Source organism: Mustela erminea, chromosome 19, assembly GCF_009829155.1.
Source record: "Mustela erminea isolate mMusErm1 chromosome 19, mMusErm1.Pri, whole genome shotgun sequence".
In the NCBI taxonomy this organism is placed as follows: Eukaryota; Metazoa; Chordata; class Mammalia; order Carnivora; family Mustelidae; genus Mustela; species Mustela erminea.
Window position 1 is genome coordinate 12137327 of NC_045632.1, and position 130647 is coordinate 12267973.

Here is a 130647-nt window from a genome sequence, read left to right on the forward strand (position 1 = left end):
CCATGTCCCAGAAATTGCATGTCCAATCATATATCCAGAGTAAGCGCTGTTCACAGCAACAGTTTTACTAGCAAAAAAGAAAAAAGGAGACTGACACATCCCAAGTGATAAACTGTGATCTTAGATACTTAATCTCTCTCAGCCCGAGTTAACTACACTGACGATGGTAAAAATATTTCCATCGGGAATGAAGAAGATACTGTGTGAACACGGCTTTCATTTCTTCCTTGCACTCTATGTGCACAAGATCCACATGCAGGAAAACGGAGTGCGGTCGCTCTCATGAGTTTCTACCCTTGTCGCAGCTAAGAAAGACATTCACGCTGTTACCCATCACACTGATGTGTGCACGTGCACACGCACACACACACACACACGTAAAACAGAAATCTAACAAAGAACACTTACCTTTATGCTATGTGATTCCCTTTGATATTTCCTCTCATGTTCTGTGCCATGGGATTTTTTTTTTTAAGATTTTATTTTTTCAAAGTAATCTCTACACCCAGCACAAGGTGCGAGCTCACACACCCGAGACAAGGAGTCACACGCTCCACGGACCAACAGCTAGGTGTGCCATGCCGTGTGGTCTTTACTGCCAGTACTGACCTGATGCATTTCCTTTAGAAGCCTCAGTTTAAAATATCCTGTCATTCGGGTTAAGAGAAGGGCTTGGGGATCAGACAGAAACTGGTTCTAGCCCGGGCTTGGTCCCTGCCCTAGACCAAGGCTCTGACTCTGCCCCTCGTGTCTTCATCTGCAGTCGGGACCGTCTACACTGCCCTGGGCTCTGAATCTCAGGGAGTCTCCATGGACCAGCAGTGCCGAGCACCCCACGGGTGACCAGCAGGAGGGAGAACTTTTCTGCTCTTCTCTTTTTTTCGTTCCCAAATCAAGTGATTGTGTTTTCTTACCTCTCAGCTAGGATGACGCAGATCCTGCTTTTCTTTTCTAAAGGAGACTCTGGGGAGCAAAGATACTCAGCTTCTACCCCTGGACTTGAGTGAAGACACCAGTGACTTGAAGAGTTGGTCCGTCAATTCAAGGACATCAGAAAGGTTTGGGAGAAGCTGTCTCTGATCCTGAGCAATGGGTTCACCTGCCTCTCTCCATGTCAGCACCTGTGTATTCTCTGAGCGGCCAGAACTGTGTCCTTCCAGCCAGCTGCAAGCAGAAGGAACAGTTTAAATCCAACAGATGGACCTTAGGGGGCTGTCTTGATCTCTGTGGATTTAGAGAGAAGATGGAGGAGAAAACTTTTCATGAATTGTACTGGGGCTTGGGAGGGCGGCTCGCCACTGAGGTTGGCTCCAAGTCCGTTCTCACACAGATGGAGACCATAATAGATGCAAGGATTTGTGTAGGATGCTGGCACGGCAGTAAGGAATGAGACATAATTCCTGCTCTCAAGATGCTCCCAGGAGTCTGAGATAATGACCCCAAAACTGACAAGTACACATATCACAGCGAGAGATGAGCAAGCTGTGGGTGTTCAGAGTTGGGAACCTGGAGATTTGGGACCTCAGTGCAGGAGGGAGGTCTGAGCTCAGTCTCTCAGAAGTGTTACAAGATCACCTCTGCTTGAAACAGGACAAGAAACGGAGAGACAGAACATTCTTCCAGCTCACAGAGAAAGCCAAAATAGCCTTTCCCCACAACCTGCTGGATATCTTAGCTGCTGGAGTTAGCATTTACTCTTAGGCGTTCTATGCCTGAAGCACATCTTTTCCTCTCTAGGCTATGGACGCCCACTGAACAGGTCTCTCCATTCCTGGATTGCCCAATGCAAAACTGGAGGAAGAACTCTAAAATTCAATTTTACCCTTTTCTTTTCTCCTTTTGTGTGATCAGATGACATAGTCAGATTTAAAAGTAATGCGCCCATTGCTATAACGCAGCGTTCTTTCAGGAACCATAAAACCATTGGTCTATCATATGTTGCAGTCAACAAACACCACAAAATACTTCTGAGCTAATGTGTGACCACATTCTCTCCACTAGGTCCTCTGCTCCTCCCATCCTTTAAGGGAATGACGATTAAAATACTTTAACTACTTGTGCACGTACTTGCAGAGCTTTATCCTAGACACACAAGCACCACACGATGCATTTTACACGTCTATGCCCATGTTGGTCCTTCTGTCCAGACTCCTTTTCCTTCCCCTTCGAATAAAATCCAACTCCTCTCTCAAGCTCATGTTCACCTGCTTAGAGAAGCTCTCACCCACTTTTCCTGTTCCAGACACCAGGAATTAACCCTTTCCTCCCCCCTGAGGGAGAAGTGTGCTAAGGTAAACATGGCTTGATCCCCAGCAGGTATCCGGGAATTGGATGGAATGCCTGGGCTCCATCTCCAGTTGGGGAGATGTCCTGGAACTTGGAGCACGAGAATCTGAATCTGAATTCCAGATCTATCATCTAGAGGTTGTGTGACTCGGACCTCCTCGAGTCTCCGCGTCGCCATCTATGAGACAGGGAGGATGATGGTGCCCTGGAAGAGTTCCCGTGAAGATTAAGCTCGTCAGTGCCCATGGAGCACCTATGATGGTTCCTAGCATGTATTAGGAGCTCAGAAAAAAAAAGTGGTAGTTATTGATTGTTATTGATACCTGTCAGATGGAGATCACATGCCCTTCTCAGAGAGGATCTAAAGTTACATCAATACAGATGTATATAGATCTAGCCCAGTAATGGACACACAACAGTCAATTTATGTTAAGTCTTTCCCTTAAGTCTAGAACCTGCTTAGCCCCTGACACTAATATGCCTCTTATTGGCTTTATTATCAGTCCTTCCTTGCTTTTTCTTGCACCACTAAAATGTGATCCCATGCAGAGAAGAGACTCTTATTTCTGTATTCTTGGCAATGAGATGTTTGTTGACTTGGGGGTTGGAGGAGGCTAATATCTGGCCCCTGCCCTGATGAAGTTTTTCTTAAAGGCAATTGCTTTAACTTTGGAATACTTGACCATGGAACATTAGGGATGTGTGGTCAGAGGGAATGCTGGAGGGAAGAAGGAAAGTCTGGAACGGGGATGGCCCGTAATGGACCCTAATGTATTTTCTAATCCTGTATTAGGGGATATTTGTAGAGCTGTCCAGTTTCTGCTAGTGCAAACCTTGCTTCCATAGATATCCTGGCATGCTCATTCTGCCCCCCCCCACACACAAATAGATCTGTAACATGCAATTAGGAAGTCGGACTGCTGGTAAATGTACATTCAACATATTTATCCACGCTACACCAAAATTACTACATGAACATACTGCATGGATTTATACTCCCATCAAAGACATCTGACAATGCACGTTTTATACCCTTTTAATCACACTCATTCTCTTAAATGGTCTCCATTTTCCAGAACGTATGAGAAAGGACACTATTCTTTCTGTGCACATTTGTGTGGCTAGCAGTGATGGGGCAGAATCAGGAGCATGCCGCTAAACTACAACTCCCAGCGTCCCTCACACGTTGGTATGACCATGTGACTCATTCCTGGCCAATGACATGTGGGCAGCAGTGACACCTATAACTGCCAGACCTGGCCCTGTAAACCTCCGGCGATGCCTCCTTCTCATTGCCTCTCCCTCTCTCTTTCCCCGTCTGTCTACAGATCAGAGTTTCAGTGGGGAGCCCCAAGGCTCTGGAGGATAATGGCGGCTATAAGGACAGACCCTGGGTCCCTGGGCAGCTGCAGGAGGGAGGGCACCCCTAGGCAAGGTGCACGGAATCATGGCACAGGAGAGAAATAAACCAGGGTGCTGAGGTGCTCAGTGAGGTCTATCACAGCCACCGATTGTGTTGTGCTGCCCTTTGCCGTCCTCTTAGACTCACGTCTTGGCCTGACCCCTGCTCCAGGCTCTGATGAGCTTCACATAGGGTAAGTGGAGAGCACAGCACCTCCAGGCTATGCCCCGGTGTGTCCAACTGGACCAGAAGCAGGCCCACGGGAACTACTCAGCATTTGTGGGTCTGTGGCTCCCAGGGCTCAGTGTGTAAACTATACATGGTCCAAGAGGAGAGACGGAACAAGTGTAGAAATTGAAAAAAAGAAGGAAAGGCATTATTATTTGCAGGTAACTTGATTATTTTCACAGAAAATCTTTAGGAATCTACGAAGCACACATTAGAGCTAGTATCTGAGATTAGGAAGATTGTAGGATACAGGACAAGTGCACAGAAACCAGTTTTGTTTCTAATGGGAAAATAAAATTTACAGAACGATTAAGTATACAAAAGTATTGAAAACATTAAATACATGGAAATAAATTGACGGAAAGACACACATGACCTTCACTGTAAGAAATCTGAAGCATTGCTGACAGGACAGCTAAAGGTTCAAAGTGCTAATAATGGGAGCCACCTCAGAGTCCCCCACAGATGAATGAACACGGACATGTGTGGTGTTTACATGTACACACACACACGTGCATGCATACACACTGGAATGTTACAGAGACATTAAAAAAGATGAGATCATGTCAGTGTAGATGGGCCTGGAGTGGACTAGGCAAAGTGAAAGAAGTCAGACAGAGACAAATACCAAATGACTTCACTCTGTGTGGCATCTAAGAAATAAAAAAGCACGGATTGCGGGGAGCACTGGGGGTGGTGCATAAACAATGAATCTTAGAACACGGCATCAAAAACTAATGATGTATTGTATGGTGACTAACATAACACAATAAAATTTTTTAAAAATTTTAAGTGCTAAATAAATGGAAAAGTAGGCCATATTTATGATTTTAAAGACTCAGTGTTGTCAAAAATGTCAATTCTCCCCCAAAACGATGTTTAGATTCAATCCAATCATCATTATAATTGAAGGGGTATTTTTTAAATAAAAATGTATAGCTGAGTCTAAAATTTATATGGTAATATAAAGAACCTAGAAGTACCAAAACAATCTTGACAGAGATTGTTTTGTATCACAAGCAGGCAGAGAGGCAGGCAGAGAGAGAGAGGGAAGCAGGGTCCCTGCTGAGCAGAGAGCACAATGCAGGGCTCCATCCCAGGACCCGATATCATGACCCAAGCCAAAGGCAGAGGCTCAACCCACTGATAATAATAATAATAATTTATTTATATATTTATATTTATTTATATATGTGTTTATATATAAATATATGTTTACATATTTATTTATAAATAAATAAATAAAATCTTTTTTTTAAAAAAAGAAGGCACTATTAAGAATACAGGTAGGTCGGGCATCTGGGTGGCTCAGGTGGCTAAGCATCCAACTCTTGATTTCTGCTCAGGTCATGATCTCAGGGTGGTGACGTTGGGCTCCACATTCTGCACAGAGTCTGCATGAGATTCTCTCTCTCTTCCTCTGCCCCTCCCCTGCCCACGTGTGCATGCACTTCCTCATAAATAAATAATGAAATCTTTAAAAAGGGACTATAGATAAGTAATTGCTAGTAACAGAGAAATGGGGAAGAAATTGAGAAAAGGCCCTGTCTTAATTTTTTATTCTATATGCATATATCAGCATATCACCATGTCAAACATATATCTATTTCCTTTTATTTAATAGCCCCAGTGTTTATCTCCAAATGAATATATTTATTCCATCCATTGTGGATGGAAATTATGTTGTTTCTCCTTCTCTTTTCATTATAAAGCTGCTATAAATATCTCCGTATCTGTGACCTAGCTCTACTTGTGGGGACATATAGAAATATCCCTAAGCATTTCTCATTCTAGGAATGAAATGATGGGGTTAAATTTGCACTTCTTGGTTTACTAATAAGGTGGACCGTCTTGTTGTGTGAGTTTACCAGTCACTTGTCATTCATCTGTGATGACCCGCTTTCTCATAGACATTATTCACTTTTCCCGTGGGTAATTCAGACTTTGTTCTTCATTGACGTGAACTCCTTGTTTATTAGATGGGAAACATAGTCCTTCAGCTTTTCTTCCGCCTTCCAGTATTCTGTGTGGAATTTTGTGGCCATGGCCGATCTTCAGTCCGGAGATGAGAGGTTCCATGACCCGAGACCCGAATCAAGGTCAGTGGAGAGTTTTCCGAAGCGCCGCGTGTACCTCCCTGTTCCGCAGGCAGTAGATGACGGGGTTGCACATGGGTGTGAGCACCGTGTAGACGACGGACAGCACCTTGTTGAGGTCCATGGATTTGATGCGGCTGGGACGGCAGTAGATGAAGAGGGCTGCTGAGTAGAAGATGCCCACCACCACCAGGTGGGAGGCGCAGGTGGAAAAGGCCTTGCGCCGGGCGGCGGCTGACGGCATGCGGAGCACGGCCACCCCGATGGCGGAGTACGAGGCCAGTGCTACCAACAGTGTCCCACAGAAGATGACAATGGCAGAGATGAAGTCCACCAGCTCGGTCAGGGCCACATGAGTGCAAGACAGGTTGAGCAGAGGGGAGACGTCACAGAAGAAGTGGTTGAGGACGTTGGGACCGCAGTAGGACAGGCTAGCGATGCATGTCGTCTTGGCCACCGAGACCAGCAGCCCCCCAAGCCATGAGGACAGGGCCAAGCCCAGGCAGACCCGGGGCCTCATGAGCAGGGGGTAGTGGAGTGGGCGGCAGATGGCCACGTAGCGGTCATAGGCCATGGACGCCAGGAGGGTGCACTCCGTGCAGATGAGAACTATAAAGAAGAAGAGCTGGGTCATGCAGGCTGTGAAGGGCACATGGCAGGGACCGGTCCGCAGCCCCACGAGCAGGCTGGGCACGGTCACTGACACGTAGCACATCTCCAGGCAGCTGAGGTTGCCCAGGAAGAAGTACATGGGCTTGTGGAGCTCGCTGTGACTGCACACGAGGTAGATGATGAGTGTGTTCTCCAGGAGGGTCAGCACATAGAGGGTCAGGAAGACGGCAAACAGGACATCCCTTATGTCTGCCCTGGTGGACAATCCCAGCAAGACAAACTCCTGGACTCTGGTCATGTTGCCCACCTCCAGGGACCTCTCCATCTGAGGAGAGACAAAGCTTGTTGACATCCTGGTTTCTTCAGAGACACAGTAGTTAAGAAAAAATTAGGAAATTTTTTGGAGACCCATTTCCATTAGGAAATGGAGACCCTAGGACTGGGTTAGCCAGCTTCTGTTGGAAACTGACAAATGCTGAGTAGAATCTGTGGGCCAAACTCTGAGCATGAGATCACAGTCTTTACTCGGATTGGCCTTACTAAGTCTGTGTCCTTACACAATCAGACCTCCTGAAAATTGGGAGAGAATCATTGGCTTCTCATGAGCTTGTTTTAATAAATAAAGGAATGGATGGGAATTGGTATACCAAATAAGAAATTGGGATTGTTATTATTTCTGTTCCAAAAATGTGATTATTGTAGGTTATATTTTTCCTTTCTTTGTGTAATCTGTGTAGGACTTTGGAAGTAGTCTATAAATCTGGAGTAGAGCAAGATGGTCAGCACTTTTGTTTGAAAGTGGTCCTCTTCTCAATGCAAATTTATTTTCAAAATCATATTAGGCTGTAGGTCACCAATGATGATGTTCAAGAAGAGTGAGGAGGGAGGAATCCCCCAAAAAACTGACACTCCTTTCAGCAGAAGGCTGGAAATATCATTTATTGTATCAATGTGTGTGTTATCACAAATATACATGGGCATTATTCCCCCCCAAAATAATTATTTCCCCCCGATACATTTCAAGAAGCTGAGGTTGACTGAAAAAATTGTTATTGTGCCCTGGAACATATGATCTCATAATGGAAACTTCTATAACTCATTGAGGCCCTCATATGCATTAGTAACTTGCCATAAAACCCACTTATATTCATTGGTTTTATGCCACAACACAGATATGGAGCCCAAACAGATAAATTCACTTGCCCAAGACCATACAGCTAGGATGCAACAGCACAAAGAAAGACACACAGCTGAGCCAGACGTCTACGCTGTGCCAACTCCATTCCATTTCATCTTCATGATCAAGCCTGTAAAGTCTACACCTGGGACATGGGGAGTAAAGAGGTGACAACTGACCCAACTGGAGAATCCTTCTGACTCTAGGCTGTAATTCACAGAATTCATTCAATGGCACTCATTAAACTTCCCTTTCTATGCTAGGTGTTGGGAGTACATGGGTGAAGAAGACACATACAGTCCAAGTCTGTGGCCACTGATTTCCTAGGAGAAAGAGTCAATGAAACAAACAACCAATAAAAAAAAATCCATTCCTGATTAGAGGGGGCTGTGAGATTGGTATTCAAGGCTATACGAGCAAAAATAATTGAGGATGAACTTATGACAGAGGTCAGCATCTGCCAAGCTTTCATAAGAAAGATATCTCCTCTGCACATCAATGTTAGGGAAGAAAGATGTCCTGAGAGTCAACCTCTCAAGTTATGTTAGCAGGCACCTGGGAGAACTTCTTGCATGAAAGAATTTGTCACTCTAAGTTTTCTCCTAGCTGCAGAGAGCCAGAGTCTTCCGAGAGGCTTGATTTGTAGATCCTAAGGTTCTTTGCAAAGGCACAAGAAGCACAAGCTAATTCAATTCTCAGGACACCCAGGTGCTGTGTATGTTACTGTACCAACACAGACGGGGCAGCCGCGGTTCAGAGGTGTGGCCACCACCCACTTCACAGCTGTCAAGAGGAATTTGCACCCCCAGTGAGCACTTCCTGGACAGGAGTCCACTCACCTTCCATTTCCCATCCGCCTCAGTCCTTCCCCCCAACTGAGACTTCTCGCGCCTCACCTTTTCGGTTCTGGCTCTGATCCTCATTACCTTCTCATCTGTACCCCCTCGATACTCCTCCACCTGTCCTTTCCTGTGTTGCCTTCCCTAACCTAGGACTTCAGATGAACCAAGAGACCCCCGGATAATGTGTAGCAAGACCAATGAGAGCAGCCCTGAAGGCCACAGTAGCATCCCAAATCCCAAGATATTCAGACTATTCCATCCCCAAACTCATTGTCATCCACGAATTCTTCGCTAAGAGCTGGGCTAGGTTCAAGGGAGCTGTGGCGGTCTGGTCCCCAGGGCAGTTGGGGTCACAGAGCTTTATCTGCCATCTTGAGCACTCTACTTAACTTCAGTCATCTGTTATTCAAAAGGACAGATAACCATCTCTCCTCTGAACTGTACAGTGTCCCCACTCTCAGGAGAGGGCAACATAGTGTAGTGGTTAAATCCTGAGCTCAGATGTATACAGAAGTGGGTTTCGCTCCTGTTGTTCTAAATGAAACCTAGAATTTCTCTCATGAGAAGACAGACCCTTGGCTGGCGAAGTCTTTAGCAATCATTATTTATTAAGTAAGGGGCTCTGTGCAAAGAAATAGTGCGCCAAAAGTGATGGCCACATAAGCATGAACCAAACTGGTTTTAGCCTCAAAGTGTTTGAGAACGTTCAAGCAGTGGGACTCTGGGAAAGTCACTCAATCGATTTAATCCTGCCTATAAATTAACATACAATACGTGAATAAGTACCAAGGGAGGGTTAGATCATTAATATTTCCAAAGTATTCAGAGTAGGTACCTGGAATGCTTTGGATATTCTATAAAAGACCGTCTCTCTCTGTTGTTCCTTGTCCTCACCCCCCAAGACGAACATCTGGTCTCCTCGCGTGACGGTCGAAGGACAATAGCTTCAGATCTGTTCTGGCTGATGGTGCTCCTGGAAGAGGCTCAGATGCACTCAGCTCCTGACCAGAGGAGGATATACCGAAGAGTAGTTCAGTCCATGTTGGAAGAAGCTGTTCCTGGTTCTGAACGAGGCACCCACTTCTCCCACCCTTGTTTCTCTTCGTGGTTCTGGATGCTCGAAGTTGCCGAGTTGACTCTCCTCATGGTGAGAAGGAGGCAGGAAGGCTGGCTTAAATTGGAGCTCTGGACCTCAGAGACCTTCCCTGGTCTCTGCAGATTTGGAGAAGAGTTGGTGTGAAAAACACTTTTACTGATACTCTGTGGAGCCTTAAGGGGAGGAGGAGCCATCATGCAATGACTGACTTGCTCCCGAATGCCTGGTCTTGTGTTTGTGTCCTGGGGGATACAGAGGAGTGGTAAAATCGTTCTTGCCTTTGGTTGATAAGTTCGGTTACAGAAACACATGTTCATAACTTGTTCTGAGAAGAGCAAATGCATCTGAGGGCCACAGGAGAGGACTTGCCAGGACAGACTGGAGGCAAAGATGGCGCTGCGCATTGAAAGTGGTGGCAGGTGTGGGTATCGCACCTCCGTGTTCACATCAGTGCCATCCACAACAGACAAAAGATGGGAGTCACCCAAGTGTACGTGGATGGAGGCAATGACAAGCAAACTGTGGCATATACATAGAATGAAATTTAGCTCTCCATAACAAGGACGGAAATTCTGATGCATGCTACTACACAGAGAAACCTTGAAGACAGTATGCTAAGTGAAATAAACCAGTCACAAAAAGATGTTGTGTGGGGCGCCTGGGTGGCTCAGTGGGTTAAGCCTCTGCCTTCGGCTCAGGTCATGATCTCAGGGTCCTGGGATCGAGTCCCGCATCGGGCTCTCTGCTCAGCAGGGAGCCTGCTTCCTCCTCTCTCTCTCTCTGCCTGCCTCTCTGCCTACTTGTGATGTCTCTCTGTCAAATAAATAAATAAAATCTTTAAAAAAAACAAAACAAAACAAAACAAAACAAAAACAAAAAGATGTTGTGTGATGTCACTTATATGAGGTGCCTAGAGTAGTCAAATTCCTGGAAAAAGAGTGTAGAATGGTGGCTGGAGAAAGGGGAAATTAGTGTTTAATGGGTACCAAGTGCCCATTCTTCCAGACATAGCTTTCTGGAGATGGATGGCAGTGACAGTTACACAACATTGTGATTGTACTTACTACCAGAGAACTGTTCACCTAAAGATGGGTAACAAGGGCAAATTTGATATTACATATATTTTTCCACAACTGGAATCACTACAACCTTTATATCCAACCTTAAGACATTTATATGACTCTTTCCACACCTTTAACCTTGCTCACACAAACATCCAGAGGCCTAAAGTATATTGACTCCTGAGGAACCTTCCAAACTATTCTTTCTGATATGACATTACCTTTCCTCCCAGTGAAATCCAATTCAACCCTTTAAACTTCACAAGAAACTTCAGTCTCTGAAAAATATTTATGAACCGTCTTTTCTCTAGTCACACGGAATTAGTTTCCTTCTCTGATAAAACAGCATGGTGTGATGTGATTACTTCTGTGACCATGGCAGGTGATTGGTCAGTGTTGGTTAAACATTCACGCTCCAAATGAGCTTGTAGGAATATTCTTTTTTTGTTTTGTTTTGCTTTGTTTTTTTAATGAATTTATTTATTTATTTATTTTTCTTAATTTTTTATTTTTTATAAACATACATTTTTATCCCCAGGGGTACAGGTCTGTGAATCACCAGGTTTACACACTTCACAGCACTCACCAAAGCACATACCCTCCCCAATGTCCATAATCTCACCCCCTTCTCCCAAACCCCCTCCCCCCAACAACCCTCAGTTTGTTTTGTGAGATTAAGAGTCACTTATGGTTTGTCTCCCTCCTAATCCCATCTTATTTCATTTATTCTTCTCCTACCCACTTAAGCCCCCATGTTGCATCACCACTTCCTCATATCAGGGAGATCATATGATAGTTGTCTTTCTCCGCTTGACTTATTTCGCTAAGCATGATATGCTCTAGTTCCATCCATGTTGTCGCAAATGGCAAGATTTCATTTCTTTTGATGGCTGCATAGTATTCCATTGTGTATATATACCACATCTTCTTTATCCATTCATCTGTTGATGGACATCTAGGTTCTTTCCATAGTTTGGCTATTGTGGACATTGCTGCTATAAACATTCGGGTGCACGTGCCCCTTTGGATCACTATGTTTGTATCTTTAGGGTAAATGCCCAATAGTGCAATTGCTGGGTCATAGGGCAGTTCTATTTTCAACATTTTGAGGAACCTCCATGCTGTTTTCCAGAGTGGCTGCACCATCTTGCATTCCCACCAACAGTGTAGGAGGGTTCCCCTTTCTCCGCATCCTCGCCAGCATCTGTCATTTCCTGACTTGTTGATTTTAGCCATTCTGACTGGTGTGAGGTGATATCTCATTGTGGTTTTGATTTGTATTTCCCTGATGCCGAGTGATATGGAGCACTTTTTCATGTGTCTGTTGGCCATCTGGATGTCTTTTTTGCAGAAATGTCTGTTCATGTCCTCTGCCCATTTCTTGATTGGATTATTTGTTCTTTGGGTGTTGAGTTTGCTAAGTTCTTTATAGATTCTGGACACTAGTCCTTTATCTGATATGTCGTTTGCAAATATCTTCTCCCATTCTGTCAGTTGTCTTTTGATTTTGTTAACTGTTTCCTTTACTGTGCAAAAGCTTTTGATCTTGATGAAATCCCAATAGTTCATTTTTGCCCTTGCTTCCCTTGCCTTTGGCGTTGTTCCTAGGAAGATGTTGCTGCGGCTGAGGTCGAAGAGGTTGCTGCCTGCGTTCTCTTCAAGGATTTTGATGGATTCCTTTCGCACATTGAGGTCCTTCATCCATTTTGAGTCTATTTTTGTGTGTGGTGTAAGGAAATGGTCCAATTTCATTTTTATGCATGTGGCTGTCTAGTTTTCCCAGCACCATTTATTGAAGGGGCTGTCTTTTTTCCATTGGACATTCTTTCCTGCTTTGTCGAAGATTAGTTGACTGTAGAGTTGAGGGTCTTTTTCTGGGCTCTCTATTCTGTTCCATTGATCTATGTGTCTGTTTTTGTGCCAGTACCATGCTGTCTTGATGATGACAGCTTTGTAATGGAGCTTGAAGTCCGGAATTGTGATGCCACCAACGTTGGCTTTCTTTTTCAATATCCCTTTGGCTATTCGAGGTCTTTTCTGGTTCCAAATAAATTTTAGAATTATTTGTTCCATTTCTTTGAAAAAGATGGATGGTACTTTCATCCCTTCCTGATCAAAACTCTCCAAAGTGTAGGGATAGAGGGCACATACCTCAATATCATCAAAGCCATCTATGAAAAACCCACCGCAAATATCATTCTCAATGGAGAAAAACTGAAAGCTTTTCCGCTAAGGTCAGGAACACGGCAGGGATGTCCATTATCACCACTGCTATTCAACATAGTACTAGAGGTCCTAGCCTCAGCAATCAGACAACAAAAGGAAATTAAAGGCATCCAAATAGGCAAAGAAGAAGTCAAATTATCACTCTTCGCAGATGATATGATACTATATGTGGAAAACCCAAAAGACTCCACTCCAAAACTGCTAGAACTTATACAGGAATTCAGTAAAGTGTCAGGATATAAAATCAATGCACAGAAATCAGTTGCATTTCTCTACACCAACAGCAAGACAGAAGAAAGAGAAATTAAGGAGTCAATCCCATTTACAATTGCACCCAAAACCATAAGATACCTAGGAATAAACCTAACCACAGAGGCACAAAATCTATACTCAGAAAACTATAAAGTACTCATGAAAGAAATTGAGGAAGACACAAAGAAATGGAAAAATGTTCCATGCTCCTGGATTGGAAGAATAAATATTGTGAAAATGTCTATGCTACTTAAAGAATTAATTTATTTTTTAAATTTCTTTTCAGTGTTCCAGAATTCATTGTTTATGCACCACACCCAGTGCTCCATGCAATCCGTGCCCTCCTGAATACCCACCACCAGGCTCACCCAGCCTCCCACCTCTCTCCCCTCCCAAACCCTCAGTTTGTTTCTCAGAGTCCACTGTCTCTCATGGTTCATCTCCCCCTCCAATTTCCTCCAACTCTCTTCTCCTCTCCATCTCCCCATGTCCTCCATGTTATTAGGAATATTCTGCATGGTTGGAGCCTGACACATGACATTCAGCTCTTGACCCAAATCTCAACAGCTGCAGAACCTTCATGATTTACTCTGTCTCTGAACCTCCCTATAAAATAAGATAACCCTTCCTTCCTGCCAGGTTCATTGAAGGGATAAAAGTATTTAATGCATGTAAGTCTCTGAACTCAGTGCAAATTATATACTCCGCACCTAGATGCAATAATATTGCCACGAGGGCGCCTGGGTGGCTCAGTGGGTTAAGCCGCTGCCTTCGGCTCGGGTCATGATCTCGGGGTCCTGGGATCGAGTCCCGCGTCGGGCTCTCTGCCCAGCGGGGAGCCTGCTTCCTCCTCTCTCTCTCTCTCTGCCTGCCTCCCTGCCTGCTTGTGATCTCTCTCTGTCAAATAAATAAATAAAAAATCTTAAAAAAAATAATATTGCCACGAGACAGGTATGAAACCAAGACATCTTGGAAAATTATATTAGCAAGTATGTGTCCCATGTTCAGTGTGGTAACTGACACTTAGTAGATACTCAATACATACTAGCTCATCTTCATCCCAATGTTCAAAATAATGACCCAGTGTGCTACTACAACATCCCTCACACTGAATTGCAACTTTTTTAAAAAAAATTTTGTGTCCTCAACTACAAAGAGTTATTTAAGAAGAAGAAATTTGTCTTTTCTTTCTGTATCCACAGAGGCAAGCACAGGGTTTGACTCACAGTGCGTACTTCGGGGATGTTTGATGATGGCACATGGGTAGGATAAAACTAGAGGTCTGCTTCTCACTTCCTAGAAAGTTCTGGGTCTCGTAAAATATAGGCTTGACTTCAGAAGGCTTTCTCATGATACATTCAGGGACAGAGGAGACAGGAGGAAAGAGGAGGAATCTGGGAGAATGGTGGCCTGGAACTAAGTGTCCCAAGGTTTTGTTGGGTTCTTTGGTTGTTGGACAGTCTGAATTAGAGACTAGGACTTAAAAACCAGGGTTTACAAGGCCGTGAGGTTCTTAAATCCAGTACCCATTGGGTCATGTTTCCAAGAAGAGCCCAAAAAAATGGTGAAAAGGACAAAAAAACCAAAGGACATCTTCTTGAGAAGAGCATTGTAAAGTGACCTTGGCAACCACTGGGTCCAGGCCAAACACATAACTGCAGTGTCAGGCAGGGAAACTGGGGCTGAGATTGTATCATTTTAAGTCCTTTGGTTGCTAAAAAGAGAAGCTAACACTGGGTCACTTAAGTCAAGGAAGTGGCTGGAGAACGTGGGATTGCTGAAGGACCATATTTTGCCAGGATCACAGACCAGGACACTTTTGGCAAACTGGATAAGAAGTACCAGGCCAACCACAGAGAAGAGTCGGTTCCATATTCAGTCCTTGTTTCACTCAGCGATCCAATTCCAGGGAGAAAGTGTGGGAGTGACTTAGTTTGGGGACACCAAGTCAACACCCTATACGTGGTGAGGGCAGAGCGAAAGACTTCCATCAAACTGTCAAAGACAAAAGACTAGGGAATAGGGTGCATGTAGCTTCCCAAAGACAAGTCCACCTATGGTTATGGGAAGAAGGGTGAATAAGTGCACAACAGGAGAATCAACAGATGTCATGAGAGATGCCCTGTGGCTGACTAAAGTGGTGGCTTATCACATACCAGGAGGCCCAGTCTTTTACCTCCTCCCCTTCTCAGCTGTACTGGGCATGGGGTTGATGGCCCAGTGACCACTTCCATATTCTAAGTGATAGTAGAACTGAGGTTCTTGGTCATAACTGTCTACAGAGTTGGCTGAGTGGATTTCAGTGGTGAAGACCTCGGGGTTTCAAGGTAGGAAAGAGAGTTTGGTTAGACTGTAGACCACTTTCCTTTTAGTGTTTGCTTTGGGGTTGATGTGTGGCCTTCCTTATCCTCTCCCTTCTAGGAGGGATCTGCTAGGCTAGCATATCCACAGCTCTACATTGCAATTGTCCAGGGCACTTTTTCATGAATACATTATTTCTGGGATGTGATCTCAAAGTTTCTGATTTGGTAGATCAGGGTGGGGCTCACATGAGGTGTGACATCTCCATGTTTAACGACCACCCCAGGCATTTCTGAACCACATCTTAGGAAAATTCTGCACATTCCTGAAAATCACGAGGGCCCAGATAATGCTGTCATATTCACCACAGTGTCTTGAGAGCCTCAAGAGGTGCCTGACACATAGTTGGTGTTCGATACACACTTTGTTGTTCGACACCAGAGTAAGGAGAAAACACTAGGGAAAGGTGAAAACATTGGCAGAAGGGGTATGATAACAAAGAGCAGGAACTCATTCAGCCTTGTGCAGTAGTTGTGCATTTAGACCGGTTGTCTCATTGATCGCCACCATATCCTGGGTGGAGGAAGGGCAAGCGTTCTTCCTCAAACCCTTTCCCGTATAGACAGGGTGAGACTGAGCCTCAGAGAGACTTGTCCAACAACTCATATTGAAGGATTTTATTCCATACTTGAACTCCAAGTCCCCCAGTGCCAAATCCAGCCTCCTGGGAATACTATAGGATGTTTCCTCCTGAAGATAGAGCTTTGGGCTTCTAATCTATGTGGACAACTATGGGAATAATGAATGCGGATCATTAACTGAGCACCGACTGTGTTCCAAGCTCCATGCTAGGTGCTTCCACACATCCCCTTGTTGAATAGTAACAATCCAGTGTGGTAAGTATGGTTACTATTCCCACTTCACAGATGAGAAGACTGAGACTCAGAGAAGTCAAGTCCTAGTCTGTACAACCAAGAAAATAAAGAGTGACAGTTCACATCCAGATTTGTCTTCTAGGAAAACCAGATGCCTTCAAAAGTAGACCATAAATTAAAGGGAAGCAACCTCTTCTCTGATACACTTACCTATATTCAAAAAAATATTCTTACTGAGCTTTGGAGAAGAAATGATGTCACTCGCATACCAGGTTAATTATTAGAGAAGAGATGAGTAAATCACTGAGAGGGACAGAACACCAAACCAAATGACTTAAGTAAAAGACACATTTACTGGTTCATCTAAGAGGAATTTCTAAGGGCAGAACAGACTTCCGGCATGGCTGAACTCAACAAAATCATAAGAACTACATTCCCCCCCCCCCCATCTACCACTACTGGTTCTGATTTTCTTTGCAATAATGCCATTATCAAGCAGGAACACCCCTGTTAAAGACCAGATAGTTGATGGCATCTACAAGCTTACATTCTTAACAGCTATGAACAAGAGAAGTTTGAACAGAATTCTCAGTGTCTGGCTCTCTAAAGGAAGTTCTAAAGGCCCACTCCTCCCTTTGCCAATATTGTTTGTCGTATAACCTCACGGTTCCTCCCACAAAGAGACAGAGTGTACTTCCTTACCCCGTGACTATGGATATAGCCATGTGACTTGCATTGGCTAATGCCATCTTCTTAGGTGTGACATGGCTAAAGGTTTGAAAATCAGTTGAAAAACTGGGCCTTCTCATTCACTGACTGTAATGAGAAAAATCAGGCCAAAACTCTGGACCCAGCAGAAGGATGGAAACGTGTGGACCAGACTAACTAAACCAAGTGTATGACAGTCAACACACATTTGCATGAGCAAGCCTACCCAAGAGCAGAAGAACCACCCAGAAGACCTCAACCTAGATTAGCTAACCCTCAGTTGATTGAAGATTCACAGGACTAAATGATACGCTTTCACACTCTACATACTAGCATTCTTGGGGCACTTCCTACCTAATACTCTTTAGTTGACCCAAATTAGGCTCATTTGTCCACCACTACCAAATAATTGTAATCAGGGACTGAATTCTCTGTCATGAGCCTTTTCTAAGAACCAGCACCACCATGACTGCAAGAGGAAAAAGATACAGTTTCCCAAAAAAAGTCAGAGTAATATACCACATATTTGCATACAGATCCTTGTCAAACCTCCATCAACAATTCCTGAAGAGGTCATTCATGGGGTCCAGATTCCTGGCGACGGCAACACACGCGCCCCAGGGCGGCCTTCACCTCCTTGTTCCGCAGGCTGTAGATGAGGGGGTTGAGCATGGGGGTTACCAGGGTGTATGACAGGGACACAACCTGCTTGCTTTCGGGGGAGTAGCTGGCCTTGGGACGCAGGTGGATGACCCCTGTGGTGCCATAGAACAGAACCACCACGATTAGGTGGGAGGCGCACGTGGACAGGGCCTTGTGGCGCCCAGTGGCGGACGGCATGCGGAGCACGGTGGCCAGGATCTTGCCATAGGATGTGGCTATCAGACAGAAGGGAACCATGATGACCAGCACTGTGGCCACCAACACATTGGCCTCGAAGACGCTGGTGTCCCCACACACCAGGCTGAGCAGTGGGGCGATGTCACAGAAGAAGTGGCGGATGCCATGGGGCCCACAGAATGGGAAGCTGAACAGCCAGATGGTGAAGACCAGTGACACAGGGATTCCGGCCAGCCAGCACGTGGCAGCCAGCAGGCGGCAGAGCCGGGGGCTCACCAGGGCACCATAGCGCAGGGGCCTGCAGATGGCCACGTGGCGGTCCCAGGCCATGGCGGTCAGGAGGAAGCACTCGGACGTGACGCACGACAGCACCAGGAGCAGCTGCAGGGCGCAGCTCGTGGGGGACATGCCCTGCCCCGGCCGCAGCAGGGTCAGCAGCAGCCGGGGCACGATGTCCAGCGAGAAGCAGATCTCCAGCAGGGCCAAGTGGCGCAGGAAGAAGTACATGGGCGCGCGCAGGGCCGGGTCCAGGGCGCTCAGCAGCACGATGAGCGCATTGCCCAGCAGCGTGAGCAGGAACATGGCCAGGAAGAGCGCCGCGAGCAGCGGCCGCAGTGCGGGCACATGCGCGAAGCCCAGCAGGACCAGGTCATGGGCCGTGCAGCTCTGGTTGGCGCAGGGTGGGGCTTCGGGGTCGCCCGGGGGAGCCCCGGCGGTTGGCATGGACCTGGGTGGGCGCAGGAGCTCTGGGAGTGGAAGAGGTAAGGAGAGGCCATGAAGGGCAGAGCTGGGCCTATGCAGGCTCTGCCTCCCCAAAGTGCGCTGCACAGATCAGGGGAGGCATCTTATCCGAAGGCAAATCAGCACCGCCACACACAGGTCCTCCTTGAATGCCTTCCATGAGCCTGGCAGGAGATCCCAGGGCCTCAGGAGGCCCACGAGGCCCTGACTGGCCTGGCCCACCCACCTTCTGACCTCTTCTCCATGGAGCTGCATCCACAATGCCCAGTCCTGCCTCAGGGCCTTTGTACTTGCCATCCCCACCCTTTGAGATGCTGTTCCCTGGATGTCTGTATCACTGGTTTCCTTTTCCAAGGTCTGTGAGGACTGGTTCTTGGCTACCTCTCCATCCCCATCTTCTTCTGATCTTCTCGCTCTCTAAGTCCAGCTTTAAAGACCTCCCTCTCACCCCAGGGCCTTTGCACTTGTACAATTAGGGCCCCCAGCTGTGGGTACGGTTGGACCTTTCTCATCATGCAGGTCTCCACTCAGATTTCACCTTTCAAGATTCCCTACCTGAAGGGCCAGAAAGAATGTAACCAGCCACCCCCTCCACAATATTTAGTTTGGAATTAAATTGACTTTACTTTTTCTTCAATAATCTATTTCCTTCCATAGACTGTGAGCATCACACCTTTCCATTTAACACCCAGCTCAACTTATTCTCCATTATATGGTGCGATAACCTCTCTCTCACACAGGGTTTTTGTGAAGAACAAATGACATGGTACACAGATGCTCTGGGCACTGGGGCGGCCACATAGTGAGTCTGTGGGTGTCAGTGTTCATTACATGAAGCCAGATTAACCCACATCACGCAGCTGTTTTCATGCTCTTGTTACATACAACATGAAGCTTAAATATGTTGTCCCGGCATTCAAGCTCCCTTGAGGCACAGCTCCCACACTGATTCTTTATTTAGCCAGAGAGAAGAATTCCCCACACCGGCCACTGTAGTATGCACTGAGCTGGGATCTGGGGATGAACAGGAAAATCAGACCTGTTCCCTGACATCGTGCTTCCTTGGGGGAACAGAAGGATGCCTTCCTCAGAAGTGAGGATGTGGAGAAAGGGGAACCCCCTTACACCCTTAGTGGGAATGCAAGTTGGCACAGCCACTTTGGAAAACAGTGTGGAGATCCCTTAAGAAATTAAAAATAGAGCTTCCCTATGACCCTGCAATTGCACTACTGGGTATTTGCCCCAAAGATACAGATGCAGAGAAAAGAAGGGCCGTCTGTACCCCAGTGTTCATAGCAGCAATGGCTACAGGTGCCAAACTGTGGAAAGAACCAAGATGCCCTTCGATGGACAAATGGATAAGGAAGATGTGGTCCACATATACAATGGAATATCAATCAGCCACGAGGAAGGATGGACACCCACCATTGCATCGACATGGACGGGACTGGAGGGGATTATGCTGAGTGAAATAAGTCAGGCAGAGAAAGACAATGATCATCTGGTTTCACTTGTATGTGGAACATGAGGAACAGAGCAGAGGACTGCAGAGGAAGGGAGGGGAAACTGAATGGGAAGAAATCAGAGAGGGAGATAAGCCATGAGAGACTCTGGTGTCCAGGAAACAATGTGAGAGCTGCGGAGAGGGAGGTGAGTGGGGGAGGGGCAAGATGGGGGACTGAGGAGGGCACGTGTCGTGATGAGCACTGGGTGTGACATGCAGCAAATGAGCCGTTGACCACTACACCAAAAGCTAACAATGTACTATGTGTTGGCTAACTGAATTTAAATAAAAAAGGAGAAGAAGAAGGAGGCGAGGCTTCTCTGTAACGGCATCTCAACGCCGGGTGTCCCGCCTCGCTCCCATCAGATGCTCCCTCAACACGTACTGCACGAACCTCTGCCTTGCCCACGATTCTCTCCCAGCACCTAACACGAAGCCTGGCTTTACTGAGTGGCAAACATCTACCTCATACAGTTATGTTCCCCAGGGCCTACGCCAGGGTCTGGCACACACAGAAGTGGCTCAGACATACCTGCTGAGGGGCGCCTAGGGGGCTCAGTCGGTTTAACGTGTGCTTTCAGCTCAGGTCACGATCTCAGGGTCCTGGGATCGAGCCCCGCATCAGGCTCCTTGCTCAGCGGGGAACCTGCTTCCCCTCTGCCTACTGCTCCCCCTGCTTGTGCTCTCTCTCTCTCTGAAACATAAATAAGTAAGACTTTAAAAAACTTCTGTTGAATAGCTAAGGAGAGGATGTGTTCTCAGTTCTCACCATGTCCCTGCACTTAAGCACACTCTTCTGACCTCCCCGGGTGCTCACTCACGGCGCGCGCATCCAGCCTCACGCTGGCCGTCCCCACACGTGTCCCCGCAGCCCCAAATCGTGCCAAGCTCAGACCACATGGCATCTGACTGAAGGGTGCAGGGCTGGCTGGCAATAGGTGTTGAAGCTTGATGTGTGCCATCTCCTGGTCTCGCCATTCCAGCAAGACGACTCTCTCCCTCTGAGCCTCATTGTCTCAGCTGCAGGTGGATTTCCTATTCAGGAACCTGACTCAGAGCCGCAGGTGATGGGCATGAAACCCAGAGAACCGAAGGGCCCCGAAGTCAGTGAAACAACTCTCTTCCAGCCATCTGCACATGCAGACAACGCCCCCCACGGTGGCATCGCTCACCGGGGCCCCAACGTGCAAGCAGCCTGAGTGTCCACTGACCGACAAGTGGACCAAGAGAATGGGACACACATATATAAAATAACATCTATAAAATACATATTATATATAAAACAATATATACATATATGTAATGCGATATACCAAACACAAATATATTTATTCTCACAGAATATATGTATTCCACAGAATATATGTATTCCATATGCAATGCGAGATTATTCAGCCATAAAAAATCAAAGGAAAATCTGGCACTTGGGGCACCACAACAAATCTAGAGTGTGTTGTGCGTAAGTTAGAGGAATACAAATATTGCAGGACATCCCTTAGAGACAGAGTCTTTATTTTCTAAAAGTATTTATTTGACAAAGAGACACCACAAGCAGGGGGAGTGACAGAGGGAGAAGGAGACACAGGCTCCCTGCCGATCAGGGAGCCCGATGCAGGGCTTGATCTCAGGACCCCAGGATCATGCCCTGAGCCAGAGGCAGAGGCTTAATGGACTGAGCCCCCCAAGCGCCCCATATATGGAATCTTAAAAAAAGAAGTTGAATTCATCGAAACAGAGTGGGGTGGTGGGTGTCAGAGGCTGGGGGCATGCAGAAATGTGATGTTGAGGGCATGTGGGTGGCTCAGTCAGTTATGTGCCTGTTTGCAGCTCAGGTCATGTGCCAGGGGTCCTGGGACGGAGCCCTGTGATGGGCTCCCCTCTCAGCAGGGAGCCTGCATCTCCCTCTCCCTCTGCCCCTCCCCCGCTCATCTCGCTCTCTCTCTCAAATTAATTAGTTAATTAATTAAAAGGAATGAGATGTCGGCCAAGGGTACAAACTTCCTCTTAGATATGGATAACTTCTGAGGATCTAGCGTGGTGGCTATAAGTTAATAACACTATACAGTATTATTTGGAATTTGCTAAGAGAGTAAACCTTAAGTGTCCTTACAGTGTGTCCCCACAAGTGTAATTGAAGATGATGATGGACATGTTAACTTAATTGTGATAATCATTTCACAGTATGTACCTGTATCAAATTATCACCTTGTATACTTTCAAGATATACAATCTTATTTATCAATTATGTCTTAATAAAGCTGGAAAAAATCAATAAAACAAAACAGAAAAAAAGAAAAGAAAAGAAAACTAAGCCCAGAGAACGTAACTGTACTGCTCAAAGTCAACCAGCATCTTTACACCGAACAACTTCCCCAAAGTCCCACCACCATTAAGCCACAGACCAGATATTCCCCTTCAAGCTCTTCCATCTACCCGGTCCACATTCCACTCAGACGGGAGCATGAGAGCTCTGCGGGAGCCCCTAGTTGGGTTGTCATGGAGACCGCTGGGTTCGCTCTCATCTGAACCCCAGATGAGAGCTTCAGGGTGGGAATAAACATCTGGGCATCGTCAGGACAGAGAGAACGTCCCGTCATGGATCAAATGAGCTTACTGGGGGAGATGTTGAGTTAATTTCTCCGAATTTCCGTCTCTTCCTCTGTAGTAGGGGGAGGGCATGGGACTTGCTCCCCTTAGCTGGGCACTCACTTCAACTGTGTGAATTGCTGTTGTCCTATCTTCCTTGTTTCCCATATGGGGAAACTGAGGCCAGAGATGTTAAGAGAGCTTGCCCAGGTGAATGGAAAAGCATGGATCTGAGCCCAGTGTCTGGCTTTGGGATGAGCTCTATCTCATGCAACCTCTACACGCCGCAGACTACAGTTTATAAAGGAACACCTTAGTCTCCTCCCACATGCTTGTCCTGTTTACCGCAAGCCCACGCAGAGCACCCCTCCTCTTGCCTCCCTCAGTCCTGGAGGATGAAGGCAGCCATGGAGTACTCACACTTGCACTGAGAATGATGGCCTCTGCTCCCCTGGAACCACAAGATCATGAGCAGAGCTCGGACAGAGCAGGGTTCGAATCCAGACCCCACCTTCTTCTGACCACGTGAGCATGGGCAAGGAACTTTGCCTCTCTGAACGTCCCCTCCCTAGTAAAGAAACTGGGAGGAAAAAAAAAATTTTTTTTTAAAAGACCCATCTGCAGGGTCATGGGAATCCGATGAGGTTACACGTTAGAGACAACAACATCTGTAAAACCCAGCTTGAAAAAAAACACCGCCAAGTAGCAGCAGACAAGACACATGCAGATTGTAGCGAAATGAGAAGCTCGTTTCACTACAAAAATTGAATATTTTTCAAGGAACATGTGTTCATACACTATTACTATATCCCTCAGTTTTGCCTCCTATAAAGTGGGGATGATGGTGGTTTTTGCCCTAGATTAATCAGTATGGCAGCACCTGGCCTCCAGTAAGAGCCAGAGCAGCAGTGACTGTGTTACTGTTATGCAGAATCACCCCTGGTGCCCTCCAAGCTGCGTGGCCTTGGGCAGTTTTGGCCCTCACAGAGCCTCTGCTTCCACACAAGCAAACTGGGCTGAGAAGACCTGAGCCTCCACATTCGGAGGGCAAAGTTTCGTTTCTGTGGATACGCGGGCACTTGTCAGATGTGAGTCCTGACACTCCTCTGGACGCTGGGAAATCCAAGAGAGGCCTGGCATCCGGTCTCTGGCCTTTCATGCACAAACGTGTTGAGGGTGGGAACTCAGGAAGCATTTGACGGGTTGCGAACCACACTTCCTGCAGCATGGATAGGGTTCCTAGTTAAAGAATTTTTGGTTCCTTCAAGTGACCTCTCTCCCTTCCCTTCTGTGATTCTAGAGCCATGACTAACACAACAGTCCCACCAAGTACTCGTTGAGCCTTTGCTTACATCTCTCTTGTGACGGGGAACTTATCACCTCTCACAGCCCCTCCATCCCTTGACTTTGAGAATGATCCCAGCAGCATTCATATATATGGTTGGCCACAGTGTAAGCCGGAACAGATTCTTTGAAGGGCACAGTGACGATATCTGCCCATGTTTACACTCAGGAAATCTCCTGGCCCCACAGTTCTACTTTTAGGAATGTTTCCTACTGATAGATGTGCATATGCACACAAAGGTCTGTGTGTGAGGTTAGTTAGAGCTGAGCGCTATTTCAAAGAACTAAAGACTGAAAAGAACCTAATGTCCCTCGATGGGCCTGGGGTATGCACTATAATGTAGGCTCATAGTGCCCAACTCCACAGTCCTCCTGCATGAGCGGCGTTAGAGTGCAGAAGCAGGTGCACAACGCTGCAGTCTATGCTATCCTTTCTAAAACGGCAGGAGAAGTTATGCATACATATACACACATATGTACATATATATGCAACATATATTTCTGGAAAGACATGAAAGATTCTGCTAACAGGGGCCACCTCTAGGGAGTCTCTTTGGGAGTCAGAGACGCAAGAGATATTTGTCATCATACCTCCTTGGGACATTTTAAACTTCGTCTGTGGGTATGTATTTTGCTTAGAAAAATTTTACTTCTGCAAAAATTTTAGACATTGAAGAAGTAATGAAAGCCTTCATAAACAAACATACTTGCTATAAAAACATTTGATCCACTTATAGGAGGTATCCAGGGGAGTCGAATTCATGGAGGCCAAAAGTAGAATGGTGGGTGCCAGGGGCTGGGGAAAGGAAATATGGGGAGTTGCTTAAGGGGCACAGAATTTTAATTTACAAGATGAGAAAGTACTGGAAGTGGGTTGCACAACAATGTGAATATACTTAACTACAGAACTGTACACTTAAAATGGTAAAGATGGTAAATGTATCTTATGTGTATTTTACCACAATTTAATAAAATAAAAAATTTAAATAAATTTGAAATAACACAAGTATGTACAAAACAAACAGAGCATTCCCCAGAAACCAATGCCCATTTCGAAGTAATAATCAGGATTTATAGTCTGGCCTTGTAGTCTTCAGATTTTTATGTACATGAAATGTTTTATATGATTTCATTTAACACTTCAGAATCAGAAAAAAATTAAGGTTACAAAAATTGACCTGTAACTCCACAAAGATCATCCCCATGGATGTTCAATGCATTACATACATAGATACAGATTTCATTTTGAAAACGAAATTAATTTTCAATCACATTTTACATTTTAGCATGTCCATGGAGGATTTTTCCATATTAATAAAAATATTCATGATCATGATTTAAATTAGTCACAATATCTTGTCATATGATGTTGGCAAATAATATTTAAAGAAGTCTAACTTACATAAGCGACATGAGGAAGTTTTGTTTCCAGCCAAATTAAGTGAGTAGAAGTAGTTACCTCAAGGTTGCGGTAGGAACGAATGGAGCTCGTGCATCAAAATTCTTAACAAGGGCTACGAATTTAACCTTTTAATTAACCTGTTAATTTAACATGTGGAGAGCATTTTATGAGTGCTGTCTTACCATCATTGCTCTGTGATTAAGTTGTATTTGATTTTTTTAGAACTCTAGAGAATGCCACTATGGATATATTTTTGGGTAAGTGTGGAGATTGTTTTATCTTTTAAAATGAGTTATGGTAAAAAGGATTGAGAGAATGAGAATGGGTGGAAGGATGAAGGAGGGAACAGGACAGGAGGGGCAGAGGGAAGGAAGGGAAGGAGAGTGGAGGATGAGAGGAATTATTTTACAGTTATAGAATGTAAAGTTTTCTAGGAGATCAGCCAATGCCCATCATTTTTGGACAGAAAAGGTGAAGCTCAGAGAGGGCCAGTCTGCCTACATGACCCAGTGGTCCCTTTGCCACACCCCCATGCTCCTACTGTCATCCTGTTCTGTGGGGTTATCTTCAGATGATGGATGAAGCAGGAAACAGAAGCTCAAAGAACTTCACCAATTCAGAAAGCAAAGCGGGGGGTATCCATACCTCCTGCTCCCCCATCAGATCCTCAGAGAACCATCTTTTTCTCCCTGAATAACCAAATGATGCTCTACTTGCCAAGAAGACTCTTGGCAACCAGTGCATCAGAAACTCAGAAACTTGGTTGAAGGCAGGCTCAACGAGATATAAACTTCTGGCCAGGGACCTTGAGGCTGTCATTCTCCCTGAAGACCTCAGAATCAGGGCTCACTCACAAGCAGTGAGGACATGGCCCTTGCTTTCTATCCACCCCTTCTCTGACATAGCTGAAAAGCAATATACCTCTCCACTGTGCAAAAACCCAGTTCCATGGCAAGGGGGCTCGATGTTGCAAGGGTGTGAACAAATAGGTCTGCTTCTAGCTTCTATTCCTCTGGCAGGTGCACCAACTGACATAGTCCTGCTGGTGCATGAGCAGACAGACAGGTTAAAATGAAAGCCTGCCTTCCCTGATGCATCTTACACCTGTTATGATGTTTATGATCAAAAAGAAGGGAAAAAAGAAGAGATAACAAATGCTGGAGAAGATGTAGAGATGATGATGATGGAGATGATGATGGTGATGGTAGAGATGGTGGTGATAGTGATGACGATGAGGATGATGGTGGTGATGATGGTGGTCATGGTGATGACGATGAGGATGATGGTGGTGGTGATGGTGGTCATGGTGATGGTGAGGATGTTGGTGGTGATTATGGTGGTGGTGGTGGTGATGGAGATGATGAGGGTGATGGTGATGATCATGATCATGATGAGGATGATGATCATTATGGGATGGTGGTGATGGTGAGGATGGTGAGGATGATGGTGGTGATGGAGATGATGAGGTTGATGGTGACGATGGTGATCATGATAGGGATTATGATCATGATGGGGATGATAGTGGTGACAATGGTGGTCATGGTGATGGTGAGGAGATGGTGGTCATGGTGATGGCAACAGTGGTGGTGATGGTAATGATGGTGATGATGGTGGTGATGACAGTGGTATTGGTAATGATGATGATGGTGGGGATGATGGTGGTGAGGATGATGATGGTGATGGGGATGATGATGATGGTGGTGGTGATGGTGATGTTGGTGATGATGGTGATGATGATGGTCATTATCAGGATTTTGTTATTATTTTTCCAGGATCCTGAGGAAGGGGGGCATTTGCAGGAGATAAGGTCAAAGATGGCAAAGTGTCTGTATTTGGGGGGATTTTATTTGTTACAATGGGAGATGACTGAGGAATTTTAACTCAGCAAGGGATATGATCTAATTTAGGTTCTTCTGAGTTCCTTTCATGAAGCTCAGGATGAGAATTAATAAAGTGACATAGATGAAATGTGTCACTGGGGTTGGCGCACAGTGGATGCTCTGCGAGTCATGGTTGACATGTCACTGGCTAGCTCCTCCTCTAGGCTAGGAGTTTCTTGGTGACAGGGTCTATGTCTGATTTATTCCAGTGTACTCAGTGCCCAGCACAGAGCATGGCACAGCACAGGTGTGTGTCTGTTAGAAGTCTTCAGTTGCAAGCAACAGCAACCGACTGTCAGGAGCAAAGAAGTCCAGTCCTCCATGTCTGTATCAGCAGGAGCGGAGGACCCCCTAAAATCTGCACACTCCTTCTAAGAATTCCCCCTTATCTAACTTTCTACTCTAATACTCTCAACTTTGCCATTGCTTTCTGCCTTGAAACTATCAGGATTTAACTCCTTGGGTCCTTTTCACTCAGTATATGAAAACCAAGTCTCCTGGGTTATTTCTTATCCTTTGGACTCAAATTCCCTTACTTATCTATGCACAGAGAGGCAAAACACCCAGGCATTCCCTATTCCCTTTCTAGCTTTTATAGTCTGGGATCACTGAAGCTGCTAGATTCAGCCATGCCTGAAACCAACCCTGCTCTCCATTGCACTCATCACCATCAAACATGCCATGTACTTCATGCATTTTGTACATTGTGTGACTCTCCCACCAGAATGAGGGTAGGGCTTTAGTCTGTTTTGTTCACTACAGTATTCCCCGTCTTCAGAACAGCTGGTAAAATCTGTGGAAAAGGCAAATCACGTTATCTCAGAAAACACAGAACTGAGAAAATTTCAAGAATACTAAAGGATTCTCTTCTGGAATCTTTGTGATAAGTTGACTCTGAATGTTTTCCATCCTTGAGGCACAAGAAGGAATAGATGAGCCACGCCTTGGCCAAAGGAGGACATGGTGTCATAGTTGGCATCTCACCAAACATAAGTATAGTACTTCCTTGTCTCTGTAAGAGTGCATCCAGCTGCAAGATACCAAATGTCATTAAAAAGTGGCTTAAGTCAGAGAATGAGAAGAGAAGCCACAGGCTAAAAGGAAATACTGCAAAAGACACATCTGATAAAGGACTGCTATCCACAATATACAAAGAACTCTTAAAACTCAACAATAAGAAAAAGAAAAACTCAATCTAAAAATGGGCAAAAGGTCTTAATGGACACCTCACCAAGAAGATGTACAGATGGCAAGTAAGCATATGAAAATACACTCCATGTCATATATCTCAAGGAAATGCAGATTAAACAAGACACCACTACAAACCTATTAGAATGCCCCAAATCCAGAACACCAACACCACCAAATGCTGGTGAGGATGTGGCGCAACAAGAACTCTCATTCACAGCTGGTGAGAACACAAAATGATGCTGCTACTTTGCAGGACAGCTTGGAGTTTCTTATAAAACTAAACATATTCTTATCATATGATTTGGTGACTGCACTCCTTGAAATTTACCCAAAGGAGTTGAAAACTTAGGTCCACACAAAAATTGGAATGGGGGGTCGTTATAGCAGTTTTATTTCTAACTGCCCAAACTTGGAGGCAACCAAGATGTCTTTAAGTTGGTGAAGGAATCAACTGTGGTCCATCCAGACTGTGGGACATTGGTCAGTGCTAAAACAAAGTGAGCCATCAAGTCACAAAAAGACATGGAGGACCTTAAATGTATAAAACCAAGTGAAATAAGCCAATCTGAAAGGGCTGTGTACTGTGTGATGCCAGCTATGTAACATTCTGGGAAGGCCAAATGCACAGAGAAAAGATCAGCGGCTGTCAGGGGTTGAGGAGAAGGAGCAATGAATAGGAGGGACACGGAGGACTTTCAGGGCAGTGAGACTGCTCTGTATGAGACTTCAGTGAGAGATACAAGTCATTACTCATTTATCAAAACCCTGGGAGGTACAACACCTAGACGGAACCCTAATGTAAACTGTGGATTCTGGGCAATAATGTGTCAGTGGGGTAGGTTCATCACCTGTAATAAGTGACTGGGAAGGTTGATAATGGGGGAGGCTGTCTGGGGGCAAAGGGTGTAGGGGAACTCTCTTTACCCTCTCCTCCATTTTGCAACAAAACTAAACAAAAATATAAAGCCTAAGAAATTAACTAACAAATCAAATCACTATTTTAAAAGTGGCTTAAGGCGGTGCCTGGGTAGCTCAGTGGGTTAAGCCTCTGCCTTCAGCTCAGGTCGTGATCTCAGGGTTCTGGGATCGAGCCCCACATCGGGCTTTCTGCTCAGCAGGGAGCCTGCCTCTCCCCCACCCCTGCTGCCTGCCTCTCTGCCTACTTGTGATCTCCTTCTCTCTCTCTCTGTCAAGTAAATAAATAAAATCTGTTTTAAAAAGTGGCTGAAGTATGGACTCTGAAAAACAATCTGAGGGTTTTGAAGGGGCGGGGGGTGGGAGGTTGGGGGAACCAGGTGGTGGTTATTAGAGAGGGCACGGATTGCATGGAGCACTGGGTGTGGTGCAAAAACAATGACTACTGTTACGCTGAAAAAAAAAAATAAATGTTTTTAAAAAGTGGCTGAAGCAAGGATAACTTCACTTAGTAAGGGCTTACTGTGTGCCCCAAACTAGGAGCTCTTCAAGTGTTACAAACGGTTTTGTAGCAGCAGTTACTAGTGCCTCCACTTTACAGATGAGAAACATGGAAACACACAAAATGCTGGATTCACACTAGGTAGAAGGGAGCTGTGCCAGGTTTCAAGCTTGGATGTCTGATGCCAGATCCCACATGCTTGGCCACTTTGCTGTAATAATAGCCAGCACCTAAATTGTACATATATGGGCCAGGCACATCTTACAAGAGCTATGCATGTCAATTTCATTGTCCTAACAATACTAGGGGCTGATTATCATAATCATCATTATCATCATCCCCGCTTTACCGATGAGGAAAACTGAATTGCAGATAAGTAATTGGCCTGAGGCCATGTTGGGAGTAAAAGGATGAGGTGGGATTGGATTCATGCAGCCTTGCTCCAGAGAACATATTTCCACGACATTCTACTGCCTCTAGAACCAATAGTAAGTTTGCTACCTCTTAAAGTTGCCAAATCAAATACAGGACACTCAATTAGATTTGTAGCTATATAAATTTATGTCAATATAAGTTTAATACATATAAACAAAGTTTCTTTGAAGCATAATTATACCAAGGATATTTTAGAATAAGTGCATCCCAAACACAGCATGGGAAATACTTATACTTTTAAAAAGCTTGCATATCTCCAATTTCACTGGGGGTCTTGTGTTTCTATTTGCTAAATCTGGCAACCCCACCTCACATAACAAAATGACCATAGATGGGCAGTTCCAAATTAGTAAATTCAATGTATCAGTGATATCAGATTTGCTTCTCTGTTTCTAGGTTTTGTCCACATGATCACAGAATGGCTGCCAGTGCCTCAACCTCACAAGACAATATCCAAAAGAACAAAAGGAGGAAGGAAAGGGGAGGGTGAGGAATGAAGCCCCTCTTTCTGCCTCATTCTTTTTAAGGTGGAGGAAACTCTCTCCTTGGAGCCCCAGGAGACTCCTCATTGCATCTCATTGGCCAGATTGATCACGTGCTCACCCCTAAAACCAATTACCAGCAAAGGAGAAAAAGGTTATTCTGATTGGCTAATACAATCCTGATGGTCTCCCCAGGCTGAATCCCTGGTTCCCTGAGCAAATTGCCTGTTGGATCTGGGCTCTCAGAGCAAAGAGGGGCCAGCCCCTGCTGGGTAATTAGTACTGCCTGACAAACCACCCCAAACCTGATGCATAAAACAACACTGTTAACATCCTCCTGAGTCTTGGAGTCAGGAACTAGGACACGGTCCAGCAGGATGGTTTGTCTTTGCTTTATGCTGTCTCGGGGCCTCAGCTGGGAAGCCTCAAAGCTGGCGGCGATGCCAAGGCTGGGAGCTGGAGTGATCTGTGAGTGTCTCCACTGGTGTTTGGGCTGTCAGCTTATGGCCAGAGCGCCTACACATGGCCTCTCCGTGTGGTGTCCTTGTGAACTGGTTTGGGATGTCACAGCAGGACCTCCAGGCTCTGAGGAGGGAGGGAGGGAGGGAAGGAAGAGGACAAGGAAGTACAAAGTGGGAGCATTTTTAAAAAAGATTTATTTATTTGAGAGACAGTGTGCGAATGAGCACAAGCAGGGAGGAGGGGCAGAGGGAGAGGGAGAAGTGGACTCCTTGCTGAGCAGGGAGCTGGACCCTGGGCTCAGTCCTATGACCCCGGGATCATGACCTGACTGAAAAGCAGACATTTAACCAACTGAGCCGCGCAGGCGCCCCTCAAGCCTTGCAGAATCAGCCATGGTCCTCCTGGCGTGTGCTCCCCCTTGCAGCAAGCTCAGTAACCCTAACCTTCTGTTTGGATAGCAGGTTGTTCCTGGAGGCTTTGCTTGTGGGTTTTGACAGTCCCTGTATCTGGGAATGGTACGACCATGTGTGGAAGCCAGAAGGTCTGGAGGTCATTGCTTCTTTTTTTTTTTTTAAAGATTTTATTTATGTATTTGACAGAGAGAAATCACAAGTAGATGGAGAGGCAGGCAGAGAGAGAGAGAGAGGGAAGCAGGCTCCCCGCTGAGCAAAGGGCCCGAAGCGGGACTCGATCCCAGGACCCTGAGATCATGACCTGAGCTGAAGGCAGCGGCCTAACCCACTGAGCCACCCAGGTGCCCTGGAGGTCATTGCTTCTGCTCGTCACGCTTGAGCCCTGAAGTAGGACACAAAACTGGCTTCTCGGGATTTGGAGATCTTTCCAAGTCTCTCATATGTGCACACACACACATTCATTTGGGCCACATCATGAACTCAATTATGCCTTCACTCCTTAGGCAAAGATGTGTAAAATTCCTGCTCTGTTCCAGACCCTGTGCTCAGCAAGGCTTCATGGCCCTCAGGATCTCGCCAACTAAGGGTTATGTTTACTAGAAATAACAGGATCACGGGTGGACATGTCAGCTCTCTGTGGCCTCAGTAATCGGTCTCAGAATCCACAAGGTGCGGTAGGCAGTATAAAACGAGAATGTGCACCGAGCTCACGGGCTCCCTGCTCAGTGGTGAACCTGCTTGCCCCTCTCTCTCTGACTCCCTCTCTGCCTACTACTTGTGATCTCTGTCTGTCAAATAAATAAATAAAACCTTTTTAAAAAAAGAAGTCAGTAAGGATGAAGAGATCTCTTACGTACGTACAGAGAGAGGAACATCAGAATAATATCAGACCTGTCCACAGAGACCTGGCAAGCCAAAAAGGGCTGGCAAGACATATTCAGGTACTAAATGAGAAGAACATGCAGCCAAGAATACTTTATCCATCAAGGATAACATTTAAAATGGATGGAGAGATAAAGAGCTTCCACGACTGGCAAGGTTTTAAAGAGTATGTGACCACCAAGCCGGCGCTACAGGAAATATTAAGGGGGTTCTATAAAAGAAGAAAGAACCCAAGAGTGACATAGAACATAAATTCACAGAGACAATCTATAGAAACAAGGACTTCACAGCCAACATGATGTCAATAAAAACGTATCTTTCAATAATCACTCCCAATGTGAACAGCCTAAATGCTCCCATAAAACGGCACAGGGTTGCCTGGATAAAATGACAGGACCCATCCATATGTTGTCTACAAGAGAAACATTTGGAACCTAAAGACACATCCAGACTGGAAGTGAAGGGACGGAGAAGCATCTCTCATGCCAACGGGCCTCAAAAGAAGGCTGGGGTAGTGATTCTCATATCAGATAAACTGGATTTTAAGTTAAAGACTATACTCAGAGATACAGAAGGATACTACATCATTCTTAAAGGAGCTATCCACCAAGAAGATCTAACAATTGTAAATATTTATGCCCCAAGTATGGGAGCAGCCAACTACACAGGACAACTGTTAACCAAAATAGACATATTGATAATAATATGGTAATTGTAGGAGACCTCAACATTCCACTCTCAGCAAAAGACAGATCGTCTAAGCAGAAAATCAACAAATAAACAAGAGCTTTGAATGAAACATTGGACCAGACAGACCTCGTAGATATATACGGAACATTCTACCCTAAAACAACAGAATACTCATTCTTCTCGAGAGCACATGGAACTTTCTCCAGAATAGACCACATACTGGGTCACAAATCAGGGCTCAACCGATACCAAAAGACTGAGATTATTCCCTGAATATTCTCAGACCACAATGCTGTGAAACTGGAATTCAACCACAAGGAAAAGTTTGGAAGGAATTCAAACACCTGGAAGCGAAAGACCATCCTGCTCAAGAATGTTTGGGTCAACCAGGAAATCAAAGAACTTAAACAATTCATGGAAGTCAATGAGAATGAAGACGCTTCAGTCCAACACCTACAGGTTATGGCAAAGGCGGTGCTAAGGGGGAAATACACAGCCATCTAAACGTCACTCAAAAAAATGGAAAAACCCCAAATACAGAAGTTAACTTTACACCCTAAAGAACTGGAGAAAGAACAACAAACAAAGCCCAAGCCATGCACAAAAAGAGAAATAATTAAAATTAGAGCAGAGATCAATGAATGTGGGTTTTTTTAAAAGATTTTGTTTGTTTTTTAATTTATTTATTGGAAATATGCCTTTATTACTTTTTAAATCATTTTAGAGAACAATATTGGCATTAATTTTGAAGTTATTTTCTTTTGCAAGTAACAAGTTATGTGATAACATACTTTAAATTTTTTTTAATTTTATTTTTTCAGTGTTCCAAGATTCATTGTTTATGCACCACACCCAGTGCTCCATGCAATACATGCCCTCCTGAATACCCACCACCAGGCTCACCCAACCTCCACCCCCCTCCCCTCCAAAACCCTCAGTTTGTTTCTCAGAGTCCACAGTCTCTCATGGTTCATCTCCCCCTCCGTTTTTCCCCAGCTGACTTCTCCTCATCTCCCCGTGTCCTCTGTGTTAGTCCTTATGCTCCACAAATAAGCGAAACCATATAACTGACTCTCTCTGCTTGACTTATTTCACTCCCAGGGTCCTGGGATCAAGCCCCACATCAGGCTCCCTGCTCAGTGGGAAGCCTGCTTCTCCCTCTGCCTGCCGCTCCCCCTGCCCATGCTCTTTCTCTCTCAAATAAATAAATAAAACAAGAGCTTTGAATGACACACTGGACCAGATGGACCTCATAGATACGTACAGAACATTGCACCCTACAACAACAGAATACTCATTCTTCTCCAGCACACATGGAACTTTCTCCAGAACAGATCATACACTGGGTCACAATCAGGGCTCAAGCGACACTAAAAGACTGAGATTACTCCCTGCATATTCTCAGACCACAGTGCTGTGAAACCCCTGGGCCTCATTCCTGGTGGAGGGAGGTGAGTTACAAGCCAGTAAATCAGGGTTTCTCAATGTCTGCACGACTGACATTTGGGGCTGAATCAGTGGGGACTGTCCCGTGCAGGATGTGGGGCAGTGTCCCCCACCTCTACCCACTAAAGCCAGGAGCACCCCCTTTCCAGCTGTGGTGACCAGAAGTATCTCCAGACATTGCCAGGTGTCCCCTGGGGAGCAAAGTGACCCTTCACTGAGAATAGCTGCCACAAAGAAACACAGGACATCATTTCAGCAAATCAGCAGGTTTCTACTGTGCACGGAAGGCTCAGCACTGCTCCTGACACGGGACCACCGAGAGGGCCAGAGAGTCCAAGCCCTGTCCCACCTGCATGTACATTTTACAACAGGAAATCACTTCTCAGAGAACAGAAGTGGCTCCTCGGGGCTGCACCGGGCCGCACCCAGGCATCTGGTCCTCTCACAACTCAGTGATGTGTTGTCTCAGTACAAACACGGAGCCACGTCCCCTGGGAGGGAAGTGCCTACCAGAGCCTCAGCTGCTTTGCTAATGAGTTCAACGAGTCAAAAAGTTTCCTTGCAATTCCCAGGCCAGTCTCCACTTGTCAGCTCCTAACGAGCTCAGGGCCCTGGTCTCCAGCGGCAACAGAGGGACATGGAGGCCAGTTACCCCATCTGGCTCCCCCTGCTGCAGCCGCCGGCCCTGCCAAGCCAGCGGGGACCTCTCTCAGGCACTGAGCATGTTAGCTAAGTTCTCGTCCTTGGGGAACCACCAGGAGCTTCCATGTAATGAGGCTTTTCTTAGCCGTAAGAAAACACGTTGTTACCGGGCGCTGAACTGATTTGGGGGCGGATGGAATTCCCACCTCGTGTTAGCGGAGGAGCGCCATCCCGCTGGACCCCGGAGCTGCACAAGTTAGCCGAGGTTAGGGGAAACCAGCGCCCTTGTGTCTGTGTGTTCTCACCAAGGAACTTTAATCTTCAGCACAGACACTAAATATTCAGCCCAAGCAGCCGAAGACGAGGACTAATTTCAACGATCCCCTGAAGACACGCAGCTCCGTGGCTCTAGTTGACATTGACCTGCTGACGACCCCGGCCGGGACCTCCTCCAGACCGCAGCTGCCTATTTCCCTCCCCACTTGAATGTCGGACAGACGTCTCCCATTGAACACAGTAAAGTAGAACCGTGACACTGTGTCCCCAGATCTGCTCTGCCTCCAAGGTTCCCCAGCCCAGTAAAGAGCACCATGATCCACCCAGATACTCAGGGCTAAAAGCCTAGAACTCACCCCAATCCTGAAATAGGACAGTTGTAATCATGGAGTCACACGGCTGGGCTCAAATCCTGACTCCCATCCCACTTACCCGCTCTGTGGCTCTGCACGTGATTTCTCTGTCTCAGTCTCCTCATCTGTAAAATGGAAATATATTAGGCCTTGATTCAGAGGGTTATTGCGAGGACCAAGCGGTGGGTCCGTAATTTTATACATGTATGGTCATATACGTTGTATATGAGACGGTGCGCAGCACAGAGTAAGCATGTTTTTGCTATCATTACGGTTCTGTATTACATTACTGTTGTGTCATATTACATAGGTATTTTATATTACTACATTATGATATTATGTATGGTTTTGTATTACATTACTATTATTTCTCTCACAACCCATAGGCAGCCACTGGCAAGAGTTTTCAACTCTTCACATTTTGAACTTTCAATTTCCAAAATATATTCATCCACACAGACCCATCACCACCTCTGCTGTCACCATGTTAGCCTAAGTCACCATGGCCCTCTACCAGACTCCTGCCAGCACACCTACATTCCCTAGTTCTGCCCTCACTCTCTTATTAAAGTTTACTCTCTACACCACGTAATTCGGACCCTGCCACACTCTCACCCAAGCTCTCCTGGGGTCTCTTACCCCACTTGCTTTCCAATCCACACTCTTCACCATGGCCAGATGGACCCCACTTCCCACACCTGATCTCCTGCCACCCCGACCCTCCCCTCTGTTCAGTCACATCAGGGCTTTCTTGTCAACCCTGCAGCATGCCGGGTGCCTCCTGGCCTCAAGACCTCGCATGTGCTGTTCCCTCTGCTTGAACATTCCCTCCACAGTTCACTGCACAGCTCATTCTGCCACTTGATTCAGGTCCAAGCTTGGCTGTCACCTCCCCCATTAAGCTGTCCCTGACTAGCTGGCTGAACAAGTGCCCCGTTGCCTTTCTCTGTTCCTCACCCTGCTTTGTTTTTCTTCATATACCAACCACCACCTGAAACTTGAAAATACATTTGTTTACTTATTTACTGTTTGACTCCCAGCTAGAATATAACAGCCATGATTTTAGAGATCTTGGATCTCTGGTTCATGGAGAAGAGTGTCTTAGAGGCATAGAAAAAACAGTCATCGAATGAGTCAGTGACACAACAATAAAACGAAGAAATGATAAACTGTTATGCACTGAATTGTGCTCCCCGCCCCGAAATACATAGGTTGAAACCCTAACCCCCTACGACCTCAGAATGAGACCTCATTGGGAAATGGGGTCCTCACACAGGTCATCAGTTAAGAGGAGGTCATCCTGGATTAGGATTCCCCTAATCAATATTAATAGAGAACTTATACAAATGAGAAGATGACGTGTAGAGACACGGGGACAAGACAGTCATCCACAGGATGGGGAGGGACCTGGAGCAGATCCATCAGAGTTCTCAGGAGCAATCGACCTGCGGATGCCTCGACCTCAGCCTCCTGCTTCCAGAACGTCCAGACAGCAAATGTGTGTCATTTAAGCCGCTGTTTGTGGTGCTTGTTATGGTAGTTCTAGAATACAAAGGCACTAAGTAGGACCTTTTTATCAAATATCTAAACAAATATACAAGGCATTCCTACACACTCACAAGACGTCAGAACGCCACTAAAGCCTGGACAGAAGATGAACATAAAATTCACAAGAGAAAGGTGAAAGACCAAGGAGTATTGAGTATGTCACTGAGTAGGACATACCAAAATAAGTGTGTGGTAAAAATGAGGCAACTGAAGCAGCTGGGATCCTGGCCTGGGCCTTGGGAGAGAAGAGGGAAGTGAGCCAGAAAACCGGAGAAATGTGATGAAGTAACTCAGTTCACACTTCACTTACAAATAACTGGTGGACGTTCATCTCTCTGTTTTGACAGACACACGTGGTTGTGTAAGTTGTGATATCAAGGGCAGCTGTGAGAAGTTTGTATGGAGACTGTGCTATTTTTGTGACAATTCCATGAATCTAAAATGATTAAAGCACACGAAATTTAAAATAGATATATTTTTAAAGGATTCAGTAACAGAGTGTCATGGTAAAGAGCCTAGGATTCTGTCACTCCCCAGCTATGTGGCCTTGGACAAGTTCCCCAGTCTCCATGAGCCCTTACATTCTCGTCTGTAAAATAAGGACTAATAATAGTACCTGCTTCCTAGGGTTGTTGTGAGGATCGAGGGTTTGATACGGTGAACACAGAACGTCATCGGGAAATCAGTAGATAAGTGTTTGCTAACCTTATTGTTATTTTTGCTGATGATGTCGGCAACTATTAAAACATTGGCAGTGACTGTCAGTAAACAGGATCTGCACTGTTGGTGGGAAAGAAATGGGTGTTTTTTGAAGGAGAGAGGGACCATTTTCTTTTTTTTTTCTTTTTAGATTTCATTTATTTGAGAGAGAGCACGAGTTGGGTGGCAGAGAAAGGGAGGAGAGGGGAAAGAAGAAGCAGGCTCCCCGCTGAGCAGGGAGCCCGAGGTGGGGCTCGATCCCAGGACCCTGAGATCATGACCTGAGCTGAAGGCAGAGGCTTAATGACTGACCACCCAGGCATGCCAACAGCAAACATTTTAATTAATATTTTCACAGCTTCATTGATACATAATTTACATCATGAACTTCATCCATTTAAATTGTAGAGTTAAACGGTGTTTCATATCTTCACAGAGCTGTACAGACCATCAATGTAATTAATTTTTCAAGTGTACCATTCGAGGGGGGGTTGGTATTTTCACGAAAATGTGGAACCACCACAGCACGCTCACATGTATGTGTCCGCATGCACATTCTAAGGATGGTGGACATCTGCACTGTCTCCACTGTGCTTCCAGGCGTTGCAACCAACGTAGCTAGGAATGTCATCTACTCGTGTTCAGGAACAGACACACACGTGTCCCCGCGTTCATCCCCGTGAGCGGCGGGTGTCCTCTGTGCCTCACATGGGATGTGCATCTTCAGATCACCACGGCTTCGAAGCTTTAACTCTTGTCTCCCTCCCAGCTTCAATTTCATCACTACCTTGTGTTTTGGATGCAGCTTGTTTGTTTTCCAGATCCCTTCAGACATTTTTTTTTAAGACTTTATTTATTTATTTGACAGAAACAAAGAGATCACAAGTAGACAGAGAGGCAGGCAGAGGCGGGTAGGTGAGGAAGCAGGCCCCTTGCTGAGCTGAGAGCCCAATGCAGGGCTCGATTCCAGGACCCTGAGATCATGACCTGAGCCGAAGGCAGAGGCTTAACCCACTGAGACACCCAGGTGCCCCACTGTACATATTTCATATTTTTTAGGAGTTTTATGGCTTTAGATCTCTCATTTAGGTCTTTGATGCATTTTGAGTTTATTTTTGGATATGGTCTAAAAAAATGGTCCAGTTTCATTCTTTTGCATGTAGCTGCCTTCAGACATTTTTATTTGTTTTCTACATTTGCTCACATCTGGATGCATACTTACCTCTCTTTCCTTTCCATTTCTTGCTCCAGCTCAGACTTTCCATCTTAAATCTCCTTGCATCTGTCTGATATGTGCCCGCTACAGTTTCCTTCAGTCTACGGGTGGCAGATTCTCAATCTTTTCATGGAAAAAACATTTTTATCTTGCCCTCATTCTTGAGCAATGCTTTTTCTTGTGTATGTTAATAGATACAGTCTTTGGACACATTAAAGAAATCATTTGCTGACCTTGACTTCCATTTTTGCTGCTATCAGTCAGGCTAACAGCTATTCCTTTGAAGGTGACCTTTTTTCTCTGGCTGATTTTAAGATGATCTCATTAACTTTGGTTTTTCTGAATTCTGTGATGTGTCTGGGTATTGGTGTCATCTTATTTATCATGCTTGGGATCTGTTGAACTTCTTGAATACATATACATATATTGATATCTGTCAACCGTTCTGGGAAATTCTCAGCCGTTTTTCCTTCAAATTTTGCCCTAACCTCTGCACTGTGGGGGATTTCTCTCTGAACCCCCTCAAGTCACTATAAAATTAACCATCACAACTCCATTCTGTCTCTTTTCTCTTGGGACTTTAATCAATCACATATTGGACCTTCTCACTAAAAACCTCACACCTCTTAGTCTCTCTTTTGGATTCTTTCATCTTTTTTATCTCTGTGTGCTGAATTATGGATAATTTCTGCTACTATCCCTTCTACTTAATAATTCTTGTGTCCCATCTGCTGCTAAATAAATCTATTTGGTCTGTATTTCCAGTTTTGTGATTTTTGTGTTTCTAGGCATTGTCTCTGATTCTTTTTCAAACTACCTATCACTTTTTATAGGTTCCTGTTTCCTACAGATATTTCCAAACTTACATACCTTCAAATATGGCAAATGTAGTTCTGTAATCTGTAACTGACAGGTCCAGTGTCTGGAGGTACCCCAGGTCTGCTTCTGCTGTGTGATTTTTCTTCTGCCTCTTGTGCATTTTGTCTTATTTCCTTGGGTGCCTACTTATCTTTTATCAGTCACTGTCCTTAAAAATATAATTTGTGAGTTTTCCTCCAGGCACAAGATAAGCATTTCTTCCACCAGAGAAGTTTTGCTTTGCTCTAGCAGATGCTACAGTAGGAAAAATTCTAAGATGACTCTGAATGACTCACACCCGTGTAAAATCCTCTCTCCCGCAGCATAGGTGAGACCAATGAATACAGGAAATACCATGCCTGTAAATATGTTATGTCATGTGGCAAAGGGGATTATGCAGATGTAATTAACATCACTAATCAGTTGACTTTGAGTTAATTAAAAGGGAGATTACACTGGGTGGGCCTGGATTAATCAGGTGAAATCCTTCAACAGGATGGATTCTCCTGATGACTGCAAAGAACAAAGAAACAAAAGAACACATTGCTTGTGTAGACTAGTGACTTCTGAGGGTCTCAGTCCTCCAAATGCAAAGAACCAGGTTCTTCATGCAAGAAGTTGAAAGAGCAGGGAGCTTCCAGTGTAGTCTGACACACCCTCCTCATATGCTCCACGTGCATGAGGTTGCAAAGTGCTGCTGAGCATAGGAACCTCAGAACTGCTGCTACAATTGAAGGTTCCAAAAAACAAGGGAAGAAGAAGCTACATGTGGGTCTTGATGGTATGCAGAAATTGGGTTTTGAGGTATTTATAGATTTTTAAAGTTGTTGCTATTTTGGAATTGTATAATATAGCTTCTAAAACACAATATCTCTGCCTACTTGTAATCTCTGTCTGTCAAATAAATAAATAAAAATTAAAAAAAAATAATAAAACACAATATCGAGGGACACCTGGGTGGCTCAGTTGGTTAAGCAGCTGCCTTGGGCTCAGGTCATGATCCCAGGGTCCTGGGATAGAGCCCCACCTCAGGCTCTCTGCTCAGTGGGGAGTCTGCTTCTCCCTCTGGCTCTGTGCTCTTGATCTCTCTCTCTCTCTCTCTCTCAGATAAACAAATAAAATATTTTAAAAAACCCACACACACATCATCGAGGGATGCCTGGGTGGCTCAGTCAGTTAAGCAGCTGCATTCAGCTTAGGTCATAATCCCTGGGATTGAGTCTGGGCCACTAAAGCCATCCCAGGGTCCTGGAATGGAGTCCAGCATTGGACTCCTTTCTCAGTGGGAAGCCTGCTCATCCCTCTCCCTCTGCCCCTCCGCCCTGCTCGTGCTCTCTCTCTCCATCTCAAATAAATAAATAAAATCTTTTTTAAAAAGTGAGATGACTTCTAGCTATTGGTTGGGCATAAGTTTAAAAGACTGATGCATCCACTACTGGCCAGAAAGACAGAAAGTTGATAGCCTTATACATAGTTGGTGTTCATTGATAAAGCTTGTTTATGGTGACTTTGCATAATTGACCAGAATTAGAATTCTTCCAGCCCTCCCATTTAGCAATCCCACTTTAGGGGAACCTCGTCTGTTCATACACGGAAACAGCGTACACTTGCCTTATGGCTAGATCCAAGATCAAAACACAAAGTCCAATGACTTGTGTGAATATCAACAATAATCAATCAGAAAATGTCATGGAAAAGTAAATCCCAGTCACAAGAACCACCAAAGCTCCAAGTTAATGAGAGAAAAAAGAAGTAGGTAAAACTTACATGGAGAAAATTATTTAAAAAATAAAAAACTTTTCCGAAAGACATAAGATGTCTGAGAAAGGTGCAAGAATGCTCACTACAGGGGCCCCTGTGGGGCTCACTACAGTTAAGCAACTGCTTCTGGCTCAGGTCATGACCCCAGGGTCCTGGGATTGAGCTCCGTGTCGGGCTCCCTGCTCAGGGAGAAGACTGCTTCTCCCTCTGCCTGCTGCTCCCCCTGCTTGTGCGTGCTCTCTGTCTCTCTCTGACAAATAAATCAATAAAATCTAAAAAATTTTTAAAAAGGGATGCTCACTGCAGGATTATTTGTCTTGACAAAAGAATGTTGAAAACAACCTGAAAGTCCACCAACATGGGGACAGCTACAGGAATTTTTTTACCCATGGTTCAAGGTACTCTGCAGTAGTCAAAAGGACGGATGTAATTCTAAGTGTAATCCCTATTTATTTCAACAGATATATCTCCAAGACACAGTAAAAAAAAAAAAAAAGAAAGAAAGAAAGAAAAAAAGATGTTGTGGGAGAGTGTTCTCAGCAGGAAATAGTAGTAACAATGTCCAATAATACCAACTTTAAGGGCTTTTGATATGACCACTCTAGAAAGTATATAAGCAGGTGGCCTGACAGCAGGTGGCTGACAGCTCCTTGTCAAAGAGCTGTGTTCTCAAAGTTTGGAGCCACTGTGGGACAGAAAGTCCCCAGAGGTGACTTTGGATGAATTCCCAAGTTGATGAGAGAGAGAGACAGCCAAGCAGAGACTGTGTGGCTCACAGCTGATTGCAGCTGCCGTCAGCGCGCTGGCCCTTCCCCAGTGCCTTCCTCGCCTGTGGCTTCTAAGTGGGGAATCCATCCTAGAGCCAGGAATCCCAGCTTGGATCTGTGTCACCTCACCCCCTGGGAGGAACTGGCCTCCCACAAGCCCAGCTCAGTGCCTTGAAGAGGTCTGGCTTCCCTGTCCTGGGCGAGATGGTCAGGACACTCTGCCAGGTAGGTCGGGCCGCTCCAAATTTCTGAACGGCTCCCATCTCCTACCTGGGGTGACTGTAGGCAGCAGAGCCATGATGGAAGCCTGTGGTTACAAGGCTCGTCAGCCAGGTCTGAGCCATGGCACTGCCTACCTCTTACTAACTCAGACCTTGGGCAAAGTGCTTCACTTCTCTGTGCCTCAGTTTTTCTATCTATGAATGGAGATGATGAAATTGTGCCTTCCTTCTAGGGCGGTGTTTGAAGGAAAGGCTCTCAGTTCCGGGTCTGGCTCTCAGGAAGGGATGTTTAAATGCCAGTTATCCTACTGGTGTTATACAAGGGACTCAAGACTCAGTCAAAGAGGCCACATCAGGGCTAGTGACATTCTGGGGTCAGGTCATTCTTGCTGTGGGGAGAGCAGGGAGCTGTCCAGTGCATGGAACAAAGTTCAGCAGCCTTGCTGCTCTCTACCCACTAGATGCCACAAGCATCTTCCCCAGTCGTGACAACCAAAACGTCTCTGGCTTTCCCACATGTGCCTGGTGGAATACCATTGTCCCCAGCTGGGAACCACTGCTCTGAGTGAGCTCCCTGTGAGTGGAGGCATGTAAGCCAAAGCTGTGGGCCAGCAAGGTGGGAACATTAGGGGAGACACTCAAGCTCTGGTGAAGAGGCCATTCCCAAAATCTCACGAACCCCCAGAATCTATGTTTCTGTGTCACTCGTCGGCCAGGCTCCTTTCTCCCATCAGCTCATGGCTCAAATCCTGGCCCTGTGCTCCTCTCCACCGTCTCAGATTAGGATGTTGGTCATAAGACTTTTTTTTTTTTTGAAGATTTTTTATTTATTTATTTGACAGACAGAGATCATAAGTAGGCAGAGAGGCAGACAGAGAGAGAGGAAGGGAAGCAGGCTCCCCACTGAGCAGAGAGTCCGATGTCGGACTGGATCCCAGGACCCTGGAATCATGACCTGAGCCGAAAGCAGAGGCTATAATCCACTGAGCCACCCAGGCGCCCCCTCCATGTATTTATTTTGAAGGAAAAAGAGTGAGAGAGAGAGCGAGCACAAGCAGGGGGAGGGGCTAAGGGAGAAGCAGGCTCCCCGCTGAGCAGGGAGCCCAACTCGAGACTCAATCCCAAGACCCTGGGATCATAACCTGACCCAAAGGCAGACTCTTATCCAACTGAGCCACCCAGGCGTCCCTGTTGGTAGTATTCTAATTTATATCCACCACAAGGTAATACCACACAGCTCTGAGAAACATGGACTCTTCCTTCTGGAGAAAATCCTGAAGATGCACAGTTTTAGATCCCAGGCGGTCATCTAAGAGCTCCGCATGTACTCTGCACGTACTAACAACCCCATGGGGTGGGGAAGGGATGGCCGTTGTTATTTTCAGGTATGACAGAGAAAGGAACCAAAGCACAGAGAGGTTGAGTAATTCACCTAAGGTCACACAGCTGGGAAGTGGCGGGGTCAGGCATTCTCTTTCAAGTCTGTTCTGTACATCATGACAGCCTCCCTCTTGGTTGTGAGTACAACTCTGGTGTCTCTCCAACTTTCCCATGGCAGAAACATCATCAACTGAAAAGCGCACTCACAATCCGTAACTATGTAACGGGTAAATGTGTGACTGGCTCCAGCTAGAGGAAAGGGTCAGTCCTAACAGGAAAGCTCCCCTTGCCTTGATGACCCCCAAGGGCTCAGTGGAAGAGTCAGAAATGCCTTTGTAAGTCCCTCAGTTTTCAAGAGAGAAACACTGAAACAAACGAACAAAACTAACGTAGGGTGGAAGGTTATCATTCATGTGTTACGCACCCGGCCCCGGGGCCTAAACACCGTTGCATAACCTCGCTTCCTCTCCAAAAGAGAGCACGCAGCGTTGTCAAATTTATTTTCGTTCCTAGTGACTTTTGAAAAAATCCAGCAGTGAGGCGGTAACGTCAGGGCTAGAGAAGGCAAGACAAGCTGTCAAGGTGTGGGGAGCCAGGTCGGATGAAGCAGCCGTAGGTTGGCCCGCTGTGTTCCGTGGGCGGCTCTCTGTTGTGGTGGATGCTGCTGCTGGGGGGTCTCCTCCTTTGTCAGCCCTTTCTGGAGCCTCTGTGCACACCATAGGCTCCCCCTGAGCAGAACATCTGAAAAGCCGGGAGCCCGATGTGCCTTCTCCGACACACACTGAAATCAATCACAGTGCAGCGAGACAATACGCAGTGTCCCCTCGCTGTGTCCTGCCGAGGGACGCACAAGGACAAGGTTTGTTCTCCGCAGAATCTCATGGACAAGAGGAAGAGGAGACATGGCGTTAGCTATGTGACCATATTGCTTTTCTCCTGCTTGCGTGTGGGAAAGCACCATATCTCCAGGATGGAAGGTGAATCTCAGAATAGGAGAAGAGGGCAGAGGACGGAGGGCGGGGGTATAATTCCGGCGCTGCTGTGACAGGTCATCGCAGACGCGGTCTCCTGAAACAACACACATGTCCTGTCTCACAGTCTGGGGAACTGGAAGTCTGAGATGAGTTTCATGGGGCTGAGATCAAGGTGTGGTGGGGCTGCCTTCTCTTCCAGAGGCTCATGGGGAGAATCCAAGTCCTTGCCTGTCCCAGCTTCCAGGGGTGCCCGCCTCCCCTGGCAGGTGACCCACATCACACCAATCTGTGCTTCTGTCCTCTCTTCTCTGACTCTCTTCTGTCTTGGGAAGGGCCCCTGTGGCTATAGGGGTTTCCGCCAGCCCCTCAGTTTGCTGGGGCCACCACAGCAAAATGCCACAGACTGGGTGGCTTTGAACAACAGAAATGTGTTCTCTCATAGTTATGGAGGCTGGAAGTCTGGGATCCGTTTGTCCACAGGACCACGCTCCTCCTGACCCCTACAGGCCCCCTCCCCGGGCTCTGCCTAGCTTAGCATTTGGTGGCTTGCCAGTGTCTGCAGCATTCCCCAGCTGTAGATGCACTGTCTCACTGTCTGTCTTTGTCATCACATGGCCGTCCCTTGTGTATCTCTGTCTTTGTGAGACCCTCTTCCTATAAGGACCTCATCGTAACTCACTACATCTGCAGTGGCCTATTTCCAGCTGAGGTTCCATTCTGAGGTACTGGGGGTTAGGACTGCAATGTATCTTTTGCTGGGAGTGGAGCCAGCAGGGGTGGGGGGGACACAGTTCATCCCTAACCCCAGGATAATCCAGGATAATCTACACATCTGAAAATCTTCAGCTTAACCACACTTGCAAAGTTCCTTTTGCCCTGTAAGGTCACATACCCCCAGGTTTCAGGGACTGGGACAGAGAGCGCTTTGGAATGCAGGCATTATTCTGCCAATAAGAGGCAGATAATAAGTGAGGCGGTTTATGTCCCCGAGGAGATCACTAGGACTCCGCTGGGAGTTCCAGGCCCAACCCCAGCTGTCCAGGGCTGCCATCCCATAGCACTGGAAGTGAGATCGGCGACAGGGGCTGATGGAGCATGAAAAAAGTAATACTTTCCATGAAGAAGTTTAGAGATATATTTTCACGTCTATTTTATTACACAATCCCAGCAGCTCAGGGACCACAGTGGAAAGGAAAATAAGGAACACACACTCACAAAGAAACATAACAGTAAGAGCCAACCTTTAGTGACGGCCCCATCACCTGTCAGAACTTGTTTTAAGTATGTTTCTTGCATTCCTCAAGTGCTCCCACAACACACACTATATCCTACAGAGGAGGAAATCCATCCTACAGAGGAGGAAATTGAGTCTCTGGGAGATTAAGGTATTTGTGCAAGGTCACAGAGAATCCAAACCCTGGACATCTGGTGCAAAAACATTCTGTGCACCACTTCCCTCCCCTACAGAGCTTCCTCTGAGGGATGCCGGGAAACAAAGACAAGAGGAAAAGGGGGCCCTGCACTCAGGTGGGGGTGCTTGCAGCCTCCTGCGGGAAACAGACCTTTACAAGGCCTTGGGTTGGGTGTCACCATGACGATGTTATGAAGTTATGAATCAAGTACACATAAGACCAGAAGTCTTAAACTGGAGGGCCCATTGGATAGGCACAATGTTTTAAATTTGAACTTCCTGCCAATGTAAAGAAGTCAGGAAAATTTCACATTTGTTAAAGGATTTTCTTTATTTATTTGAGAGGGAAGGAGTATGCATGAGCATAAGCTGAGCGTGGGGAGGGGACAGAGGGAGAGGGAGACACAACCTCGGAGCTGAGCAGGGAGCCTGACATGGGGCTCCATCCCACGACCCTGAGGCTATGACCTGAGCCCAAATCAAGAGTCAGATGCTCAAATGACCGAGCCACCCAGGTGCCCCAGGAAATTTCACAATGAAAAAATAACCTGGAATTCTGGCTTTTCTTGGCAAATATCAGAGGATCTGGCAGTGCTTGGTCCCCCAACAGCTAGCATGAGCTTAGAGCAGCTGTCTCTCTTGAACAGAACATTGTGTACGCTCCCCCTACCCCCACCCATGACACTCCACCAGATTCCCAGATGCATCTGCCGGACACCGCGAGTATCTGGAGTTTGAGACCGCCAGGGAAGGCCGTGCGTGTGCATTTAATTCAGACGCAGCTCACCTCCCCTTCCTTTCCTCCTAGGTCTTTGCTGTTGTCTCCTCCTTCCCCTCGTGGCTGTTCCCTGAGTGGCCTCGGCAGTTCAGGACTTCTTCCAAAGGCCGACCATGCCCAATCTCACAGCAGTCTCTGTCTTCCTCCTCCGGGGCTTCTCCACAGTCCCCCAGTTACAGTTGCTCAGCGCCGCCTCCTTCCTTCTCATTTACCTGGCTGCCATTCTGGGGAACGTGGCTATCGTGGCCGCCGTGACACAGGACGTGCACCTGCACACGCCCATGTACTTCTTCCTCAAACACCTCTCCTTGGTGGATATCTGCTCCGTGTCCACCACCCTCCCCCGGGCCCTGGTTGCCACCATGCTGGGCTCCAGGGACATCTCCCTCCATGCATGTGCATCCCAGCTCTTTGCCTTTGTCTGCCTTGGGTCCACGGAGTGTTTTCTCATCACCTCCATGGCTTTCGATCGTTGTCTGGCCATCTACAAGCCCCTGTTGTACAGAGCAGCCATGAGCCCTGAGACCTGCATCTCCCTGGTGTCGGTGGCCTGGGGCAGTGGGCTTGTTTTCTCGGCCTTCCACACAGCCAACACCTTCTCCCTGCCCTTTTGTGGCCCCAACGTGATCGACCACTTCTTCTGTGACATCCCTGCACTCATGCGGCTAGCCTGTGCCAATGCAGATGTCCACGAGGCTGCAGGATTTGCAGTCAGTGGCTGCGTCATCATGAGCTGCTTTGGCCTCACTGTCTTGTCCTACGCCCGCATCTTGGCCACCGTGTGTCGGATCCGCTCCACTGCCAGCCGCTGGAAGGCCCTGTCCACCTGTTCCTCCCACCTGGCCACTGTGCTCCTGTTCTACGGCTCCGGCAGCTCTGCCTACATGCAGCCCCGCACCAGCTACTCCCCAACGCAAGGGCTTGTGGCAGCTGTCTTCTACTCTGTCCTCACACCCACCCTGAATCCACTTATCTACAGCCTGAGGAACAAGGACATGAAAGGAGCCTTGCAGAAGCTTTATCCTCGGGGACCATTTTAGGACTTGGCATCTGGACATGGGAGGCACCCAGCAATCCACCCTCACAGGAGGTCCCTGTGACCACGGTAGAGGTGCTAGTGCCTCCGGACACCACAAGGAACACACCTGTAGCCAAAAAGTTGGCAGCCAAGCTGGATGACAATGAGCTATGCCATCTACCTAGTAGATGTCCAGGTAAGCTAGAGATATGTCCAATGTGCAGTTAATATAGGCAAATGGTACTATAGGTACACAGGGGAAGATGGAGGGACAGGGAGTAAATAATTTAAATAGCGGGATCATTCCATCCAAGAGCCCCTTCGATGACCCTATGTCCCAGAGAGTCCAATAGGAGACCTCCCTTTCAGTTTCCATGGGCCTTCCGCAGGTGGGCACACCTTGGCCTACTCAATGTGCTTCATGGTTAGCGGTAGACATTTTTCATCTAAGCCTGTCCTGAATGCAAGCCAATGACTTCAATCAGAAGAAGCAGCAAATATTCCAGAAGAAAAATAGGCCATTTTGGACTTGTCCATATACACTGCGTCATCTTCATGTGAATCCTTCCTGAGGGAATGTCAAAGGCATTTTCATCTTTCTACCATGTTTACCTGGGAGCCTTTTATGAGTTGGATTTTTGGTTCAGTTGCTTTCATAGAAAACAACAAACAGTGGGTTAAATGATACAGAAGGTTTAGTTCTCTTTCGTTTAAACATCTGTGCTTGAGGTAATTCTAGTGTCTCTGTGCCACAAAGTCGTTCTGAGACCAGGTTCCTCCTGTCTCATTGCTCTACCATTGCCTAAGTTCTCCTTATCCGCAATGTGAAGGAGAGCTCACCAGCACCTCATTCACAATCCAGCTTCAGGAAGGAATAGAGAGGAAATAGAGGGCAAGCAACATGGTTTTAAGATGTAAACCAGAAGTTTCTGCTAATACCGCATTGGCTAGTGCTTAGTCACATGGCCATGCTGACCCAAAAAGGAGGCTGGGAAATGTTTCCAGTTGGGTTGCCACGCACCAAGATAAAACTCTAGAAAGAAGGAAAGAACAGTTCCTTTTTTTTTAAAATTTTTTTTTAAATTTATTTTATATTTTGAGAACAGTTCCTATTTTTTAATCATTCCTCCATATCCACTCTTTTGATGAGTAACCATCTATCTTTTTTTTTTATTGATTTACAAAATGATCATCTTTTATTTCTTCTATTACAAGAACAAAGCTATCTGATAATACCACATTTGTAAATAATAGCAAGTTATGGTTCTAGTAAGCTATTTCTTTTATTTATTTATTTATTTATTTATTTATTTATTTATTTATTATTTATTTTCAGCATAACAGTATTCATTATTTTTGCACCACACCCAGTGCTCCATGCAATCCGTGCCCTCTATAATACCCACCACCTGGTAACACGACCTACCCCCCCCCCTTCAAAACCCTCAGATTGTTTTTCAGAGTCCATGGTTTTTCATGGTTCACCTCCCCTTCCAATTTCCCCCAACTCCCTTCTCCTCTTTTTACTCCATCCTATCATCATATTTCCAATTCCTCTTTTGTTCCCAGACCATCTTTACTAGTCACTCTTATATGCACTATCTCTAACATTTGAAACACTTCATGATGTGGTTGTAATTCTCTTCACTTTGCAGATAAGGAAAATAAAATACAGATAGATTAGGCAATTTACCCAAAGTTAAGAGGATGGGGAAAGGATCAATAATTTTACTCCAGAAGCACTCAGGGTTCTATTTTTGAATGATAAAAATTAGACTGTATTTCTCTTTGACTTTAAACACCTTGGGGCGCCTGGGTGGTACAGTCAATTAAGTATCTGACTCTTGATTTCGGCTCAGGTCATGGGATCAAACCCCGCATGAGGCTTCATGCTGGGCATGGAGCCTGCTTGAGATTCTTTCTCCTTCTCCCTCTGCCCCCACCTCTCTAAAAATAAATTAATAATTTTTTTTTTTAAAGCAACCTTACTTTGTTAAGACATTTTGTGGGGAGGTTTTAGGAAACCGTTGCTGTGCTACCAACATATCCTTGAGGATACCAGCCTCTTGATCAAATGCATAACCCTTGGGAGTTATTGTCCAAATTGTCCAAAAAGAGAAAAGGAGCCTCCACAACCCTCCCATCCAAAGCAGCTCACCTCCTGGTCACTCTCAATGCCCTCGTTTTGTTTTATTTCCTACTTGAATTTCTCGCCACCTGTAATTACCTAGATTATTCAGTTTGTTTGTTCTGCTCCCCACCGCCCCTTCCAGATATAACCTCCATGAGAGTGGCACTGCCTTCTGCGTGCTGTGGCCCCAGTGTGCAGCATACTGTCTGGCACGCACTGGGCGTTCGATATGTATTTCTTGAATAAACAAATGTGATGCAGAACAACAAAAAACAAGAGCCAGAGTGGCTATGGCGTTAGCTGGAGTCAGAGGGCTGGGCCTTCTGAGCACTTAATGGCTTCTTAGCCCCTTCCCCACACTCACTTGTGCCACACCTGCATGCCTCTTTGGGCTCCACAAACCCAGCTCAAACAACCCTCCCCTAATCAGATTAGTAAGTGCAGCTGAATCCAAACCACCACTGATTAGAAGACAGACTCTTATTTTACATTTCGCTAAGAACGAAAAAGACACTATCGATCAACGATGACACCTTCTCAATGAAACACAAGAGAGCAAGAGCGTGCTGCTCAGCCTTCAGATCACAGCTCAAATACCACTTCCTGATCACCCCTCCTGGCTCAACCTAAGTCATTTTCCTTCTATGCTCTTAGAACTCCCATTTCTCCAAAATACACACTGCAGTTTCAATAAACTGTTTAGTTATCTGTTTACAGATCTGTCCCCCACACACTAGAATGAAAGCTGAATGAAGGTGATTACGTGTTTGTTTCCTATTATCGAATGGCGAGCTGGAAAGCCAGCTCTCTGGAGAAAAATACTGTAGCACTTGCCAACTGCCATGGCCTAAGTAATCTCACCACAGCTGATGTCAAACTAGGAGTCCGCAGCCTAACAACCGATCTGCATCATTTCTGAACATTTAAAGTGAACTCTTGTGCGACCTCCCAGCCTGCTCCAGCACGCAGTTGTCCCAGGACCAAAACTCAAAAAATAGATGGTTAGTGAGTGAATACACTGACATTAAACCACGATGAGTGAATAGCAGCAAGGACTTCAAACTGAACACACGTGCAGGCAGCTTTCTGTCCTCCTCCACGCCTGTGCCTTCCCAGGTTCCACCTCACCAGGTGGCACTCAGGCACTCTCTTACCCCCTCCTCTTACTCCACATCCAGCATGTCCCCCAGTGCAGGTTTAAACCCACGCACGTCACACCATGCCCACGGCCACCAACCTCTCCTGGCACACCATCGTCTCTGTCTGGACCACTGCAACGGCCTCCTCTCCGATCTCCCTGCCTTCACTCTTGGCTTCCCAAACTCACCCTCCACCCAGCAGCCACGGGCTCCTGTGAATGCATAAATCGGGCCACGCCACCCCCCTGTTGCGGCCCTTCAGTGCCCATCCACTGCCTGGGGCTCTCCAGCCTCCTCCCCTGCACCCACCCCTGCATCTTTCACCCCCAGCTATGCGGGCGTTACCTTGGTTCTTCAAGCACATCAACCTTCACCCTGTCTCAGGGCCTTTGCACTGGCTCCTTTCTCAGCCTGGTATGCCCTTGCTGAGCTGGAGCGTGGCTGCTGCTGCCCGCGCTTGAAATTCGCTTCAAATGTCATCTCCTGGAAGGTGCAGAGACGTTCCCAAGCCGCCTCTTTGGGCAGCATCGTCCTTTCGCCTCTTATTGCCTTCCAGTGCCTCATTTGTAGGGTATTACTCCCCACTTCGGAGACAGGGAGTATCCGCTCTGTGGGGCTAGTTCCTGTTTCTCAGACAAGGGCTCTCACTTGGGAGACAGGGAGTATCCGCTCTGCAGAGCTGGTTCCTCCTTCTCACAGGAGCTGAGCTGAACCCAGGAAGGATGGAGCCCCAGCGCCACAGGGACGTGCACCGGAGCGCGGGTCTCTGAACCACAACTCCCAGAGAGCTCTGCGCCCAGGCGCCGGGAGCGCTTCCACTTCCAGCCGGGCTGCATCTGGGCTGCAGCTCTGCGGAGGTGTGGTGCGCACGTGAGCGAGTGTAGGTCTGTGCGTGTGTCCCTTGCCGAGTGTGACTTTGTGATCCGTGACTCAGTGGGAGTGTGTGTGTAATGAGGGCATGTCGGGTGTGTCTGATGTGGTGACGTCCGCGTGGTGACGCGTCTCTGCCGGTTGCTGGGGTGAGGGGGGGGCGTGAGCGGAGTGTGAGGCGGTGTGTGTGCACGTGCAAGCGGGGGGCGTTGCCGAGGATGGTTTGCTGTCAGAGTTCAGGTGGGATTTTGTGAGTGTCTGAAGTTGCCTCTCAAGCCGTGTGTGTGTGTGTGTGTGTGTGTGTGTGTGTGTGGTGTTGTCTGGGAGTGTCCGCAGTCTGCCTGAGGCTGGGTGTGCATGTTGAGTGTGGAAGGGCCTGGTGTGAGAGTGTGAGTTTGTCCTCCTCCGAGGGTCTGTGTGACTGAATGCAGACCTGTGTGTCACGAGGGTCTATGGTAGTTTGTCATTTAAGGGATCGTATGTGACTGAGTGGGGGCGTTAGAGCAACAGGGAGCCCAGTCCTTTGTGACTCCTGTGGCTCTGGTAATGGAGTTTGGCTTCTGTGTGTGGTTTTGTGTGGGAGGGGCTTACGTGGAGGGCGAGTTTGTGTGGCTGTTGTGGTTCGTGACCCTGTGCCATGCTGGATGTCCCTGTGGGAAGGGCTTGCCTGAGGAAGCGAACAATGTGCGTGTGGTTGTGTTTGTGTGCAAGTATAACAAGTGTCCCCAAACCAGGTGGCCACACTGTGCTGAGTCCGCGTGGCTGCGTTCATCTGTAAGTGTCATTGTCCCTTGTGCATGAGATTTCTTGGGGATGCCTGTGGAATTTTGTTCCTGGGTAGTGCAGCTTGTGATGGAACTTGCATTCTCCCGGGGAACACAGTGAAATAGTGCCCTTCACTGATAAATGCTCGGGGAGGAAACACTAGAGGGCGGGGGGACGTAGGGGCTGGGTCCGCTCACTGAGTTTGGGCCGGTAGAAACACCCTTTGAGGACAGAGGTCTAGGCTCAGCCCTGCACGGTGAGAATGACCTGGAGGAGAAGTGGGAGGAAGAGTGTTGTCGGCAGAGGGAGAGGTGAGGACAGAGGCCCTAAAGCAGGAATGAGCCTGGGATCCTGGAGGAACAGCAGGATGGTGAGGGGGTGAGCAGATGAGGCCACCACTGGTCGACTCGGGTTACAAGGCCAGACCTGATGTCAAGAGGTGGGGACAGATACCACACTTAAGGTGACAGGTCACCTCAGAGGTACATGGCCAAGGGTATATCTACAGGGAGTGTGAAGGACTGGGGGCACTAATACCATCCGCCACAGTAACGCTGTCACCATGTCCTACAGGTAGATACCATTCTATCCCCATTTCTCAAATAAGGAAACCGAGTCTCAGAGAGAGGTCCTGGAACTTGTCCAACGCCATACAATTAGTGGGTCGGAGGTGGGATTCAAATCCAGGTACCTTGTTTCCAGAGTTTGGGTTCTCAGCTTAGATTGGGCTGCAGGAAACAGTGCCACTTAACGCATTCCTCCAACTCCGACAAGGGATGTGGTCCTTTCGGGTCCCGGAGGAGGGGCTGGTGTGATGGCCCAGCTGGGCCTCCTCTCTCACCACTCTTTCCTCCTCCCCCCACCTCGGATCTCAGACCTCCACCAGGAGAGGTCCTTTGCCGAGGAGGGCATGGTTTCCGGGCTTGTGACTATGAGGCCCCAGGTCAGTCAGCCTTCGCTGGTCTCCCCTGGGAGGGCCACTGGGTTCTGAAAGGCAGGACGTCGCTCCTGGTTGGGTGTGGAGCACCCAGTGGGGTAGTGGTGGCGGCGGGTGCGCTTCACGTGTTAGTCGGCGGATATCTGCGGGCCTCCTGTGTATGGGGCACCCTGTAGGCACCAGGATGCAGTCCTTTTGAGACTGACGAGGCCCCTGCTTGGGTGGAGACCAGGAGCGATGTGGGGGACACTCAACAAAGACACCAGCCTGGTCATTCAGGGGTGGTAAGTGCTGCGGGAGACCCGTGAACGCACCAGACAGGGTCAGAGGTAGCAACACTAGGCCGATGTTCCGGTGTTCCGTGACAACTGCTAGCTGGGCTGAGGCGGGGGCGCCCTCTTTGGATACAAGATTTCTAGTTTGCGGCAGTCCCCAGCAACTGAATCCTGTGTCAGCAGAGAATTATTTTCCTCAGGAAAGGGAGAAATGGAAGCAGGATGAAGGAGGGCCATGTGTTTCAGGAAAACTGTAAGCATTCGGGCAGCCCACTTCATTCATTCCCACTACCTCGCTAGTCCCCCCCATAGGCACTTGAGTTTGAGATCCCAGAGTTGGGGAGTCACAGTGGGAAACTGAGCCCATCTACAGGGGCGACTGTGACCAGGCTCCAGCCTGTTGTCACTGCAGGAATCCGGGCTTTGCAATGTAAAAGCTTCCTGTTTTTCAAGACTGATATTTGGATTTTTGTACGAATATCCATGTTTTAAATTATCGGCAGTGCCAATAAAATACTGGCATCTTCCAATAGCCACATGGCACAGACCTCTTCACTTCCCTCGGGTCTTTGTCCAGAGTCACTGCCTTGTAAAGTCTCTCCTGACCACTCTAGCTGGCACCTAATGTCCCATCACTCTCGTCCCTGCCTGTTTTTCTCTGTAGCACTTAGCACCATCTGACATGCTGTTTGGCTGGTTTATTGTCTAAGCCTGACTGGAATGTGGGACTCACCAGGGCAGGGTTTTGGTCTGTATTCCCAGTGCCTAGAAAGGTGCCCGGCCGTAGGTGACCTTAGTAAATCTTTGTCACACTGAATGCATTGCAGTTTCTCTATAGAGCCCCATGGGAATCAGACTTCAGCAGTCTGTGGGCTCTTCTAGCTCTTGGTTCTAGCTCTTGGACCACCACATGCAACCTCCGCCACACTGTGGTGAGTCCTGAACCCAGCCTGACCCACTCTTTTCTTGTTTGACTCCCCTCCTGACCCCAGGCCCCTTTCCCTATGGACACATGAAGGGCTAGTCATGCTGTGGCCTTGTCATTCCAGGAGCTAATTGCGTTCCAGGATGTGGCGATAGACTTCTCCCAGGAGGAGTGGGGGCAGCTGAGTCCTGGCCAGAAGGTGCTGTACTGGGACGTCATGCTGGAAAACTACAGGAACCTGATCTCACTGGGTAAGGACAGTAGCTTATCAGTGAACTCAGACCCTACCTTACTGCACAGAAGCCAAGGGGCATCGTCTGTGTTGGGTTGAGGCTCAGCCATTCAGTGCCTCTGAGGGTCCTCCCACACTCCTTCCCCTGAAGTGTCTACCTCTCTGTAGGAACATAATGGAAACATTAAGGGTAACTCAGACTTCAGGCATGGCTGGATCCAGGAGCTCAAGTGTTACTTCCTGACCTTAGTCTCTTTGGTCCTCTATAGGCTCCCACTCTGTGTTTCTTAGTTCTGTTTCTTCCTCTCTTGGTTCCACTCCTGGGCTGGCCCCTTCCGTTTCTGGCAGCAATGGGTTCAGTGACACGCTGGTCCCAGGAGGGCAGAAGGCTTTCTTTTCCAGAAGTTCTAACGGAAGTTGCAGGCCCTAGTGCCATCACACCAAATCTGTTCTCTTTCTTAAGCCAGCTGGAGGCCAGGGGACTGAGCATTTTAATTGGCCACGCTTGGTTTAGCCATTATTGGTAGCTGACTCCTGCTGAACACTCAGTATATGCCAGTGTTTGGCTGGGATGTGTTGGGGGGAGGAGAGCCCAAAGGAGGGTCGACAAGGGCGCAGTCAGTGGGGTCCCATTGAAAGGTGTCCATAAAGAATGTACTGTCTACCTCTCAATTCAGTTTAAAGCCTGTTTCTGCCTCTGCCTCCACCCTTCTCTGCCTTCTTTCCTGCTCTGTCTTGCTCAGTCCCTGTGATGGAACTGACTGCCCCATGTCTGTGTGCCTCAGACTTGTTTCTCCCACAACCCTGGTAAAAGGTACATTTTACATCGCAGCCCACTGCACATGCTGTGTATCCATCAGATATAAATGAAATAAAAATTGTATAAAGTGGGGTGCCTGGGTGGCTCAGTGGGTTAAAGCCTCTGCCTTCGGCTCAGGTCAGGATTTCAGGGTCCTGGGATTGAGCCCCGCATCGGGCTCTCTGCTTGGCAGGGAGCCTGCTTCCTCCTCTCTCTGTCTGCCTGCCTCTCTGCCTACTTGTGATCTCTCTTTTTCAAATTAAATAAAATCTTTAAAAATAAATAAATTAATTAAAAAATAAATTGTATGAAGTGATACTTGTCCTTACTATACACAGTGCACTGTTACTCTATTCTGTCCCGTTGTTTAAAACTTCTTGTCACAACCTACTAAAGCCGTGGTCTCAACCCGGAGCGGTTTTGCCCTGAGGGGACATGTAGCAATGTCTGAAGATTTCTTTGGTCGTCCCTGCTGAGAGGGCACTGTGGTGCAGAGGGGAAGTGGCCAGGAATGCTGCCTGCCATCCTGCAATACCCAGGACAGTCCCCACAACAGAACTGCCTGGCCCAAAATGTCACTGGTGCCAAGGCAGGGAACCTGACTTAGTTCCATGACTCACTGAAGAACAGCAATGGCCTAAAATTGAGTGTGCGTGTGCCCCAGCTGCAGAGACCAGGCTGTGAGGTAGTGAGGGCTCACTCCAGCCCACGTGGGCTTCTGAGGCCCCAGTGTCCTGGTCTGCCCTTTCCAGGTTCTCATCCTCCCAGATGAGCTGGATTCATCCTTGACATGTTTCTTTCCTCTGTCGGTCAACTCTGCTTTCCCCGATTTTAAAATCTATGCATGCTTCCCCCTTAACCCAGCCTGGCTCCAGGTGTCTCCTGGTGTCAAGCCTCATTAGAGAGCTGATACATGAGTCAGAATTCTCCAGAAAAACAGAACCAATAAACTATATATATTGAGGGATTTACTTTAAGAAATGACTCAACACATTTTGGGGCTGCCCAGCAGGCTGGAAAAAGGCTGGAGCCGATGCTGCTGACTTAAGGCAAAATTTCCTATGAAACCTGTTTTTGCTCTGCAGGCCTTCAACTGATTGAGTGAGGCCCACCTACATGATCATAGATAATTTCCTTTACCTGAAGTGATTTTAAATGCTAACCAACATGGGGCACCTGTGTGCCTCAGTTGTTAGGCATCTGCCTTCGGCTCAGGTCATGATCCCAGGGTCCTGGGATTGAGCTCCACATTGGGCTCCCTGCTTGGCAGAGAGCCTGCTTCTCCCTCTCCCACTCCCCTTACGTGTGCTCCCTCTCTCACTGTCTCTCTCTGTCAAATAAATAAATAAAATCTTTTTAAAAAATGCTAACCAACACTTGGATTTGTATTTGATTGAGATTGCTGGGGACTAGAGCATGGTCGGGCTGACAAGACTGATAGTCACAATGGGTAATGGAGCAGCCATCTGATTTTCAGTGTTCTGTCTCACACCTTACAGGAATTTGCAGTTTTGAAAACTTTATTTCAGACTGGGGCACTGGGTCTGACGACAGGATACCTTCAAAGCATAACATCTCTGAAGAGTCACCTCAAAAGAAGGGACATCGGGACATGAACTTCATAAAGGCCTGCAGAGAGAACAGCCTCTCTGAGATGCCCATCCTGGTGGAATCTCTGAGCAGCTTCACAGAGAAGAAAGGCTATGGATGTCCTGAATGTGGGAGAGCCTTCAGCTCCAAGTCCTTCCTTACTCAGCACTGGTGGATCCACACAGGGGAGAGACCCTATGAATGCAGTGAGTGCACGAGGGCCTTCAGCCAGAGAGCAAACCTTACTCAGCATCAAAGAATTCATTCTGGAGAGAAACCATACAAGTGTGAGGACTGTGACAAAGCTTTCAGGCGGAGCTCCTCCCTCCGGGAGCACCAGATCACCCACAGTGGCAGGAAGCCATTTCTCTGTAATGAATGTGGGAAAGGCTTCAGCAAATGCTCAGCCCTCCTCTCCCATCAGAGGATTCACACTGGCGAGAAACCCTATCAGTGCAATGAGTGTGGGAAGGCCTTTAGTGATCAGTCTTTCTTCAGCCAGCACCGGAGGATCCACAGTGGGGAGAAACCTTACCAATGCAGTGAATGTGGAAAGGCCTTTAGCTGGGCCTCATCCCTTAATCTCCACCAGAGAACTCATACAGGTGAGAACCCCTATAAGTGTCCCGACTGCAGGAAACCCTTCCAGTACAGGTCCTCCCTCATCGAGCACCGGAAAACCCACACAGGAGAGAAACCCTACAAATGCAGTGACTGTGAGAAGACTTTCCGCTACAGCTCCTCCCTCAGCCTCCATCAGAGAACTCACACTGGGGAGAGTCCCTACACGTGTAAGCAGTGCGGGGACGCCTTCAGGTACCACTCCTCCCTGACCAAGCACCAGTGGACCCACAAAATCAAGACACCCCATGAGTGTAAGGAATGTCTAAAAGCCTTTAGTTGTGATTCATCCCTTAAAGTACATCAGAGGATCCATACCAGGGAGAAATCCTATGCATACAGTGAGGGTGAGGAAGACCATTGTGGCAACTGACTTCCAGCAGTTCTTAATAAAACAGACCATGCACATAGAACCTTCAGATTTCCTTCATCCCAGGAGGTCTGAGACATCACATACATTAGTTTTGAGGATATGCCTCAGGGGTTCCCAAAACCACACCCAAGTTTGGTGACTCAGTAAGAGGACACAAAGGACTGTGCATATAGTCATACTTATGGCTAAGAGTTATAGCAAAAGGATAGAAAGCAAAACCTGCAAAGAGGCGCATGGGGTGAGATCTGGAGGAAGCCAGGCACAAGCTTTCAGGATTCCTCTCCAAGCAGAGTCACATGGGACACATTTAGTTCCTCCAGCGGGTTGTGACAGCACTGCTCTCCCAGCACTTCCTCCGAACATTAAGCTATTTTCTGACCTCAGGATCTTGGCTCATGCTGTTTCCTCTGCCCAGAACCCTCTCCTCCCTAATGTTCCTTGGCTGCCTTCTCATAAGGTCACCTCTTCAGAAAGCTTTTCCTGGACCACCCAGTCTAAAACTGGCCCTCCCCACTGGCACTCCCTCTGCCCATTTACCATCGTTTTCTTTGTAGCACATACCACCTTGTTTTGCTTATTACCTTTCTCTTTATTGTACACTGAAGTTCGAGAAATACTGGTTTGGGACAAGGTTGAAAAGCTCATATGTCTGTGGGGGTCAAGCACTTCATGCAGATGCGTGAATGCCTTTAGGTCAAACTCACCTCCAGTTCTGCTGCAGGCCCCAAATCACATTTGCACAAAATGCCTGGCCCCTGTTTTTTCAGCCCTTGCCTTAAGCCAGTGTTTTTGGAACTTCAGCTTTCAACAGGAGGGCTTGTTAAAACAGGGTGCTAAGCCCCATTCCCAAAATCTCCTGTTCAGAAGGTCTGGGAGGGAGCCTCAGAATTTCTAAGATGTTTCTAGATATATTCGCTTCCTGGGACTGCTTTAACAAACTGCCACAAACCTGGTGGCTGAAAAAAAGATGTCAGCAGGGCCATAATCTGGAGCCTCTAGGTAACAGTCCTTCCTTGCCTCTTCAGCTGCTGCTGTTCTTGTTTTGTGACTGAATCATTCTAGTCTTAAAATTTTACACGTGTGTGTGAGAGAGAGAAAGAGAGATCGATCTCGTTCTGCTTGCTTATAAGGATATGTTAGTGGCATTTAGGGCCAACCCAGATAATCTCTTCATCTCAGACTCCTTGATCACCTCTGAAAAGCCCCCTTTTCCAAATAAGGCAACATTTAAAAGTTCCAGGGATTAGGACCTGATCTCTGTGGGCCGTCACTAGTCTAGTACACCAGGTTAACAGGATGCTGCTGCTCCAGGGGCCACACACTGAGAAACACTGCCTTTAAACCACGGGGTAGGTAATAGCATGGCTCGGGACTCACTTGGGCCTGACTTGGAGTCAGTAAGGATACCACCGATTTCTGCCTGTGTGTTCTTGAGCAAATGACTGCCCCTCCCAGTCTATCCACTCCAAATCCCTACCCAGTCAGCAGCAGATCTGGCCCCTAGTGATTCAGATGCCTCAAAATAGGACCTATGGACCAGACATAGCTCACGAGTGTTTTATGGTCCTGAGTGGATTTTTTAATTAGTTGCTTTGATTAAAATATTGGGAGACATCACATAAAAACTGAGCATTCCAGCATCTCTTGAAAAGTCTAAGATCATGTGACAAGAGGTGCTTTGTTGAAGATTATCCCGCTTCCTCTTCATGATTTCCCCCTTCCTGCCCACCTGGCTCCCTCACGTACGCCTCATGGGGCTGATTCTCGAAGCCCAGCTCCCTTCTCTCTATACCAAGCCTAACATTTTACCTGAGAGGCTGAAGTGGGCCAGGTGCCAGACTGTGGGTCCTCTATTTCTTTCTTCCTGCAAGATCCCACCTGTAGGAGACGATGGCCCGGGCATCAGCACTGAACCCAGACCTTCCCAACTGGAAGTATCAGTGGGGGGAGAGATTTGAAGCTAATGTGGTGGTATGACTGACGCACTGAAGTCATATTCATAAGTATGTGTGTGGGTACACATACACACACACACACACACACACACACACACACCATGCTAACTAAGCTTCTCAGATTCCCTGGAGAAAGGGTCTCCAGCTTACATAAACATTTCAGGAGCATTCGTGGCCCCCAACTGCTTGTGGAACTTGGGTTTGGTTGGCTTGGGTACATGCAGTGGGGCAACACTGAAGTGACCCCATTCCTGGAACACTGGCTTTTTTAAATGAGAACCCTAACAAAAAAGAAAAACCACACACAAGGAAACCCCCACTGCAACAGTATGTAGGAATGACTAAGAAAAACTTGTACGTGACTAAGGAAAACTTGTATGTGATGAGAAGTAAACTGTAAACTTTGATTGAAAGGACAGTATGTTCCAGGATGCTAAGATTAAAAGGTAACAATTTTTTTCCTCTAGTGTACTTACAAATTCATGTACTTATAAATTCATCAAGACTTTTTAATTAATAAACATAAATTTTCATCCAGAAGAATACAATTCTGTATTTTTCATAGCAATATGCATATATATAAATATACTTTTTAAAGGTATGATAGAAAACCCAAATATAAGGCTAGAAAAATTAAGAAGAACATAGATCAAAAATAAAATAGGACAACAAGTCAATGAAACAATGTAGATGGTCCGGATGATAGATCCTACACCATACAATAATGTGTTATGACTATGAGTCATTTACTAAAAATTGAGGTTGGAGCAATTAAGGATGGGTAATTTTGATTACTTCACACAATATATCAAAGTCAATTCAAGAGTAGTTAAAATAGATTAGAAAATAAAATAATTAAAACACCATTTAGATGGGCGCCTGGGTGGCTCGGTGGGTTGAGCCGCTGCCTTCGGCTCAGGTCATGATCTCAGGGTCCTGGGATCGAGTCCCGCATCAGGCTCTCTGCTAGGCAGGGAGCCTGCTTCCTCCTCTCTCTCTCTGCCTACTTGTAATCTCTCTCTGTCAAATAAATAAATAAAATCTTTTAAAAAAAAAAAAAACACTGTTTAGAGAAGTTTAAATTTTGTATTCTTGGAACACAGGATTAAACTGTATAAAAATATTTATTATATAAAGAGATTATTTAAATTGATATAAAGGTATTAAGGCTACAAAGATCATGCAAAGATGGGAAAAATGTAATTGCTTAACAAACTTAGAGGGAAATGTTCAACCTCCTTAAGAACGAAATAAATGCATTTAAAATTAGATGCCCTTTCCCCTATTAAATCAACAAAGGAGAAAAATACTGTTAATATATAATGCCAACAGGATGTGTGGAAAATACACCATCACGTTAGAGGCAGCAGTGCAAACTGGTTTAATGTTTTCAAGGGAGCCTGGATGTATGTATTAAGAACCTTACAATGATCATACCCATCCTGACCCAGTGATTCGCCTTTGGCAAAACCTATCTGAGGGAAAGAATCCTAAATCTGGAAAAACATTTAAGCACCACCATGTTCACTGCAATATCATTTACAACTATGAGAAAGCAGAACTAAGTCAAACATTCAAATGGCAGAGGAGGGCCCCATGTGGAAAGCTGTGGCGCAGCTGTTAATGAGGTGCTAAAAGACTAGGAGGTGAGACAGCAAAGCGCAGGGGTAAGGCAGGGACGGGGGATAGGATCTGGACTATTGCACACACAGAGTGATCACAGCTCTGTGAAAACTAAACGTCTTGTAATAAGTGATACAGTCACATGGGTAGAAAAGTGAAAAGGCAGAGGTACTGTGAAAACTAGACCTTTCCTCACTACTCCCCAGAGGCAGCCACTTTCATGAATCTAGTAATTATTTTTAAATTATAAGAAAATGGTGTTCATGGTATATGGCACATTGTGGGGGCAAAGGAAAGAGGGTTCTACCTTTCTATAAAATAGGAGTTATCTTTAATGAGCCAAGTATTACTTTAAAATGAAAAACATTCATCCTTCAAAAGTGCCTACTTTAAAAACTAAGGGAAGAGCCCAGATGTCCATCAATAGGTAATGGATAAAGAAGCTGTGGTGTATATAACAGTGGAATGTTACTCAGCCATCAAAAAGAATGAACTCTTGCCACTTGCAACAACATAGATAAAACTAGAGGGTATTATGCCAAGTGAAATAAGTCTGCTGGAGAAAGACACATACCATATGATTTCACTCCTGTGGAATTCAAGAAACAAAAAGATGGACAAAGGGGAAGGGAAGGAAAAATTAAGATAAACATAGAGAGGGAGGCAAACTATAAGAGATTCTTAACCATAGGAAAGAAACAGGCTGCTGGAGGGGTGGTGGGTCAGGGGACGGAGTAACGTGGGCGATGGGCATTAAGGAGGCATTTGATGGAAGGAGCACTGAGTGTTACATGCAACCACTGAATCACTAAACTCTGCCTGAAACTAACAACATACTATATATTAACTAAATTGAATTTAAATTTAAATTTTAAAAAAAAGTGATTTCAGGCAAATCAACAAGAAAAAGCATGAAGACACACTAGCTAAAAAGGCAAAGTATCTATACTGTTCACAAATAAATTTAAAAGCATATGTGGAAAATCCGTTAGTAAGCAAAGAATCACTTTTTTGGTTTATCAATTAGACAAACTTTTTGGTTGGTTTGTTTTAAGTGAGTTACCCACCCATTGCTGGTAAAGTTGTTCACATGCTTATTTATACCAGGCATGGCAAAGACATTTCTTCGCATGCACAAACTTTGCAGTTTGTTTTGTCTATCCAGAGGGCCGTGTTATGGAAGATTCTTCCAGTGCAGCAGACCCACAGAACATAACTGAGCAGCAACACTTGTCGTGACTCAGGAGGGAGGACGGTTTGTCACCTGTTTCACACCCCTGGACCTCCCTTTGCTACAAAAGGCAGGGCCCCTCTGGAAGGCAATTTATCAGGATGTTTCAAAAGCCATAAAAATATTTACACCACATCTCACCTAATAATACCACTTTTTGGAAATCTATCCTAAGAAAACTAAAAATACAATGCTTTATGCTCTGTTAATCAAACTTTTTTATAATTAGTCATTTAAGAATGTGATTATGAAACGAGAAAAAGAGAACTTCAAATCTGCAACATATATATGAGAAGCCCTTACACACAGAAAAACTTAACTTGTACAGAGAATACTAAAGTATGAAACAACCTGGTTTACAATTCTATAGTTTGCTATCACTAAGGAAGTCTTAAAAAGTAAATGAAAAATACATGGAAACAAAATACTCTATCCTAGAAGCTCCGGGTAACAGACTGCCTACTCTGTACCAGACACTGTTGGGCTCTTCTATGCAGATGAGCTCCAGGACTTCGGTCAGTTCTGGGGAAGCACTGCTCTCCCGTATCTGGAGGAAACGAAGTTTAACCAATCAAGCTCCAAGAAGGGACTAAGATTTGACCTCAGGTCAGCCTGGCTTGGAAGTCCACACTCTCCCTTCTCTGCCAAGAGCTCTTTTACCTGTAAACATAACCACATCCCTGGGCTTGTACATGTTGAGATTCTGGGACTATTAGAAAATTTATTAGCCTTCTTCACTTTCCAAAATTTTCCTAATATGCTTACTATTATTTGTTTAGTGAGAGAATTAGGGTTCTAACAGACTTTGCCTGTGACTCTTTCTAGGTCTGCCTTCAGTCCTGTTATTAGATGGGTTCATGGAGCAAATTCTTCAAAGAGAAAAGTGAGAGAGCTGAGTAGTTTAGAGAGAAAAAAAAAAAAATCACAACTTTTAGACTTTGCTGGGATGCGGCCAGGAAGGTTTCTAAAACCTTTTAGATATACATACTTCTTGGCCCAGAAATTCTACTGCTGGGAATTTCCTCTTAGGAAACATGGCCATATGCAAAGATGTTAGAGTGAATTGATAAGAGAATGCTAAGGCCTAAGAGGTAACAAGGAAGTGTAATGATAGCAGTAATGTACACATAAAAGATAAATTAAATCCAATGTCAGTTTACAACTTTATAAGGCTAGTGCTAGAAAATAAATCAGGACACATCTATGTAACCAAGTACTAGGAAGTCCTGTAAAACAAAAGTTAGGGGCATAAATATGGGTATGGAAAGATATTCATGATATATTAGAATAAAATTACACCCTTCAAAATAGTGCCAATGGTAAAATTCTATTTCATAAAAATATTTTTATATAAAAATATATATAGATCTATGCATAGGAAAAATATCTGGACAATTTTAGCAGCAAGTGTATCTGGGAGATGGAAATACAAATAGTCAAAGAAAAACATGTCATTTTCTAATCTTCAAAGAATATATATTACTTGCATAATCACAAAAAATGTTTAAAACATGAGTATTTCTAAATTTAAAAAAAAATTAGCCTGAATGAAATAGCAGTGCCCTGTCAGAGGTTAGGAACTGGGTGGGAAAAGGGAAGCAGCAAAGCATTATCCTTGGGAGCCCACAGGATAGCAGCAAGCTTAAAGCCAAAATAACAGGCTGAGGTATGTAGCGTCTTGGCAGGTCAAGTGTGTAAAATACAGAGGCAGTGGTTTGTATGTCTTCCATATGTTCAAATAGTTCAGGGGTGACAGGCAGAGTCAACTATCCCGTATTGTCACTGATTCCAGTTTTAGCACGAAAGAAGCATCAGAACAAAATTGGTCAAGTCATGCTCCTTGACTTTCTCTAGTTAAGGCTCCTCAAGCAGTCTGAAGCCCTGGCCCAGAATTCTCAACAAATGGCCCACACCCAGGCTCCTCAAGGAGTTCCCACCACCTCTTAATTCAAGTGTCTGAAGACCAATCTGGAGTGATGGAGGAATTTAGAGGAATCTGGAAGAGGTAATGCAGAAGGAACTAAAGCAGCCGGCCTATGTATAATCCAGAGATGGCAAACACTTTGAAACCTCATTGCCTCTGACTGGTGCAGTGACTTAGAGAATGACTTTAAAAAGCTGGGCCCCTAGGAAAAGCCAACTCCAGATCATGATGGTAAAGCACACAAAACTACCTAAAAGGTATTCCTGCCAAGGAAGTTGAAGATCAATCCAAGTCTCTGATACACTAACTTCCATTTACAGAAAATACAGAGAGGAATAAGCTTAAGGACACCACAGGAAGCAGACAGATTTAGAATGGGGACATCCTACAGGACAACTGGCACAGTTTCTTCCAGTATTATTTGCATAATCACACAAAACCTTAACAGAAAAAAAGGATGCTAGAATTATGGTCACAGGACTGGGGAAAGGGAGAATGTGGAGTTACGGCTTAATGGGTATAGAGTTTTTGTTTCATGAGTTGATAAAGTCCTGGGATCTGCTGAACAATAATGTGACTATAATTAATACCACTGAGCTACAAACCTAAAAATGTTTGACATGGCAAATATTATGTTATATGGGACTTTTTACCACGATGTAAATAAGGAGTTTTAAAAGTAAGTGCTTTCAAATTAAAAATTAAACCAAAATATAAGATTACCCAAACTATTAGATATATTGGGAACTGGGTGGGGAAAGGAGGGAGGTACATCCCACATTATCCTTGGGGTCACACAAGGCCTTAAAAAATTAAGAGGAGACTGCTTTATATTAAGACTCAAGAGACAAGACAACCAAATACAATTTGTAGATCATGTTTGAATCTGGATTCAAATGAGCTAACTATAAAAAGACATCTTAGTGGCAATCAGGGAATCTGATTATGGCCTGGGTAAAACCCTTTGAGGTGATTTGAAATTTTCCTTCTAAAGTAGATGTATTAAGAAGTATTTGGGTGGCTCAGTCAGTTGAGCATCTGCCTTCGGTTCCGGCCATGAGCCTGAGGTCCTGGGATGGAGCCCCACGTCAGGCTCCTTGCTTGGCAAAGAGCCTGCTTCTCCCTTTCTTTGCCTCTCCCCCTGGCTTGTACTCTCTCTCTCAATAAATAAAATCTTTAAAATAAATAAATAAATAAAGTACATGTATTAAAGTTTAAAAAACAGAGAAGACATTTTCAAAAATGTAGTAAGTGAATCACAATCTGGGTAGGATGCAGATTTAGCAAAAATGGCAAAGGCATTAATGAAATGACTGAGATTGACAGGGGCCTAAGTAAATGGATGGTCCTGGGGAAAGAAGCAGATTTCACAAAATGGGAGGTAGAAAGTCATACAGGGTATTCCTGGAGGGGAAGGGAGAGGACTTAAGGAGGGTGTAGCAAGTTAGAAGCCTTCAGAAAAGGATGGCATCTTGTTGAAAAGTCCCAGGAGCCAACCTGAAAGGGTTCCCAATGGCCAAAGCTGGAAGAATATGAACAATAAAATAAATAGTATTTAATTACAGCCTATAGAAAAAAATAAATATCCATTAATTCATACTGATATAAATAAATTACTGAATAAATAAATAGGGAGGGTAACTTACAGGAGAAATGTAATTACTAAATATAGAAAGAATGAGGGAAATAGAAATTCGCCAATACCACAGAGTCACAATGGGTGTAGGCAAGATCCACCTGCAAGATGCTAAAATTTAATGAGTGAAAGTTTGAGGAGAAGCTGGATACAGATGGCCCTCAACTTATAATGGTTCAACTTATGATATTTTGACTTTACAATGACTTTACAAAAGCAACAAGCATTCAGCAGAAACTATTTTTCAAATTTTAAATTTTTATCTTTCCCCCCAGCTAATGATACATGGTACAATACTCCCTCACGATGCTGGACAGAGGCAGCGAGTGGCAGCGAGCCCCAGCTCCCTGCCAGACTTGCAATCAAAGGATTAACAACCAACACACTTAGAACCCTTCTGTACCCATACAGTCATTCTGTTTTCCACTTTCCATACAGTATTTGATAAATTACATGAGATATTCAATACCGTTATACAACAGGCTTTGTGTTAAATAATTTTGCCCAGCTGTAGGCAAGTATAAGTATTCTGAGCACTTTTAAGGTAGAAGATGTTAAGCTATGATGTTCAGTAGCTGAGCCATATTAAATGCCCTTTCAGCTTACGATATTTTCAATTTACAACAGGTTTATTAGGATAAAGCCTCATTGTAAGGCAAGAAAGATCTGTACTTGTATAGTTTTTAAATCTCTCCTGTAAGATATTTATTAATTACAAGGAGAAATAAATAGTAACTTTAAAGAACAACCCCCCGGACAGCACTTTAGGTAAGACATCAAGACCAATCAACATCACCATCAGTAAGATGCACTGACATCCTGCTCCTCTGTAGGAGTGGTGGCAGGCGCAGAAACCAACCTACAGGGGCACCTGGGTGGCTCAGTGGATTAAGCCGCTGCCTTCGGCTCAGGTCATGATCTCAGGGTCCTGGGATCGAGCCCCGCATCGGGCTCTCTGCTCAGCGGGGAGCCTGCTTCCCCCTCTGTCTCTGCCTGCCTCTCTGCCTACTTGTGATCTCGCTCTCTGTCAAATAAAATAAATAAAATCTTTAAGAAAAAGAAAAAAAACAACCTACAGTGGGCTGAAGAGTAGACTCTTGTGGGAAAAGAGGGCCTGCCAATGAGGGCTATTTCATCTAGAATTTGGAAATGAAGAAAGGTTGTGTGGCTAACGCTTGTTTGGCTCATTAGGTTCTGACCAGTCATGTTTGCTTTTAATACCATGACTCTGGGCCACGGATCATAGATCAGCCTCAAAAAGGGCTGATAAGAAAAAGCAGGACAGTGAGTAACAGCAGTAAGACTCACCTTACCAGGCAAGGAATCAGGTATTGGGGATCCTGGTCCATGTGTCTCTGCATTTGGCCACCAGTCAAGGCAGTGATGGAGAGTTTTTAACATTATAGCAATATGGTATTCAAGAGATTTCTATGCAATTCAGGCTCATACATTTAAACAGTGAAGTGTATTCTGCATAGAATTAGGATTTTAGGTGAAGTTGGCTGCGTTAATGATGCCACAGCCCAAGAAAATTCTCAAACAGGATTTTTTTTTAAAGGAAGGAAAAAGGAGGCAAGAAACCCCCATCCCTCAAACCACCACAGAAAACTACCAAAAAATTCTCCTTGATTAGTAACCATTTCACAATGTACAAGAAGACTTACAAAAAAGTGTTTTGCAAAAATACACTTCCCTGAATTAGTCTCAAAAAGACATCCACCAATCTTAAATCTTGAGAGAAGTGGCTCTCATACCTCACCCTAAGAAAGCTTTCTGAACCTCTAATACTGTAGTTGTCCTGGTCCAATTTCCTGTGAAACGGTGCTGGGCCTCCTGCAGAGGAAGGTGCTGAAGGCAGTAGAGCACTGCACCGTGTCTTCAGAGAGCAAGTGGCAGGAATAAAGAAAACCAGGGTTGAATATCAAGATGTAAAATAAATATCTCATGAAATCTCAAAATAGAACAAAACCTGTGTTCAGTTCCTACTTCATCACTTACAACCTAGGTCAGATCAACAGGCAATTTGGGAGTTTCAAGTCTGTTTGCCTGTAAAAATTGAACATGCTCACTAGATACCTCATAGCATTCCTTAAAAAATCAAATAAAATAATATACATGACAATGTTTTGTAAATGATGTGGTACGATGTGAATACATTACCAATTACAACAGGCTTTGCAGATGAATCAGTATCAGGACACCTTGAAAATCTTTCTAGCGTGCTCTGTGTTGACACATCCATCCCATGTGGTGAAGATACTATATGTAAACACTTCTAGAAAAACTTGAGAACAGATTGTCTATCTGGAGTCCAACTGCCAGTCACAAATGTTTTGTTGGGGTGGTCAAGATCAAAGTTTCCCATTCCATGAATACCACCAAAGAAAGGCAAAATCTATTAACATCTTTCCTATGCAACAAAAATGTTCTTTATAAGGATTTTGACTACTGACACATGTGCTGAATCTTTTTTTGCCAAAATATTGTGCTATACCCTTGCAACCATTCGTCATTTCTCTTTATCACACCATGATGAGTTTTCAAGTTACTAAGTTGTGAGGGCTGGTGGAAGGTCTTCTCACATTCACAGCACTTAGAGGGACTCTCTCCACAATGGAGCCAAAGATGAAGATGTCGAGAATGTTCTCTGACTGGAGGTTTTCAGTAATAACTGCACTCCTCAGGTTTCATTTGAGAATGAAGTTGATAATGTTGAGTGAGGTATGAAGGTCGGCTGAAACACTTCCCGCACAGCTGACACTGGTAAGGTCTTTCTTGAGCATGAATTCGATAGTGTTGAATGAGATGTGAACTCCGACTGAAGGCTTTGCCACAGTCACAACACTGGCAGGCTCTCTCTCCAACATAGTCATGTTTCCTCTGATAGCGAATTAAGTACGTCTTAATGCGGGGCAACCCAGATGGAAGGGCTTTTGCTGCCTCGTGGGCTTTGAGATGTTGAAAAAGATGCACATCCTGGATAAAGGCTCTGCCACACTGGAAACATTCATAGTAGTCTTCCTGGCTATGAATTCTTACACGGCCACAGATATCTACATGCTTGATGAAGGGCTTTCCACCTTCATCGTATCCAGAGGACTTCTCGCTGGAATGAGTCCTCTGATGTCTGGTGAGATGTGGCATGAGGTAAAAGGCTTCTCCACATCGTTTACATTCAAATGGTTTCTTCCCAGTATGGATCTGTTCATGTCTCTCACGAGCTGTCTGGGTAAGAAAAGTTCTTTCACAAAATCCACATCTGTTCTCTTGGAGGAAAGACTCATCATCCACTGGCTGGGACCTGGTGCAAACTCCAGGAGTAGCACGTTCCTGGGGATCCTTTCCTGGAGGGCCTTCTGATTGTTTAGTAAGATCTGAGCTGCTCTCAGAATCATCATTGTCGTGGCTTCTTTCTTGAGTGGGGGACTTGGGCTCACCCATTGTTACAGGACTCAAAGGTTTCTCCTGGTTGACCTGGCATGAATCTGATGGGTCATCAGGAGAAGGCTCTCCTACAGAGACACTGCAGAAGTTTCCTCCCATCTGATCCTCCATTCCTGCCCCTGAGGATGACTTTTCCATAGGCAGACTTTGCTCTGGAGTTAGATCTTTGGTTTTAGGTCTTTCCTCCCCATCTAAAAGAAATTTAAAAGTTCCTCTATTCTTTCCTCATAGAGACATATCATTATAGTAGAAACATAGAAAGGGACCAAAAATAACAGGACAGATATTATGCAGATTGAGAGGGGTTTAAATGTTTTGCTAAAAGTTTGAATTTTCTTTGGAGAGTGGTACTATCAAAAGTTTGTGCTTTACAAAGGCAACTCTGGGAAAGAAACTGACAAGAGACAAGGATGAACACAATAGTTGCATCCGGGCAGATAGCCGGCTGGGTGAGTGAAGTACAGACGAAACAGCAGAGCCAGAATAGAGACTAGGAACTCATCAGGGAAGGGATAACTGGACCATCACAATGGAATAGATCTTTTAGGAAATGGTCTTTGGAGACAAGACACAAGCATGGCAGACTAAGAGACAGCTGTTCTGCCCATTCTCTGCACCGAGACTACCTCCAAGCTGTACTCCACAATCACAGCACCAGCCTCCATCAGCTTCAGCCCGCACTAGCAGGTTCCCAACTGGTTTCTCGGCTGGTCTTCCTAAAGCCCACTTTCCATCGAACAGCCAGAGGGATCTTTCTAGAACATGCTGCCCAGTGGAACGCCCCACAGTGAGGTAAATGATGTATATTTTTGCTGTCTGATACATAGCCACTGGCCACATGAGGTAATGAGCACTTGAAATGTAGCTGGTGTGACAGAATTTAAATTTATGCAATTATAATTATGTAAATTCAACTCTGTATGCCTAGTGGCTGCCACATCAGACAGCACAGTTCTAAGGAGTCAATAATACTACCTCATTCCCTGGCTCAACACCTCTAACGCCTTTTTCACATCTCACTTGTAATGAATCCACATTCTTGAGAGCTTGTTTGGAGGTTCTAGCAGGGGAGCGCAGCTACTCGTATACCCTTGACCGAAGAACGGTCCTCTCCTCTATCGGGGAAGGTCGTCCTCTTCGACCGAGCGCGCAGCTTCGGGAGGGACGCACATGGAGCGGTGAGGGAGGAAGGGGACACCCGCCTAGCCAGCCAGATCAGCCGAATCAACCCTGGCGATCAATGGGGTGACAGATGTCGCAGCCAGATCGCCCTCACATCCATGAATCCACATTCTTTAACATACTCTTACATGAGCTGGCCTATGTCCATCTTCTCAACATTATCTCCCATCCCCCACCACTTTCTCAGACCACATCGCTTTTCTTCCTTTTTCTGGAACCCCAAGCTCATTCCAAACTTGCAGCCTTTGTATTTGTTATTCCTCCTGCCTGCAACACTCTTCCTCAAGATTTCTATGTGGTTCTTCCTCCGTCTGACTACCTATCTTAAGTGGCCTCCCATTTGTCGCTGTCTGCTTTACACTCACACTCTATTATTTGTGTATGTCTGACTTGTTCATTACTGTAGTCACAGAACCTAGAACAGGTCTGACCCACTACAAAGGCTCAGTAAATATCTGTGGAATGACTGAAGGAGTCAAAGAGTCAATGTAAAGAAGGTATTAAAGACAATGCCGAGGGCGCCTGGGTGGCTCAGTGGGTTGAGCCGCTGCCTTCGGCTCAGGTCATGATCTCAGAGTCCTGGGATCGAGTCCCACATCGGGCTCCCTGCTCAGCAGAGAGCCTGCTTCCCTCTCTCTCTCTCTCTGCCTGCCTCTCCATCTACTTGTGATTTCTCTCTGTCAAATAAATAAATAAAATCTTTAAAAAAAAAAAAAAGACAATGCCGAGGCAAGTAGGGTCCCCTTGGCAGGTCCTTGAATTTTGCTTGGACATCTGCTTCTTTGTCTACACAGGAGAAGGCAGGAAAAGCTGTACTGATTAGCACTAGACTGGCCACAGCTACGGGTTCAGGAATGGGCTATGACCCAAATGGAAAACTGAAAAACGAAGAGAGGTGTGTCAAGGGCTTCTAAGAAGAAGCACCCTCACTCCTAAGAATACTTTTTGGACAAGCCTACTCACTTGCTCTCGCCCGCTCTCTCGTCCACCCCATCCTAGCCTTTGGCCTTATTGGCAGAGTGAAAAAAAATGAAAGTAGGCCCTTGATAACATCACTGAACCCCTAAATCCAGCCATCCCTGAAGCCCAGGTGAGCAACATTATAAGCTAATACAATCCGCCTATGGCTTATACAGTTTGGGTATGCTTTTATGTTAACAGGGGCTGAAGGGCAACGATAATCCTGGCTGATCTCCAAAGCAGAGAAGGAGAGGATTTCATAAAGATGGCCAATGTTATCATATTGTAGCCATAGAGTTTGGAGAATTTAAGTCTAAAATGTTCTTATCCTTGAGCCATGAGGATGTTGGTAGGGACTTTTGGGGGGGCTGTAGAACTGAGTGTGAGAGAAGGAGAGGGAAAGATGGAGCGAGATACAGTGAGACCCTGTGTGTGTGTGTGTTGGCAGTGGTAGGGGAATGAATCCAGATTATGGGGGTTAAAGAGGGAAGGGAAAGGGAGCCTTTGGGTGCCAACAAATCTGGAAAACTGCCATGAGGGAAAATGTAGGCAAGTGGAAAGAAAAGTGGTATCATGCCAAGGTTTCTTCTTGTCTCAGTTAAAGAGGAAAGACCAAGGCTTTCTAGCTGCAAAGGGAAAGGCACAGATAAGTACAGAGGTTGGAACACTAGAGGAAAGGGAAACAGGCCTCCCTGGCACTAGGCAAGAGAGTCACTCCGAAGGGAAAGAGCAGATAAAAGAGGAACTAAGTGCACACTAGGTGGTGAAGGCTTGTGAGCCCTGAGGTGAAAGCGCCTACCAGCACCTACCACCTCTCTCTCCCTGGCCTGAGAGGACTCTGAGGGATGCTCTCTGACCAACAGCTCCCAGCCACCATCCCAGCTGATTGGGGGTGGGGGCTTATCTTCCCACAATTCCGGTCTCCATGGGCTTCCCCCTTGTTACTCACCTTGACACAGCTCTGTATTGCTGTCTTCTTCCCTCACACGTGACTCTTCTTCTTCCAGCTGTGAGATAATGTCGGGTTTAGAGAACTGGTACCCTGTTGAAGAAGGAGACTCATAACTAGGCGGTTCTGCCTTGTACCTGCAGCAACTTCCAGCCTAGGCACCAAAGACTCAGAGATAATAAGGAAGATGCAGATTCACACAAAAGAAAAGTGAATTCTGTTTCTAATGATTTTGGCCCAAATGGAGACATTTTTTGTTGTTACAAGTTCAGACACAGGAAGGAAGGCTATTGATGTCTAGTACATAGAGGCGAGATCGCCAAATACCCTGCAATGCCCGGGACATTCTTCCACAGCAAGAAATGATCTGGGCAAATATCAACTATGCCAAGGCCGAAAAACTATGTTCAGGAGTAAATACTGAAAAGGGGGCTTGAGGACGGTGTGCTAGGCTCTCTACTTCAGTTTGGGGGACCTGATGTCACAGCTGCTCAGAAAGTTCTTTTCCTGGGGCACCGGGTGGCTAAGGCAGTTCAGCAGCTGCCTTCAGCTGCTGGTCATAATCCAGGGTCCTGGGATCAAGACCCACATCAGGCTCCCTGCTCAGCAGGGAGTCTGCTTCTCCCTCTCCCTCTGATCCCCCCGCTTGTGCACTCTCTCTAAAATAAATAAATAACGTTTTTTTTTTAAAAAAAAGTTCTTTTCCTCCTGATACCTTCATTCCCTTCATCTTAAAATGCTTCTTCTCCCTCCCCCAGTCCTGTGTTTCCCAAACTTCAGTCATTTGCAGGCCACCTGCTGTGGTCTAAATGTTTGCATTTCCCCAAAATTCCTATGTTGAAGTCCTAATGTCCACTGTGGTGTTATTAGAAGGTGGGCTCTTTTGAAATGTGCTTAGGTCATGAGGATGGAGCCTTCATGGATGGGATTAATGCCCTTATTTAAAGAAGGGGTGGGGGGTGGGAGGTTGGGGGAACCAGGTGGTGGGTATTAGAGAGGGCACGGATTGCATGGAGCACTGGGTGTGGTGCAAAAACAATGAATACTGTTACGCTGAAATAAATTAATTAATTAATAATTTAAAAAAAAGGCTTCAGAGAGAATACCTAACCCTTTCCACCCAGTGAGGAAGGAATAGGAAGCCTAGGACCCAGAAGACAGGCTCATCTGACTGTGCTGGAACCCTGATCTTTGACTTCCAGACTCTAGAACTATGAGAAATAAATGGTTGTTGTTTAGAAACTACCCATTCTGGGATATTATAAAGACCAAACGAACTAAGACACTACCTCATTATTTCCTTATTTATTGTCTGTCTCACCCCATTAAAATTAGTAACATCCATGAAAACAGGAAACTTCATCAATTGTATAACACCAATGCCTGCCGTACTGACAATTTCAATGATAAATTTATTGATGACCTTCACATTCTGGCCCTATCTATGTGCCACTTGTAGTAACATTTAGCATTTAATACTCTTCTTTATATCATCTCTTTTTAACTTGAATATACATATTTAAATGGAAGATTTATATGAACCTTAAAAACAGAAACCACAGTCATCTGAAAAAAAAAAACAAACCCTGAAGATAATACAGCAACAGATCCAACCGAAATTAATGTTACTGAGTGCTGCCTCGTTTTGGTTGCCTGGCTAAGGCTCAGGGGCTGAGGTCTCTCTTTACTAAAATGAAAGGCCAACAAGAGGTATTACCTAAAATAACCTTCTCTACAGTCCACTGTACTCATTCCACACTTGGGAAGACAATGTCCTGGGTGACACTATGAAATGTAAAATCATATTTTACATATGTAAAATCTCTGCTAACCCAAAACCTGCAGTGATACAAGAAGCCAAGGCCTCTCAAGAAGACAAAATGGCTTCAGGTGACTGCATGAGGACTAAAAGGGTAAAACCGTCTTATTCCCTCTATTTTAAGTCACAAATGTGGTAAGTAAGAGAAGAGTTATATTGGGAAAGACACTCCTCTGGCCTTCTTTGTGAACAACAGAAGTCGCAGTTCAAATAACACACTCTTCTTTTTAATATTTATTTATTTGAGAGAAGGAGAGAGAGGGCACATGCAAGAGTGGAAGGGGCAGAGGAAGAAGGAGAGAGAATATCAAACGAACTCTGTTGAGCACAGAGCCCAATGTGGGACTTGATCCCAGAACCCTGAGATCATGACCTGAGCCAAAACCAAGAGTTGGACCCTTAACCGACTGTACCACTCAGGAGCCCCTCAAATTATACACTCTTGTGCCTGGTTTGAGATAAGGCATTTCCATCTCCCACATATGTCTGTGACTTCACAAGGACAGGAGCACCAGCTTACTGCCTTTGGAATGGTATTTGGTTTGACTGTGTGTTTCAGGAGACCTTGGGCTCCCCAAAAAGCCACTGAAATGAAGATCCTGGCACTGATACTAAAAACATTTAGCTTGTGGGGAGTTAATATTATAACTTGCCTCTGAACGTAAAGAGAGACCGGCATTCCCTGACTCCTAAGCTTTAAGTCTAGTAAAAGCTTTTGGAGCTCCTGAAATTTTCATCAATTCCTTCACACATTCAAAAAACATCACTGGGAGCCTTCTACTGTGCCAAGACCTGATGAAGCCCACCCCCAGTACAACCAATGAATTTAAGGGAGCAGATTCTGGAGCTGAAAAACTAAGGGTCCAATCTCAACCTGCCACTTTGTAGCCATGTGGCTTTAGATAACTTAACTTTCCCATGACTCTGTTTCCTCAACTGTAAAATGGCAATAATAACAATAACAGGAAATATACTTCTCCCTCACAGGACCAGTGCAAGGATTAAAGGAATTAAGACATGTATAATGCTTAGATGAATGTCTGACACATGTAAGTATTCAATGTTAACCCTATTATGCGTAAGAGTGAACTTGATACTAAAATACTGTCTTTGAACTGAGTTGAGATTCACCGACATGGTGAACCACTATTACTGATGTTCCTGAGGTGAGGACACAGAACAGAAGAGTAGAGAACCACTGCGCTAGCGGGCAGAAGCCAAGTTCCAGGGAGAAGGTAGCCTTACCTAAGGAGACCAGGTTCCTGTAATTCTCCAGCATCACCTCCCGGTAGAGGTTCCTCTGAGCAGCACTAAGGTAGGTTAATTCCTCTGGACTGAAGTCCACAACCACATCCTGGAAAGTCACCAACTCCTAAAATACCAGAAATACCTCCAAATGATCAAAATACAGAAATTATCTCAAGGAGGGGGAAGGAGCCTCCTGAGAAATTATCTCAAGGAGGGAGATGAGAGAGGACTGAACATAAAGCATTCATACTGACAGAAAACTTCTCCCCCCCCCACAAAGATTTTATTTAGTTGAGAGAGAGAGAGAGAGAATGAGAGAGCACAAACTGGAAAGAAGGAGAAGCAGGCTCCCTGCTGAGCAGGGAGCCAGATGTGGGGCTTGATCCTAGAACCCTGGGATCATCACCTGAGTAGAAGGCAGATGCTTAACCAACTAAGCCACCCAGGTTCCCCTGGCAGAAAGCTTCTAATACACATGGTCTAATCCAGAGGATACAGGGACCTAGTAATGTACCTTTCTTTGTCTTGTAGTATGAAAGAAGGGGGAATATTTCTGAGATAGTTCTTGCTGCTAATTACTACAAATTTGGATTGGAGGCAAAGATCCTCTTAAGAGATCCCTGGGTGGCTCCTTTGGTTAATTGTCTGTCTTTGGCTCAGGTTGTGTTTCCAGGGTCCTGAGATTGAGACATGCAATGGGCCCTTGCTCAGCAGGGAGTCTGCTTCTCCCTTTCCCTGCTGCTCCCCTTGCTTATGCACTCACTCTCTCTCCCTCTCTCTCTGACAGATAAATAAAATCTTTTTTTAAAAAAGATCCTTTTAGGGGCACCTGGGTGGCTCAGTGGGTTAAGCCTCTGCCTTCGGCTCAAGTCATAATCTCAGGGTCTTGGGATCGAGCTCTGCATCAGGCTCTCTGCTCAGCAGGGAGCCTGCACTCCTCTCTCTCTCTGCCTGCTTCTCTGCCTACTTGTGATGTCTCTCTTTGTGTCAAATAAATAAATAAAATCTTTTTTTTAAAAAAAAGATCCTTTTAACCCACCTTATAAAGAAATAATGAATGTACATAATTAAAATCTGAGCAGTATACCTCAGTCTTGGGAATCAAGAGTTAGGTTTTAAGTCCTACTCTGGTTCTTACAATCTTTGTGAATGTGGGTAGGTTAAGCCTCAGTGACTCATCTGTAAAACCCAAAAAGTTCATAAAGAGATTTCAATCTTATAAATAAACAGAGAAATGCAAATCAAAATGACAAAGTACCATTTATACTCATTCAACTGACAAAAAGTAGTAAGTCTGGCAATACCAAATGTTGTCTAGAATGTGGACCCATGAGACCTCTTATTAGATACTAGGGGAAATGTAAATTGATAAACCACTTTGGACCCAGAAGTTATATTTGTCATGTGTACTTGGGGATATATGTGTATATTTATATATATATATCTCTTGGCCATCGAGAGACAGAAAAAAAGCACACACAAATGCGTGAGGCAGGGGGAGGGGCAGAGAGACAGGGTGAGAAAGAGAATCTTGTGGAGGCTGACACAGGCCTTGATCTCATGACTCCCAAGATCATGACCTGAGCTAAAATCAAGAGTTACGATTAACCAACTATGCCACCCAGGGGCCCCCTGACATGTATATTCTTAACAGCACTGTTTCTAACACCCAAAACCTATAAACAATCCAAATGTCTGTTTAGAGTAGAAGAGATAAACATATTACAGTATAGTGACAAAATGGAATATTCCAGCAATACAAACCAATTAGCCACAGCTAAAACAATTGATAACCTAAGGTTGAATCAATCAACTAATTAATTAATTAAAGACTTATTTATTTATCTGAGAGACAGAGTGTGCACAGGCACGTACGTGCACATGCGCCTGGTGGGGGAGGGGCAGAGAGAAACCTAAGCGGACTCTACACTGAGTGTGGAGCCCAACACAGGACTCAGCCCACAAACCCCACATCACGACCCGAGCTGAAACCAAGAGCCAGACATTCAACCGACTAGGCCACCCAGGTATCCCTAAGGTTGAATTTAAAAAGTAGATGTTAGAAGACTACAAAAGAATATGATACACGTTTTATTAATATACATCTTTTTTGTTTTCAGGAAAACATTATGCATCTATGAACAATGTTTTTCAGGAAAACATTATGCATCTATGAACAACTGATTTAAACTAGAAGTCATACACTGGCTGCCAAGCTCCTACAGAGGAGGTCATGTGGCTCTTATTATGAGTTTTTTTATTATTTAAAATTCACATTAACTGCCAACACCAAGAAAATTTATAGATTTAATATTATTAACTGGAGTTTTAAAATCAGAAATCGGGCTCCATGCTCAGCATGGAGTCTGCTCAAGAATCTCTCTCCCTCTCTCTCTGCCCTTCCCCCACCAAAGTAAATAAATAAATCTTTAAAGAAATGACTTAAAAAGAACATTCAGGAGAACATCTGTGAAAAAAATAAAACCGCAGAGTAGTATCATGTCCCTGTAAGAGCTGCCATTTATTTCACATGTAAAAAGGAGCATAACAGTGCAAACCACATAAAAATTGTTCTGAATGAGTCAACACTGGGCATAAAATGGAATACTAAAAAAAAATTTAATTCAAGAGATAGAAAAAGCAGGAAAATGTTAAATGGGTAGTATGTGGGATGGTGATAAGTCCAACAGAGAAAAATAAAGCAGAGAAAGGGGATATAAGGAGTCAGAAAAAAATTTTTTTAAGATTTTATTTATTTGAGAGAGACAGTGCACTCATAACCAGGGGAGAAGCAGAGAGAGAAGGACAAGCAGACTTTGCACTGAACATGGAGCCTGAGATGGGGCTCAATCCCATGACCCTGAGATCACGACCTGAGTCGAAACTAAGAGTCAGTAGGTAGCTCAACCGACTAAGCCACCCAGGCACCCTGAGTCAGAAAAAAAATTTAAATAGGATAACCAGGGAAAGGCTCAGTTAGGTGATATTTATATAAAGATTTAAAGGAAATGAGAATGTGATTTAATTCTATAGGGAAGGTCTAGAAATCAGGAAGGTGAGATCCCCATATTGGAGAACCACATCAGAAGAAAGTTTCACTCACCTGGGATCCAGCAGATGAGAGACTGTCAGACATCTCCGTGTCCTTTTGGTGTTCTTTGGTGTTCCTCTCTTCTGCGAGGACAAAGTCCTGAGGAGAGAAACCTAGAAGAGAGAAGGAATGACTGTGGAACTGATTCCAGTCTGGCAGCACCCACAGACACAGAGAGTGGCTTGCCACCTCGTACCACACTTCCTGCCATGGAAGACAGCAGCAGTCCTGGACTTCCTGTAAGAGAAAAACCACAGACATCTTTTCTCCCGTCAGTACAGCAAGTTCCAAAGAAGAGCTCTGGGCATTTAAACCTTTCAATGACTCCCCACTGCCTTCCAAAAAAGGGGGAAATTCCTTCTCTTTCAGTGGTTTCCAGCCTCACTGTCCACTCATAACCACCAGGGAGCTTAAGTTTCTCAACTATAAAATGGAAAGAATACCAAACTTCTAAGGGATCTTGTAAGGATTAAACATTACATATATAAAGTGCACAAGCATTTTAAAAAGTGTCAACTCTTAGAACTTTTCCTACATCTTTTTCATTCACTGGTCTAGAAGACGGCCACCATATTCCCTACAGAAACCGGAACCTTGAAGGCCCCCCACGTGTAGTCTTTTCCCAAGTACACCCTTTATTCATCTATTGTTTCTTTCTCATATTCTAGGGAGCTCTCTTTCCTTTCCCCCGAATTCCAGCTCCATCAATAGCTCTGGGCCTTTGACCGAGTTTTTAACCTATGGGACAACACAACACCCTCCATGCCCACCTGAGACAGTTTAACACTGTGATTAACATACAGATGCTGGAGCCCCTGCCCAGTTCTGAATCCTGATGAATTGTTACTCAGCCTCTGTGTCATCTATAGAATAAGGGTAACACCTATTTCAAGACCTATTAAGAGAACTAAATAAATTGGTAAATACAAAACACCTAGAATATAGCACACTGAAAGTATTCAACATGCAGTTAAGCATCTGCCTTCAGCTCAGGTCACGATCCCAGAGTCCTGGGACTGAGTCCTGCATCAGACTCCTCGCTCAGTGGGGAGCCTGCTTCTCCCTCTCCCTCTGCCTGCTGTTCCCCCTGCTTGTCCTATCAAATTAATAAACAAAATATTTTTTAAAAGTATTCAACATGTTCACTACTATCATCTTCAAATTCCTTTTAAGAAGTGCAGGTACACATATTTGGATTAATCATAATCCTTGATTCATGGTATTAGTACTTAACCATGCATCACCCTGTTTACTTTAAATTTACTCATTTACAGGTTTAAGTATAATTAATGCCTATGAATTCGCTACCCAACCCCCAATCTAGAACATTCTCAATACCTTGTATCTACCTATGTGCTTTTTCCTGTCCACCCTCAGCCTTCTCTCCAGAGGCAACAGTGGTTTTATATTCATATTTTTGTTCCCTTGTCTGCCTCTCTATATAAAATACCCCTAAACAATGTTTTGTTTTTAGTATCACTTTTATTCAAAGGACTATGAGGAGTAAATGACTTTCTTCTTTCATTATTAAAATACCCTTAGTTCTAGCCTAATAACTTGAGTCTCCAAGAAACCAAATTTTGGTAAAGGTTAAACTTCCAGGCCTCTTATCTCCCACACTTTATACCCTCGTTTTTATGGCTGTGTGTGTTGTTTTGTTTTGTGTTGATACTAAAGTTTAGGTGAGATAAGAAACGGAGCAGGGAGGAACAAAGCTGGAGAGAAAGGATACTTTCAGAGAAACCCAAAATCTCTTCCATCTCATATGAGGCAGATTAGACTGGATTATAAAATTCATTCTTGAAGCGCCTGGGTGGCTCAGTTGTTAAGCACTGCCTTTGGCTCAGGTCATGATCCCAGGGTCCTGGGATTGAGCCCTACGTCAGGTTCCTTGCAGGAAGCCTGCTTTCCCTCTCACACTCGCCCTGCTTATGTTCCTGTTCTCACTGTCTCTCTCTGTCAAATACATTAAATCTTTTAAAAAAAAATTTATTCTTAGGGCGTCTGGGTGGCCCAGTGGGTTAAAGCCTCTGCCTTCCGCTCATGTCATGATCCCAGGATCCTGGGATCGAGCCCTGAGTTGGGCTCTCTGCTCAGCAGGGAGCCTGCTTCCTACTCTCTCTCTGCCTGCCTCTCTGCCTACTTGTGATCTCTGCCTGTCAAATAAATTAAATAAAATCTTAAAAAAATTTTTTTAATTCATTCTTTCATTTATCCACTTGAAAAATTTTTTATTCATCTCCTATAGCATGCCAGGCATACAGAAGATGTTCAATAAATAAATAGAAATTGCTAGTTGCTTCCTTTCTTTCTCACCTTTCTCCCCACATGCTTGGATCAAACTGGCCACCAGGCTTCCTGCCTCCTTGCTGTTCTTGGGCTTTTTGGACCTCACCCAGCTCTGGACTTCCTCTGGTAGCGTGTTCAGAAACTGCTCCAGCACCAGCTGCTCCATCATCTGCTCCTTGGTGTGGGTCTCTGGCTGCAGCCATTGCCGGCAGAGCTCCTGGATTTGGCTCACAGCTTGGTGAGGCCCTGTCACTGAAAGATATTGAAAATCCCTAAACTTCTGATGAGAAACTTTCAGAACCCCTGGATTTCTTATGGGGATGGTTTCTGGATTCTCTTCTTGATCATGTAGACAGAAGAGCTGAGTATTCTTCAAGATATCCAAAACGTCTGTCATGTGCAGCATCTTTACAGCTTCAGGACAAAGGTACTCGAAAAGGCAGGCTGCTCCAGAACACACTTTGTGGAAGATGATGGGCAGAGCTGTATCATATGAAAAGAAGATATGGAAACCCAGGACCTGCAGAAATTATGTAGAGAGACTTATAAATAGCCTGCACAGTTAGACCTGGACAATGGGGTGGAGGTGATTTGGAGCAAAAGGAATTACTTCATTTCACACAACTGCCTAAATACAGACTCATAGAAATTTGCACATCTCCAGATAAGATGCTACTTCAGCCCCATCCCAGATCTGGAAAATGCACAGGCACAGGCTTGAAGTATTTCAGAAATGGCATTGTAGGGGAAAGAGACTTGAACTCCAAACACAATGAACTGAATTAATTTGATGAACCACAGAAGAATTTCACCTCAAAAAACAAATGAGTTAAAATGATTTTATATTACACAGAATAAAGAGTCTTTTGTAACACATACATCCTACAAAGTACTGCATTCATATGCAAAATATTTAAAGAACTCATACAAATCAGCAAGAAAAAGGGAGATAAAATAAGAGCAAAAATGTTGGGGCGCCTGGGTGGCTCAGTCATTAGGCGTCTGCCTTTGGCTCGGGTCGTGGTCCTGGGATCAAGCCCCTCATTGGGTTCCCTGCTCCACGGGAGGCCTGCTTCTCCCTCTCCCACTCCCCCTGCTTGTGTTCCCTCTCTTGCTGTCTCTCTCTCTCTCTCTGTCTAATAAATAAATAAAAATCTTTAAAAAAAAGGCGCAATAAAGTTAAAAGATTTGAACAGGTATTGCACAAAACAGAGCTAAATGGCCAATAGACATGAAATGGGGCTCAACTACATTAGTTATCAGAGAAATAGGAATTAAAACAATAATGAGCTATCACTACACATCCTCCAGAACATTCTAATTGAAAAGAATCAGACAATAGTAAGTGTTTGAGAGGAAAAAGAACCATGGTAGAATAGTACATTCATACAAGGCTTCCACTAATTTCCTCTTCCAGCCTCAATATAGATCACCCAGCCGCCTTGCAAGTCAGTAGGGCCAGCTTCATGGGCATGCAGCCGGGGCAGTCATACCACGCTCCATGCTCCGAAGGGCCTCAAGCTTAGTCTAAAGCTCTGCTTGCTATCTTGAGATTTTTCATATTTTAAAGAAGGACCTCATATTTCATTTTGCATTAGGCCCAGCAAATTATGTAACCAGTCTGCCCAGCAAGAATATTATCGTTCCTCAAAACCTGTTGCCAATTAAATCGATGAAAAAGATATTTTTATTCTTTAACTTTGCATTTCCTTAAATTAACAATAAAGCTTACTGTATTTCTTCAGACGCACTGGCCCTTTATAAATTACACCTATCCTTGCCTTCTTTCCAGTAAGGTGTTTCTGCCGCTGATTGGTAAAGACTGTATATAAAGGAAGGATATTCCTTGTCCTACTTGATTTAAAAAAAATTCTAGCCATGCCACACCTAGTCTTTGATCTTCATAGAATTTTAATATTTGAACGTGCAATGTATCACTATCCATTCAGAAATAAGTTAAATATGCAACCACATTTTATTACTGCTTTACCTAAACACTTCACTTCGTCCTGGGTCGGGGGATTTACGGTGGAAGGAGGAAGTAGGGACTGAAGGGGACAGGTGGAAGAGTGGTGGCGAGGCAAGAGAAACGGAGCAGAACAAGGTATGGCACAGAGCCGAGCCGAGCTGGAGGGGGAATGGGGCAAGATGAAGAAGAGCAGACAGGAGGGGCTGGGCTGGGCAATGGGGGGCGTGACCGGGGCAGGGAAGAGACACTGACAGCGCAGGCGGACCTGGGGACGCCAGGAGCACCAAGAGCGGAGAGCCAGGAGCAGTCCAGAGCGACAGAGGCCCAGGTGGGAAGAAAGACGGTGCAGGGGCCTTGGTGGGTGTGGCCCAGGGCCGGGAGGGGCGGGGCTGAAGCTCAAGGCCCGACTCCGGATAACGGTGAAGTAGGAGACGAGGGTCTTGGGGCCGAAGCCTAGGGTCGGCAGGGGTGGGGCTTAGGCTGGAGACGGGGTCTGGGGCGGGGCCTGGCTTGGCGACGGGGCCGAGGCCGGTGGCCCAGGGAGGACGTTGGCCTGAAGGCTGGGAGGACAGCCAACCGAGGAGGCCAAGAAACTGAGGCGCAGACAGGCGCGCCGAGAGCGGGGGAGGCCACTCCCGCACTAGTGTTCCTCAGCTCCCGGGTCTCCACAGACCCCACGTCCGACGTGGGCCCCTTCCCTACAAGGGTCACTACGTCCCGTCGTCTCTTCGCACGGAGGCACCTCCCAACCCCCACCCAGCCTCGACCGCGCCGGCATAGCCCCTCAAGGACGCCCACGCCGCCTCCCTGGGCTCCTCACGCCCTCAGGCGTGCCTGCCCCTCGCCCCCGTGTCTCCTCCGACCACGTTCAGCCCCAGAATGCCCGCGCGCCCCCCCACGTGCTCGCCCCCACACCCGCGCGCGCGCCTGCGCTCACCTCGCCCACCGGGCGCCTTGCCTGACTGAACGGCTCGTGCTGGGACTTCACGCCCTAGCCGCGGCGCATGCGTCCGGCCGCGCGTCTGCGCGTGCGCTCTGCCGGGCTGTGGGAGCGGGCGTGTCAAAATCCCGGCGGCGGCTCGTCGCTGGACGGCAGTGGCTGGACGGGGAGGAGCAGAGAGGGAAGAAGGCCCTGGCGCCGGCGTGGCCTTCCTCCCTGAGATGCTCTTATTCGCTGTTGGAAGAGTTAATACATGGTTTACATATTGTTAAGTAAATAGTGTGCGTTGAAAAGTCTTCCTCCCGCAGTGTGGGCACCACCACCAATTTTTTATGTCCATGAACTACACGGTAACCACAGCAATTAGTTTGTGTCCTTCCAGGGGTTCTTCATGCGTGTATCTGCATATATCCATGAGTAGTATACACACACGTGTGCAGAGTGTACACACATGATATATTTTATACACCTATGTTCTCACACCTGTTTACATACCTCCAGAATAAATGAATCGTTTAAGACATAAAATTAATATTTTTATAAATACATATTAAATATAATATAAACATAGGAAATATGTGTAATGGAAATATATAATTCTGTAATTATGCATTGTTATAATACGTAAGTTCACTATTGGACATAATTATATATTTGTATAAATGTAAGATGTAAGTTTAGGCCTGTGTGAGTATTTGTATTCACATGTCCTCCCATTTTTAGACAAAAGGTGGCACACTTTACACACAGTTCCATGTTCTGGTTTCTTTTTACTTACTTGCATACCTTGGAGAGCTTTCCATAACACTATAGGGAGAGTTTCCTCAGTTTTTGAACAGCTGTTTGGATGATCTTCTATGGCGCTGACCTCACTTATTTAATCAGTTCCTGACTGCAGGGGGCTGAATTGTGTCCAGTCCTTTTTCACTGAGCGCATACCCTTGACCATCAACAATTGTGCTGGCATGTAAATCTATAGGTGAGATAAATCCCCTGACACAGAATTGCTGAAGAAAAACACATATTGTAAGGGCCTATTTAGCTAGTGAATCCATCTTGGTTAAAAGCCATTTTGTTGTTTGTGCAGTAAAACTTAAACTGATCCTGTCGCCCCTCCCCCCCCCCCCCCCCTCCCGAGAAACTTACTTAGAAGCAAGTCTGGGAAACCAGTAAAATATGGTCAGCCAGTTCCTGATGACAGAGCCCAGAATACAAGGATGAGTCAGGCCAGGTGGAGACATCCAATCAGTAAAAGTACACATACTGTCTCCCTAACCACCAAAAAATGTAAACTCCGCCCTTTGGGCGCCAAACTTGAGCGCCAATTCTGACCAGAGTAATAGGTTAGTTCAAACAGCTACTATAAGGTAAATTGTAATTCAATTGGCCACCTGCATGTGACCTAACATGACTATACAATGTTACAATCTCATTGGCCACCTATGTGTGGCCAGGCTTTTGCTCTATAAAAGTTAGTCTGTGAGGCTGGGAGGGGTCGCTGTCTTCGGAGGCGGCCCTGACCAGTCCGTTGATTCTTGAGTCTGTAAACTGGGGATGGTCGCTCTCTTCAGAGACGGCCCTGGCTGATCAGTCTAACTTCTAATACTGATCATAAAATAAGGCTTTAAATAACTTTCACTTTGTCTCAGTCTCGTTTCATTTAATAACGGACCTAAGAGAAGAGAAGAAAGAGAATGGAGAGAGAGAGAGAATCCCAACCAGGGTCCATGCCCAACATGTGGGGCTTGCTCTCACAACCCCAAGATCATGACCTGAGCCAAAATCAAGAGTTGGATGCTTAATCAACTGAGCCACCCAGGTGCAGTAAGGCTTTATTTTTACATAATCTCTACACCCAACATGGGGTTCCAACTTATAATTCTGAGAACAAGAGTTGTGTGCCCCACCGACTGTGCCAGCCAGGTGCCCCTTGCACTTGTCTTTTTTTTTTTTTCCAATTTTATTGTATCTGGAAAAAATCCTAGGAAATCTACAAAATACTTTGAGGGGCACCTGGGTGGCTCAGTGGGTTAAGCTTCTGCCTTCGGCTCAGGTCGTGATCTCGGGATCCTGGGATTGAGCCCTGCATTGGGCTCTCTGCTCAGTGGAGAGCCTGCTTCCCCCTGCCTCTCTGCCTACTTGTGATCTCTCTGTCAAATAAATAAATAAAATCTTAAAAAAAAAAAAGGAAACCAAAATACTGTGATAAATAATTGAGCTTTTAATTTTCTTTTTCTTTAATTTAATTTTATTTTTTCAGTGTCATTTTGATAGAGATTTCTAAGTTGCCTTTCATTAGCACTACTGCATCTTAGACCCCCTCCACCCTACGTGAGCTTGTCTATCCAGGGCTCTGCTCAGGTGAGAGAGGGAAGCTCTGAATGAACCAAGGCTGAGACAGAGCCCTTCCTTGCCCAGGAAGGACAGAATGTCATGACCAGGCTGCATCTCCACAGGCCTAGAGGAACCAAGGAACTGATGGGTCTAGTGATTATTTTAAATACCTCATTGACTTTGTGGATATCAGGAAACTGACACTAAAGATTATATGAGAGGCAAAAGATCCAGAATGACCAATAAAATATTGAAAGAGAAAAACAAGGGTGCCTGGGTGGCTCAGTGGGTTCAGCATCTGCCTTCAGCTCAGGTCATGATATTAGATCCTGGGATCAATCCCCGCATTGGGATCTCTGCTCAGCGGGGAGCTTGTTTCTCCCCCTCCCCCTTCTCCATTTCATGCTCTCTCTTTCTCTCTCATAAATAAATAAATAATCTTAAAAATGAAAAAAAGAAGAACAGAGTCAGAGGATTTCAGGACTTAACACTAGCCGACTTTCAAAACTTAACAGGTGGGTGCTCACTTTGGCAGCACGTATACTAAAATTGGAATGATACAGAGAAGATCAGCATAGCCCCTGTGCAAGAATGAAATGCAAATTCATGAAATGGTCCATATTTTTCAGAGGACCTCCTTCAAAAATCAATAAAAATAGGTCAATATTTTGTGAATTATATGTCAATATGACATATAATAGTGAAACTCTCAAACATTAGAGACAAAGAGAAAATCCTGAAAGCAGCTCAGGGATAAGAGGTCTGTATCCTACAGTGGTAGAAACATTAGATTGGCAGAAGACCTATCCACAGAGATCTGGCAGGCCAGAAAGGATAGGCACCATATATTTAGGGTGCTAAATGAGAAAAATATACAGCCAAGAATACTTATCCAGCTAGGATATCATTCAAAATGAAGGCGAGATGAAAAGTTTCCAGGACAAACAGAACATACAAGAATTTGTGATAACCAAACCAGCGCAAAAAGAAATATTAAAAGGGACCCTTTAAGCAAAAAGAGAGCCCAAAAGCAACATAGACCATAAAGGAACAGAGACAATATACAGAAACAGTGACTTTACAGGTAATACAACGGCAATGAATTAATATTGTTCAATAGTTACTAGGAATGTAAATGGGCTCAATGCTCCAATCAAAAGACACAGGGTATCAGACTGGAAAAAAACAACAAAAAAACAAGACCCATCAGCATGCTGTCTGCAAGAGACTCATTTTAGACCCAAAGACCCCTCCATATTGAAAGGGAGGGGGTGAAAAACAATTTACCATGCTAATGGACATCAAAAGAAAGCTGGGGTGGCAATCCTTATATCAGACAAATTAGATTTTATTTATTTTTTTAAAAGATTTTATTTATTTATCAGAGAGAGAGAGGGGGAGAGAGCGAGCACAGGCAGACAAAATGGCAGGCAGAGGCAGAGGGAGAAGCAGGCTCCCCGCCGAGCAAGGAGCCCGATGCGGGGACCCGATCCCAGGACGCTGGGATCATGACCTGAGCCGAAGGCAGCCACTTAACCAACTGAGCCACCCAGGCATCCCGACAAATTAGATTTTAAACCAGAAACTGTAATAAGAGATGAGGAAGAGCACTATATCATAATTTAAGGTCTATTCAACAAGAAGACCTAACAGCTGTGAATATTTATACCCCTAATATGGGAGCAGCCAATTACGTAAGATAACAAAAGATAACAAAATTAAAGAAACACATTGATAATAATTCAATAATTGTAGGGGACTTTAACATCCCACTCACTGCAATTAACAGATCACCTAAGCAGAAGATCAACAAGGAAACAAGGGCTTTGAATTATGCAATGGACCATGTGGATTTTATATTATATACTCAGAACATTCCATCCCAAAGCAACAGAATACACATTCTTCACTACTACATAGAATATTCTCCAGAATAGATTACATCCTGGGTCACAAATCAGGTCTCCACTAGTACTAAAAGACTGGTATCATTCCCTGCATATTTTCAGACGACAGTGCTTTGAAATTGGAACTCAATCACAAGAGAAAAGTTGGAAAGAACCCAAATACATGGATGGTAAAGAGCACCCTACTAAAGAATGAATGGGTCTATCAGGAAATTAAAGAAAAAAAATATTCATGGAAACAAATGAAAATGAAAACACAACTGTTTAAAATCTTTGGAATGAAGGAAACGTGGTCCTAAGAGGAAAGTATATAGCAGCACAAGCCTTTCTCAAGAAACAAGAAAGGTCTCCAGTACACAACCTAACCTTACATCTAAAAGAGTTGGAGAAAGAAGAGCAAACACAGCCCACACCCAGCAGGAGAAGAGAAATGATAAAGATTAGAGCAGAAATCAATGAAACAGAAACCAAAAGAACAGTAGAACAGATCAATGGAACATGGAGCAGCTGGTTCTTTGAAAAAAATTAATAAGCCTTTAATAGGTGTTTAACACACCTAGCCAGACTTAGCAAAAAAGGAAAGGACCCAAATAAATAAAATCGTGAATGAAAGAGGAAAGATCACAACCAACACCAAAGAAATACAAACAATTATAAGAATATATTATGAGCAACTATACGCCAGCAAATTAGGCAATCTGGAAGAAATGGATGCATTCCTAGAGAAGTATAAATTACGAAAACTGAAACAAGAAGAAATTGAAAACATGAGCAAACCCAAAACCAGCGAGGAAATTGAAGCAATCATCAAAAATCTCCCAACAAGTAAGAGCCCAGGGCTGGGTGGCTTCCCAGGAGAATTCTACTAAACATTTAAAGAAAAATTAATACCCATTCTTCTGAAGCTGTTTAAAAAAAATCAAAATGGAAGGAAACTTCCAAACTCTATTAGGCCAGCATTACCTTGATCCCAAGACTAGACAAAGAATCCACCAAAAAGAATTACAGACCAATATCCCTGATGAACACAGATGCCAAAATTCTCACCAAAATGCTAGCCAATAGGATCCAACAGTACACTGAAAGGATTATTCACCAGGACCAAATGGGATTTATTTCTAGGATGCAAGAGTGGTTCAACATCCACAAATCAATCAAAGTGATACACTACATAAATAAAAGAAAGAACAAGAACCATATGATCCTTTCAACAGCTGCAGAAAAAGCACTTGACAAAGTACAGCATCCTTTCTTGATTAAAACTCCTCACAGTGTAGGGATAGAGGGAACATAATTCAATATCATCAAAGTCATCTATGAAAAGCCCACAACAAATATCATTCTCAATGGGATAAAACTGAGAGCTTTTTCCTTGAAGTCAGGAACATGACAAGGATGTCCACTATCACCACTGCTGTTCAACATAGTACTAGAAGTCCTAGCCTCAGCAATCAGACAACAAAAAGAAATAAAAGGCATCCAAATCAAGAAAGGAAGTCAAACTGTCACTCTTTGCAGATGACATGATACTTTATGTGGAAAACCCAAAAAACTCCACCCCAAAATGGCTAGAATTCATACAGGAATTCAGCAAAGTGAAGGATACAAAATCAATGCACAGAAATCAGTTGCATTTCTATACACTAACAATGAGACAGAAGAAAGAGAAATTAAGGACTTGGTCCCATTTACAATTGTACCCCAAACCATAAAATACCTAGAAATAAACCTAACCAAGGAGACAAAGTATCTGTACTCAGAAGACTATAGAACATGCATGGAAGAAATTGAGGAAGACACGAAGAAATGGAAAAACATTCTGTACTCATGGATTGGAAGGACAAATATTGTTAAAATGTCCATGTTACCTAGAGCAATCTATATATTCAACGCAATCTCTATCAACTTTTTTCAGAGCTGGAGTAAATAATCCTAAAATTTTATGGGACCAGAAAAGACCCCAAATAGCCAAAGGAATGTTGAAAAAGAAAACCAAAGCTGGGGGTACCACAATGCCTGAGTTTAAGCTCTATCGCAAAGCTGTCATCATCAAGACAGCATGGTACTGGCACAAAAACAGACACATAGATCAATGAACAGAATAGAAAGCCCAGAAATGGACCCACAACTCTATGGTCAACTAATCTTTGACAAAACAAGAAAGAATATCCAGTGGAAAAACCCATCTCTTCAACAAGTGGTGTTCGAAAATTAGACAGCCACATGTAGAATGAAATTGGGCCACTCTCTTACATTTTAATATACAAAAAGAGACTGAAAATGGATGAAAGACCTAAATGTGAAGCAGGAATCCATCAAAATCCTAGAGGTGGCAAGAGCAGCAACCTCTGTGACCTTGGCTGCTGCAGGTTCTGGCTAGACAGGTCTCCAAAGGCAAGGAAACAAAGGCAAAAGTGAACAATTGGGACTTCATCAAGATAAAAGCCTTTGCACAGCAAAGGAAATAGTCAACAAAACCAAAAGACAGCTGACAGAATGAGAGAAGATATTTGCAAATGACGTATCAGATAAAGGACTAATATCCAAAATCTATAAATAACTTATCAAGCTCAGCACCCAGGAACAGATAATTCAATCAAGAAATGGGCAGAAGGGCACCTGGGTGGCTCAGTTGTTAAGCCTCTGCCTTCTGCTTAGGTCATGATCCCAGGGTCCTGGGACCGAGCCCCACATTGGGCTCCCTGCTCAGGGGGAGGCCTGCTTCTCCCTCTCACACTACCCCTGCTTATGTTCACTCCTTCACTGTCTCTCTCTCTGTGTCAAATAAATACATAAAATCTTAAAAAAAAAAAAGAAAGAAAGAAAGGAAAGAAAAGAAACAGGCAGACTATGTGAAATACGTGAACAGACATTTCTTCAGAGAAGATAAGCAAATGGCCCATAGACACATGCAAAACTGCTCCACATCACTCATCATCAGGGAAATACAAATCAAAACCACAGTGAGATACCACCTCACACCAGTTAGAATGACTAAAACTATCAAGGCAGGAAATGATAGATGCTGTCGAGGATGCGGAAAAAGGGGAACCCTCCTACACTGTTGGTGGGAATGCAAGCTGGTGCGGCCACTCTGGAAAACAGCATGGAGGTTCCTCAAAAAGTTGAAAATAGAGCTACACTACAACCCAGCAATCGCACTACTGGGTATTTACCCTAAAGATACAAATGTAGTGATCTGAAGGGGCACGTGCATCCCTGTGTTTATAGCAACAATGTCCACAATAGCCAAACTATGGAAAGAGCCCAGATGTCCACCAAAAAACGAATGGATAAAGATGTAGTGTGTAGATACAATGGAATGCTACTCAGGTATCAACAACAACAACAAAAATTTGAAACTTTGCCATTTACAACGACATGGTTGGAAATAGAGGGTATTATGCTGAGTAAAATAAGTCAATCAGAGAAAGACAATTTTCATACAATCTCTCTGATATGAGGAATTTAAGAAACAAAACAGGATCACAGGGAAGGGAAGGAAGAATGATGGAATGAGCACTGGGTGTTACATGAGACTGATGAACCGCTGACCTCTACCTCTGAAATCAATAATACATTATATGTTAATTAATTGAATTTAAATTTTAAAAAGATTAATAAAAAACAAAAACAAAAAACCCCCCAAACTTAACTGGTGAGAAAATTAATGCAGGGAAACCTCACTAAAATGGAGCTGGGAGACCACAAGGGGGTGCTCTCACTCCGTACCAGTCTAAATCAAGATTCCTCAGTGATGGAAGCCCTGGAAGAAAGCAGCACAGGGGAAGAATCTGAACAGGAAAAGATGGAAACCGCATCTTCTAGAAGAAACTGACCACCCCTGCAACCCAGCCAGTGAAAAACCAACACCACCCTGAACCCCTGCTTTTTATTAATGGACTTTCATTCTAAACAATCCCTCCCAAATTCTCCTTCTCCATTAAAAAAAAAGTTCCTCTCCTTTGTTTGTTGGACCAGCCTAGGCTTTTTGAAGCATCTTGCTGGTCCCAAAATGCTATTCTCTGTTATTCCCAAATAAGGAAGAACTTTTCAGCCAGTAAAAGGACACTAAGTTATTAAATATAGGGATTACCTAGATTAAAAAGTTCTCCTTGACCCTCTCATGATCGCAGCTGGGGCTGAACGTTTAAACCAACAAAGACAGATTCACCGAAGACCTTACAAGTGCAATGTAAGTTTGACGTGACCTGAGAAACTTCATGAGAAAACGAACCCTGATAGAGACAGACTTGAGTATTCTTTGCTACGTTTGGTGAAGAGTGGACACTACTGGGTAAGGAGTAGGAGGGAATTGTAATAAACCATAGCAACTCCTGCTTGTTGAATTCTTCTTGAAGTCTCTGTGTCTTCGGAGATAAAGATGCTCCTTCCCTCCTGGTATATGGAGGGCAATGCTCACATGACAGTTTTATAACATGTTTCAGGGAAGAGGTGGGGGATGTTACAGTGACCCTGCTTCCAGTGTTTTCTCACACTCTCTGAGCTCCAATATGCCAAAGGGTCATATTTAGGAGTATGTTATCCTGTACCCCATCATATAACAAGTGATTAAATAGTGTTTAACCTCCCCACCACAGGGACGTTATGTGCTGCCTACAATTTTACCGTTGTTTGTGGATAAGGATCAGAAAGGTCTTTCTCCACCTCCTTTCCTGAACCCCAGCTATCCTGGATCATTGTGCCTGTGGCTGGGTCTTCATCTATCCTCAGATATCAGGTTTCTTGACTTAGTGCGCCTCCACCATGATTCCCACCCCTGGTCTCAGCCAGGACTTATGAAAACAGGTATATTATGGTTGAAGGGAACATAAGATCAGAGAACTTCAAACTTCAAACTTCAGAGACACAGAAGCCTAGATTGCTGGTGTGGGGTGGCTGGTGGTAGAGCTGAGCGACACATGGTCATCACTCATATAATTTGTGACCCTCAGGCTCCAAGAGACCTTCCTCCCACTATGAAGAATTCAAATAATAAAAAAAAAAAAACAATAACATAACTGCTAAGGTCAAGAAATAGCAGGGCATCTGAGTGCCTCAGTCGGTTAAGCGAATGCCTTCAACTCAGGTCACAATCCCACAGTCCCGGGGTTGAGCCCCACATCAGGCTCCTTGCTCAATGGGGAGCCTTCTTCTCCCTCTCCCACTCCCCCAGCCTGTGCTCTCTTTCTCTCTCTGTGTCAAATAAATACATAAAATCTTAAAAATAAGAAAAGGATAACAGAATAGTGAATTAACTTGACAGGGAATATCATTTCAAGACATATGCTATATAAAACATATTGTACATTTTAAAATGTACAATTTTTTTCACCAATGACACTTCAAAAGATGAAATAAGTTAAATTTGTTTTAGCTTGGTGTAGACAAAAAGGCACACACCAACCCACCATTGCCACACCCTGACCCACCAAACAAGGAGACACCTTTAGGAACACCCAAACACAGACTCATACCCAGGATGGATTAAAAATGGAGACCTGGGTTGTCTGGGAGGCTCAGTCCACTGGACATCTGAGTTCAACTCAGGTTAAGATCTCGGGGTTCTGTGTTGGAAACCCTCATCCTGCTGAAAGAAGCAAGAGGACTGCTTCTCCCTCTCCCTCCCCCTCTACTCTTTCCCCTGCAAGTGCTCTTTCTTTCTCAAATAAATTATTTTCCTGCACACCAGGAAAAAATATAACACAAACAATGACTATAAAAAAACAAAACATAATCTGTTGAACCCTGAGGACGCCCACCCGTCAGCCACAAAGCCGGCTGCAGACGCACTGCGGGAAACTCGCAGACACGCAATACACTCAGGCCAGCAGGTGTCTCTGGGAGCCCGGGACACCTTCCTCGCACACGCGGCACGGACACGCATGCGCAACCACCGGGGACCAACACATCTGCAGACACACGGCCAGGACACTCTAGGTCACCCTGCGGACGCGCACACGGCCTCTGCGTGACACCCAGGGCCCATGCTCAGCCCCACGGGTGGACTCGCCCCCGCCAGGGTCCCCTCCTGGATGCACACACCGGCCATGCTCCCATCCCCCAGTCTCAGCCGAGCATGCGCACGCAGACTCGCGGGCGGTTCCTTTGCAATTGTCCTTCTCGACCCGGAAAGTTCAGACGAGTCCATGTCAGGAGACCCCACCCTCCCTGGCCTCTCTGTCCGAGGCTTCCTGGGCACGGGGTGTTTTTGAGGACCCCACCCGTCCAGGAGACGCCACCCTCTGCCCCAGTCTGACTTCAGGGCGCCCCCAGATTCCTTCTCCTGTGTCCCAGCTGGCCAAGTGGGCCACTGACTCCGCTGCTCCCCAGTTGACCTGTCCACAGTCCCGGAGGCCCCCAAAGAGCCTCCACCTCCGCCATCAGACTGCCATGAGCCCTGGGCTGACCCTCCCGCCTCTAGGAGCCCTCGGCACCTGTCCCCAGGTGCCCAGGCCCTCAGGCCCGTCCTGGAGCGAGCCTGGAGGGTCCCCTCTCCTGGGCCAGCCCCATCCTCCCCTGTCCCCTGCAGTCTGTTTCCCTGCACATGGCCTGGACAAATCCTGGGAGCTGGAGTAGCTAAGCTGTTCACGGGTGTTCAGAGAAGGGCTGCCCACCGGCACAGGCGACACCCGGCGTCGTGGGCGGGACTCTGAGGCACGTGTGCAACCTGGTCTCAGCTTCGCCTCAGCACTGCCTCTTGTCCCCGCAGCCCCGAAGACCATCCCCTCCCTGCTCTGTCCTGGGGCGCATCTCCTGGGACCCTGCCTGTAGGGTCCCTGAGGTCCTACAGCCCCGACCCCTGAGGCAGGGCCCCGCGCCCCCATTGGCAGTGCCATGGGCCCTCTGGGAGTAGCAGGTGCTGGCCGAGCTCTGGGCTGGGTCTGATTTAGGGAACATTCCCGGCTGGCTGCTCTCCTCCACTCTGCTCTGCTCTCTGGCTTGCAGGGGCCAGGAGGGCTGGCTCAGGGCATCTCCCAGGAGCTGGGGCCCCGGCGGGCTCACCACCCGGGCCCAGGAAACCCGCTGCACAAAGACAACACCAAGGATGACACCTCACACACGCCTCTCTCCTCTCCCCACCCTGCACACGCACAGGCACACATCTAAGACATGACAATGGCGCAGGAGACAGCGTGTGAGCACAGGACCCAAGGACAGAGGACGCTCGCGTTCATCATTAAAGAGCCTGAGACAGAGTTTGGGAGGCTAAGGTGCCTACAACTTTATTGTTATTAGGGGCTGAGGGTGGGGGGTGGGGTGGCCTCTCCCTCCACCTTCTCTCTGGCCCCCAACTGCCCAGCCCATGGGCCCTGCTGCCGGGGTCACAGAGGACTCTCCCCTTCCCCCTACACCCAACCCCACACCCCTGAATCTGCCCCCATACTGCCCACACACCCAGGAAACCTCCAGCACAAGCCAGTCCTGGGCCCTGGCCAGGCCTTGCAAGGACAGCAGGCAAAGCTCCGTGGCCAGGGGATGTCTGTGGGCCACAGACATGGTGCTCCAGAACAACAGGGGTCCAGGCGCCTGGCTGCGGGGATCCTGGTGGCTAGGCTGTGGGGGTGGGGCACACGCGGGAGCCACGGACTCACCACGACCCCCAGGTGTCCACCGAGCCCCTAAGGGACAGCCGCCTGCGCACACGCACACAGGCACATGCACAGACACACGTGTTCCTGGTCAACTGGCCTGCTTTCCAGAACTCTGACCCACTCCCTCTGCCTGGGAGGCCTACCGGGCACGTGGATACCCTCGGGTCAGCACACACACACACACACACACGTGTGCAGTCCCACACGCACCAACTCAGCAGACCTGTGGCACACACACACACACACACACACACAGACCTGCGCATCTATGGACGCCCATCCCGAAATTCCAAGTTCCCCTCTGGGACACGCAGACGCCCTGCCCTCTCTCCCTGACACCCAGGGCCGATCCCCCACCTCCACCACAGCCCCCCCCCCCCCGCCCCCCGGAGCCCCTTCCTGGCTGTGCACCCTGGCTCTCTCCCAGCCCCCACACCAGGCAGGCAGGCCGCGCGCACAGACTCACTGGAGGCGCCAAGGCTGGGTTGCAGGTGACCTTCTCCTCCTCCAGTCTTCAGATGCGTCCTCCGTGGATGCCCCCAAAGGCAGCATGCCTCCCCCTCCCCCACCCAGGCAGCCACTCCAGTCTCCAGGCTCACACCCCCGCCCCACCCCCACCTTTCCCCAGGATCCTCCCCTAAGTTCCTTCTCCTGGGCCCCAGCGGCCAAGTCCATCCCTTTCCCCCTGACGCCTCAGTGGCCTGTGCATCGTCCTGACCCCTCCAGGGAGGCCTTCCTCCCCGCTCACAGTAGCATGGAGGGTGTCCCCAGCCATCCTCTCTGGGCTGCTCTGGGTGCTGTGTCGCCTTGGTCTTCTCTCCTGCAGGTGGCAGGAGGAATCCACGCAGCTCAGGGTGGCGGGCAGCTGGGAAGTGGCAGGGAAGTGCCAGCCGTCCTGGGGATGAGTCTCTGGTCCTCCACAGGGCTCCAGGCCGCTGGCACCCAGGGCAGGTGCACCTGGGCAGCGGGCTGCTGTCCCCCACGCCCCCGAGAGCCGTGGCTGTGCTGTGCTGCCTGAATCCTTCCGCCGCTGGGAGGGCAGCCCCTTCAGCCCTTCCCAAAGCGGCCTGGCAGTGCAGCTGACGGGATTCCTACGAGGATCCTGACCCCCCACACACACCCCCACCCCCATCTGGGACCCGTCCAGATCCGGATCCCACCGCCACCGGGCCGGCCCCACACTCCCAGATCCGCGGCCCAGCCCTGAGCAGAGCGCGGGGGTCCTGTCAGAGCAGGACAGCAGCCACAGACTGTCCTTCCAAGTCCCAGTCCCGGGTCTGACTTGGCTCTTGCTCTCCCGCTGGGCAGGGGCGGGGCGGGGCAGGCTGGCTCAGAGCCTCTCTGGTTGCCTGCCCAGGGCCCCCTCAACACAGCCCCAGAGACTGCCCTGGACAAAGAGTGTGTGAGAAGAACTGCTCTCCCACAGCTCAGGGACACTCTCCACCCCCACTGCCCCCATGTGCTCTCCCAGGGCCAGTGATCCAAACAGGGCCAGAGAAGGACCTGGGGCGGGCGCCCTGGCCCTGAGGCCAGTGTGCTTGTGTTCACAGTAGGAGGGGGCGGGCAGAGGCTGCTTCCACCACCTCCTCCCTGGCCCCCACCTTCCTGGGAGCGCTGGCCGGGTGGCCGGGGTCTTCTTAGGGCACCAGAGTAGAGGGGCTCTCCCCCCAACCCTTCCCCAAGACTCTGGCCCCCAGTCCTGGCAGGGACCTTCCAGACACAGGCCCATCCCTGCCCAGGAGGAAAAGCCAGGGTCACAGCCCTTGTGCCTGCCAGCTGCGCTCTGGGGAGGGCGCAACCGCGCCCCCTCCCGCCCCTGGGTGCTGGCGTCCAGGGCTGGCCGTGCTCCAGCATCGCACACGCGCTGACCCCAGCACAGGGAGACTCTCTCGGGCACTCGCACACACACCAGCGTACCCTCAAAAGCTCAGAATCATCCCCTCGGGCTCACGGGCCTACATGTAACAATGAAGACCCACAGTCATCCACACATGTGTGGGAACACAGCCCCTGCTCAGACCCAGACACACACACACACACACACACGACCTCCTTAGAAACACACGTGTTCAGATAAAGATGGAGGACACCCAGAAGGACGCTCTCAGTGCAGTGAACCTCTGAGCCCTCCTGGCCACCCGCCCAGGCCAGAAGGCCTATTTGTAAATAGATCAGTCTTCCCCCCGACACACACACATACCCTCTCCCCATTGCCGCGTCCCCAATGGGGGCCCCTCCTGGATCTGCCAGGCTGGGTCCTGCCCCACCCCCCCCAGCCAGGCATCGCAGGTCACCATCATCTCCAGCTTTGGGGAGGATCTCAGGCCTGACAGGTGTCTCTCTGCCTGTATTCATTCTCCCCTCCAGCCTGGGTGGTTGTTTATTCTTCCTTTATTGTCCTCTCAAAAGTGATAAAAGTGACACATCCTTACTACAATCACCCCAAGAAAAAATTGAAAAGAAGAATCGTTCTTTTAATGGCTCCACCAAATCACAGCAGCCTAACCGGCAAGTCTGTGGGAGAAACTCTCTCTCTCTCTCGTAGATTAGGACTCTGGGGCCTGGTAGCTGTGCCTCTGGGTTGGTAGAGGACACTCCTATTTGCTAAAAGGACAAGGCAATGATTTGCAGAGAGGACCAGAAATGAGAGACGTGCTTGTGGTCCTGTCCACGTCATGTTCTCCATTCTAGTTGCTAAAGTTAAAGATAACTTCAAGCAAGGAAGCTTCCCTAGTGTATGAGCTAATACATTCCTTTGTTGATGTTGGTTTCACTTAAGCTTGTGGAAGTTGGGTTCCTGTTACTTGCAACCAGGAATGTAGTGAGTATGTTGAGACACATTCTTCCCTTATCCAGGAGGAATCCCCTCTACTCCTCCCACCTCCACAGATGTCTCACTTATTGCCTAAGTGCCAATAAAACTTTATTTACAAACACAGGCCACAGAAGACCTCCACAGACAAAAGCAACCACAAGAACGAGCACCTGCCACAGGTACTCCTCCCCAAGCCACCTAGCCCTACTCCTGAGATAATTTCCAGGAGGATGCAGCCACACTCCTAAAGATGGCTCCCTCTTTTTTTTTTTTTTTTTCTCCCAAAGATTTTTATTTATCTGAGAGAGAGCTAGAGAGACCAAAAGCGGGAAGGCGGTGGGGAGAGGAAGTGGGAAAAGCACACTCCCTGCTGAGCTAGGAGCCCAACCTGGGGCTCGATCCCTGGGTGCTGGGATCCAGGATCAGGACCTGAGTCCAAGGCAGACACTTACCGACTGAGTCACCCAGGCACCCCAGATGATTCCTTCTTAAAACCCCACTAGAGTCCTTGGAGATCCCCATGCAGGCTCTCTCCATCCTCCCCATTAGTCTAGTGCCGGGAAGGAAACATCCTGGAGGTTGTGAAAGCAATCCAGAGAACCTGGGTCTGTCTTTCCTCCAAGCTGCTCTGGGAGCAAGCACAAAGTCACGCTATGAACACGGAGGCACTCTCCACCTTCTGCATTCTGGCAAATTCTCCAGCGGTGATGCCAGCCACAGCCCCTCTTGAAGGCCTTCGAGTCCAGACCGCTCAAAAAGGAGGCGCTATCTTACAATGTCCCACCACCAAGGCAAGGCTTCTCAAGCTGGGGGTTGTGCCATGTGTTGGTTAGCAAAATTGGTTTAGAAGGTTATGACTTTTTAAGCGAAAGAGAATCGGTGTGTACACACAATACGGGTAGGTGGTGTTGCATTAAACGTGTCCTTCACATAGGCACAAACACGCGTTAAGGCATACGTAGAAAATACACACGTGTGTGTCTTACTGCAATACAGGGTATCTTTTACACCCTGGGTCATGGTCACAAAAGTTTGAGGGTTTCTCTTCCTTCCCTAACTACTCCCACAGTCCACCCTCATTCGTTTCAATTCGTCAGCTGTTCAGAGCAGGGATCGGTCAGCTTTCTTTGCCGAGGGTCTAAGAGCAAATATTTTAGGCTTTATGGAGCATCCGGTCTCTGTTGTGATCACTCGGCTTTGCACGGAAGTGGTCATAGAGGATAGTTGCCTAAGTGCCAATAAAACTTTATTTACAAACACAGGCCATGGGCTGGGCTGGCCCTGGTTTGCCCACCTCCAATCTAGAGTCTCATTCCGTGCCCGCTCCTACCACAGGTAAAGCCAAGCTGCTCTCTGCCCAAAAGTGCAGTCCAAACAGAAATGTAAATAGCTCTACTTTTTAAAGATATATTTCATGAAAATTTGAATGCTATGAATTTGAAAGCATAGAATATATTAAAAAAATAGCAGTATTGTCTAGATTAATGTGCAAAATTTGAAACATCTTTTAAAAAAATCTTTTCTGAGCCTCATTTTCTCAGCCATGACATGGGATGGCATCAGTTCCTATTTTATAAGGCTCCGGAGAGGATTCCAGGGGGCCAGGTAACGTAAAGTGCTTGGCGTCACACATGGCGGGTGAGGTGCTCAGGAAATGTCAGCATATATGAGTAGCATTATCAGCCACTGATTGGCTGTTCTGGCCCAGACAGAGGGGAGTGTCTTGTGGGCACGATGCTGGCCAGCCCTGAGACATCAGAACCATCTGTGGGGGCAGCAGTCTCAGAGCCCTTCGTGGAACACTACACTTGGCCATGCTGCCCTCTGTCTCTGGCTCACTTTCTCGGGGCTATGTTGCAGGAGGATTTTGATAAAAGATCCAAAACGGGGCCCACTCAGAACCTTCTGCAACAATGGGTATGTTCTCCACCCGCACCGTCTGATTCGGCAACGGCTGGCATGTTTGGCCACTGAATCCTGGCTGCGTGCAGCTAATGAAACACTGTACGTTTTATTTATGTTTATTCATTTAAATTTAAATCATGACACACTGTTTAGTGGTTACTGTAGTGGACTATTCCTGAAATCCTTCTTAAATCTAATTAATTATGGTGCCACTCCTGATATCTGAGGCCAGAACATTCCTTGTAGATGGAGGTGACTGATGCGTCATATGGTTCAGAGGATTCTTTGCCTTTGTCTTTTCTCTGCCAGTGGCAGCAATAGGCTGGGACAACCAGAAATAGCCCTAGGCACTCCCCAAACATCTACGGGAGCCACATAGCGCTGTCCCCTGAATGAGGACCGCTGGTCAGCTAGCGACACGCCGGCAGGTGCAGTCCATCTCTGCTCACAAAGTTGACGTCATCGTGACTTCTCCGAGGATTAGGAAGGTGTGGGTCCAGATTGAAGGCTCCCCCACACGCGGAGCTCACTGTCTCTTTCTGGCGTGTACTTTCTGGTGGAGCACCAGGGACGAGAGCCGCCTGAAGGCCCTCCGGCATTTGGGGCACGGGTGCAGCTTCCCCGTGGTGTGGATTTTGCGGTGATTGATGAGTGTGGAGCTGTCAGTGAAAGCTTTCCCACACTCAGAGCACACATATGGCTTCTGGCCGGCGTGCATCCTCTGGTGTCTCTCGATGCTCGACTTACAACGGAAGGCCTTCCCGCACCCCTCACACTGGTAGGTGTGAGTCTCTCTGTGGCCCTTCTGATGCTTGAGAAGGGCTGCCTTGCGCCGGAAGGTTCTCCCACATTCCTGGCACCGCTCCGAGGGCCCCACCTGGTGAACCCTTCTGTGCTCCGACAGGTGGGAGCTATTTCGGAAGTACTTCCCACATTGGCTGCACTGGTAGGACTTCTCCTCCTGATGAATCCGATGGTGTTCAAAAAGATGTGAGTTGCATCTGAAGGCTTTCCCACACACTTTGCAGTGGTACGGCTTCTCCCCCGTGTGGATTCTCTTGTGCTCCGTCAAGGACGAGCTGCGGCCAAAGGATTTGTCACACTCGCTGCACTGGTACGGCTTCTCCCCCGTGTGCACCCTCCGGTGACGAGTAAGCTTTGTGCTCTGCTTGAAGGTTTTCCCACACTCTTCACACTTGAAGGGCTTCTCTCCCGTGTGGGTCCTATAGTGGCTGCTCAGCGTGGAACTGCTGTTGAAGGCTTTCCCACACTCCTTACACTTGTAGGGCCTCTCGCCGGTGTGAATCCTGTAATGTGTGAAGAAGTAGGAGCTGTGCCGGAAGGACTTCCCACATTCATCACATTTGTGGGGTTTCTCTCCTGTGTGGATCCGCTCGTGCTCAATGAGATGGAGGGTCTGGTTGAAAGTTTTCCCACATTCTTTACATTTAAAGTGTGGCTTTCCCCGTTGAATTTTTGGACGATTCTGCTTTGGGAAGCCTGGCACCTGGGTTTTCCCATGAATATCTTTTTTTAGGGTCTTCTTTTCTGGAGGGGTGCTCCGTGATGTCGTTGCTGGTGGTGGATGGCTCAGGCATCTCTTCACAGCCGTGGACTCGTGGTTTTGCTTTGCAGGGAGAACTTTTTTGTCTGAGTCTGCAGCCAGGCTGGGGCCAGATTTTTGTGTGCTCCTCGGTGGCCTGTCCTCAGTTTCCGAAGTCCCTTCCGTTCTAGCATTCTTTTGGACCATTTCCTTTGCCTTCCCCAGGGATGGCTTCGTAGAGATGTCTGGCTTTGGAGATGTCGTGTTCGGCATAAGCTGTGTCTTCTTGTCTGAAAGGGACTCAGAATGTAAATCTCTCTCTCTTTTTTAGCGCCATTGTCTATCTTTGGTTGAAAATGTTTTGTCCGAGTATAAAATACATACAAAAAAAGCTCACAAATATAAATGTTTGAAGTGATTAGAATTCACATCATGCCAGCAAAAAAAAAAAAAAAAAAAAAAATGGTGATTATGCGAGGGGATGAAGGTATTCTCTAAACTTATTGCCATAATCATTTCATAATATATAAACATACCACATTATCATGTTATGCACCTTAAGCCTATACGTTATATCACAATAAGCTCACACAACTCTATCCTAATAAGGCTGGAAAAAGAAAAGACAGCCAGTTCAAATGAGGTGGAAATAAAGAGGGAAAAAGAATCAATGAGAAAAGGAGTTGGCACAGAAAAGAGAAAAAAAGGGGCGCCTGGGTGGCTCAGTGGGTTAAAGCCTCTGCCTTCGGCTCAGGTCATGATCCCAGGGTCCTAGGATCGAGCCTCGCATCGGGCTCTCTGCTCAGCAGGGAACCTGCTTCCTCCTCTCTCTCTCTGCCTGCCTCTCTGCCTACTTGTAATCTCTGTCTGTCAAATAAAATAAATAAAATCTTAAAAAAAAAAAAAGAAAAGAGAAAAAAAGAGATCCTGTATCAGAATAATTACTTAAAGACAAAATTCAAGCAACACTCCAGAAATAAAACAAGAGCTGATCTCTGGATTGAAGGGACAGTGATACAGAATGTTCCATACTAAATGCAACTGTATTATAACCTGTTATTTATAGTCCATGAACCCTGTGCTAGTTGGAAGCATGGTCAGTTCTTAATGTTCCCTTATCACTAAAATAAAACTGTGTTTCTATCTGTAAGTAAGAGGAATAAAATTTTTTGGTGAGAATTCACAACGTGAGCACATTCATGAGTACAGTGCCAAGATTAAGATCAAGAAACAGAACCCTATAAGCACTGTCCCTGACGCAAGCCCTCAGCCCACTCCCTCCAATGACCCTCTCCCTTTCGAAAAATCAAGATCCTGCCTTCCAATGGCATAGAATGGCTTTGGCTCTTTTTGTACATTATGTAAATGCAACCTTTTAGCGTACACCCTTTCATCCTGGCTTCTTTTTTTCACTCAACTGTTCTATGAGATTCATCTGGATTATTGCTTGTAGTCACAAGTAATTCATTCGTCTTGCTTATAGGGTTCCATAGCACGACTATGCCACAATGTGTTTATCTATTTCGTTGTTGATAGGCATTTAGGGAGTACCCCCTTTGGGACTATTAAGAACTGAGTTGCTATTAACATCCTGTGCTTAGCGGGGAGTCTGGGTCTCCCTCTCCCTCTGCCTCCTGGTCCCCCTGCTTGTGCTCTCGCTCTGAAACTGCAGAGGTGACACTGGAATGAGGAAGAGGCTTACTGTTACTATTTTTTTTAATAAAAACACCTGGTTACTATTTGGGATTCTTTTCTTTTTTTAAGATTTTATTTATTTATTTGACAGAGGGAGAGAGAGAGCAAGGTGGGGGCGGAGCGGGGGGAAGCAGAGGGAGAGGGAGAGGGAGAAGCAGGCTCCCGGCTGAGCAGGGAGCCACATACAGGCCTCGATCCCAAGACCCTGGGATCATGACCCCAGCTGAACACAGACGCCTAACTGACTGAGCCCTCCTGGTGCCCCTCTATTTGGGATTCTTACTAAATTCATGTATTGTCTTTATTTTTAAAGATCTGTTTATTTATGTTAGAGAGAGAGTGTTCCAGAGCACAGGGAGGGGAGGGGCCGTGGGGGAAGGAGAGAGAAACTCTAAGCAGACTCCCAGTTCAGCATGAAGCTCAATCCCAGGACCAGTGACCATGACCTGAGCAAAACCAAAAGTCAGTTGCTTAACCGACTAAGCCACCCAGGCGCCCCTTAAATCCATGTATTTTCTTAAAGGAAAAGCTCTCTCGCTATTCTCCTATATTCTCCAGGTTCAGACGCTGACGGGGGATAGTTGTGCTGCCCCGGAAACATACTGTTGTTTCTCCAAGTCAATGGAGGGCTACTCAGCGGTGACGATCTTAAGGATTTAAGTCACGTGCCAGACCAGTCTTTGCCAAAGAACTGCTATAAACATCTTTCTAACCATGAACACATTGATGCACACATACAAGGAGGAAAGTGAACAGGTGCTCACTGAAGCAGTCGGGAAGAGCACTGGGAGGGGACCGCTGGCAGAATAGCCAGATAGTGCAAAGGCCCTGAATTAGGGTGTCAGTGGCTGGCAGCCCAGCTCTGATACAGAGGATGTGGCCAAGGAGAGCTGGAATGAAATCCCAAGAGGCCAGAGGAATGGAAAAGCATTTCTGGAAAGCAACATGCACTGCCAGGCTTCTCCCTTCTCCTCATACCCCTCAGCGTGCTGGGACTTCGGGGAGAATTTCTTGTGGAGACTGCCATGGCATCTCCTCCTACTCACCAGTGGACACGGGGCTCTCGCTGACTCCAGCACTGCTGTGCTGGGGCTCTTGAGGGACGTCTCTCTCCTTGACACAGGGCTCATCTCCTTGCTCTAACCTGGTGATCAGCTTGGGTTTGAAGAACCGATACCCTGCTCCAGAGAAGGGGAGAAGTGCTGGAGGCCTCCCAGACTGCCATTCCAGGCCGAGTTTGCACAGAAAGAAGTGTGTTTATGTTCTGCTCCCAGTTCCAGAACGCTGGTTTTCCCCTACCCCCACCACAGCACACACAGAGCAATTCTCTCAAACACTGCTGGGGTCCTACAAGTCAGCTCAATTCTGATACCATCTACGTGGAGGTAGGCGTGCATCCCACGGTGGAGGGTTTAGTCCCAGGAGACTGACCAACCCCCAGTTCAGACACCAATCACGAATCCAAGTCGTCACCTGTGCCTCTGACTGACAGGCTATGGGTTGGAGGTTGCAAGAACCCCCTTCTTGGGCTTGCTGAGTTTGCTAGACCAGCTCACGGAACTCAAAGAAACATTTTACCCACTAGATCACCAGTTTATTATAAAAGGATATAACTCAGGAACAGCAGGTAGAAGAGATGTATAGCTCCAGGTATGGAGAAAGGGTGTGGGGCATCCGTGCCCTCAGACGCCACGCCTCCTCCACAGATCCCCACTTGCTCACAAGTCTGGAAGGTCTGCAAACACTGTCCTTTGGTGGGGGGGTGGGTTGTGGAGGCTTAATTACACAGACACAATTGATTAAATCATTGGCCATTAGTGACTGATTCAGCCTCCAGTCCCTTCCCCCTCCCTGGAGGTCAGGGGGTGAGACTGAAGGATGGTTCCCCTGGCAACCAGCCCTCCTCCTGAGATGTTTCCCCAGTGTCACCTCATTAACATAGCAAATGACACCTTCATTCCTCTCACTAGCTAAGACATTCAAAAGTGTTGGGAGTTCTGTTCTAGAAACAGGAGGGAGACCAAACAGGTGTTTCTCATCATGAATCACAAAATCGCAAAGACACGAAGGACCTCGTAAGAAGCACAGGGCCACCGCCTCGCCAGCCTCTCCCTCCCCACCGCACCAGCACGAAGGTCTGCGGGGGGTCCCCCCTCGAGGTTCCCGGAGAGTGTAGCCCACCCTCAGAGAGCACGACAGCCAGCCAGCCTCTCCCTGTTGCACTGGCCACTGCGATTGGCTCAGCTGCTGTCACGTGACCAAAGCCAGCTCCAATCGGAGCAAAAGTCAGACTTTGGGAGGGAACACCCGGTCCCAAAGGGTCTACCATTTGGGTTGCAAGGGAATTACAATGCTGGTGCCTCCACGCTGCCGGCGGCTGTCTCGAGACCGCAAGCAGAGCCAGGCTTAGAAGGAAGCCGATACCACCAAACCTTAGTGCATGCGACCAGTCCTAGGGCGGAGCTCATCCAAGTCCTCCGAACTGTGGGGACCTTGTCCTTACCCAAGGAGGCCAGGTTCCCATAGTTCTCCAGCATCACCTCTTTGTACAGGTCCTTCTGGGCGGGCTTCAGCAGCTGCCATTCCTTCTGGGTGAAGTACATGGCCACATCCCTGAAGATCACAGGTTCCTGTAACCCAAACCCCCATTCGTATTCACCCAGGGCCTGGTCCTGCACTTGGCCCAGGACAGCGGGTGGAAAGCCAACAGAAGTTGGGGACATGTTCAGAGTTCTGTGCCGTGTCAGCTTGCAAATAAGGCTTGGGCTCCTTCACCCTGCCCCACATCCACACCCTTTGCTACGTGGCTGTGCTGTGTGCTCCTGTTCGCTTGGCCATGGAACTTGCTGGGGCCAGTGGGGTGTCGGCCAAGTGTGAGAGAAGCCTGAAAAATGCTTATGAAATCAGCACTGACTTCTCTCTTGGGCCTCCACCGCCTCCAGGAGGAAGCTCTGTCCAGGCTAGCCTTTGGGGATGAAAGACAGTAGAGCAGTGCCAAGTCACCCCAGTCCTCTGAGCAAAGTCACCTCAGGCAAGCTGACAAGGCAGAGTCCATCCACCAGGCACATGAAGGAGCCTAGCAACACCCACAGAGGCACACAGCCAAACCCTTATTGCTATGTGCCCCTGACCTTCCACGGGGGTGGTGTTTACACAGCGTTATTGTACACACTCAGCGTGTTCATGGGTTTCATGAAGGGGTGAAGGAAGGGAGGCTATCTATGAATGTTGGAAGCGGCCCTTTCACTCACCAGTTGTACGGTCACCTGGGAATCTGTTTCCAATGAGGTAGATCGATACCTTGATGGTTAAGAGCAAAGGCTCCAGGGCCAGACTCCCTGAGTTCGAATCTTGGCTACTTAGGATCTGTGTGACCTTAGGCAAGTGATGTGAGCTCTGTGCCTTCATTCTCTTAAAAATGGGAATAATACAGTACCATGTCCTGGAGCTGTGAGGATTAGGTGGATGAAAATAGGTAAAGAAGTTAGCTCTATGCCTTGTACATGCTCAGTGCTCAAGAAATGTCAATTATTTTAGGGCACCTGGGTGGCTCAATGGGTTAAACCTCTGCCTTTGTCCTGGGTCATGACCTCGGCATTGGTATAGGGCTCTCTGCTCAGCAGGGAGCCTGCTTCCCCCTTTCTCTCTGCCTGCCTCTCTGTACTTGTGATCTCTGTCAAATAAATAAATAAAATCTTAAAAAAAAAAAAGAAAAGAAAGAAAGAAATGTCAATTATTCTAAATATTTGTTTAGAAGGGGAGAGGATTCTAGTCAATGTGATAGATTAACAAAGCAGAAAAGGTCAGTGCTGGACACAATACCCATTTTCCTTTGCCCTAATGGAAGCTACAGGTGAGCCCGAGCTTGCACAGACCAAAGACTACATTCCCCAGCATCCCTTGCACTGGGGCAGCCATGTGACTACACTCGGGCCAATGAGGGGCGAGCAGAAGAGCTGCCTGCGTCTTCTGTGCTTTGGCCTTTGAGACTAAGCACCTGTTTGTTCCACTTGCGGTGCCCCAGAATGTGGACTGGCCACGCAGGGCCGAGTCGCCCTCCTGGGCTGTCCACACACACTGTCACCGTGAGGAATAAGTAATGTCGTCTGAGCGAAGCAGCCATATTTTGGGATGTCGTATTATAGCAACCAGACTTATGTGGCTGGGGAGATCCAGCCCCGGGACAGGCAGGGGTGTGGAGGGTGACAGGTGCAGAGGGGCGCAGGAGCACAGGTGCAGAAGGCGCAGGTGCAGAAGGGCGCAGGTTCAGAAGGGCGCAGGGGCCGTGGCCACAGAGAACGCCCGGAAGGCCTGGAGTAAGCGCCCCAGCGCACATTTCCTGAAACGCTAGGAAAGGCTGGAAAGGGAAGGCCCTGCAGAGCGTTGCCACGGAGGAGGAGCCGAAGCAAAGGGAGCGGCTGGAACGGGAGAGAGCAGAGCAGACAGGGAACGGTGTTCGCTCCCGGAGTGGGGTCCGCGCCCCTCAGTGTGCGGGCCGGGCAGGGGGCTGGGCTGCCCGCCTGGCCGCGCGCCGCCTGGGGACTTGCCTTCCGGCGCCTCAGTCTCCGCATCTGTAAAATGGGAAGAATACAGAGTAGTGCTGCCTCCTGGCGGCGAGTGTGAGCATTCGACGGGACAGTCCAAGAACAGAATACGCAACCGCGCCTAGCGCTTTAGTAAGAAAGGGCTGGAACCTCAGCTGCTCAACTCTGGCCTCAGCTGGTTTCTTCAAACTGTCTGCTTTCATACAAATGTAAACTGCTTTTCCAACGGGAACCACCCCACCCCCCACCTCCTCTCCACCCCCAACCCCTGCGCAGCTATGACGGTTTCTGGCAGGGCTGTGACCTCTAGCACTTTGCTCCTCTTTGGGACTAACATCATGGCCCCATTTCATCCTCACAAGGTAGCCTCTGTGCTTTCTGCATTCTACAGACGAGGAAACGGGGTAGGAAAGCACCAGTAACTTGCCCACTCATTATGATCAGACACAGGGGTGGGGGGGCTCTGGGGCATCAAGTCGAGATGACAACATACCCTTCTTTGCCGGGGGGGGGGGGGGGGTCAGGAATCTGCCACCATTCATGTTACAAACCCTTACAGGTCAGATGCTGTCTGAAAACAGCACAGATGTGAGTTCATTTACTCTCCAGAATAACCCCTGGATGGCCCATGGTCAACATAGTAGCCCCATTTTACAGATGAGGAAACTGCAGTGGGCCTGGATTGTTCAGGAACAGACCCGGATCCCACAGCCATGAGTGGCTGAGGGGGGATTGAATCCACAGTCAGACTCCAGAGCTTTCGCTTTGGGCTGTTCCAGGCTGACATTTGCAGTCATGAGGCACAAAAGGGCCATGGGGATGGCACCCCACATGCGATGCCCCTTTCTTTGCAAAAGCACCCCTTCCCTCTTCCGGGGTTTCTTGGCTCTACAGAGTGAGCTCATCTGGGGACCAGATCATTCCTTGCTGCGGCTTGCAGGCTGTTGAGCAGTGTCCCTGGCCTCTACCCACCCCTCCTGTGCTGACACCCAAACACTGTTTCAGCCACTGCCAGTGTCCCCTGGGGGAACGAACAGCCTCTGGCTGAGAATCATTGTCTTGTCCCAGCCTGCTGTTCTCATGGTTGTATCACACAGTGATAACTACTCTGAAGAAAATTAAGCAAGGCATGATATTAGGGAGTGATGAGGAGGAAGCGAGCAGGGAGGCTTCCTGGAGGAGGCAACATTCCAGCCGGGGTAGAAATTAAGAAAGAGAAGAAGGAAGGAAAGAGGCCCAGGAAAACCATCCCCTATGGGATGGGGCCATATCCTTTTGGGGTGAGGGACAAGGGGAGCCCTGCCATGTGAGGGTCTCCGCCAGCCAGAGAGGGTGGCAAATGCGCCTGCCCTCTCCAAACTGAGGGGCCCTCTGGTCAAACGGAGAGGACTTACCGTGCTCCAGGTGGGCCGGAATCTGACTGGTAGTCTTCCCTTCTTTTTGGAGAGGTTCTCTGAAGTAGAAACAGGGCTCTGAGAAGGCAGGTCTGGCAAGGAAGAAGGAGTAATGAGGTCATCCTGCCCTCTCTGGGTAGGGAAGCTCAATAAAATCCCAGTGATGAAACCCACAAGAGATGGATGAAGACTTGCTGTGTGACACGCCATCTTCTAACTACTGTACAGGTATCACCGTATTTGGTTTTTCATAATAATGCTACAAGATAGCTACTATCATCATCCCACTTTACAGATGAGGACATGGGCACAAAGAGGTTAAGACACTCACTCAAGGTTGTGCAGGGGTGCCTTAAGACATGCATTAAACTGCATCCCAAAGCTCAATGGGGAACAGGCAGGAAATGTCAGTGAGTGAAGGGGCTGGGGTTAGACAATGGCACCAGAGTCTGTGATGGACTATATGACACCCAGGATCTCAACTGCTCCCATCTGAGAGAGGCAAAGAGTCCAAGACCAAATTAATACACTTTAAAATACCAGAGAGTGACAGACATCATAACCAAAATAAGCTAGGTTGGAATGAAGGCAGATCCCTGGATGCTGCTTTAGTTAGGACAGTCAGGGCTGGCTTCTCTGAGGAGCTAAGACTTTGTTTTGACCTTCATTTTGAGAAGGAGATGGCCAAGTGAGCATATGAAGGAAGAGTGTTCTTGAGCAGGGAAACAGCATGAACAAAGGCCCTGAGGTAGAATGTTAAAGGTGAAGCTAGGAGGCCAGGGGTGGCCGGAGCCCGCAGAACTGGAGAGGGAGAGATGGGAGTGGTAAAGTCAGGCCAGCAGGGTCCAGTCCCTCAGGGCCACTGGAGCCCCTGTATAGAATTTGTATCATTCTCCAGCTTGAGAGCTCCGACAGGACCTGATCCTCATTTTTTTATAAGATGCCTTGGCCTACTGAACGGGGAACAGTCTGGAGGAGGCAAGAGTGGAAGCCAGGAGACCACTTGGCACAGGGAGACAGTAGTTTGTAGCTTCTTCCTGGATCAGAGTACGTGGGTAATTTCCTGAGGATATGGGGGAAAGTGGTTTCTTAGATTTTAAGACACAGCATCCCAACTCATCTGGTTCATCTGGCTGATCTATCAGTGAACAACTGCACTCCTGAGCACTTTTACCAGCGAAAGGAAATCACACATTTGTGCAAAAACCTCTGCTCGCGATAGCCAGTAACTGGAAACAACCCAGGTGTCCCTCCAGAAGTAGAGCCATGTCACGGAACCCCACTGAGCAATAAGGTGGGATGAAGCGTGGGTTCCTACAGCAGCCCGGATGGCCTTCCAGGGCACCGTGCCCAGTGGGAAGGAGCAAATCTCAGAAGGTCACCAGCTGCACGGTTCTACTGATACAAGGTTCTCAAAATGAGAGAATCACAGAGATGGGGATGATTTGTCGTAGCCAGGGGCCAATCTCCAGGGTAAAACTTCCCACCATCGCTGGGCCCTAGAGGCCTGCCTCCCCCCTTCCTGCCCACAGTTTTCCACCCTGTGTTTCTCTTACCGCCTTTGTCAGATGGCTGGGTCTTCACCTCCATGGTCCCCTCCCTCCACGGTGCTGAGAGGCAGGACCCTGTGAGGTGCAGGACTCTGCTGGGGCGGAGACCAGAGTAGTTAGGGTGTGGGCCATGGTGAGAGGGGCCCCAGTTCTAGTCCCAGCACCAGAGAAGCCATGTGGTCTGGGGCAAGTGATGCCACCTCCCCACCATTCTGTGTCCTCAACTGTGGAGGAGAGGTGTTAGCTACACTTTCCTCATAGAGTCACCTTCAAGGCCAACTGGGTAGTTTATGGACAGTGCTTGCCATGGTGCCCGGCAAGGCCAGGGCCAGGGCTCGTGCGGCCCTGATGGGGATGCCTGGTTATCCAGGCATACAGCAGGCCTCTGGTGCCGGGCATACAGCAGGCACTCAATACATACATACGGCTCATGGCCAGCCCTGGTGTTGCTGTCTTTCTGGCCCTGAAAGCTGTAAGTCAGCCTGACGTTCAGAGCTGGACCTTGCCTCGCCTGGCGAGTGCTTATACCCTCTTTCCTGGGACTGTGGTGAAGACCAGTCCTCAGGAGCCTGCACCACAGCCTTGCGGGGGAGGCCCACTCTGCCACGGCGCTGCTGGGGAGGGCCAGCCCTGGAATCCAGGGATCTGGGGACCCTGGTCTGACCCAGGCAGGAAGGCCCAGCAATGAGGCAGGACTGCAGGCCAGTCTGTCCGGCGGGTGGAGTGGGACTTCCCGTCTGGTGGACACTGGCTGTGAAGCTGAAAGCATCAGGATGGCCATAGTTACTAACAAAAAGCACACAGCAACCTGACACTTGAATTTGAGATAAAAAATTGAATAATTTTTAGTGTAAGTATGTCCCAAACACTGTATGGGATACGTCTATATTAAAACTTTTCTTTTTACTTACTTATTTGAATAAATTCTTTTCTCTTTTTTTTAAGAAGTAAGCTCTGTACGCAACATGGGGCTGCGACCTCTGAGATCTGGAGTCGCAGGCTCAAGGAACTGAGCCACCCAGGCGCCCCCCTGAGTCAATTATTTTTAAGTATAACGTGGCAAGTTCCATGCAATAGTTGGAACGTATTTATACTAAAATGTAATGCACATTTATGTGAAACTCAAATTTAAGTGGGTGTCGTATAGTTTTTAGGGGAGTCCTATTTGTTAACCGGCAACACACAATTTGGGAGTTTTTAGCGTCCTTGCTCCTTCAGCTTTGCCTGCCATAAAAATGAAGCCATTAAATGATGATATATGCAAACTGTGTGTGATTCAAATCTTGTCCGGCGATGATGCCCAAATGCCTCCTGAGGGGCTCCCTGCTTCTCCACTTTCCCCAAACTCCCCTCAGGACTGCCCCCCGCCCAGTTTTTCCATGCTGCAGCAGGCCAAGTCACTAACATAGCCTCCTGACCTCCATCTGTCTACTCTAGCAACCCAGAGCTAACCTGAATTTCGCTGCCTCCCCCATCAAACTAGCATGCCTCAAGTCTGACCATCTTGCCTCCCACATGGACCCGTGCTCCCCAGCAGGTCCTGGAGTGAGTCCCCAGAGGAGCAGTTCCAGCATCGTCTTTCGCTTCATTTTTCTCCCCAACAATGACAGGAGGAACTTTGAGACCCAGGGGCTCAGAAAGACCCGAAAATGACAGTGGCTCTGGGGGCTAATGCCTGGTCCTCAGCCTGGCTCTGAGGCATGGGGGCCACACCAGTGGAGTTTGGCCATCAGAGTGCCCGGTGTCCCGAGGCCCGGATGGCTGACGGCCAGTGCGTAGCCTGAGGGTGCCTCCTCCCAGACCCAGGGTGGCAGGGCAGCAGGAGCCTGCGATAGCAGGGTGTCCCTGGGCGCTTTGCCCCAGCACCGCCACAGCACTGCTGCAGGGAAGCGACAGCCACTGGCTGTCCTCTCTGCCTGGAGTCTAAACCAACAAGGGCTTCCTCCAGGGCAGCCAGTCCACCGGGCACGGGCTGGGTCCACTCGCCCTGAGTGTCTCCTTGGAGCCCGCGCCGGCGGCTCCGGAGATGCCCAGAGACCGCCCCGCGGGAACCAACAAACTTCCGCAATCAAACAGGTAGAAACACACAAACCCACTTTGGAGTACACACTCGCACAAGCACACACGCACACTCAGTCCCACAGATACAGATGAACACACTCACACACACCCGTATTTAAACAAGACACACACTCAAAACACACACACACCAGCACACACAGACTCAGATGCACACGAGCCCACTCAACGGCGGACACACTCAGAGTCGCACAAACGCCAACAGCGGCAGCCACACTTACACAAGCACACAGACAGTCTTCACCTGTGTGTTCCCCCCACACGAGTTCACACAACCACACAGGTGCAGACACATCAGACACATCGGAAGGTACTCACAAACTCGCGCCAGCAGGCACAACGTCCCCCGCACAATCATACACAGAGGGAGGCACACAACCAAACCGAGCCACACCCAGGAGTCAGACACGAACTCACACAGTCAGATACACACAGTCTCACAAATGCACAAAAAGTCATGACCCACCAGGATTCACAGACACACAAGCCCACACATTCGGCCACACTCACCGGCGGACTCAGGGTGACACAAACTGACACCCTCCCGCGAAGAAGACGCCAGCTACCCCAACTCAGACGCCACAGGGAAGGCAGCTGCAGTGGGACACACTCACATGCCCGCAGCCGCACAGCCCCGCAGCCGCCTGCACCGCCCGCGGTCGGAGAGATCCGGAGCCGCGGGCTGCGAGGTCCCGCAGGAGCTCCCGCGCTGGGACGGACGCCGCTCTACACGTGGCCACCCGTCCCGAGTCGGGGCCTCGCGCGCGGGCACCCTCAAAGCCACGCGCCCTCCCTCGCACACTCACCTGCGCGGAGCGGATCGCTACCTCGGAGCCCCCACCCCCACACACCCGCCGTCATCCGCGGTCCAGCGGCACTGGAAGGGCGGACGGGACCGCTCCTCTCCTGCTAAGCGCGCAGCCCAGCCACCCCGCTTCCTCTGCCAGACCCCGAGCCCCCCAGACCCACACACGCTCCCTTCCCGTAGCTCCCCGGTCCTCTCCCGCCGCAAACTCACCGCCCCGCGCGCAGCCCGCGGTCTCCCCGAGCTGAATGAGGCTGAGCGGAATTCAAACCCCGTCCCAAGTGCGCGCCAGCGCCGCCCGCCAAACTACCAGTCCCAGAAGCCCCCGCGCCTCGCCGCTCTCGCCGCTCTGTGTCCGTTAAGGAGCCCAAGCCAGGGTGGGGGCGCGAGGACCGCTGGGAAATGTAGTCCCGAGACCGATGGGGGCGGCGCCGGGCGCTCCGCGCTTCAGGGGCGGTGGTGGCTGGGAGGTGGCAGGATGTCCCATTCCTCCCACCCGGCAGAAGGGAAGGTCTGGGTTCCCGCAGAGGGAAGGAGCTTTCGAGGAAGAGTGGACTTAAAGCTCTGCAGTCCTCCCTTTTACCTGGCAGTAGTGGCCCGTAGTGACCCCACCTCAAAATTTTCAGCATCCCTCCGCAGCCGCTGGAGGCCAAGATTCACTCAATGAAAAGGAAATCAAAACAGACAAAACTCTACATTCAACAAGATCTCAAGTTTTTGTGACTTTTATATGAGAAGAAAATAAACTTTTAAAACCAGTTTGTTGTTTCTATTGGAGAAATCTGAGCGCTGAGTAGTTAATGATATTAAGAAACTATTTTCTGGGAGTGGCTCGGTGGGTTAAGCCTTTGCCTTGGGCTCAGGTCATGATCTCAGGGTATGCGGATTGAGCCCCGCGAAGGGTTCTCTGCTCAGCAGGGAGCTTGCTTTTCCCCTTTCTGTCTGCCTACTTGTGATCTCTGTCTGTCAAATAAATAAAATAAAATCGTTTAAAAAAAAAAAAAAGGAATTATTTTCTGGCACCTGGAGAACTTAATGGGCTGAGCACGAGCCTCTTGGTTTCAGCTCAGGCCTTGATCTCAGGGTCCTGAGATGGAGCCCACCTGGGGCTCCCAGCTCAGTGAGGAGTCTACTTGAAGGCTCTCTTCCTCTGCACTCCGTCTCAAATAAATATTTTTTTAAAGATTTTATTATTTATTTGACAGAGAGAGACCATAAATAGGTAGAGAGGCAGGCAGAGAGAGAGAGAGAGAGTGGAGGAAGCAGGCTCCCTGCTGAGCAAAGAGCGGGATGCGGGACTCGATCCCAGGACCCTGAGATCATGACCTGAGCCGAAGGGAGCGGCTTAACCCACTGAGCCACCCAGCCGCCCTCAAATAAATATTTTTTAAAAATTTAAATATATGTGTGTGTGTGTGTGTATACACACACATATATATATATATTAGGTCTAACAGTGGTATTTGGAAGATAGACTTTTTTCAGTATTTCTCTTTGGGAGATACATACTGGGACACAAGGATGGTTTAACATACACAAATCAATAAATGTGATACACAGCATTAATAGACTGAAAGTTAAAAACCACATGATCACCTCGATAGAGGCAGAAGAAGCATTTCACAAAATTCAATACCCTTTCATGATAAAAACTCTCAACAAGCTAGGTATAGAACCACAACATGATAGAGGCCATGTGCAGTAAGTCCACAGCTAACATCATACATCAGCAGCAGAGGCTGAAGGCCTTCCCTCTAAGATCAGGATGGAGATATGAATGTCCACTCTTACCACTCCCATCCAATACAGTACTGAAAGCACTAGCCAGAGCAGTTAAGCAAGAACAAAATAACAAAAAGCATCCAAATCAGAAAGGAAGACGTAAAATGTTCTCTGTTTGCAGATGATGTGATCTTACATGGAAAATACTAAGGACTCCAGCCCCCACTAAAAAAAAAAAAAGTTAGAACTAATGCACAAATTTAATAAAGTTGCAGGATATAAAATCAGCATGCAAAAAATCAGTAGCATTTCCATATACTAATAAAGTACTATCCAATAAAAAAATGAAGAAATAATTCCATTTGAAATACAATAAAAAATTAATACTGAGAAATAAGTTAAACAAAAGAAGCAAAAGATCTATACATTGAAACTATAAACACTAATGAGAGGAATTAATGACACAGATAAATGGAAAGATATCCCCTGTTCATAGATTGGAAGAATTAACAGAATCGCCTTGACATTGGTCTTGGCAATGGTTTTTTGGATGTGACACCAAAAGCACAGGCAACAAGAGCAAAAATAAATAAGTGAGGTAAGTGGAGTTGCATCAAACTAAAATGTTGCTGAGAAAGTAAACGATCAGCAGAGTGGAGAGAACCTAAGGAATGGGAGGAGATACTACTGGTAAACCACACAGCTGACAAGGGCTAATATCGAAAATATACAAGGGACTCATACAACTCAATGGTGAGAAAATAATCAATTTAAAAGTGGCAGAAGATCTGAATACACATTTCTCCAAAGAAGACATACGAATGGTCAGTGGGTGTATGGAAAGGGCCTCAACATCATGAACTAGCAGGGAAATGCAAATGAGAACCACAGCAAGATGTCACCTCATACTTGATTGCATGCCATTACCAAGAACACAAAAGATAACGAGGCTGCAGAGAAAGGAAACACTTTCACACTGCTTGTGGGAATACAAACTGATGCAGCCACTATGGAAAATAGAAAGGCGTTTGGCATTGCATGGTCTCACTTATCTGCGGACTCAAAGTCAAACTCTGAAGTAGAGAATAGAACGGTGGTTGCCAGTGGCTGGCGGGTAGGGGAAATGAGGAGGTGCTGGGCAAAGGGCACAAATTTTTGGTTATGCAGGCTAAGTTTGGGAGCTCTAATGTATAGCCTGGGACCACAGTTAGTAATATGGCACTGTATACTGGAAATACACTAAGAGGGCAGATCTTCAGTGATCTACCCTCTTAGATAATAAAATAAAATGATAGCCACGTGAGGTGATGGATATGTTACTTACCTTGATTGTGGTAATCATTTCACCACGTATATGAATATCAAAACATCACATCGTACACCTTAAAATAATCGATACAATTTTTATTTGTCAATCATCTCTCTTTAAAAGCTGGAAACAAACCAAAGGAAACACACAGTGGGTGTCTGGGGGTGGTGGTGTTAAGAATTCTGTGGTAAGAATAGCAAAGGTAACTTAAGGAAGAGTAGCCAAGCTACATGTATTTCTGCTTTGAACCATGAAAATAACCCCATTTTGCAAATGAGGAAGTTAAGGTCAAAAGTTAAAAAAAAAAAAAGTTTAAAAATACATGCCTACCATAACATAGTGGACCAGTGACAAAGTGGGGATCCAGTCCCAGGAAGAATGGATCCAGAGCCCAAATACTGTTTCCTTGTGTAACTAACATTTGCTGAGTATCTATTATGTATGCCAGGTCTACTTACTGGTTAAGAGCTGGGTTAGAAGAGGAACTAATCCAGGTGCTGAGAATACAGTAGGGAAACAAGTAAGCATAGATCCCTGAATCTGTGGCATTTCCTTGTTAATGCAGGAGAGAGAAAATTAAACACTAAGTAAGGTAAGTAGTAAATCAGATGGTGGAAAGTAATATTACAGAGAAAAATCGAATGGGGGGATGTGGTGGGTGGGACATGTGCTTGGGAAGTGCTCCAATTTCAGGGTGGCCAAGGAAAGTATCCCTAAAGAGAAAACATTTGAACAGATCTGAAGGAGCCCAAGAAGTGAAATACATTGATACCTGAAGGAGATCTCTTCTGGGCAAAGGGAACAGCTGATGCAAAGGCTAGAAATGGGCACATGTGTAGTGTGTTTGAAGAATAGTGGGGATGACACTGGCTGGAACTAAGGGCAGAAAACAGCTGACTCTAGGAGGCCTTTGGGGATTTGGTTCAGGAGGGTCCCTCCACCCCTTGTCCCAGATCTGAGGGACTGGGGGGAGGTGGGTATCCCTTCCCTCCCGGAGTTGCTGCCTTAAGTTTGCCGCTCTCACCCAGAACCCGCCCAGAGTGGGGGCAGGGAAGGACTCCTGTCTCCGCTCTCACAGGTTGGTGGAATGATAGTTGCAGAGCACTGGGACACCCTGCCCCTGAGACAGTGGAGAGAGAGGAGGGCCTTTGCCCAGGGCTCACTGTGTCACCAGCACCCCCAACCATGGCCAAGACCCAGAACATCCCCTTCCTGGGTGTCGGAGGTGGGATTGGAAATGTGTCCCTAGGTAAGTTTAATGCTCTCTGTGTTTGTCTGAAATTCTTAATTTTTTTTAATTTTTTAACATGGGCTCCCACATTTTAATTTTGCAATAGACCTCCCAAATTACATATCTGATCCTGGATAGATATTAGTTCTGATTTATAAGAAATGAAAGAACAGAGCTGTTAGAAAAAGCAACTAGGAAATGGGAAGCTGGGATTTGAAGCCAGAGTCAGCTTGGCTCAAGGGTCGCTTAACCACGGGTCAAAGCAACATCTGACATTAGTAGACCTTTTTAGTAGAAGGAAAGCTTCTCCCCTTCTCACTCCAGAAAAATAAAGCAGGCAACACCCTGTCCTTTCCCTCTTTTCCAAACTAAGGGAGGAAACTTTAGGTAGAATAATGGCTCCCCAAAGATGAAAGATGTCTGCACCCTAATCACCAGAACCTATATATTATTTTCTGTGATGGCACACACACACACACACACACACACACACACACACACACTGAGAAACTTTCCTTCTTCCTTTCCAATTTGGATTCCTTTTATTTCTTTTTCTTGCTCGATTGCTCTGTCCAGGACTTCCAGTACTATGTTGAATAGAAGTGGTGAGAGTGGTCATCCTTGTCTTTTTCCAGATCTTAGAGGAAAAGCTTTCAGCTTTTTTATTATTTAGTATGATGTAAACTGTGGGCTTGTCACATGTGGCCTACATTATTTTGGCACTGAATTATCCCTGTAACCCGTGGATGAATCCTATTTGATCATGGTGTATGAACCTTGTAATGTGCTGTTGAATTCAGTTTGCTAGTATTTTGTTGAGGATTTTTGCATCTATGTTCATCAACAATACTGGCCTGTAGTTTTATTTTCTTGTCCTTGTTTGGCTTTGGTGTTGGGGTAGTGCTGAACTTGTAAAATGAGTTTGGAAGGGTATCTTCTAGTTCCTTATTATTTTTTATTTATTTTTTTCTAGTTCCTTATTATTTTTGGAGGGGGCCAGATTTAGGGAGTAGTTTGAAAAGGATTGGGGTGTCTGGGTGGCTCAGTGGATTAAGGCCTCTGCCTTTGGCTCAGGTCATGGTCCCGGGGTTCTGGGATCGAGCCCTGCATTGGGCTCTCTGCTCAGCGGGGAGCCTGTTTCCTCCTCTCTTTGCCTCTCTGCCTGCTTGTGATATCTGTCTGTCAGATAAATAAATAAAATCTTTAATAAAAAAAAAGGATCAGTGATAATCCTTTGCTACATATTTGGTAGAATCATCAGTGAAGCCATCTGGTCCTGGGTTTTTCTTTGTTAGGAAGCCTTTGATTATTGGTTTAATCTCCTTATTCACTATTGGGCTGTTCAAATGTTCTATTTCTTCATGATACAGTCTTCTGGTAAGTTGTGCATTTCTAAAAATGTATCCGTTTCTTCTAGGCTATCTAACTTATTAGCATGTAATTGTTTATAGCAGTGTCATAATTTTCTTCTGTAATTCTGTGATTATCAGTTGTATCAATTTTTTTCATTTATAGTTTTGTTTAGTTGAGCCCCTTTTCCCCCCTCAGTCCAGCTAAGGTTTTGTCAATTTTGTTTTTATTTTTAAAAGCCAGCTCTTTGTTTCATTGATCCTTTTCATTGTTTTGTATTGTGTTTGAAAAATATACTTAATGTGGTTTCCATATTCCTAAATTAGTTTAGCCTTGTTTTGTGACCTAACATATCATGTATCTGAGGGAATGTTCTGTGTGCATTTGAGAAAAAGGTATTTCTGCTACCTATCTGTTGATGGAATGTTCTGTACATCTATAGGTCCATTTGATAGTGTTGATTCAATCTTCTGTTTCTTTATTTTCTGTCTGATCTATCCATTGTTGAAAGTGATGCACTAAAGTCTCCTACTTTTATTGTATTGCTGTCTTTTTCTTCTTTCATTTGTGTTAATACTTGTTTTTAGGGACTCTGAAATTGGGTGCATATATAATTTTTATATTCTTTTGGTGAATTGATCCCTTTACCATTCTATAATGACTATTTTGGACTCTTGTAACAGTGTTTGACCTCAGGTATAATTTATCTGATATAAAAATAGCCACCGCTCTTCTCTTTTGGTTACCATTTCATTTACATGAAATCTCTTTTTCCAACCCTTCACTTTCAGCTTATGTGTATCCTTAAAGCTAAAATATGTCTTTTGTAAACAGCATATATTTGGGTTATGGTTTTGTTTTGTTTTCATTTTTTACCTGCTCAGCTCTTCTATAATCTTTTTTTTTTAAGATTTTATTTATTTACTTGATAAAGATTACAAGTAGGCAGAGAGGCAGAGAGAAAGGGAAGCAGGCTTGCTGCTGAGCAGAGAGCCCAATGCGGGGCTTGATCCCAGGACCCTGAGATCATGACCTGAGCCCAAGGCAGAGGCTTAACCCATTGAGCCACCCAGGCGCCCCTCTTCTATAGTCTTTTGATTGAGGGATTTAATCCATGTACACTTAAATCACTTACAGAGGGGCATCTGGGGGGCTCCCTCCATTAAGCATCGGCTTTCAGCTCAGGTCATGATCCAGAGTCCTGGGATCAAGCCCCAAGTTTGGCCCCCTGCTCAGCAGGAGCCTGCTTCTCCTCTCCCTCTGCCCCTCCCCTTACTCATTCATTCTCTTTCTCTTTCTCTCTCTCTCTCTCTCTCAAAGAAACAAATAAAATATTTTTTAAAAAGCACTTACTGATAGGTTAGGGCATATTATTGTCATTTCCTTAACTGTTTTCTGACTTTTAATTTTTTTAAAGATTTTTTATTTATTAATTTGACAGAGAGAGATGACAAGCAGACAGAGAGGCAGGCAGAGAGAGAGGAGGAAGCAGGCTTCCTGCTGAGCAGAGATTCCGATGCGGGGCTCGGACCCAGGACCCTGGGATCATGACCTGAGCCAAAGGTAGCAGCTTAACCCACTGAGCCACCCAGGTGCCCTCTGACTTTTAATTTTTTAGTTAAAATATTTTTAATGTCACATTTCATTTTTAAAATTTTATATCTTCCTTTTATATTTAGCATTCTTCCCTGTTATTATTGGTGTCTTCTAAGTTTTTTTTTTAATATTTTATTTATTTATTTGACAGAGAGATATCACAAGTAGGCAGAGAGGCAGGCAGAGAGAGAGAGAGGAGGAAGCAGAATCCCTGCTGAGCAGAGAGCCCGATGCGGGACTCAATCCCAGGTCCCAGGACCCTGAGATCATGACTTGAGCCTAAGGCAGCGGCTTAACCCACTGAGCCACCCAGGTGCCCTGTAAGTCTCTTTTTAATAGCTACATATTTTCACAGCATGGGTGACTATCAAAATGTCTTCAACTCTTCATCTATTATTGGACAGTTTCATTTTAGTCTGTTTCTATTCATCACCAATAATTTTAATGCATATTTCTATACATAGATATTTGTCTGTATTTAATAACTTTGAGTTTTATTGTTAGAAAGTCATATAATCTTTGTTTTGTTTTTTGTTCTTATTTAAATTCAATTAATTAACATGTAATGTATTATTTGTTTCGGGGGTACAGGTCTGTGATTCATCAGTCTTATATAACACCCAGTGCTCATTACAACACATACTATCCCCAACATCCACCACTCAGTTACCCCATTTCTCACCTCTCCCCTCCAGCAACCCTCTGTTTGTTTCCTGTGATTAAGACTCTCTTATGGCTTGTCTTCCTCTCTGATTTCATCTTGTTTTTTTCTTCCCTCCCTTCCCCTGTGATCCTGTTTTGTTTTGTAATTTCCACACATCAGTCAGGTCATATAATTGTCTTTCTCTGACTGACCTATTTTGCTTAGCACAATAACCTCTAGTTCCATCCCCATCATTGTAAATGGCAAGATTTCAATTTTTTGGTGGCTTCAGAGTATTCCACTGTGTGTTTGTGTGCGTTTGTGTGGGTATACACACCACATCTTCTTTATCCATTCATCTTTTGGTGGATGTGTGGGCTCTTTCTATAGTTGGCTATTGTGGACATGGCTTCTATGAACATTGGGGTGCATGTGCCCCTTTGGATCACTGCATTTGTATCTTTGGGGTAAATAGCCAGTAGTGCAATTGCTGGGTCATAGGGTAGCTCTATTTTCAACTTTTTGATGAAAAAGTTGTTTTTCCTCAAAATACTGTTTTCCAGAGTGGTCAATCCAGCTTGCATTCCCACTAACTGTGTAAGAGCATTCCCCTTACTCTCATCCTTGCCAACATATGTCCTTTCCTGACTTGTTCAGTTTAGCCATTCTGACTGGTGTAAGGTGGTATCTCATTGTGGTTTTGATTTGTATTTCCCTAATGCCGGTGATGTTGAGCATTTTCTCATGTGTCTGTTGGCCATCTGGATGTCTTCTTTTCAGAAATGTCTGGTCATGTCTTCTGCCCATTTCTTGACTGGATTATTTGTTCTTTGGATGTTGACTCTGATAAGTTCTTTACAGATTTTGGATACTAGCCCTTTATCTGATACGTCATTTGCAAACATCTTCTCCCATTCTTTCAGCTGTCTTTTGGGTTTTGTTGACTGTTTCCTTTGCTGTGCAAAAGCTTTTTATCTTGATGAAGTCCCAATAGTTCATTTTTGCCTTTGTTTCCCTTGCCTTTGGAGACGTGTCTAGCCAGAAGCTGCTGTGGTTGCTGCCTCTGTTCTCTAGGATTTTGATGGATTCTTGTCTCATATTTAGGTCTTTCATCCATTTTGAGTCTATTTTTGTGTATGGTTTAAGGAAATGGTCCAGTTTCATTCGTCTGTATATGGGTGTTCAATTTCCCGATACCATTTGTGAAGAGACTATCTTTTTTTCCACTGGCTATTCTTTTCTGCTTTGTCAAAGATTAGTTGACCATAGAGTTGGAGGTCCATTTCTGGGTTCTCTATTCTGTTAATTGATCTATGTGTCTGTTTTTGTACCAGTATCATACTGTCTTGATGATGAAAGCTTTGTAACAGAGCTTGAAGTCTGGAATTGTGATGCCACCTGCTTTGGTTTTCTTTTTCAACATTCTTTTGTCTATTTGGAATCTTTCTGGCTCCATCCAAATTTTAGGACTTTTTGGTCCAGTTCTGTGAAAAAAATTGATGGTATTTTGATAGGGATTACATTGAATATATAGATCGCTCTAAGTAGCATAGACATATTAACAATATTTGTTAAATCCAATCCATGAGCATGGAATGCTTTTCCATTTCTATGTGCCTTCCTTAATTTCTTTCATGAGTGTTCTATAGTCTTCTGAGTACAGACACTTTGCCTCTTTGTTTAGGTTTATTCCTACGTATCTTATGGTTTGGGGTGCAATTATAAATGGGACCAACTCCTTAATTTCTCTTTCTTCTGTCTGTTAGTGTATAGAAATGCAGCTGATTTCTGTGCATTGATTTCATATCCTGTCACTTTGATGAATTCTTGTATGAGTTCTAGCCATTTTGGAGTGGAGTCTTTTGGGTTTTCCACATAGAGTATCATGTCATCTGCAAAGAATGACAGTCTGACTTCCTCTTTCTTAATTTGGATGCCTTTTATTTCTTTTTGTTGTCTGATTGCTGAGGCTAGGATTTCTAGTACTATATTGAATAGCAGTGGTGATAGTGGACATCCTTGTTGTGTTCCTGACCTTAAGAGAAAAACTCTGTTTTTCCTCATTGAGAATGGTATTTGCTGTGGGTTTTTCATAGATGGCTTTTATGATATTGAGATATATTCCTCTATCCCTGCACTGTGAAGAGTTTTAATCAAGAAAGGATGCTGTACTTTGTCAAGTGCTTTTTCTGCAGCTGTTGAGAGGATCGTATCATTCTTGTTCTTTTATTTACATAGTGTTATCACTTTTACTCATTTCTGGATGTTGAACCACCCTTGCATCCTAGAAATAAATTCCATTTGGTCCTGGTGAATAGTCCTTTCAATGTACTGTTGGATCCTATTGGCTAGCATTTTGGTGAGAATTTTGGCATCCGTGTTCATCAGGGATATTGGTCTGTACTTCTTTTTGGTGGATTCTTTGTCTGGTTTTGGGATCAAGGTAATGCTGGCCTCATGGGAAAAAATTGGAAGTTTTCTTTCCATTTTGATTTTTTGAAACAGCTTCAGAAGAATAGGTATTAATTCTTTAAATGTTTGGTAGAATTCCCTGGTAGAATCCATCTGGCCCTGGGCTCTTGTATGTTAGGAGATTTTTGATGACTGCTTCGATTTTCTTGCTGGTTATGAGACTATTCAGATTTTATATTTTTCCAGTTTCAGTTTTGGTAGTTTATTCATCTCTATGAATGCATTCATTTCTTACAGACTGCCTAATTTGTTGGCATACAGTTGCTCATAATATGTTCTTATAACTGTTTGTATTTCTTTGGTGTTGGTTGTGATCTCTCCTCTTTCATTCATGATTTTATTTATTTGGATCCTTTCTCTGTTCTTTTTTGATAAATCTGGCTGGGGGTTTATCAGTCTTATTAATTCTTTCAAAGGACCCGCTCCTTGTTCCATTGATCTGTTCTACTGTTCTTTTGGTTTCTATTTCATTGATTTCTGCTCTAATCTTTATTATTTCTCTCCTCCTGCTGGGTTTAAGTTTTATTTGCTGTTCTTTCTCCAACTCTTTTAGATGTAAGGTTAGGTTGTGTATTTAAGACCTTTCTTATTTCTTAAGAAAGGCTTGTGCTGCTATATACTTCCCTCTTAGAACCACGTATCCTGCATTCCAAAGATTTTAAACAGTTGTGTTTTCATTTTCGTTTTTAAAATTCTTTAATTTACTGACCATTCATTCTTTAGTAGGAAGCTCCTTAGCCTCCATGTATTTGAGTTCTTTCCAACTTTCCTCTAGTGACTGAGTTCCAGTTTCAAAGCATTGTGGTTCAAAAATATGCAGGGAATGATTCCAATCTTTGGTACCGGTTGAGACCTGATTCGTGACCCAGGATGTGATCTGTTCTTCAGAATGTTCCTTTGTTCCTTTGTTTCTTGCTATTTTCCTTTGTCATTTGATAATTTTATGTAGTGATATGCTTTGATTCATTTATTCTTTATGTTTTGTGTATCTGTTTTTTTAGAAGCATTGGGATTTCTTTTTGTCTTTATTTTATTAATTTTTAAGATTTTATTTAGTTATTTGATAGAGAGAGAGAGCCAGAGAGCATAAGCAGGGCGAATGGCAGAGGGAGAGGGAGAAGCAGGCTCCCCACTGAGCAAGAAGCCCAATGGGGGCTCAATCCCAGAACCGTGGGATCATGACTTGAGCCGAAGGCAGATGCTTAACCGACTGAGCCACCCAGGTATCCCTGTTGTGTTTTCAATGTTATTTATTTGACAGAGGTAGTGATAGAACAGCAAGGGAGAGCATGAGTGGGAAGGAGAGGGAGCTGCAGGCTCCTGCTGAAAAGGGAGCCCAACATGGGTCTCAATCCCAGGACCCTGGGATCATGACCTGAGCTGAAGGCAGATGCTTTACTGACTGAGCCACCCAGGTTGCCCCTGTTTATCTATTTAAAAAAAATTTTTTTTTATCAAGAAGCTTATCTAAAACATCTTATAGTTTCAACAGTCTACTTCAAGCTGAGCACAACTTGACTTTGCACAGAAAAACTCTATACTTTTGCTCTTCCCCATGCATTTTGTGATTGATATTATCATTTACATCTTTTTATATGGACTAAGTTATTGTCATTATAATTATTTCTTAATGCTTTTGTCTTTTAACTTTTATACAAGAATTGACAGTGATTTATACACCACCATAGCAGTATTAGAGTACTCTGTATTTAACTAATATACTTACCTTTACCAGTGAATGGTATATTCATATGTTTTCATACTGCTAATTTGTGTCTTTTTTCATTTTAGCTTGAAGAACTGTCTCTGGCATTTCTTGTAAGGCAGGTCTAGTGGTGACGTAAGGCTTATCTTGGAAGGCCTTATCTTCCTTCACTTCTGAAGGACAGCTTTGTCAGTCTTGATTGGCAGTTTTTTCCTTTCAGCAATTTTGACTCTGCCATCCCATTTATTTCTGGCCTGCAAAGCTTCTGCAGAGAAATCTGGGATTATGTAGTTAATGGCAAGTCTCTTTTTCTTTGGCTTTGGAGAATATGATTATTTTGTGTCTTGGTGTAGGTCTTTTAAAATTCAACCTATTTGGAATTCTTTGAGCTTCATGAGTCTGGATGTTTATTTGCTTCCCCAGAATTGGGGAAATTTCAGCCATTTTTCCTTAAAATCGTTTTCTGCTTCTCTTCTTTCTCTCTCTTCCCTTCCCTTCCTTCCCATTATGTGTATATTTGTTCATTTTTGAAGTCCTATAAGCCCTTTAGGCTGTCTTCACTCTTTTTCATTCTTTTTATGCCTCTGACTGAATCATTTTGAATGACTTTATCTTCAGGTTTACTCATTTTTTTCTTCTGTTTTTATCAAGTCTGCTTTTGAACCCCACTCATGTATTTTTCAGTTCAGTAACTGTATTCTTCACATCCAGTGTTTGGATTTTGACTGTTTGTTTCTACATCTTTGTTGATATTGTTTGTTGTATCATTTTCCTGATTTCATTGCGCTATCTATGTTCTCTTCTCACTGAAAATTTTTTAAAGGTCATATATATATATATATATATGTATATATATATATATATATCTTATATATTATAAAATATATAAAATATATAGAAATCATATATATTTGCAAATATATATATATTTTTTCTTTTATTTTGTAAATATTTTATTTATTTGACAGAGAGAGAGCGATCACAAGTAGGCAGAGAGTCAGGTAGAGAGACGGGGGGAAGCAGGCTCCCCGCCTGCAGAGAGAGCCCAATGTGGGGCTCGATCCCAGGACCCTGAGACCATGACCTGAGTGGAAAGCAGGGGCTTAACCCACTGAGCCACCCAGGTGCCACTATACTTCTATTACCATAAGGAAGTAGTCCACTAGTTTCAGGAGGATAAGAAACATGTAGCTAAGGGCCTCCCACACCAACTATAACTAGCCTACATTAGCTGAGAGCCAGCCAACCCCCAGGCATAAGAACAAGCCCAGCTAAGGTAAGAAGAGTCTCCTAGCCAATCTTGAGCTGATCCTAGATGTATGGGAAACAAATATTTATTGTGTGTTTTCAGGTTTGTGGTTGGTGATTATGCAGCATGATTGCAATCGATGACTACTACATATAGTACAAAAGTGGTGTTTAAAGCATGCAGCAAGCCCACAGATGTTAAGAGGTGGGTGGGCAGAGAAAGAAAAGTCTAAATCCAAAACAAGTTTCTATTCCATTAAGGATAAAACATTGCCTCTCAATGATAAAAGGGGCTCAGTGTGATGCACCTTCCCCCAGACTTCTGGCTGGTGTGGGGTGGATATAGAACCAGTCCTGGGTTCTTTCTCATTCATGCCTTCACGGGGGAGGACTGACTTAAACCAAGTGAAGAGTTTGGAAGGTGTAACTAAGATGTGCAGAGCCCAGTTCTTAATAGCCGGCTTCCCCACAGACAGCATGTTGTATTTATAGTTGTTCTTCAAGTCACCAATGTTCTGATCCCCAATAATTTGTTTAGGTGCAACATCCACTAGTCCTTGGAAGTTTTCTTTGTCAACAAATGACTTATCTATGTAAAAGGCTGCAGGTCCCTTTGCTAGGTGGAAGGCAGAAGTATCAGACATAGCAGAGTCCTTCTTCAAATGTGTCTGGACTCTCCCTTAAGTGTTTACAAACTGACCCAAAAAAGTTCTGACTCCAGTAGGGTGGCCCTTGACCACCTCTTTTGAACCTACATTTTTGCTTATTTTGTTATATGAATTATTTGGGGAGCATCACACCCAATTTTGTGTGTCTACTCCCCCCAGGATCACATTATACCAGCCATCTTCCTATGGGAATTGTCCCCCTTTTCAACACTCAGGGACCTCCCATCACTATGGAGATCGTAGAACATTTCAACTTCTGCCCCTCCCACAGGCACCCCCTCAACTTTCTTTTGTGTGGGAAGGAAGTGATAAAATGAGGCATGTTTCAAAGGGTTGGAGCTTCAGTTGTCTCAAGTCTTTCTAAGCCTCCTATGTACCATCACTACAACTGCCAAGATCCTGTTTCTCCAGGGCCACCCAAACTTTTCAGCCTTGCTCTATAAACAGAGCTAGGCTATCAATTTAACTGAGTAAGTCAGTGACCTGCAGGATCAAGGTATATATAGAAATCCTTCCATACCTCTGATCTTGACACTCAAGTTTCTGAATTTGTCTATGATGATAGCTATTAAAGCCCTTCACCCCAAGGAGAGGTGAATCCAGAAGGCCAATCACAAGCAGTATTTAGATATTTTACTACCACAAGCCTTGTTCTTCTAGTTTTCCACCTCAAGGCCCAAATTTGAATTGAAAGTATCTCATATTTCCCTCATGTTTATCTTCAACCCACTCTCTGGTATGAACTTCTCTATCAGTTAGGGCTCTTTTGGGTTGCAAATAACAAACATTGGCCAAGTAAAGCAAATAATGAGTAGATTGGGAGGGTACTGGGTAGCCCAGA

The 130647-nt window shown here is 46.0% G+C and overlaps 7 protein-coding genes and 1 non-coding gene across 12 annotated transcripts in view; 3 read left to right on the forward strand and 5 right to left on the reverse strand.

Annotated features, from left to right (window-relative positions):
• LOC116579415 (olfactory receptor 5-like) overlaps positions 1-991 on the reverse strand; it is a 5462-nt gene extending 4471 nt beyond the window's left edge. The window contains exon 1 of the mRNA XM_032324821.1: positions 915-991. The gene's annotated coding sequence lies outside the window, so the exon portion shown is untranslated. The remainder of the gene's footprint in view (positions 1-914) is intronic.
• Positions 992-6016: 5025 nt separating this feature from the next.
• LOC116579410 (olfactory receptor 5-like) lies at positions 6017-9851 on the reverse strand. The gene is made up of 2 exons (XM_032324815.1): positions 9479-9851; positions 6017-6949 (listed from the first exon to the last, which is right to left on the reverse strand). Exons 1-2 carry the CDS (start codon positions 9551-9553, stop codon positions 6017-6019), a joined length of 1008 nt encoding a protein of 335 aa, XP_032180706.1. The 5' UTR covers positions 9554-9851.
• Positions 9852-17735: 7884 nt separating this feature from the next.
• LOC116580107 (olfactory receptor 10A7-like) lies at positions 17736-18725 on the reverse strand. The gene has a single exon (XM_032326145.1). The coding sequence runs from the start codon at positions 18723-18725 to the stop codon at positions 17736-17738; it is 990 nt and encodes a 329-aa protein (XP_032182036.1).
• Positions 18726-47874: 29149 nt separating this feature from the next.
• Positions 47875-48801, forward strand: LOC116580108 (olfactory receptor 1038-like). The gene has a single exon (XM_032326146.1). It carries the CDS (start codon positions 47875-47877, stop codon positions 48799-48801), a length of 927 nt encoding a protein of 308 aa, XP_032182037.1.
• Positions 48802-53145: 4344 nt separating this feature from the next.
• LOC116579396 (zinc finger protein 501-like) lies at positions 53146-59462 on the forward strand. 2 transcript variants are annotated; one of them, XM_032324787.1, is made up of 3 exons: positions 53146-53693; positions 55946-56072; positions 58352-59462. In XM_032324787.1, the coding sequence occupies exons 1-3, from the start codon at positions 53466-53468 to the stop codon at positions 59434-59436; spliced, it is 1440 nt and encodes a 479-aa protein (XP_032180678.1). In that variant the 5' UTR covers positions 53146-53465; the 3' UTR covers positions 59437-59462. The 2 variants fall into 2 exon arrangements, with proteins under 2 accessions (XP_032180678.1, XP_032180679.1); XM_032324788.1 differs by lacking the exon at positions 53146-53693 and adding an exon at positions 54349-54627.
• Positions 59463-68819: 9357 nt separating this feature from the next.
• On the reverse strand, positions 68820-98615 carry ZIM2 (zinc finger imprinted 2). 2 transcript variants are annotated; one of them, XM_032324675.1, is made up of 7 exons: positions 97999-98615; positions 85694-85930; positions 82815-83039; positions 80511-80611; positions 77405-77531; positions 74341-74433; positions 68820-71440 (listed from the first exon to the last, which is right to left on the reverse strand). In XM_032324675.1, exons 3-7 carry the CDS (start codon positions 82954-82956, stop codon positions 70467-70469), a joined length of 1437 nt encoding a protein of 478 aa, XP_032180566.1. In that variant the 5' UTR covers positions 82957-83039; positions 85694-85930; positions 97999-98615; the 3' UTR covers positions 68820-70466. The 2 variants fall into 2 exon arrangements, with proteins under 2 accessions (XP_032180566.1, XP_032180567.1); XM_032324676.1 differs by lacking the exon at positions 97999-98615 and having other exon boundaries at positions 82815-83307; positions 85694-86196.
• LOC116580421 lies at positions 88550-88656 on the forward strand. Its single transcript, XR_004281656.1, has one exon. It is a non-coding gene; the product is annotated as a U6 spliceosomal RNA (small nuclear RNA).
• A 1069-nt stretch (positions 98616-99684) lies between the features above and the next one.
• Positions 99685-116150, reverse strand: LOC116579379 (zinc finger protein 723-like). Of its 3 annotated transcripts, none has more exons than XM_032324706.1 (6): positions 116076-116150; positions 112985-113073; positions 111429-111520; positions 107994-108120; positions 106537-106668; positions 99685-104085 (listed from the first exon to the last, which is right to left on the reverse strand). In XM_032324706.1, the coding sequence occupies exons 2-6, from the start codon at positions 113016-113018 to the stop codon at positions 102779-102781; spliced, it is 1692 nt and encodes a 563-aa protein (XP_032180597.1). In that variant the 5' UTR covers positions 113019-113073; positions 116076-116150; the 3' UTR covers positions 99685-102778. The 3 variants fall into 3 exon arrangements, with proteins under 3 accessions (XP_032180597.1, XP_032180598.1, XP_032180596.1); XM_032324707.1 differs by lacking the exon at positions 116076-116150 and adding an exon at positions 115864-116050; XM_032324705.1 differs by having other exon boundaries at positions 99686-104085; positions 112985-113070.
• Between the last annotated feature and the right edge of the window lie 14497 nt (positions 116151-130647).

Coding starts and splice junctions, on each gene's coding strand:
- LOC116579410 (XM_032324815.1), bottom strand. CDS start 9,553: ATGTTCGTCTTGGGGGGTGAGGACAAGGAACAACAGAGAGAGACGGTC. Junction 6,950..9,478: donor GAATATCCAAAGCATTCCAG/GTACCTACTCTG, acceptor GTCTCTCCTCAG/ATGGAGAGGTCCCTGGAGGT.
- LOC116580107 (XM_032326145.1), bottom strand. CDS start 18,725: ATGCCAACCGCCGGGGCTCCCCCGGGCGACCCCGAAGCCCCACCCTGC.
- LOC116580108 (XM_032326146.1), top strand. CDS start 47,875: ATGCCCAATCTCACAGCAGTCTCTGTCTTCCTCCTCCGGGGCTTCTCC.
- LOC116579396 (XM_032324787.1), top strand. CDS start 53,466: ATGGAGTTTGGCTTCTGTGTGTGGTTTTGTGTGGGAGGGGCTTACGTG. Junction 53,694..55,945: donor CCGCGTGGCTGCGTTCATCT/GTAAGTGTCATT, acceptor TTGTCATTCCAG/GAGCTAATTGCGTTCCAGGA. Junction 56,073..58,351: donor CAGGAACCTGATCTCACTGG/GTAAGGACAGTA, acceptor CACACCTTACAG/GAATTTGCAGTTTTGAAAAC.
- ZIM2 (XM_032324676.1), bottom strand. CDS start 83,193: ATGCTGCACATGACAGACGTTTTGGATATCTTGAAGAATACTCAGCTC. Junction 77,532..80,510: donor TCTCATCTGCTGGATCCCAG/GTGAGTGAAACT, acceptor CTGGTATTTTAG/GAGTTGGTGACTTTCCAGGA. Junction 71,441..74,340: donor CAATACAGAGCTGTGTCAAG/GTGAGTAACAAG, acceptor AATTTCTTTTAG/ATGGGGAGGAAAGACCTAAA.
- LOC116579379 (XM_032324706.1), bottom strand. CDS start 113,018: ATGGAGGTGAAGACCCAGCCATCTGACAAAGGCG. Junction 111,521..112,984: donor CCAGCCATCTGACAAAGGCG/GTAAGAGAAACA, acceptor CTTCCTTGCCAG/ACCTGCCTTCTCAGAGCCCT. Junction 106,669..107,993: donor TGGGAACCTGGCCTCCTTGG/GTAAGGACAAGG, acceptor TCTCTGGAGCAG/GGTATCGGTTCTTCAAACCC.